General features: G+C 38.4%; 2 protein-coding genes across 4 annotated transcripts; both read right to left on the bottom strand.

The window, feature by feature from the left end:
- Positions 1-39,250: 39,250 nt before the first annotated feature.
- Positions 39,251-105,546, bottom strand: TTC17 (tetratricopeptide repeat domain 17). Of its 3 annotated transcripts, none has more exons than XM_070935928.1 (25): positions 105,385-105,546; positions 92,100-92,189; positions 91,259-91,428; positions 90,862-90,973; positions 88,122-88,253; positions 87,483-87,592; positions 85,463-85,607; positions 85,045-85,184; positions 84,514-84,674; positions 83,413-83,525; positions 81,741-81,887; positions 81,213-81,328; positions 80,661-80,835; positions 79,637-79,714; positions 75,992-76,216; positions 74,356-74,542; positions 62,093-62,263; positions 59,462-59,724; positions 58,854-59,019; positions 55,060-55,180; positions 52,117-52,276; positions 49,002-49,085; positions 43,213-43,332; positions 42,326-42,469; positions 39,251-40,284 (listed from the first exon to the last, which is right to left on the bottom strand). In XM_070935928.1, the coding sequence occupies exons 1-25, from the start codon at positions 105,544-105,546 to the stop codon at positions 40,153-40,155; spliced, it is 3,624 nt and encodes a 1,207-aa protein (XP_070792029.1). In that variant the 3' UTR covers positions 39,251-40,152. The 3 variants fall into 3 exon arrangements, with proteins under 3 accessions (XP_070792029.1, XP_070792037.1, XP_070792046.1); XM_070935936.1 differs by having other exon boundaries at positions 85,045-85,133; positions 105,385-105,465; XM_070935945.1 differs by lacking the exon at positions 49,002-49,085 and having other exon boundaries at positions 105,385-105,465.
- Positions 105,547-107,189: 1,643 nt separating this feature from the next.
- Positions 107,190-130,286, bottom strand: API5 (apoptosis inhibitor 5). The gene is made up of 14 exons (XM_070935904.1): positions 130,093-130,286; positions 126,491-126,652; positions 125,999-126,092; positions 125,164-125,229; positions 124,414-124,565; positions 118,488-118,694; positions 116,620-116,724; positions 116,126-116,215; positions 114,342-114,523; positions 112,864-112,957; positions 112,249-112,305; positions 111,878-111,954; positions 110,946-111,082; positions 107,190-109,093 (listed from the first exon to the last, which is right to left on the bottom strand). Exons 1-14 carry the CDS (start codon positions 130,159-130,161, stop codon positions 109,014-109,016), a joined length of 1,572 nt encoding a protein of 523 aa, XP_070792005.1. The 5' UTR covers positions 130,162-130,286; the 3' UTR covers positions 107,190-109,013.
- Between the last annotated feature and the right edge of the window lie 13,893 nt (positions 130,287-144,179).

Here is a 144,179-nt window from a genome sequence, read left to right as displayed (position 1 = left end):
TTCCATCCGTGTAACTGGGGCTGAGGATTAAATCAAATTTAAGATTACTGACTGGTATGACTAGTGTAAAGAAAAAGCACAAAAATGCTTTTTTCTTATTTTTATAATACTACGATTTGAAGTCCTTCAGTGACATTGACTGGCAGCAGATTCAAAAAGGAGTAAATATTTCAACAATATATATAATTGGTGCAGAAGCATAAGCACTGGAAAATATATATAGCACATTTTAAATTCTGTGTTGTATTGTTTTTTTAAAAAAGTGAACTGAAATGTGAAAAATTAGCACAAAAAGTTAATATAGGGCAGAAATATAGACAGATGCCTTATTGGCCAATGTTCATCATACCATATTACGATTCTACATCCCATTCTGTTGCTTATGTAGATATTAATTCAAGAGATCTGTTAAAAGTTTCTGCTACACGGTTCTATCAACAGTCTTTAGCAGGGGTGTAATTCACTTATCTTCCCTACCAGTTCGCAAATGTGCGCATACCGCATGCGCAGAGGCTTAAAATGTTGCAAAAAAGCGATGTCATGATGTCTGCGGGGTGGGCAGAGCCTCTTATTTACCTGAGCCGGATAGAACCGGTTGAATTTCACCCCTGGTCTTTAGTCATGTAACTATTCTATGTTTATCATATCTGGGCTACAAAAATCTGTGCCAAACCTTCAATAATTTTCTAAATAATACCCTGTTTGAGAGACAGGAGGGGGGAAAAACCCTTTACAAGGTAAATGACATACCTATATATCCCAATGATTAATTAATTTATTTTAATCAAAACATTTATATAGCCACCCATCTTTCAATCAACTCTAGGCAACTCCCAATCAGATTGGTGACCTGAAGTCGCAGATTGTCTGTTATCTCCATTTCTTTCTATTAAACTTTGTGGCTTTATGGGAAGTATGCCTTCTCTGTCATCGCTGTTCCCTCTGGAACTGTATCCCTTCAGAGATATGGACAGTGACTAGGGTTCCCATAAGCCCTTAAGACATGGCTTTGGTCTCAGGCCTGGGGATTAATGTCTTTGTGGGGCTCTTGGTGTAGTCAGTTCTTGTTATCTTTTTGTCCACTGCCCATAGTTCAGCATGATTTTAATTGTTTTAATTCTTTAATGTATTTTGTAATCTGCTCAGAAGGTATTGGGGTGGGTGGGTGGCTTTAATACATCTCAATAAATAAATGCCTGACTTAATATTATCTTCCCTTTGGTTAAATAACAGATGGATTCAAACCTATTGCAAGACTGATTTGTTCTGTCCAGGCAACCTATTGACCAGGGAGAAAACTTCAGAGGGAAAAATTTAAAAAGGGGGTAGCAGTAATAAAGATAGATAAGAGAACAGGTGTGCTTGGTTTTGTCACAGAAGATGGCTGTACCTAGCTGATCAAGTACAGGGTCAAGATGCAGTTAGTGATTTGATGGCATACCAACCAGAAATTCTAAAAACAGACAGAGAAGTTGAAAAAACATCTTGGAAGAAATAAAAAGTAAACAAAGAACACTACACGGAAGCTCAGCATTAAATGTATACCTGGCATAGATTTTGTTCAATAAAATATAATTCAACAAACTATGGTTTAATGCAACTTAACCTAGCCATTTTCCTGTCTTACAAGAATACTCAACTATATTTCAAAGAATCATCACTACCCCAATACTCTTCAGTTAGTATCTTAGAAGCAGAGAATTGGAAGACTCCTATGAATAAATCTTCCCATAGGCAACACTATTTCTGTAGCTGAAATTCAAGAACTGTTTAAGTTTTTCTTTGGCAGCCTTCATGAAAACAAATTATACAATTAGTTTTATAGAACAGTTATGTTTCTAGTTCAGACAATTTGTATCATGGAATTTTGAAATGGAATCTTATAAATTGGAAGGATTAGATAGATTCTTCCTTCTGTCCCTTCCCAAAATACACAAATATTTAAATCTTTTCTTCCTTCCTTCTCCATACAATCACAAGCATGGTGATTTAGAACAGGGTTAAAGTTGCTGAGGTTGAGAAAGATTATGTAAAGTTAAATCTTATTCACTGGACTAACACTTTGCAATAAGACACAATCTTAAACCATAGTTGGTGGGAAAAGCCAAAGTAGTAGATAATATTAAACCACAAATTATAGTTTACAAACCACAGTATCTGAGATCAAGCAACATGCTAACTCAAAACAACCAATCATACCATATTATAATAAACCCATTCTTTGAGATGGGTGGAAAGTATTGTAGCTACAATTAAGGATATTATCACTGTAGAGGCTGATCGTAAGCAATGTTTTATTTAATCTCATAGGGAAACAACTTTTCAAAAGGAAACAACTAGCAAACATTTATATAAAACTGTGGATCTAATCTGATGTATGTTTGGTCTAAGAAACCCTTTCAAATTCTCCATATACTGTTTGTATTTATACAACTGCTGGTCCAGTTATCATTTGATTCATGTGTGATCTTCCTTGGTTCTTATTCACAACCACTCTTAAAACACTTTCCGTTTTCCTTTTTTCCCCCACAAGTGTGATTCACAAACTCCTTGACTAATTGTATGGATCTATTTGTGGAGTATTGCCATTTGCCGTGTTCTTGATAGAAAAACTTATGAAAACATAAGGCAGGTTTTGATTTTCTGCTTTAAGACATTCCATTGAATAATGAGACAAAGAACAAGCGGAGCTTTCACTACCTGTTGGATTAAGTATGGATCGAGAGATACAAAAACTGTGTCATGTCTTGAAGAACATAGGTACCAGTAGTAGACGTTCAAGATGTTCAAATCCACTGAAATGCAGTGGACATTGATTGGTGTATTTCTCATAAAACAGATTTTGGAGAAAATAAAAGGGAACGGAGGGGATTAAAACACATTGTGATGTAATGTTAAAAACAAATAGTCGCTACATTTTCTACAAGATTTCATGAGGAAGCAAAGCCCATATCATTATCTCCTTGGCCAAATTCTCACATCAATGTGGCTGTTTCAATTTAACACACATATATACTCCAAATTAAAATTCCTACATTTTCCTACAGAAATTTAACATATCTACTGAATTTCTGTCAAACGAGATTCTGCTTCTTTGATTTCCCATTCATAAATCTAAGTGGGACCCTGTATGCACTTCATCTTCTATCCTAAGTAATATTTAAAATATTGTAGACCACAAGCAATATTATGCACACCATCTGAGCTTAAAAACAATTTTTTTTCATCTAGTCTTCAAAGGAATAAAATTATAGTCAAAAAGGCAAGGTTTGGTTGATGCTAGTTTACTATCTGTTGTAGTTAACTTGATTCCATTACACTCCCATTCTGTCCCATATAGAATAGAATAGAATAGAATAGAATAGAATAGAATAGAATAGAATAGAATAGAATAGAATAATAGAATAGAACAGAACAGAACAGAACAGAACAGAACAGAATAGAATAGAATAGAATAGAATAGAATAGAATAGAATTCTTTATTGGCCAAGTGTGTTTGGACACACAAGGAATTTGTCTTGGTGCATATGCTCTCAGTGTACATAAAAGAAAAGATACATTAAATATTAAACACAGTTTGAAAATATTTCAGAAGTTATTCTTTCAGGGGCCTTAGAATTAATATGCTGTCCAACATAAAATTTGCTATTCCAATGCTAATCCTTATTTTGTCTCTATTGCATCAGTTCTGAATCACTGCCAAATGGTTTTGTATTGGTTTGTGAGTGTGCTAGTCATTATAAATAAAATGATTGGGTTTTTCCTCTAGCTTTGCTGCTGCTCCTCTTCAGCATGTTAACAGCCCAGAAAGAAAACATTCACCAGTCAGGACCTATCAGAACAAACAAGGTACCTCTGCCTTCAAAATTGTTATCTGTGGTTCCCTAGAATGATTGTTTCTTTATCCTTCCAGACTCTGGGGGAAGGGGGTATGTCTTGAGGTATTTTTAAAATCAATGTGTAAAATAAACACTAGTACAGAAATTGCTCTAGAGGTGATGGAGGTAGTTCCTGCCATTATCTTATTTCTAGCTAGATCCTACAGAGTAGAAGAATTGAAACTGACTTGCTGCTGAGCTACCAATCTTATTTTTCTGGGGATGAAGAGTGTGGGGGAGACAAGACAAAGGGAAGTAAGGGAAACGGACAATTAAGGGAAAGCCCAGTTCAAAATCCCTCATTATTTTCTGGACACTGCATATGAGAAATCATCATAAAGATATATTCCATGGACAGCCAGATGGCCATGTTACAATACCTTCTTCTAATCTAGTAGAAACGTATGCCAGAAGGCTGTTAAATGATTTTATCCTCACCTTTTAAACATGGGGCAAATTAATGAAAGCTATTGGTAGATTCTTCTAGCTTTGTTTACCAGCAAGAAATACAACCATGAATCATGTTCCTTAAGGAATAGGTCAGTGAAGACAGATGCTTGGAAATGGCTCAGTTCCACCTAACAGAACCCAGGTGTGATGGTCCAGCAGAAACCTCAGATCACACTCACAACTGGTCATCAGTCTCCTTGGGTTTCAATCCTGCAATTTCAAGCCCTGGGAACTCTTCATAAATCTAGTATCTACCTGTGATACTTGTTCTTCTTCACTACTAACCCACAGATCATTTGATGATTTCGATCAGAATTTGGCGGCATTTGAATTTGGAGGCAGAATTTGAATGGAAAGCAGAATGAATACATGAACCACTGGGGGCGGGGCGGGAGAAAGAGAGAGAGAGAGATCTTTTCCACATCTGGATAGAAGCACTAAGAATAACCTATTTTAAAAAACATTCCTTATTTTTTTAAGTGCAGGTGCTTTTTCTTCATCTTCTACCTAATGGAGACATGTAGAAATTTACTGACAGGAAACATTTCCAACATTCCCCAAATTTATCTTCTTTCAGGTGTTGCTTAAAAGAGCCCAAAGGTAAAGAGTGTACATACCCTCCCCACTGAGTTTCACTCCAATGTTTCTATGTATAACTGAAATTATCCTCCAACTCATTAATAAGATCTTGGCCTTTCTCTGGAAGATCCCTCAGGGTTTTGAAGTCACTCAGATGCAGTCTTTTACTCTCCCACAGAGCCTAAATAATCTCAAATGAAGCTATTTCTTAGCAAGCATGCATTCATGCATCATATGTGTGTACATGCATGTCTCATAAACATTCATCATGAATATACCTCAATTATGCATTAGTGTTCATTTTAACCAATTTGAAAAATGAACTGCCTTCTTTTGCGCAGCTGTGAAAGCAATGAAAAGTATGTCCTTTGGAAATGTGGCTACGACCCAAATAATGTCTTAACCATCAAGTCAAAAATGGTCTGCAACCACTTGATTTCTAAAGTATATAAAATGTTACTCAAGATGAATCTAGAAGATGAATACATTAAAGAGTGTATGGTAAAATGGGCAATTTTTTTTTTGAATATAATATAATGCTAGATAAATGGGAGAATGTATGGACGAATGGACTAAAATTTACATTAAATTATAGTTTGAAAGAAAGCTTTTACAAAATGATGTATCATTGGTACTTGACCCCAGACAGACTAACGAAAATGTGTAAAAGGATTTCTAATAAGAGCTGGAAATGTAGTCAAAATCCATATTCGTTTTATCATATGTGGTGGTCCTGCAAATATGTGAAAACATACTGGATAAACATAATGACAGTGCAAAAAATATTTTAAGATACAAATAATGAAACCTGAAGCTTTTTTTGTAGGTATGATGGACAAGACAATAGAAAAACAATTTGGGGTGCTATTCCTTCACATGGTGACAGCTGTAAGGATTGTACTTTCTAAACACTAGAAAGAAAAAGAGATGCCAACTGTTGAAAAATGGATTTTGAAATTGACTGAATTGGCAGAGATAGTGAAATTTAACTACTTTGATTAGAGATAATGGACTAAACAACTTTATAAGAGATTAAAAACCATTTGTGGACTTTGTATGAGAATTTACTGCTTTTTTTTTCTTTCAGCACCCAGCCAGGGTGGATCCTATATGATAAATGTTAAATTTAATTGATCACTTTTTTCTCTTTTTTGAAACACTATCTTTTGTTCCATTTTGTTGTTGTTAGGGTTGAATGTATGCTTTTGTTTTGTTTCATTTTGTTTGTTTGTTTTCCTTTGTATTTTATTTTTTATGATAAAATAATAAATAATTTTTTAAAAAATGGTCTGCAAATTCACATCATAGATCTGCACTTTGCAGATTTCAGGCCCAGATTGGCCTTCTCTTCCTTTGCAGCCAGCCCTCCCAGCACTTGTGAGCGTCTAGACTCCTGCAGCATTAACTTAGGCACACACCATTCACCAAGAGTTCCACTGCTTTTTTGTCAATGAATGCACATTTTATGAATTAAAACAGCGCATGCCCTCTTGTGGCTGTCACTGGCTCCCTTTGCTATCATGCGAGCTCCTTCCACACCCAGAGCAGCTGGAACTGAGGAGACGCTCAAGCTCTCCAGGCATTGCCTGTGTGGTTTAAAAAACAGGGCAGCAAGTGCCGGAACAAAATGTCCATTGTAGGCAAATGACCCACTTCAATTTAAGGGCATAGGAGCTGAAAGAAAGACAGTCTTCCTTGGAAATCAGGAGCTGATAACCACTGTTAGTGGAGGAGGGAAACGAAGAGAAATCATTTTTTTGTCTACGTGCATAATGTCAGGCACGAGACCACACGCTTGCATTCTGTGTTAATTAACGCCAGTTAGTTACCGCCCCCACTGCGTTCATGAGTGCTGAAGCAGATTGGGATGCTCACGTCATCGGTGAGCACTTAGAGGGTAGGTGAGGAATAAAGCCCACCATTTCCACAGCTTGATTTCCAATATACTGGGGAAATGAAGATTCATCCCATATACTGTTCCTATGATTCTGCATTATTGTAGAGGCCTTTTATTAACTTGCATGGGATCCGCTGTATTTTATCTCTGAAATTTTTCCTCTAAAATTTAGAGGAAGGATTTTTCTTTTTACTTCCCTCTCCCTTCTTGATGCAACCAAATCCTAACCAATCCCAGAATGGATTTTTACTTGTACACTCAGGCCTTCTGAGTGTGCAGTATTTATAGGGATGCCTTTGAGCATGTGAAGAGCAAGCTTCCCAATACTGGGAGAGAAAAACATTCTGGCTAAGCAGTCCAATAACATAAGACTATTTCCTATAGACTAGTGCTTCAATTGATGAGGATGATATGGAGAATGATTTATATCTAATGTCTCCTCTTCAAATCCTGATGGTACTTGTTGTCTTTCTTTTCTGGTCACCTTGAGTGACCACTACCAATAGAGATTAAGTAAAAGCGTGCAAATTTCAAATGCATTACTGTACCTCCCACCTCCCTTATTGGAAATTACTCTATTTCCACCCGTTTGTGTGAGGACCTACATTATTCAATCTTTATTCAAGAAGTACTGTTCACACAGCGTCAAGTGAGTCATTCCAGAAGTCACTAGAATTGCTCTTTATGCTGTCTTGTGTCATCTCAAACTGAGCTTTCCGATGGAATCAACAGCTTACACACTTCAGTTCTAGTCTGCTGCTCTTTGTGAGCAAAAGTTGTATGTGTACATCAGTTGTGTTTTTTGAGTGTTGGTTTTGTACTTGCATGGTCTTCATCTAAATGGCAGCTAACCCGCGTTATGGATTCAATAATTATTAAATAAAATTCTATTCACACTTCAGTTTACTGAAGTAATCAGATACAGGTAGTCTTCGACATATGGTTGTAATTGGGACCAGAGTGTCTGTCATTAAGTGTGGTCGCTAAGTGAGTTGCACCCAACTTTACAATCTTTTTTGCCATGGTCTTTAAGGGAATCACACGATCATTAATCAAATCCAGTTTCTTCCATTGACTTTCTTGGAAGTCACAAATGGTGATCAGATGACCCCAAGATATTGCAACCATTATAAAACATATGCCAGTTACCAAGCACCTGAATTCGTGTGAGCGCAGGGATGCAGAAATGGTCGTAAGTGTGAGGACTGGTTGTAAGTCCCTTTTTTCAGTATTGTTGTAACTTCGAATGGCCATTAAGCAAATGGTCATAAGTCAAAAACTACCTGTGGTGGCTACAAGCAGAGTAATGCCTCAACCATCAAGCCAAAAATGTTTAAACTCTGCAGGAAGAGATTGCTGGATGTATGAATATATAAACAATGTATCTCTGATCCAGGAAGAACCTAAATGAACTGAAATTCAATGAACTGAAATTACCTTCCATGATGAGGGGCCTTCCAAACACACACAAACAATTACTGTATCTTGAGTTGCTGCTCTTTGAACTTAAAGGAGGTGGTATTTGGCTTTCATAGAGAAATAAGAAGAGCAGAGATTTTCAACATGGTACCAAATGATGCCAGCATGTCTGGTGTTTGACAATCTTTCTCTCCAACCAACTTTTTATATTTGTAGAATAAAATATTTTAATGATAGAAAATAGGAAGCTGTCATTATTGTAATAAAAGCAAAAAGCTATGTCCAGTTCCAACTTTATGGACCCCCCAAAACATAAGTAGAGGCTACAACAGAATATTTTGTTTATAAGTGTGTGAACTTGCCTAGAAAAAAATACAAATGTAAGCAAAGATGATAAGCAGGGTTTGGGGGTGGGTGGGAAGTGGAGACTAGAAAGAATGATAGGCAGCCTTCTGATGTTTTGTGAGTAGCTTTGTCCCTTATGTCTCCTGCGGCAGCTATTTTATGAATGACCATGTCTTTCACTAGCAAACTATTTTACAACAATGCCCACCGGTGCTCAAAATTCAAAATGGGCCCACAAGGCCACATAAAGGTTGAGAGAAAGCAAAGAAACATTTTGAAGTAGCTCTGAACTGCGACTTCTTTAGGATATATTTTAGATTTCTTTTTTATTTTATTTTATGAAGATTGATGAAGAACAGAAAAGGAAGATGCGAGCACACAGGAGACAAAGACTCTAGGGAGAGTAAGCCTAGTTTGTCAAGTATGAAAGTAGTTAATGAAGCAGCACAAAAAATGGCAAATAAGTTGAACGGAGAACAAGCCTGATCTGACACAAAATCCTTTTGTTAAATACAAACTGGCCTGAGGTCATTTAGTCTACTTCATAGCTGACTGGTGAAGTGAACCCAAAGCTCCTCAGTCATTTTGCTGTCGGTGGAGCCACACAAGAAACCTGAATTCTGAGTATCTCTTTGTGAGTTTAGCTATAGGCTCTTTTAGGGGTGTTGCTAAGGTGGTTGCCAGGAGAAATTCTGCACTTTCAGATTTACCACGTCATCACTAGCACTACAGTAAAAGAGCCTGCCAATTTCCAAGGCCATCTACAAGTTGTCCTAAAACATACAGGAGGGGCATGTTGCGAGTCCTGTCAGCCTAGGATGTTGTCTGGTGGGACTAGAGAGTCTTTTCTACCATGGCACACACTCTGTGGAATATCATTCCTCCCAAAGTTTGGGTAGCCTTAATCCTGCTGGTTTTCCTCAAGGTATGGTTTCTCTTACAGGAACCAGTCAGTGACTGATGGTGTTGATGAATGGGATTACCTTGGCTGTGAGCTCTGTGTATTTTATGATATGTTTTATATGCTTTTGTATTGATTTTTTCCTTGTTTTTCAATTGTTGCATTGTTCTTTTTCATTTTTATATTTGCTTGAATTGTTTGTAAGCCATCCAGTTTGGTGTAGTGGTTTAGGGACCAGGCTAGAAACCAAGAGAGCATCAATTCTAGTTCTACCTTGGGCACAAAGCAGGGGTGAAATGCTCCTGGTTCGGACCGGATCACCTGATCCGGTAGCGATGGTGGCGGGTGGTTCAGAGAACCAGTAGCAAAAATCCCTGCCCCCCCCCACGCCCAGCTGAGCCGTGTGATCATCAGAGGCTTTTTTTTAAAAAAAATTAAAATATTTTTTCTACAACTTCTTCGGTTGAAAAAATGCTTTTAAACATTAAAAAAAAGAGCCTCTGATGATCATGCAGCTCAACTGGGATTGTCAGAGGCTTTTAAAGGCATTTTTTTTACAACTCTTTTGCCAGAGATTGTAGAAAAAATGGTTTTAAAAGTAAAAAAAAAAAAAAAGTTGGCCACGCCCATCCAGTCACATTACCCCACCACCACCAAGCCACGCCCACAGAACCGGTAGTAACAAATTTTACATTTCACCACTGGCACAAAGCCATCTGGATGACCTTGGATCAGTCATTTTCAGCCCTAGGAGCGAGGCAATGGCAAACCACTTCTGCAAATCTTGCAAAGAAAACTGCAGGGACTTGTTCAGGCAGTTGCCCTGAGTCAACACTGACTTGAAGGCGCAACAACAAGAACAACAACAACAAGGGCTGCTCTATATACATACATATTGTACATACATATTATACAGTAACATTTCCTGCAGAAATCTTGGGATACTTCAAGCTGTAACTTTCTTTCTGGGATCTTTGCGTTAAATAAAGACTGGCATTTTTTTGATCTCCCTTCTGCTTAATGTACTCCTTATCAAAGGAAACAAATGTTGATCTTGTGGTTAGTGAGCTTCAATGAGAGAGACACTCCAGCAGGAGAGAAAACATTTCTGTGTTGGTCTTTTCCAGAGCGTGGTGGACTGATAGACTCCCAAATCCAGCTTTCATAGGCAATGTAGCCAATGAACATTTTGGCTGAGGATGTTTGGAATTGCAATCCAACACGTTTGGAGGATGTTAGATTGATAAAGCCTGTTCTGTAGGTATTGTACTTTTGTACTGCTTTACATTATACAGGCAGAATATAATAATGTGTACTAGAATATGGGTTGTGAAATCAGATTCAGATATTTCCTAACTAAATATAATTGCTAAAAGGAAGCACGGACTTTTTCCTAAAGGTTGTCATCCTTTTACTAGATATCCTTTGGGGTATCTTGACAATGTTCTGTTATTATTCTGTTGTTATTATCATTTTGCTAGAGCATATATAGAATAATTGTTGTCCTTTACAGCAATTGGTATATAAAAGATATTCTCGTATCACCGTATGGCCATTTACTAATGGTGGCAGACACAAATGCCACCAAAATTTTATTTTATTTTTTGGTAAATGACTTGATTTTCTGTGGTTCCAGTTTTTCAAACCCTTGACATACTGAACCAAACAGTATACAGGTAGGCCTTGGTTAATGACTGCGAGTTCCGTGACTGTTCAAAGTTATAGCAGTGCTCCATGAATGATACGTATAACTGGTCCTCAAATTTCTGGCCATCCCAGCAACTCCCCAGGGTCACGTGATCATGATCTCAGAGATTGACAACTGGCTTATACGTATGATAGTTGCAGTGTCCCATGATCACCATTTGTGACCTTCTCTGTAGGCTTATCTGTGTGCCCTTCCATTCCCCATCCTTATCTACTCCAGCCTGGACATGCTTGCACCAAGCTGCAGCACTCTCTGCCCTCTGAAACACCCATCCCATGCCCAGCAGTGCTTGCGTTATATCGCAGCAGCCACTTGCTTGCTCATCTGCTTGTAAATCACCTGGGACTTGTGACTTCCTGGTGGCTACCCCATTTACTTCCTTAGTTGTGAAGTTGGCAGGAAGTCAGAAGCAAGTTCTTGCTTCAATCCTTAATAACAACAGGAATTGCTGGAATTTCTGTCACTAAGTGATGCATTCATGTGATATTGCACTTTACAACCGCATAATTTAGCAACAGAAACTCCAATCTCAATTACTGTTATTAACCAAGGATTACCCATATAGAGTACGTCACGTGTCTCTCTACTTTCTATCATTGAGTGGTTGTTTGTCCAAGACAGGGATAAAGGTCCACTGCAAGATCATCTTGTACCTCCTAATTTGCCTTGCGTATTGATTAGCTATCTTTATGTAGCTGAAAAACTTTGAAACCAATTTGTCATTACAATTACAACCTACAGTTCTGGCTATTGCTATGAATTTCTTTGAAAACACTCACCTGTCTTATTTTCTATGTTATTTCCTGTCACCCAGGAGGAATCTAATGGGAAGAATCCAGTCAGCATAAAAATGCAAAGAGGGCAGGGGTACAGCAGTTTAGGTACCGTGTTTCCCCAAAAATAAAACACGTTTTTTGAACCCTGAAATAAGCACATGGCCTTATTTTCAGGGAGGTCTTATTATTTTGGGGTGCATGGAGCAAGATGGGGTTCCTCTTGCCATCTTACCTGATTTCCAGCTCTGTGTTTAAATATTTTCGAGGATTTTTGGGGGGAGGCTTATTTTAGCACATGCGCTCAAAAGCCTGATTGGGCTTATTTTCAGGGGATGTCTTATTTTCGGGGAAACAGGGTACCGAGAGGTTGCACAGTCTTTCTTCCATATGATTTAAGTGGTGTGGAAAATAACACCTCAATCATTATGTGAATAAACTGCTTCTCTTACCTAGCAAATCAATCGGAGGACCAAGTTATTGCCCTGGGCTCAGTCAAATGTAGCTGCCGCAATGAGGGAAATCAGTTTGCATCAACAAAAAGTTATAATCCAGGATCAAACTTGCAGATCATGCAAAGGCTGTATAGGTAGTGCTTGTTTTTCAAGAATCTGTTCACTATTATGATGGTGATGAAAAAATAATTTTAATAATAATAAATAATAAACCCTCGCATTTATGATCTTTGCAGGTCTGTAAAACAAAGGAAGGCTGAAGTAAAATCATAAGCATAGTCATGGTTTCACTTACCAACTGGTTTGCTTAACAATCAAGTTACCAATCCCAATTGTGGTCACTAAATGAGGATTTTTGTCATGTCGCTTTCCAACCAGAAAGCACAGTTGCAATCATGTGATTTTCACTCAGTGACTGCTTCACTTAGTGGTAGACAGTCCAATTAGGATTGTTAAGTGAGGACTGTCTATGCTATAGTTTCATGATAACATTGGACTTCTTTACATACAATAGTGACTCTAACAATCAATTATAATTTTATATTTACTTAGCAAAGATGATCAAATCTGATAAATTGGTACTACATATAAATCACATTTCATGGTCTATTTATCCTGGCCAAAAAAAATGTATGAACATGAGCTTTAAGACTGAATCCTTGCATTTGGCAAATGAAAGCAATGTTGATTATTTGCACAAGTTTAATGATTTCCTAATATGGTACAAAATATTCACTGCATACAGAAGAAAAATCAGAACATAAAAATGGCTTAGAACTGGTAGAAACACTTTGTAAGTGTTGGGATTCTGCTGATAATAATGATGGCATCCTGCCCATTTAATGGGGAGATGGAGGTAAGGACATGTTTTCAGTGTATATCATCACCACAGATACAAAATAAACAAAATGGTCCTCAATTATACAACCACAGAGCTTCAAAGTAATCACCAATGATACTTCATGTACCTAATGTCTTCTAGAGATTTCCTTACACTCCTTGCAACCCAAGTTTAATTCACAAGACCACAGTCAGAACATCTGCCACACATGGCCATTCTGGAAATGTGATAAATTTTAAGTAAGGACTGAAACTAGCAAAAAGGTAACTAGCAATTCTGAATGTTGGCAGTGCTGTAACTCTTCACTTGTTAGTTCAGATATATGTTTGTTCCTAAATTTTCATAGCTATTGGCTGGGAAGACAGAGTTGGTAAACTATACTATCCTAAATATATATAGGCTTTCTCTACTTGCACCTAACCACAACACATGGTGTTGTGCCCTGGTAACATCTCTTCTGTGTTCCTAGATGAAACCCAGTTTAAAGACCACATGCACACTGAGTAAATGAACAGCCAGACCTATGATGTTTGGCAAGTGGGGTGGGTGAGGGTATTTTTCCATTACAGCCGATTCCTTATCCAAAGAAGCAGCTTCTGGGAACACTTGGCCAGAGCAAAGGACCCTTGGAAGATTTTGCAGGGTTTTGCAAGGAGAGTTGATAGGAGAGGCACCGGTCAACATGGGCAATGAAAGGATCTTTGTTGCAATTTGTGAGATATATGCAGACTTTATATTTTGCCTGAAGAGGACTGAATTATAACTACTATAAGTGGAAACTTGCTCCCACCCTCCTGATGTTCTGAAAGAGCCTCAAGACCTGGCTCTGCCAGGTAGCTTGGGGACCCTATGGGGGAAGCTTCATACTGGATACATACTTCATAGATATTAATTTTTTAATGTTTTAAGATGTCCACAGTCATTGGATATGAAAAAGGTGGCAAATAATAAAATGAATGAACGAATGGTTTGAGGAGAGAATTTCTACACAGTAACACAGCTGGGAAGATGAGAATTTCCAGGACAGAACAGCTGAACTTCTTCAGAAGACAGAGAGAACACAATTGTGCAGGAAAACTCCCCTTTGGTAGAGTCAAAGACTGAAATCATGGGACTCAAAGAAGCAAAGGATTAAGGGGGTTTAAGCAACAGTCTCTCTCCAGAGGATGATCACAGCTGAGTACACTTTGTCCTGGAACACTATAGAATCATTTTAGTCCCATGGATGAAATAACCCAGGAGTCACCATGAGAAAGAACAGTATGTGATGATGGCTGAGATGAGCCATGGCAGATTTGTTGAATGCAAAGTTACATATGAGCATGAGATGTCATTTGATTTCATGCGTCAGGTACAAAGAATCAGGAACAATTAAAATTACAACACTATATAAAAACTAGAACCAAGGAGACACACAACCTGGAGATGAGATCTTCTTACACTAGCAACCATTGCCAGCGATGAGGACTCCCCTCGAGGCTCTAAGTCAACAAGTAAAACCAGGTTTTGATACCCTTCCAGAAGGATGGGAGTCATTTTTACTTCCAATAATATAATATTCCATAGGGCCAAGACCTCAATGGAAAATGCTCTTCTCCTTGACTCTGCCAGCTGGAATCCTTGGCCAACAGGGTCTACTTCAAGGTCCCTTCTGCTAGAATGGAGGAGGGGGGTAGTCTTACTGCGGTGAGATGGTTCCTCAGGTGAAGGAATTCCGAACACAATAGTTTTTTAAATCAGTCCTTCCAAAAGTCAAACTGCAAGAGAAAAAGGATCCTGAAGGTAACAGCTAGTTACATATATGGTTTCAGAAAGGATAATTTAGATTTTTGGAACAAAGGCCTATCCTGCCTTCACAATGGATTCCTGTGATGTGCCAAGTCCTTGGAGAGCAAAGCATCCTCACTTCATCTTGTCCCCAGACCATGAATTAGACAGGCTTAATGTGCTTATGTGCTCTGATATCAAACTAGTGTGTCCCTTTATTCCAATATTATCCAAGGGCAAACCTCTGGATTTAAAACTTCTGATAGGCACTATTACTATTATTTTGTAGGGAGATCAGGTGACTGGGAACAGATGCAATCAAAGCAGGATAGGAATCGGCAATTGAGAGAGCAAATGATATGCTATTATAGTGTTTTTACTAAGTCAAGGATGGGCTGTTAGCAATTCAATTTAGTATGGAAAGGCCTACAGAAAAGTTTTTTGTTATCCATAGTTGAGTTTGTCCTTTATCTTGTAGAGTTTGTCCTTTATCTCAGCAATTATATGCTGAGGGGGAGAGGGCAGAACCACTGTGATTTTTAAATTTTACATCATTTTTTTTCTAAAGGCTCATGGAACCTGGATGGACAATTCCTTTAGACTGTAAGATCAGGTAGTATAGCTATGGATTAGGAAGAGAAAGTTTGATATTGGTTTTGGTTACTTTTTTGCTGACTGCTATAGTTCTAGGTGGACTGTGCAATATTAACTTTCTAAAGAAAAATCATCGCTGACAAATACTGTTATTCAGTCATTTAATCATGCCTAACTCTTTGTGATGCAATGGCAAGATTGCCTGCCCATAACTACTTGAGTTCTTGTAAGTTCAGTCTTGTGTCAGTGATAATATCTATCCACCTTATCTTCATTGTCGTTCTTTTTATGCCTTTGATTTTTCCAAGTATCATGTTCTTCTCCAGTAACTCTTGCTTTTGCATTAGGTGTTCATGACATTTAACTTTATTTTCATCATTACTGCTATAGAAATATTTCTTCTTCTCCAGCATGACAAACCTAAGGCATATTTTTTTCTCTAGTCAGCCTTCCTGAAACTCCAGCTTTTACAACCATGTTACAATTAAGGAAAACCATGGCTTTGATGAAAAATGCCCCTATTGTCAATGCAATGTCTGCCGACAAGCTTCAGCCAGAAAAAAGAGATTCTTCACCTGGCACTCCTAGGAATTTCCTAAAATCAATCCACTAGAATATATTAGCAGTGGATATTAAATAGTATTCAGAATTATTTGGGGAAATAATTTGGTTAAAATAGTGGGGATGAATTTAGGAAAACCACCTCGTTTATTCTAAAGTGGTCTTGTTAATTTCATTTAGAATTAGTGCTAAGAAAGAGCTACATTTACAGTCTTTACACATCTACAGTTAGATGGAAGTATCATGGATAGTAAAATTATACTAAGAAGGCACTTTGCAGATGTCTGCATCATACTTGGTGGGAAATCTACTGTTGGAATAAAAGTCCAGGCTGGTTCCAAGCCAGGAGAAAGATGCTGGAAATAAAATGGAGGCTGGTTGCAGGAAAGGCCCGTTTATTTGGATGCCAGAAACTTCAGTGACAGCATGTTTCTGGGTTGGTTGACAAAATGGGGTTCAGATAGGTGGGCTTTTATACATTCTTTGGGACTTTGTGATTGAGATGTCTGTTCCTGTGTAAGAATGTGTCCTTTAATATTTTAATGGCTGTTGCCAGATTCCTATGGGGTCATGTAGGGGTCATGGCTGGCTCTACAGGCAAGAGGGGGCGATGCAAACTCTAGGTGTTTGTCCGAGCTAATCTTGTCAGCTTTGGCTTGCATATTGTGTTATTTGGGGTCTCTTTGCTTATGAATAGATTGGCCCAGTCTTTCTGAATGGATACAAAATCTCCTTTCCAAAAGACCAGCCGCTTTAAGCTTCTGCTTGAGATGGTTTTCTTATGGCAGGAAGACTGGGGCTGCGTTCTGCCTTTTTCTCCATTTCTTCTTTGGAGGAAATATTCTATCCTGCCTCTTTTTAATATTAAGAATAAAGAATATTTTAGTCTGGAGAGAGGGGGCTTCCTATACTATTATTACATCTAATGCTGAGTTCACTAAACCATAATATGGTTTTGATTTAGTATGTTAAGTGAACACTCATCTTGATTTGTAAATCAAATCTGGTTAAAAAAACATGCTTAGTCAAACCAAGGTTCAGCATGCAAGAACCCAATTGATGTGCTGGCAAGTTATACAAACAAACAGAAGCCACTAAAAAGGACTAGACTGCCGATGTGACTGTTCTTCCAAGGGGCTGCCTTAGTGAAGGCTTTGTCTCACAATATTTTGCAGTTATCAAACTGTGCTGGAAGAAAAATCCGATCCAGTTCCAAGCGAGGAGAAAGCCACTGGAAATAAAATGGAGGCCAACTGGCTGCAAGGAAAGGTTTATTTGGATTCCAGAAACTTCATTGTCAGAAGCATGTTCCTGGGATGGTTGATCTCTTGGTCAACCAAGGCATGGAATGGATGGATTTTTATAGGTTTCTGAGATGCTGCAGGATGTTGGGCAATGTAGTGAGCCTTGTGCCTTTTGCTATTCTAATGGTGGTGGGTTAATCCTATTATGTCCTATAGGTCATGTCCAGGTCTTAGAATTTGAGGGGGGGGGGAAATCTAAATTTTATTCCCATCAGATGGAGCTGAAGGTGATTTGCTTGCCAAATAGATTGGCCCAGATTTCTTAATGGGTACAAAAAAATTCATCCCTTAAAAGACTTCAGGCATCTGCTGTAGGCTGTTTTACTATGCAGGGAGATTGGGGCTACTTTCTGCCTTTAAGAACACTTTTCTCCCATTTCTCCTTTGGGAAAATATGTAATATTCTTCCTCTCTTTTAATACCCGCCAAAATATTTCGTTCTCTAGGATGAGGGGGGGGGGAAGGTGGGGCTTCCTACAACTGAGATGGGGTGCGTGTCAACCTTGAAAAATACATCGGTATTTCTTTCCTATGTGGCAACTTTCCCTCCCCATGCCGCCCCCACCACAAACTACAACTTCGTCCTTTATTCCGTTTCCCTGGCACTACCACACCATCCGCGAAACGCGCGGATCCCTCAAGTTTCGCAGGAAGAGCGAAGCCAGTCACTCGGGGTGACCGCAGGTTTTTTTTGTTTTTTTTTTTCCACCGAGGGAGTTCCCCCTTTTTCAGACGGGTGGTTAAAATGGCGCACGCGACCGAAGGCATTCCGCTTTCTATCCTTTTCAGTCCCAATTCCAGGCGTCTTTTACTCCGGAGGCAAATCCCACGGAGCTACAAGGAGCTGACTTCAAAGGAAGCGTGCGGAGGATTGCAGTCCCCGCTAGGCTTGGCGGAGGGAAGAGAAGGGTGGTGGTGGTGGAAAAGAAAGGAAAAAACAGCAAACGTAGTTTGCGTAGTTAACCTCGCTCCCCTCCCTTTCCCCCCCTTCCCCGCTCCGTCCCCGGCGAATAAAGATCGTGCGTGGGTTTTTTTTTTTTTTTTTGGTGTGTTTAAATATAGCCCCAACCCTTCCTCAGCGCCTAACTTCAGAGAAGGACAGAGGAGGGCGGCCGCTGGCCCCGCCTTCTGCAGCCCCTCCTGCGGCTGCTTGGGAAGCGTGGGCGAGCGGCGCCTGGGTCTGCCGTCACCCCGTGTCCCCAGAAAGGGTGAGCGGCGGGTGGAGGCGCTCAGGCGAGAGAGAGAGAGAGAGAGAGAAAAGGGGAGGCGAAGATTAAAAAAAGGAGGGTGGGACAACCCTGACATTAGTGGGATGCTGCGGGTTAAATGTACCTCTATTTCCCCGCTTTTTGTCCCCTTTTGCAGCGCCCCCCCCTCCGCTTTCCCCCGTTTTTTTTTTTTTTTTACGCCAAGCTGCGCCTCTCTGGCTCGCTGCTTCCCCGGCTGCAGCCGCCGCCGCCGCCTCGGAATTGTGTAGTAGCCCTGAATTAGCATGTCACGTGTACGGCATGTGGAAATGAATCACGGGCATGTGAGGAGGTGGGGGGAAGCGATGAGGAGGACGCCTGTGTTTGCATCCAAGGATCTCCTCTTCGCTCGCTGGTTGCGTAGGTGTCTCGCTCCCCTCCCGCGGCTGCCTCCAGCGCGGCCCCTCCCCCGTCGGCCTGCCATCTGGCCGCCTCCCCCTCTGCTCGGTGCCAGCTCGAGCCGGCCTGCAGCGCGGGGCCCGGCAGAATACCTCGCCTGCCGGCCGCGGTGATAGCAGCAACAGCAGCAGCAGCAGCAGCAGAGGTGGGTCTCTCCTCCGCCGACTTTTCCGCTTCACTGCGGTGTTCCAGAAACCCGTCGCCTGAACCCAAAAAAGCCCCCCAAAACCTCCCGCCTGCCCAGTTGAATAGGAAAGCCGGGTGCCCTTTCACGTTTCCGTATTGGGGAGAAAAAAGAAAATTCCAAGTCTTACAAGCTTTTGGGAAGGGGCGGGGGGAGAGTTCTTCTGATCCGTTGTGAATTGCGGGAACAAAAGAAACCCTCCTGGTTTTAAAAGCCATCCTTTCAAAGTGAAAATAGTACAGTATTCGTTTTGCTTCTGAACCTCTTGTCTCACCATAACCGGTGGCTAAATAACGGAGAAGGGCTGAAAAATGCTGTGTCTGTGTATAATTTGTGAAGAAATTACACACAGACACCCCAGCATTTTTCAGTCCTTCTCTGTTATATATATTTATATGAAAGAATTACACACATATGAAGAAATTACACACAGACACCCCAGCATTTTTCAGCCCTTCTCCGTTATATATATATTTATATGAAGAAATTACACACAGACACCCCAGCATTTTTCAGCCCTTCTCTGTTATATATATATTTATATGAAGAAATTACACACAGACACCCCAGCATTTTTCAGCCCTTCTCTGTTATATATATATTTATATGAAGAAATTACACACATATGAAGAAATTACACACAGACACCCCAGCATTTTTCAGTCCTTCTCTGTTATATATATTTATATGAAAGAATTACACACATATGAAGAAATTACACACAGACACCCCAGCATTTTTCAGCCCTTCTCCGTTATATATATATTTATATGAAGAAATTACACACAGACACCCCAGCATTTTTCAGCCCTTCTCTGTTATATATATATTTATATGAAGAAATTACACACATATGAAGAAATTACACACAGACACCCCAGCATTTTTCAGCCCTTCTCCGTTATATATATATTTATATGAAGAAATTACACACAGACACCCCAGCATTTTTCAGCCCTTCTCTGTTATATATATATTTATATGAAGAAATTACACACATATGAAGAAATTACACACAGACACCCCAGCATTTTTCAGCCCTTCTCCGTTATATATATATTTATATGAAGAAATTACACACAGACACCCCAGCATTTTTCAGCCCTTCTCTGTTATATATATATTTATATGAAGAAATTACACACATATGAAGAAATTACACACAGACACCCCAGCATTTTTCAGCCCTTCTCCGTATGCATTTTGTTTGTTGGTTTTGACACACCTCTCATGGGGGAATATATATATATTCCTCCCAAGAGGAGGAGAGAGGTGTGTCAAAACCAACAAACAAAATGCGTACATTAAAACTTGAGAAATTGGGGGGCTTGCTCAGACTATATTGATCAGCCTTAAGCAAGATAGAGCTTCTAAGGGTCCTCCAACCATCTAAAGTAAAAGTAATGAGGGGAGGCTTTTGGGTCACTTCAGTGATGGCTGAGTGATGCTGTAAAATCATTGTGAACAAATGGCCATAGGTTGTCTCTCCGTAGAGTACCCAGATGTTCATATTCTGCATTCATTGAATGAGGAAGGGCGGGAAATAGGCAATGTAATGGTCTGCTGGCTGAGGAATTCTGGAATCAAAAGTTGCCAAGGTTTATAATACTGATTTCAGACAATAAATGAATGCTACATGGGGCCACTGTTAAAACAAGAAAAATATAGCAGTATCCTGAGGAATGTCTGCAAAAAATGACAACCAAAAGGAAAAGAAATAGAATTGTGATTAGAGACACCTTCTAATGTAGTGGGTTAAAGCATTGGGCCAGTTTTTAGTCTGTCCTCAGTCATGGAAGCTGACATCGGACTAGTCACTCTTTTTCAGGCCAACTTAACTCACTGGGTTATAGTGGAGACAAAGCTTTTACTGGCCTTAAATATAAGAAAAAAAATATCATATTAGCCTAGTGAAGACTAAACATGTTTGTTTGAATGACAGTATTCACCCGACATGATGAACTTGTCCTGAATAACCCACAGTTTATTTTATGAAATATGCTAAAATAGAAATATAAGTTTACTAAAGTAATGGCTAGCTTCAAGAAGGTAAGCCAAAAACAAACAAACTACTTCTGTTTTGTGAATGCAGTCACAATGTATGGAAGAAAGTTAAAGAAAACAGGATAACTGAATCGAGCGGAGTATCCTGAAAGAAAGCAACACTAGTTATTAGTAACTTGAATAAAGGTAATTCATCTTCAGACATTTTGTTGCGAGAACCATTTGCAATTATTTCTGCATTTAATTTTCAGTGTCCTCCAGCTTTACAGCGTGTTGTGCTTTGATTAAACTTATATAAATGATAATGGGCCATTGTTTTGGGTGTGGTATATAGCAGTATTTCACAACCTCAGCAACTTTAAAAAGGGTGGACTCCCAACACCTAGAATTGCCAGGTTAAAATTCCTGAAGTTGAAAAACACTGGTCTAGAGCTGAGCTACCAGAGAAGGCTGCAAAAATCCAAAGGACCTTGAGATGACCGAGACCAGGGTTGTCAAACTCCCGGCCTGCGGGCCGGATGTGTTACGTGCTGGCCATGCCCCTGCCCAGTTTAGCCAACGGGAAAAAAGTCCAGATGCATTATGTGATGCCACCATGATACGTGAGTTTGACATCCCTGACCTAGACATATCTAGAAAGCTCTTTTTGCTGCCATCTACTGGTGGTCTGGATTTTCAGTTACCACAGTTAACAGTATACACAGTATTATTCATTCAGCCATCTTCTGCAGGACGTTTATGGCTTTTTAAGAAGGGTCTGCTTATTAGTCACTTTTACCTCCATATTGGATGTGGCCCTGTTCCTGACGGATCACTGAAGCCAGAGAGTGTTAATGACCTTCCATCTGATGATCTTCATTTGGAAGCCTATGGAGATCATCACAGATTTTCAAATCTAGCAAATCAAAACAGTGCAAATCCAGTATGGTTCTGTTCATTGTAAAGAACAGCAATTTCCTATGCTTTTCTCTCCATATGAAAAATAGGGAGGCCTGGTTCTTCCAATAGAGACTTTTGGCAGCAGATGCTGATAGTAGGAAAGAGCAGTGGGGTATTGGCAGCAGTTTTCTACATGGCCTGCACTTCTAAGGTTGCTCACAGATGCAATACAGGTTGCTGTCCAGTTGTCAGATCTGAAATAGATTCAGTTGCCAATTCAGTTGATCTTTATATGGGGAATGAGCATTTGTGCATCTAGTCCGTGTTTCAGGCAGGAAAATACATTGGCCTGTCCATGTATCCATGCCCTCTGGGTAACCTGTGCTGAGGACAATTAGCCATAGACTTCTCTATGTCTTTATCCCAGGCACTGGATGGGATTTGCATCGGTGTAAGGAGGGTGATGTTTTCATGATGCTGAGAAAGCATAGGGACCAGTCAACCAATATAGCTAACTAGTCTCATCTGGCAAGCAAATCAGATAAGCAAAACACTGACCAAAAGCATAATGAACTAATTGGTGAATGGAATAAGCAGCACTGTTATTTGATATGCTGCTGTTAAATGTACCTACATCAAGTTAGTCTTGGCTACAGGGCGTCCATGGGTTTTATTTGGAAATGGCAAGTTGCTGTGCCCATCATGTTCAATTGCTTAACTTGCAAATGGTTAGGGACAGCCCTATATGGCTTGGTCTTGTCTTTGTTCCATGAAGACTAACTGACAGACAGACAGACACCCACACCCACACACCCTTGTAGTTTATTCAACAAATAAAATTTAGGAAACAATGGCTTAGCACAAAGTGTAAATCCAATATGTGTGTAGTTATGGTGTTATTAAATGGAAAACTGGTGTGAAATTGTAACAATAAAGCATTCTTTCCTGATTTCTTCACTCTGATTTTGTAGCAAGTAGTTTTGTAAGTTTATTTTTAAAAAATTATTTTGCTAAGTACTTGGTGACTTTTATGAATGAGTGGGTATTTATCTTAAAAAGAAGTAAAACAGAGTCCCAGGGTTTGTCTCAAACTGTTATATCTGAAAGCTGGCATTTAAAGAAATTCATTTTCAGCAGAAAGTCTAAGAAAGGCCTCAAACCAATAAGACCAGCTGCCACTCAGTGATAAGCAGTGGTGGACTAGAAGACTAGCGACATTCTTGTCAGACACAAGAAATCAGGAAGCAAGGTGGTTCAATGATTACAGGTTTATTGAATGCTAACAAGAATCTGAACTATTAAGAGCCAAAACAAATTGGTGGTAGATAAGAGTCAATGGATTTCAAGCTGGGCTGGACTTAGATCTCTTGATATGCTTGACCCCTCCCTTGAGCTCAGCCTGATTATCTCTTACAGCTCTTATATGTTCATACATATACTACTGTCCATATGAGAAAATTATGTGGACTTCAGAGACCCATTTCCTGTGCTCACTGTGCTTACCATATGTGCTCAATGAATTTTCACGACTTTCGTTACACAGAACAGAATTGAAATTTGTGGTGCAAAAAACTGGACCTCTGCTTGATGGTGGCAGATGGTCTGTTTGGTAGCTGGGACACAAAATAGATGGGGCATATGCAGGTTGTATTTTTGTATTTATCACCTTGATATCTTTGCAGAGTGCAGTAAAAATTTTCTCTGACAAATGTACAGAAACATTTGTCCTTTGTTTATTAAAAAATACATAACCTGAATGACTCCAAAATAATGGTACTAACATAAGGGTATCTCTGACGGGGATCTGCCTTTCCAGTACATACACCATGTACATAATCAGACCATAGGCAATTTGTAATTACGATTACAAACTGGAAAGAAGGCCCTTATTAAAGAGAATAGACCAGAACTTGATCTAGATATCCTAATGGACCACCATTTAAGTGTAAGCCAGACGTTTGCTGCAACTGCCAGAAAAGCAAGTTAGTATCAGACGGATAGTATTGAGATCACGTGAAGAGTTATACTGCATTGAAGAGACCACACTTGTGTCCAATTGTGGTTGCCACGATACAAAAGTGATGCTGAGGCCCTAGAAGGAGTGCACAGAAGAGCAACAAAGATGATTTGGGGAGGCTAAACCATATGAAGAACAGTTAAGGGAACTATTCTAATGAAGAGAAGGACTAGGGGTGACATGATAACTGTCTTCCAGTACTTGAAGGGCTGACATAACGAGGGGACTGGCTTACTCTCCAAAGCACCTGGAGGCAGGACAAGAAGTAATGAGTGGAAGATCATTAAAACAAGATCTAACCTAGAACTAATTTTCCTGACAGTGAGAACAGTCAATCAGTGGAATGGTTTCCCTCCAGAAGTTGTGGGTGCTCCATCACTGGAAGTTTGGACAACAATTTGTCTAGAATGGTATAGGGTCTTTTGCCCCAGCAGAAGATTGGACTACAAGATCTCCAAATATTCTTCCAATCCTGTTATTCTATGTTATATGATCTCTCTTCAGAATATATCTTGTTTTGGGAGACTCATAAAAATCATCATATTCCTAGGATGCAGTGGAGATGGGGAAATAATGTGTTAAAGAATGTGTAAATGAACTTTGGATCACTTGGTCCAAACAATCAACTCAAGATTTGGTTTAGCCCAAAATAGATCTAGTCTTGCAGAAGGTTAAATTATACCCAGCCACTGGTGTCATGCCAGTACTAAAAGCCACTAAGTTTTCTTACTTAATCTTCTAGGGAAAAAAATCTGGAGAGGAAGAGAGGATGAAAAAGTAAGCCTCTGCATTCCAGAATTCATTGCCAAGCCCTGGCAGCACAGTATATACATCCCAAACGCTAACTGCTGTCTCTTTGAATAATTGTGAAAGGTCTGGTGATACATGCATTGTTTCCAAAGGCAAAAGGTACTCTGGAGCATGCAGAGAGATTCATCACCATCTACTTGCAGTTTTTTAAACCGAAGGCACCTTTTCCAAAGATGATACAAAAGTGAGCCATGCAACTTCCAGGAAGGGATGCTGCTGCTTTGAAGAATTATAGACAGGCTCCATGTGTACAACTCGACATGCTCCAAATATTTTTGTTTTTTGTCTTTGAATCCCTACCTAGGCATCCACAGGGAAGAGGAGAAAGAAGGGAAAGGATGACACATGCAATGATGGACGAATGTTATGACTTAGCTACTTACATTGCCTCCTGATGTGATGGCACATGTGCCATTCGGTCTTCATTTGTTTTCTATTTCCTGTTAAAGTCCTATCACTATATGGGCTTATAGAATACTTGGCTGTTCCTGGAGAAAATGGGTGGGGACTTTGTGTTCCAAAAGGATGACTTAGCGCGATTGTGCTTTGCCAATATCACTGCAATATCACTAGTAGAGTAGGATACTGATTGGGTGTTATAGGATCAGGGTCATAGAAAGGCATACTGATGAATGAAGAAGTGGGGAGATAGCAGAGAAACACTCAATAAAGACAATGTTTGAATAAACTTGGAATTACCCCTTGCTTTCACATTTTCTCTTTAATACCAGGTCATTGTGTTTCCTTCTGTTCTCTTTCTTGCCCAGATTTTCTCTCTTCACTGATTCTTTATCATTTCTTTTGCCAATGGTAAGAGACCTGCTGCTCCATTCTGTCTTTTTCCTTTTATCAGGCGTGGTTGGTCCTCAACCCTCACTTCACTTCCCATATTGCACACTAGGCAAACTGTGTCCCCAGAAGACTCCTCCACCCCTGGGCTCCCGATGCCATTTTCCTGCAGTGTTGATGAAAAGGTGCAGCTCCTTGCAGAGACAGAAAAGGAAGGAAGGGGGAAGTTAAAAATAGCTCAGCAAATGCTTTCTCATTGACACGGCTTGGCTGGAGCATGGGAAAACAAACAGAGGAAACTCCATCTAACAGGTTCACATCTAAATAACAGTTTGCACATTCCTCCTGTGAAATAATAACAGATTTTCCATGAAGGTTTAGATAATACCTCGGAAGAGAGCAGGAACGAAAACAAATTATGTACACCTAGTGGATGTCAATATTTTGGTCCCTCTCAGTTCTCACATTGTAGTCATTAGGCACACACAGATTGCCTATATTTAGAAGAAGGTGTAACAGTGCTTCCTTCCATTAATAACAGCAGAGCACATTCAGCGAGGCAGCCCTCGCTGGAGCTATGGATGTTGCTGTAGTGACGTGTAGAAGCCTGAGAGATAAAAGACAAGGCTGGAGAGAGAACAAATATTTTGAAATCTGGATAGTAATTACCTTCAACTTTATAGTTTCGTACGTTTCATTTATAGAGACTCGAGCTGCACTTGGAAAGGAACATCTTAATTTATTTGGAAGCAAGTCCAGTTTGTTTCAAGGGAATTTATGGAAGCTTTTAAAATACATATCCTTAAGTATACTTTGAGAAATAGGTGTGTAGCCATAGATACACACACACACCATGCTATTTTGGTATATTAGATGCGACACTCCGAAGTAGATATGGAAAGATTGCTTTGATTTTTGGTAAATATATTTAATTTGAGGGTGAGGGCAAAGGGAATTATGCCTAGAATGAAACACAGAACCCACAGGATACACTTCCAAGGATGTTTGGTTTGTGAATTAAAATCTGTAGCTACTCCTTCTTTGCAAATAAATATTTCCTCTATGATGCCTTTGCATGCTGTAGTTTTTCTGCTGCAGGAATTTTAGTTTCCCCAAGATCAAGCTTCAGTATATTATCTGGGAGAATTAAGTTCTCTCTCCATGTGCATCCATTGCTTTACTTGGTGACATAGAGTACGTATGTGGGCGTATAAGTGTCACGAACTACCAGCTAGTGCCATTGATGCATTCGGTGATCAGAAGCTTACAACTTTCTATGTTGCCCATGTTGTGATTTTAGAGAGATTTAGAACGATATTAGAAATAGGTTCAAGGATGCTTAGGCTTTGAGAAACAATGTGGCAAACATGATTAAAGCTTCTATGGCAGAATGCCCATCAATTTTGTGAACTCTGAAAATATGGGTATTTCTTTCCCCTATATCAACCCACCCATCATCCACAGTGTCATATTATTGACACCAGGTTTAGGATAATGTAAGTGTAACATGAAGGGAAATCTTGTACTTTTTATTATTCATGAAAACACCAGTGGTAAAATGAACATAAATGCTGAGATGTTAAATATATCAATAGTTCACTTGGACTGACTCCTTTGCTAAAGTGATCTTACATAGGCTTATGAGTTCAGTTTTGATCCTCACTTGGAAGCATGAACTTAACCACAGATTCTTATATTTGAAACAATAATAAAAAGCAGAAAAAAGTGTATTTTCAAAGCATGCTGGTCTCAATAGTCATTTTGGCCATCAAGACCGAGCTTGGAAATATGAATGCTATCTAATAGCCACTAACAGCTAAATTACTTTGCTTCATACTACAAGCCATGTCTCCTGTTCCTTAAAAAGTAACCTAGAGAGGTCCGCTCCTGTACAATGAGCGAGACATTTTTCTGAGTAATGTATGGATTTTAGATGTTTGTTTTCTACTTCTCTTAAACTTTTGTTACAAAATCCTTGATCTCAACTAAGTAAAATTAAAGCACTAGTAACACCAAATTTGAAATACTGCATCCAGTTCTGATTGCCACAATACAAATGATACAATACAGTACAAATACATTGAGATCCTAGAAAGAATGCAGAGAAGAGCAACTAAGCTGGTAAGGGGTCCAGAGACTAAATGATCTGATGAACAATTAAGGGAACTAGGTATGTCTAGCCTGAGGAAGAGAAGGATTAGGGGTGATGTGATTGCTATTTTCTGGTACTTAAAGGTCTGTCACAGGGAGCAGGGGGTCCAGAGCATTGAGGATAGGTCAAGAAGCAATGGGTAGAAGCTTGTTAAAGGGAGATCCAATCTGGAACTAAGGAGAAATTTCCTGACTGAGAATAATTAATCAATGGAACAGCTTCTCTCCTGGAGTTGGGAGTGAACCATCACTGGCAGTCTTCAAGAAGAGTAGAGAGCCATTTGTCCAAGATGCAATAAAATCTCCTGCCTTGGGCAGGGTTGGACTAGAAGATTTTCAAGATCCCTTCCAGCCATATGATTCTATGATTCTAAAATGAGATCAAATTTTTGTGTATAGATTGTATTGTGAAAAGTTGAGTGTGATTTTAAAATTGGAGAAAGAACCAGGGATGGGTTCTACTTATCTTTACTACTGGTTTGCAGTCGGCCGCACATGCACAGAAGCTTCCTGATGACGTCGGGGTCGGTGGGCAGAGCCTCCTGCTAGTTTTACTATTGGTTCTATAGAACCGGTCCGAACCTGGGGCAACCCACCACTGGAAAGAACCCTCAATAACCAGCACTAGGTTGATAACCCTCCTCTGATTGCTGAAATAGGACTGGAGAGCCAAGGAAACTAATGATTCATCAAACAAATCAACCCAGAGGTATCACTTGAAGCATAAACGACAGGTTCAAATTACCATACTTTGGACACTATCATTTTGTGAAATGATATTACGGCAGTAATAATAAAAATGGATAATTGAAATCTAATAATGCAGTTGGATTTCCAAACAAAGTTTTCTCATGTAAACACCATTAGGAATACACAAGAAAAACAGCATGTCCACCTCCCAAGTCACAACCCAAATCCATTTACATGCCATAGTGTAGTGGATAAAGAAGCTTGCATGCTTGTTGATGACTGGGATGCTATAGCTCTTAGAAAATATCTTTTTCCAATGAAAGGACTCTTTTCTCTGTCAGTTGATTTCAATTTCTAAGAATAACAAGGATTTCCTAACTGATGGGGAACGCTGGAACTGATAGGAAAACATTGGCAGGAAACTACAGGCAGATGTCTCGGGAGCATGTTATTTCTTTTCAGTGTTCCTTTGTTCAGTCGAGTAGTTTTACCTTTGTTTACATTTTCTGTTCCTCTATTTCTTAGTTTGTGTGCTGTTAATGATACATAACTTATATGTAGATCTATGACTATATATCTTGGCATATGTAAGCATGCATGCATGCATGCATGCATGTATGTATGTATGTATGTATTACTTTCAAGTACTCACTTTATTTTGTTTCTTAAAATAAACATCCTTTACTTGTGATTAGCCCAGTGTCATATTTGTAATGGTGCACCATATTCCAACATCTCTTTAGAGTGACTCAAACTGGTTGCCTGCGGGCCGGATGCATCATGCGCAGGCCACGCCCACCCCAGCTCTGCAAAGGGGATGTGATGGCAACATGATGCCGTGAGTTTAGACTGACCACTTTGGTTAATGCAGAGAACACTGAAATCATTTATTTAAAAATGCAGTCATGGAAGGGACAGTCTTTTATTTTGCTCCATCTGGATATCAGAGAAACATCTCCCCACTCATGAACAGGTGGTGGCAGCCAGACACAGGTGTCCTGTGGGAATGTCTGCCCAAAAAGTAGAGATTATAATTGTAACCATGCAGTCAAAGCCTGTAATTTTTTTTTTCATATATTGTATTCACAATAGCTATCTTGATTTTTTTTTTTTTGTTTCTCTAGTAGATGCCCTGGTAGCAGCTTATTTACTATCCTGTATAATTTTTTTTCATTCTGGCAAATTATTACATTAGGATACCCCAGAATTCAGAAAGGAATCTGGCCGTTTTGTAGGAAGGATACCAAAAAAGGAGTAAACCCTGACTTTTCTTGATGTGGTATTTCAAAGGCCTGGAACAGCTGCTGTCAGCAATGTTTTCTGCAAATATGATGAGCATCCTTTCTGTCTCATTTGAGATATTTATGAACAGTTTGAATATTATTAAGCTCAGCACAGGACTCTCAATACCCTACAGCAAATCTCCCCCTTCCCAATAGATTTATTAAGGACCAGGTGAGGGGTATTGCTCTTAAACAAGAACCAACATCCATCTGGTAGTGGGACCATCTATCCCACCTTGTTCCATTCCGTTAAGGAGGAGGCTATGGTCAATTTTATCAAATTATAAGTCTAACTCCACTCTACTCATAGCATTCCTTTGAACTAGTAAAGTAGTCACTGTAAAAAAAAGTAGTAAAATAAATTGGGCACAACCATTTTTAATAAATCCTACTAGTAATCACCTTGGTTCTTTCTAAATCCACCACAAATTGCAATATATTATTCTGTTTGTGTTTTATTTATATTTTTTACTATTGTTGTTTTTAATGCTTTTATTTGTAATGCTGGTTTGCGTCTGTAATAAAAATTGATTGATTGTTCCTTTCTAATGCTTGCAGTCCCAATGCTTGATGACCTTTTCTGGGATTTGTTAGAGTTTGCAGCAATCCAACCAGCACACAAGTAAAGAATTCAGCAGGATTCATTTATAAAAGAAACTTCTTTATATACAGTAATATAAAGCATGATGCATGTATACAATACCCATGCAGCAGATGCCAGAAGCAGAACTCAGAAGCCAGAAGCACAGAATCAATATAATCACAGAATCAATAATGCAAGGACAAACCAACTCTTTTATATATGTGTAACAACCAAGCTAAGCCACGCCCAGGTTCCAAACTGTCTGAGTCACCAAACAGCCCCCATTGGCTGACCTGTTGCCATGTCTATTCCAATTCATGAACTCTTATACACTGACAGGATTTTCCAGGTACAAATGTCAAGCCAATAAGTCTCTTTTATCTTGTGTCTTCCTAGGTCATCCTGGGCTTCCCACCTCTCCTCCAGCTTTTAAAAATATTGAAACAACATTAGTTGTTCACTAATCTTTTGTTGTATTTCAAATATCACATCTGCCACTACTTTTAATACCTTGGGATGGAATCTACCTTGCCCTGGAAATTTGAATTCAAAACAGCTAGATGTTATGTCGCCATTTTTTTTACCTATTTTGACCTGGAGTTCTCTGGATTTCTCTGGATTTCCCCATGATGTCTCTTCTGACAAGTTGGGCTTTTTGTGAAAAGACAAGTACAAAGCCAGAATTTGAAGCATTCAGCCTTCTTCCGGTTTCCTCTCACTATCTTGCCACTTTCTATAACTAGCAGACTGACCACTTCCTTGAATTCTTTTTCTTCTACAAATATCCAAAGAACCTTTTTTGTTTTATTTTGTTACGTTTTGACATTCACTGTAAGCCTCTTTTCATTCTTAACTTTAGCCATCTTGACTCTCATCATTGCAGATTTGGGCTAGTCCCTAATAGTCTGCTTTTGTTATATAGTGTATCCTCCTTCCATTTTGTTTCCCAGTTTATCAGAGAGCACTTTTTACAAGTAGTCCTTAAGTTATGGACCTGCAGTCATGTGACCAAAATTTGCGCAGTCTGGCTGCACTTGCAATTTCAGTGATGATTCTACTCCGTCCATCTACCTATCTCGCTCCCCCTATCTTGTGGCTCCATTACCTGAGCCTGTGTCATCGGCAGGAGAGGACTCCGAGAGTGAAGAAGAGGAGTTGGCAAGGCCTCCCTCTCCAGGACCCTCCTCTCTGGCAATGCCTTTGGTGTCCGCCGAAGGGCAAGAGATAGGACCGGGGCCAAGCACGTCCATGCAGCCACAGATGGACAGTGATGAGGGTAATGAGTCTTGGCTGGATCCACGCCAGCGTCGCAGAGATAAGTGCGCACAACAGAAGAAAAGGCATGCCCGAGATTAGGCTGAGTCACTGGACCACACCCCACAGGATATAAAAGGGAGTGTGGTGGCCAGTCAAACCTTGTGACGAACAAAGCTGAAAGCTTCCACGCCATTCTGCATTGCTGGACTTTTGCTATAAGACTTAACTGGATTATCTCTGGACTTGATTACCTTTGTAATTATTGAGCTGTTTCTTTTGATGTATCAGAAGTGGGGAGAAGTTATCTCTCCTCTTTGTAAATAATAAACTCTTGGCAGGCAGCCACTAGGTTGTTGCCAAGTTCCGTTATCTTAAGGAAAAGGATTTTGCCGGCTGGTTTGGTCTTTAACTCTTGAACGTCTGTTGGTGTGTGTGCATGTGGTTGGGGACAGAACACCCTACCCCTTCAGTGGCAGTGGTGATGCAGGGGCTGAAGTCTCAACCAGTTTCTACCATCTCTGGGCTTCCATTTCAGCCCCAGCACTGCTGCTGCTTCTGAGGAATACTGTCCCTCAGGCTCTGCACCATGACCAGCCACCCCAGCACCCCAGGGCAAAGCCCCAGCCATCGTGCTGTCCTACCCTCCACTCACCCTGCCATCCTGCCAGACCCGCTGGCCTACCAGTCCTGTTGGCCCTATGCTCTTTGCTGCCCTCTTTCATTTAACCACCAAAACAATTGTTCCAAAGGTGCTTTTCCAAAAGGCAATTAGATTATCTTGGGTTTTTTTTTCCTTGAAGAGAATGTTCTGACCTAGGCTTCCTGAGAAAGCATAAATCACAATCTTAGTCCCAAAAAACCTCTTTTATTGAGACGGCTGTAATGATTCACAAACAGTCTGTGAAGATTCTGACAGATGTCTGTTTGAGTTGATACAGTTTTTCAGGGTAATGCTGATAAGCACCCAACTTTATCTCCCTTGAAACGCTGCCAGAGACTTAATTGTCAATTAGTTTTGCAAGGCCAAACAGAGCACAGAGTCAAACGGACTTCTCAGAGTTTGAATTGACTACATGAACTAATTGCTTCCTGCAAAGGCTCACATCCATTTGCTCCTCTTTTATGTCTTATGGGAGGGGCCAATCACCTCTAAACCTTACTCCCGAGTCACCCTTTTTTTTTCTTAATTGTTCTTGCCTCTGGCAGCTCTGCACATGCACACACTGGGAACAGGCTCACACTGTTCTTATGCCTCGCTGATGTCAGATTCCGGAGGCTCTGGAGGCAGCACATAACTACCAGATGGCCCTGGCCCCCTCTCTGCCTCTGACGCAGAGCCCTGTTCTGAGCCTTCCCCAGACTCCAGGACTGGCCCACGTTCCTCCCCAACCTCCTCATTGTCTGAATCTGCTGCCAGCTTTTCTGGCCGCTGGTGGGCCACAACAGAGAACTGAAGAAGCTTCTTGGATGAGAAGCGAAATATTTTTCAAGGAAAAAACCCAGGAAAATCTAGTTGCCTTTGCAAAGCACCTTTGGGACCACCATGTCCTAGATCAGTGGTCCCCAACCCCTGGTCCGCGGACCGGTGCCGGGCCGTGGAGTACCTGGCACCGGGCCGCGCAGCGGCCGGGGGACATGAACGCTGCAGCGCAAAGGCTCCTGGGCCGTGCGCAAAAGCTCCTGGGCCGTGCGCAAAAGCTCCTGGGCCGTGCGCAAAGGCTCCAGGGAAGAGAGCCCCGCGCAGGTACGCACGTGTGGCCCAAAGCCCCCACCCCTGCGCGCGCTCAGCGGGCCACGGTAAAATTATCAAAGGCTGATTGGTCCGCGGCGATAAAAAGGTTGGGGACCACTGTCCTAGATGATTGAGAATCTCCATACACACCAAAGAAATTCGATGCCTGGTCACAAAATAATCACACCCAATTCAAATAATTTCTAAACAGGTAAAACGCAGATGAAGTAAACATGTAATACTGGGCAGAACTAGAAACATGAGGATGCAATTTCTGATAATTGAGGTATTTTATTTTTCCTTAAGGCCAATAGCAGACATTTATGAGTTCTACAAATATTCATGAGAGGCCTTTAGTTTTGACCATAAATTGTTTTTCTAACTAGTAGAATTAACTCAAATTTCTATTCCTGTTTTATTATTTTCACAAAAATTACAAAATGAGTCATATTACTGGACACACAGGATTAGTTTGCAGGTGTTAGTAACATTGGTAAACATCATTGGCTACAATTTAATTAGGTTGCTGAGCTTTTTGTAAATTAGAGAGTTGCAAGTTTTTAGCATTAGGTTACCAGGTATCAAATTTTTTATATTCACAATTAACAAATGAAATCAGGAAGATGATCAGTATTGGAAGTAATCAGTTAAGGAGAATCTCTGATACTGTGGTCACAGCAGCAGTACGAGGATTATAGTTTAGGAAAATGGACTTTGAAGATTCTTGGCTCAGGTATTCTATAGTCTTTTGCTGAGGGACTTCTGATAAACATGCTACAATATATCATTCAATATGATGATTTTTAAAAATGATACTTTGAGTTGTGAATATTTAAGCCCACAGTCATCTTAGATTTGAATAAGTCTGTGCTAGTGTAAGTCAATAATGATAATTATAATCTTAAAACAAACCCCACAGGATGGGAAGAAGGCATCAGTCTTTTATGGTTGGAGGAGAAAATCTTTGGAAGCGGCATAGTTAGCCTGGCTAATGGATGAAACTATGATACACAGTTTGGCTTCACACATTGCCCTAAGCAACAGGGTTTTTTCAAATCATGACTAAAGTCCAGTGGCTTCATTTACATAAAGCTCCAGCAATTGCAATATGGAAAAATACAATCATACCTCATGCAGTTGGCCTGAGATACAATTCAGTATGCCATCTCTCTGGGCTTGCTTTTGTAATGTCAGGTGCACCGAATATGTGGTGTAGGAAATGATGCTATTTCTGCTTGGCTATGGGTAATGCTGTGAAGGCTTCTAGTCAGAACAGAATCATCCCAAAATTATTTTCTGTGCCTTTTATTTAAACAAAATTGCCATCATCAACTGGTGTTTTCTGGATTTGCTGGGATTGCAACTGGAATTCTTAGCTGGCATCCTGCCTGGAGTAGTAGGTGATACAATTCAAATTCATCTGGATGTCACTACATTGGAAAATGACTTCAGGAGACAGACCATATTTAGTCAAATGGAAGTTTATTTTTTGGAACCCAAAGATACTTGAAATTATCCCAGAGAGCTTCATGTAGGATCTTGTAGAAGGCAGTTTAAGTATTGTTCATGTTCTTCTATTCCTGTCCTTTTCTTTTCCATGCCATCACAAAGACAATTCTGGAAATATGTACTGCAATTTTGTAGGAGGGAGCAACTAGTAGATAGAGATCTGATTTCTGTATTCAGTTCATAGCCTGCAGTTGCCCATCTGCAAAGAGTTTTTCATCCTGCTATGTCTTATTTGGAGAATAAAAAAAACTTTGAGAATATAAGTCTCCCTTAACAGCATTTTTATCAGTTGCTTTGAAATTTTGAATGAAAGATGCCTACGCTTGTTCTGGCTGCCAGAAAAAGGAGATAAGAAAAATAATTGCTACTGAGGACATCAGTTTCAGAAAGGAAATCTCTGTCCTGTTTTGTAATTAATGGACTTCTGTCTGCCACCTGCAAAAAAGAATGGGTGGACTAAGATTTTCTAACCCATTCATTAATGCTGTGTACAAATGTTTGTCTCCAATATCTACATGTAATGTGACAGTAGAATTAAATAAAACTGCATGACCTCTAATGGAAAGAGTATGAAACTCATGGCAAGACAAATACCGTGAGGATCCTGGCTTTCATGGGCATGAAGGAGTTAATCCTGGCAGGGTTTTTATGTACGTCAGAGCAAGGTTTCTGCCTGTGCAGCACTTAGCCTGGATTGAAAATTCTTGTTCCTTTTTTTGTTGTCGTTAAGGTTTCTTTGCGGTTGGCAACTCTCCTTTTTTTTATATTACCTCCACCCCACCCACAAGAAAATGCACTAGGGAGACAATCATCTTTATCTTCCAGGGTCTATATTAATCAAGTTTTTACCAAAGCTTGAAAAATACCATTCTGGGGGTGGGGTAGGGGAGGAGGGAGTTACAATTTTTAATTCAAAGGAGAAAAATAAATATTTTTAGTGAACATATATAAATGTCTAGTTTACTGTGGATCCCAAACATCAATTTTACTCGATTTAATTGAGTTGTAGAGTTGTAGAGTGGTGATGTTGTAAAAAAGACCCAGATGTCATTAAGGAACAGATCTAAACAGTCAATATGCATCTAATGATATAAAAATATCTGCATGACAGTGTTTAGGAATAGATAACCTGGTACTTTGGACTCCAGTTCCCTTAGTTCCTTGTCATTAGCCATGAACATAGATGGATGAAATCTGTTCAAAGCTAGGACAAAAGTATTCATAGGGCAATTCTTTTCAGTTAATGTTTCCACTGCAAAATGGTATGATTCAGCGGATTTACAGTTCTTTGTACAACATGCCATTTATTAATATTGGAGTTTCTTCTGTGGCTGATTTTAAGAAAACAATCTCCAATTTTTGGTATCTCAGACTTCTTTGCAATCATCTGCTTTATTCTAGGGCGGTGTCTAAGAAACAATGAGCTTAATATTCACTGGACTGTTGTTTCTCATATTTATTAGTGTCTTCTTTTCAAATAGATCAGATCAATCCTTTAAAAAAGGCTGACATATTTTATTCTTAAAGCTATAGTTGATTTAATTTGTGGATCAGCTAATTGCACTAAAACTCTGAAATATATCTCTGAAAAGTCTATTTAAATTTACCAAGGAAAGGATTCATGAAATAGGGTACCAGAAAAGGTGGGCACATTGGCATACCCTTTATGTATAGTTAAACATTAAACTTGCCTACAACTGTACAATATAGCAAGGAAACTCACATCTAGAGGAACAAAAGGAATGACCAGTCAAATTAATGATCACTGGCCAGCTTCTAGTGGATCATGAGATATTTGAGGCCTCACTAGGTACATCTTGTATACCTGAAAAAGATTCCATGCATATCACAAATTAATTATTGCCAAAAACCTGTGTAAGATGTTCTGGGTTTGCGCTTGTGTTTGTAAATTCAGAATACATTAGTGAAGCAGAGATGTGGAACGGACAACCTGTGATTCTAAGGCTGCAGGCAGTCCATGGCCTACTTTCAAAATCCTCTGAGGGTTACGTTTAGATTTTTAATATGAGATACCTGTCCCATTTCCCATGCTTGCTGCATAAGTGTCAAAAAGACAAAGAGAAAAAGAGGTATTTGGCAGGAAGAAAAGAGCTTTCTCCATCTACTTCAGCCCTTGAGGAACTCAGCTCACCCCTGCTTAAAAATCAAAACAAAGAAATAATCACAAAATGGCGTACATATATGTATGAAAGTGAAATAGAGATACCTTTTTCTGGTTTTCATTCAAGTAAGAAGTAGAAGCATTCTCCTATATTTAGCTACTGGAGGTAAGGGAACTGCCCATCCTATTTTATGCAGGAGTATCTATTTTTAGGGTCTTAAAGAAAAAGTGATGCTAAATATGGATTCAAGCTGCCACCTGGAGGATTCCAGATGTGTTGGCAGCTATTTTCATCACAATCTGTTGTTCAACAGTTTAACTGATGGAGGAAAGAGTAGTTGGGAGAGTGAGAATGCATTCAGGGTTTCTGAAAATCTTGTTGGTGTGTCACCTTATTAACTAGAAACTGATTTATGAATATGTGTTTCTGTATTACTGCATTGTTAGGTTGATCTAGTTTTTTAGGAGCCTCTCATTACTCATGAAAGTGAATGTAAGAATGATTTTTTTTCTAGAAAAATAATACTGGACTCTTACAATGTTTCTCTAATACATGTTTCATATTACATATTCAAGTGTGGTACTGATGGAAACAAATAGAGCAGTTATTTTCATAAATAATTATTTGTTGCCCATCATTATATTCAAGTTTCCTTCCAAATTTCAGTTAAATATTTGTTTCTTTTTGCTTTTGTTCAGTGTCTTTTATGCACAACTGGCCTTGAAAAATGTCTGAAGATTTAAGTTTATACAACATGCAGTATCTGGATTGCTGTAAAAAGGTTAGCTCCATGTCACATGAAATATATATATATTTATGTTTTATGTTGCTATTTTGCATATAGATACCTCAATTTTTCATTCTTTTAAAAGAGGCATGTTGGTTAGATTCAAGGAATGGCTGCAGATTAGCAATATAATTTTTTCATAAAGATAAGTATTCAGCAATATATTAATGTACTGTATGTATGTGTATGTATACAAACATACATAAACTGTAATAACATTGATTTCTCCTTTGCAAAATACAGTACATGTGCATATTCCATTCGTGTATAGAAATAAACCTGTAACTCACTCCTTCATCTTTTGTTATATCTTGCATTAAGTCCAGTACTCTCCTCACCTTTTATTTACAGTTCTTCTCATATTTTATTTAAAACTGAGAGTTAATTTTCCTGCTCTAGATACCAAAGATTAAACATGTACATTTATATATTGGATTAGGCAATACCACCATATTTTCACATTTCTCACATTTTAAAAGAACTCTGAAGTATATAAATCAGCAGTAAAGTATGTCAGTATTTTAAACTTGATTTCAACAACTGCTAAGGAAGGCATGGTATGCCAGATATTGAGCTATCACAATTAAAATTTTTAACAGGTTCTTATCAAATTGTATTTGAATCACTGTCATTGAAAAATCTGGGACTGAGTAAAAAGCAAACACTGGATTCAAATTAATCCAATTTAAATTCAACTCAAATGAAAAGAGTACCAAATCTAGCTTTCAAATTTTACCAGTGCAATAGAATCTGGTTATAAGAGAAATACACAGCTTTTCCTTACAACTGAGTCTACAGAAAACTTTCTTATGAATTTGAATTAACTGATTTTAGACAAGTTGTGTATTACTAGTCTAGAAATGGAAAAGCAATGGAACTATTGGTAGTGGGTTAACAGAATATCTGTCTGGATTCACATATTGTGCTGAACTGTGGCTTAACCATGATTTAATATACAAATCACCAGAGTCCAGAGTCATGCTTTGTGTTCAGCTAGAACTAAACAAATCATCTTAATGTGTTTAGTAACAAGACCCATGGCTCTCTTTTGTAGAGCAAATCAACTATAATAACAAAGCTGAAACTCTACCAACTACTTTTCTCCTTGAAATAACTCTGTAACTGCCACCTTCTTTCAAATGAAATTTTAGATATTTTATTAGGTAATAAATATAGAGTTAAAATCAAGGGATGATTCTACATATATAAGCAAAAATCTTCTTATCCCATGAAATGTGTATATTAATAAATGTCATGGAATGTGGAATTTTGGACTAAGGTACTAGTGTATCATGTAACACAAATTTCACCATAAAAAAAGAGAGGAATCAAAATTCTGTTTATTAATAATTGTTTATTTTTGCTTCAAGTTTTGTGCCCTTGTTGATTTAACAATGAAATCTGCAATTTGGTCCTTTAGTTGACCAAACTGGATGCTGATTAAGAAACAGCATTTGCTAACATGCTCTCTCTCACTTAAGTGTTTAGACATACAGAGAAAGAACATGTGTGCATATGCCTTTAACATTTGCAGTTTACACTCAGTTGGGTAAAATAATTAGTAAAGACAGGCTAAAGGCTGCAAAGGGCATCTAATATATAATGGATTAAAAGAAACCTTCGAAATTACATTTCTTTCTTGTTTTTCTTTTTTCTTGTAAACCATAATATAAATGATTTCACACAATGTTGTTTTCACTATCCCCCCCACCCCCCCAATAAAAGCAACAATAGATAGAAGGCTGCTTGTTCTTAAAATGTACTAAAATGATTTGCAATCTCCTGTGTTATCTCAGTATCTTTCTCTGACTTGGTAATACTAAAGTATGGACTGGATGAAGAAGTAGAATATGAGCTCCTGATGCATGAAAAGCTAATTATGCCTTCCTCTTACATATAGTGTCTGGTGCAATGAAGTGCTTTGCATTTTCATAGATGTGTTAAGACAAGAAGCAGGTTAAATTTTATGCTGGCATCCAATCAAATATTGTGGAAAATCTAATGATGTTCGGGACATAGGCACATGGAAGTTCTCTGGGCTCAATATTTATTTATACAATTGTCTGGTATACTATAGTTTCTCCAAAGATATTCTTGCTTCTGAATAATACAACCAACCTCCAATTCTTACTAGAAATAGTATTTTCCAATTTCTATTAGCTCACTTCATTTCAAGTCTATTAATGAACAATGATTTTGCTTTCTTGGAAAAAAAAAGGGAAGAAGATTGTAATATTTAAGGAGAATGTCTTTCATTTTTCATGAGTAAATGACACTGAATGGCACGAATTCGATTCTTTGCTGGTGCAAATTCAGGCTGAAGCTTCAGTGTAGATTCATACCATCGCATTGCTTTCTCAAACTCCTCCTGTAGGAATCCAAGATCCAAAATGATCAGTATTCAAAGCAGGGTTCACATCTACTTACCTTCCCTACCAATTCGGAAGTGCATGCGCCGTGCACAGTCATGTATCACATGTGTGCACGGACCCTCTGCGCATGAGCAAACCCTTCTGCACACGCGCAGAGGGTAAAAAACAGGTTACTTCCTGGTTAAAACCAGGAAGTAATGACAACCGGGCGGGTGGGCAGAGCCTCGTGCTGCCAATGCTATCGGTTCTCTGAACCACCCCCCACCATCGTTACCGGTTCAGCCAAACTGGTCCGAACCGGTAGCATTTCACCCCGATTCAAAGTAACTTATAACGAAGTATATACCATACTTTGTTAAGTTATTAGGGATAGAGTGCTGAATCTTAAAGTATCTTTAAGTATTGCAATATTAAGCCCAGGCAAATGAACATAACAAACAAGAATTTCTTTTTTTTAATAGAAAATTTTTTCCCTGTCATGATTGAAGATTATATGGATTTTCTTGCAATAGAATAATCTGTAATACTTCAGTGCAGAACACTATAAAGGTTCAACTGCAAAATACAGTATTGTTACTGAAACATGTAGGCCACAACTCTGCAAGTATTAATACTCATTATTTATTAGAAACATATTCTCTCTTTCCTTCAGCAGCCCACTATGGCTAATTAGCTATTATGTTATAACTTAGTGCTAGTAAACAAACTTGTTAAATATTTAAATATTAAATATTTGTTCTCCCTTTTCTTGGTCAAAACCCAAACTGTATACACTTCCACTTCCTCAATTAAACTTGAACTTTCTCAGTTAAATTAAACCCTATTTATTATTATGCCCAAACTGGGAAGAAATATCTACTGACCCATACCTAGTTTTAGTAGGCATCTGTGAATGTACATATAAGAGGTTCTGCACTTGCACATTAGTTCTTCTGGAATATTCCACAGTTAAAGTACTTTTGGTGAGAGTCCTATTGTCACACATTTATTCAGCCAGATGTGGATCCTTCTTCCTTCCCATTTCAAAATAGCAATGACAAAACCAAGGGAGTGAAAAGCAATTACACAACTAAGATTGTGAGGTTATGTGAATTCACAGATGACCACCAGAAGAACTGCAGTTACAAATAGGTAGCTGATTCTTCATTATGTTCTCTATGAATGAAGCCAGTGATGCCAAGACTATTCTGCTGCCTGCCTCTGGGAATCAGAATTATGGCTTTATGAATGGAGAAGGCTGTGTCTTCCGAGCCAGCCCTGCAAAGCGCAAGATGTCTCAGGCACAATAGGAGTATCTTTCAATACTCCTTGGTCATGCATCTGAACTAATTTGTATCATAATCTGATGGGCTGAAACTGGGATGAACCTGGTTCAATCAGGGTTGAAACCAGCATTCCTTTTCCATATTCCCTATGGCAAAGGAAGAGGCATATATCCTTTAGGAACAGTGCTGATTGATGAAGGCAGAAGATTATGTCTATCATGGCTCCAGGAATTACAGAAAAGTCAGTGTTGCCAAGATTGTGGCTCAACCATATAAAACACATTAAGAGGAGCATGATTATAAATGTCAGCAATTTGATTCTTTATTCTAAGAGACTGCATATCATATGGGGATTCCCTGCAAGTTGAGAGTTTGTGTAACTTATGAAAAATTTAAACAGTTAGATTTTGGTCTCAAAAAGAACAGCCTAGGGGACAAGTGAAGATTCAGAATTCAAATCCAAGAAAAAAGACTACATGAATGCTGAGAACAATTCATCCTCTTCCCAAATTAAAGTTTGGATGAGAAACCCAAAGCAAAGTTCAAAAAGATCTGCATAAACAAATGTTAAATTGAGAGATGGGGTGCAGTTAAATTGACTGAAAACTTTCAAGATGGAAACATTAAAAAAAGAAAAAAATCCTTTCTTTTACAAACTGCTATTATGTGTTGTAGTCATGGACTGCGGTCTCCTGTTTTTAAACTTCTCTATCACTGAGACTCAAGATGCTATAAAAAGACCTGATTCAGAATTTAGCAATTATTTACTCACCATTGCTACATAAACATTAGCCAAAGTGAAATGATTGACGACAAAATGTGGAGCGATTTCGACTGCCATTGTAGCCACAATGATAGCATCATTCCAAAGCTTTGCATTGTGGAAGATGTTTGCTAAACTTATGAGAGGCACATCCTGCAAAGTAGAACAAATCCAGTGAGAGGTAAATAGTTCTTTAAAAAATATAGTTCTTTAAAAAAAAAATCAAGTTATTTAAAATAACAGGTATTTAAAGAATCAGCAGTGTATTTATGATACACAGATTTTAATCAATAAGGGAGAAAAGTCAGCTGTTCCATGCGAAAGTTCTCCGGTCTTATTTAACCAACAAAGTGTCTATGGAAAAAATTCTGCAATTAATATCAATCAATTAAATCAATGAAGATATGAGGATACATTTTTTAAAAAATGACACTTGAAAAATGAGTTCATTTCTACATAATAGATCTTAAACTTGTTCCGTCATGTTAGGGAAGTAGGATTATAGTTCATTCAAAATTTGTTCTGTCTTTGTAAACCTAAAACACAGACTTAAGACTGGACATTCACTTGCAGGGGTCTGCCCCTTCCCCACTGCAATGCATTCAGCTCCAATTTGTACTCTGAATTCCTATGGTTACTTTTTATTTGGTGCAGAAATAGAACAACCAGAAAACTACCCTGCTTTTGTGAATGAAATACCTCTGCACTCCCATTCTCATTTATATATTTTATCAAAGTATTGATGACAGACCATATAAAGTTGACTATTCCATAATTAATTTATATGGGCATCATTCTAAAATCCTTAAAATCAGTGAAAGCATATATAATGCTAAACATAAAATGAAAACTGTAATCACAGATATATTGTCTCCGGTATTATTTATTACACCCACTTTCATGTAATATGGTGTGTGATGTAAGGCTTGCCGCAGGCAATCAATTGCTTTCTTCCCTTGACCTTTTACTCTCCAGTAAAGAGCTGCCATGCTGGAAAGGATCCAAGAAGTTTGATTCTGCCACAAAACACAAGAAAGAAGGAAACTGTCACCAGATGATTGACTACATTTGTTTCACGCTTTCACTATTTTTCACTACCACTCCAGTCTTATTCAAATATCTAGAAACTCAGAACACCTCTCTCTTAGTAAGGTATACTTTGTATAGGGAGCCATACTGTCAAGAGGATGTATGTCAGACTTTATTATGGTTACAAGTAATTTAATTTTTACTTCAAGATAAAAACTTTGATTTTTGCTTAGCAGAGAAATACTGCCACTTTGTGGTGACTAAAAATCAATTCCTTAAGAATCTGTTTTTGAACTAGTGGGTACATTTGGAATGTTGACACTATAGTGACGCCACTCTCACAGAATGGTTCCTGAAGTACTAGAGCTTGTCCATCCAATCAATAGCTACTGAAGTGGGAAATCAAAAACACTGCTAAACTAAAATGCAAACTGGTGACGATAAAGTAACTTCTCCAAGAACTTCAATACAAAGCAAAGGTGGAGTCCGAACACAAATACCAAGACATATTTTTCTGCACCAAACACAACAAAACACCATTTCACAAAAGGCAAGCAGCCGATCCTCAGAGAAATACATATATTGAGGCAAAACATCCAGCTACACCAAAGAGGAAGGTGAGACATGTATGCTGCTCACAGAAAAATCAAAGCATAAAACAGACAACAGACCACTATCAATAAATCTGCATATTCCATAAACATAGATCAGTGGAAAGACATCTCCTCTTATTATTGGCTGTCCCAATCTAGCCTATAGGATGTTCTGTACTTGTACCCTGCTCATGTATTTTTTACACACTTCACAACAACAACAAAAAATCACCTGCAACTTTTACTTTCTAATAATTTTTCTTTGAAAAAATGTTGATGGTGTTGGAAAAAAATGCTTTGCTTCGAGGAATAAGAATTACCGTACATAATAGGTAGACAGACTGATAAAAGCAGGAAATCCCTAAAGGTTCTAAGAGAGGTTAAGAATCCAAGTGTTTTGGGAGCCTTTCTCCAATGGAATGTCTTGAAAGTAGTAAGATTATGATGGGCTGCAAGGCAGACAGGGAGCTTGGGATGGACACTAGTATACTGATATTCTTTTCGGGACAAAGAACTGGTTGTCTCCCTAAAAAACTGCATGATTGTTTGAATTGCTTTGAGACTTTGACATACTCCAAAAAGGAAATAAAAATATGTCTATTAGAGACCAGTTTGAATCATTAGATTCAGAAGCTGAAGAATTTGATCAGACTGAGTATTGGCCAACGTCAGGTGAGGAGCTACAGGTACAGAGTAAGTCACTGGACGCACAGCTAGAGCTAGGCAAAGTCCTGAGCCCAGCAACATACTGCAAATTATGAACAGAATATCTAAGGAACTCAACCCATTTAACTTAGAAGAAAGAAGGGTTTTAAATGAGAGATGGTTTTCATTACTGGCTCTAACTGGCAAACAACGGTCAAATTTCTCGCCCATGACATGATTCTGCCTGTACAATGTTGCTGGTTTACCTAGGACCCACCCTTTTTATGATTTTGTAATCCCTTAATTCGGGGTATAGTTGGATGGAGCTGAACTCGCCGGATGCTCTTCCTGATGCCACACAGAGTTCTCAGCAGATATTTTTTCTTTGTGCCCTGGAAGAGAAACATTTGCTGCTATCTAGGATTGAACTAGCTCTTACTGGGAAACAACACTGTTGCTGGATTACCTAGAACCTTGGATTGAAAAAAAGATTATCCTTGAATCTCCCTGAATTTGAGATTTGTCTTTCTGTACACTTTTTCTAAACCAAGCTCTTATGCCTGTTTTCTATGCTGAAAGCTTTTATGTTACTTTGGTGAAAGATTTATGATTGTAACAGAAGCTAGTTATGGGTGTGTAATTGACAGCACAAAACAGACTGTTTGCTACCCCCACATCAAAGGAGTTGACGCCTTTAACTTCAGTCACTGAAATGGAGGAATTACAAATTGAAATTCAACTACTGAATGTACAGCTTTTCTGACCACGTAACAAAATTTATGAGTGCCTCCAGCACCATGCTATAATGCCCCGAAGACTTTCTCACAGACCAGGTTAAAGCTGGTGTTGTTACTACCTTATTCCCTGGCTGAACTGTAAAATGAGCTACTGATCTGCAACTCCAATAGTTACTGTTTAATTATGACAAATTTGTCAAGCATTTCAAGTTGATGTTTGAAGACCCAACAAAATCAGTTATAGTAAATGAAGTATTAGAGAGCTACATAAGTGAAGCCGGTCAATAGCTGATTATGTAAATGACATCAGGCTCTTAGCACAAGACCTGGAATGGAATGAGGTGGCTCTGATGGATTATTCCCAGAAAGAATTCTGGGAATTCTTTCTACTGATACCAGCATACTGATGGATACCTTAAAATTGAGACTGGTGTTGTCCAGCTCTCATTTGGGTACAATGTTCCTTTAAGACCCCAAATCAGGCATCTGGATCCTTAAAAGTAATGTCAAGTGCTGGCTAAATATTTTACCTGGGATTGGGTTTAGCTGAGCAGTTGTGGTCCCCCAGTCTTGAAACACCTCTAGACCGATACAACCATATCCAACCATATCTGTTAGAACCAATGCAACAACACGATCTCATTTATCTCAAGAAAAAAAGAGGGTCAAGGGCATTAGGTCATTACACGCCCTATATGCCAAGAAACAGGCTGCATCCGATCTAGAGGTATTTCAAGACTGGGGAACCACCACTGCTCAATTAGACCCAATCCCAAGTACAATATTTAGCCAGCACTTGATATTAATTGTAAGGATCCAGATGCCTGATTGCCCAGCTCTATAGTAATGACTTGATTTTGAAACCATCAGTATTTTCATGGGCATTTCTGGAGGCTGATGGGATCCTGGAACACTCCATCCTGCCTTCGGTATTTATGAAAACAATTGATGGTCAATGCCTACTACTAGGACTAGCAGTCTGGATGGTGCTGCATAGCTCCATAAACATGATCTTCAAATCATTTAGTTAAAACGAATGGCATGCTTCAGTTCACAGAACAACTGAGAGTCAATTTCTATTGAATTCTCCAGTGGTTCTAGCAACCAAAGTAGAAATGAAAATATGATCAGACTTCCAGTTAAAAATACAAACTTCAATGATGTTTTCAGATTGATATCAGGAAGTTCCACATCATCCCTTTCCTATTCATCTGAGGCTAAGATCTCAGTGAGGTAGCTATACTCACTTTCAGAATCTGAAGTTACAACTCTGCAAAATTTTGCACACCCACAAAAAATATTCCAGATGGGAGTTCATTCATCCTTTCACTTCACTTCACTCACAGCTATTCCTATATTTGTCAAGAAAAAAATCAGGAGAATTGAGGCTCTGCAATGACTACAGTGCTCTCAGCTAGTTCACTATTTGAATTGGTACCCTCTATCTCTCAGGGTTGCTAGGTCTTCTAAGGCAGCCTGTCAAGCAGCCTTGTGTGGCCTGCTGGTATTTTTAAAAATTCAATAAATTCACCATTGTTGCTGCCTTGAAAGACAGGCTGGTAAATCCCTCCAATGCTTCCTGTTCTCACCAATGCCACTAGCTCCAGCACTGCTCACTACCAAGCAGCTGATCACCAAATAGCATACCCAATTTTCCTTGACAGCCCACAATTATTCTCAAATTATCAATGTAGTCCTTCACAAGTTGTACAGGCATGATCTAAGAAATATCCAAATTTTCAAAAAACTCAAGAGGAACCTATGGTAACTGGTATAGTTATGAGAAAGCAAAAGGTAAACTGTTGTTTTGCACTTTGTGCAGTCATTCTGAATAGATGGAAATCCGTCTGGATCATGCAGAATCACCATGTCATTCTGATATCTGATAAATGACATTTGGAGAGACTGGTACCCCTTGAAACTTGAAGGCATTTACTGAAAGCTCAAAATCCTGTGCAAGTTCCAACCGAGTACAGGTATTCCTCGCTTAATGAGCATTTGTATAATGACTGATCAAAGTTATGATTGCACTAAGTAGTACTTATTGGTTATGGCCATGGCAATGCCGTGATGTGATCATAATTTGGATGCTTGGCAGCCTGCCCACATTTATAACAGCAGCTCAACTCCCCTTCATCCACTTATCTCTCTCTCATTTTTGCCTTTTTGGCCACCTTACACTCTGTCACCCCTACTGCTATGCATTATCAATGTGGCCCTTTGTTTTTTAAAAGTAGCGCAAGCTACTTGACTATTACAAACACAGGAAAGTACTTCAATTAACTGGAAGGGTGAGCCTGAAGGACTTAAGTTATTTATTGATTTCAGCTAGGATACTCCCTGAAGCCTAAATCCTCAGTGTGTGGTGGTGGGCAGTGGTTAAATGGAGGTATAATGTTAGGGATCAATCTGAGCCTTCAGATTCAGACCAGTCTGAACCTCAGCTTGTGTCATACAAATTGGCTGAAGAGACCATACCTGAGGAGACACGGGTGAAAGCTGAGGTTTAGACTGTTTAAACTTTTCAGCTTTTCAATCTAACTTAGAGGTTTAGAGACTTAGAGTGCAGTGGCGCAGGGGTTAGAATGTATTGCAGGTTAGTTCTGCTGACTGCCAGGAGTTTGATCCTGACTAGCTCAAGGTTGACTCAGCCTTCCATCCTTCCGAGGTGGGTAAAATGAGGACCCAGGTTGTTGGCGGCAATATGCTGACTCTGTAAACCATTTAGAGAGGGCTGTAAAGTACTGTGAAGCAGTATGTAAGTCTAAGGGCTATTGCTATTATTAAGTGCTAAGTTAAGCAAAGTCCAAGATCCAGCAACATGTTGAAAATTAAGAACAAAGGAACAAACTATCACTTGAAAAAAGCATGACTCCATCAATCATTCAAGCTAAGACATAGTTTTAGTGATTGGCTCTCTATGGGAATGGTACACAACAGTCGAAATTCTTACCTATGACTCTATTCTATTGTTGGCTTACCTGAAACTTTGAAATGAAACTCTGATCTTCCTGAAATCAAGACTGGTTGCTCCAAAGTCTTTGGTAAAGTAAGATGGACCTATTTTCTGCCCAGAAAGCTTTGAGTTTATAGTGAGCTTTGTATTATTTTGGGGAAAGATTTATGAATGCAAAAAATATATTGAGTTTGTTATCAGCTGGCAGTTCCTTTGGAATAATATATATCACGTTAATGTAATTGTTCTCACTTTCTTCTAAACACTTCCTTACTTGTTTGATGCATTATCTTTGAATCTTCTGATTAATATTAATATTTTTTCTGAAAAGCTATTATCGTATTTTTCGGAGTATAAGACACACTTTCCCCCCCCTAAAAGAGGGTGAAAATTTGGGTGCATCTTATACACCGAATGGAGCCCCGCCCACCCGCCAGCCCCCACCCTTCGGCCTCCATGCGTCCTCTCAAACGGAGCTTTTGGAGGCTACAATCTCAGCCTCTCAAACGGAGCTTTTGGAGGATGAAAAAGCAAGGTTCTCTTTACATGTGTAGGCAACTTGGCTCTTATTTTAGCAATTTGGGGAACTGTAATTGGAACATACTTGGAATTTACCATTTTGAGGGATGGCTAATGTTTAGAGAATCCTACATATCACAACCACAGCCACATGGAACTAAACTAAGAAAACCTAAACTTGTGTTATTTCAAATGCATGCAGCTACCTTTTCAAGTACTTTGGCAATTCGAGTACCAACTTGTTCTAAAGACTGTGGTGGATATCGGTCTTTTCCAAGATTCTGCAGTACCTGTGAATCAAGAAAAAACAAAACATTCTGATATAATTTCTATCAAATTGACCTGACAGAAAGAGATACAGTCTCTTTCCTTCTGAAAGGCTATGCCCAGTATTCTTGCAGATTTCTATTCTGCAATTAATACACATGGTTAAAAAATTACTACTTCCAAATCTGTGCATATAAAAATCTTTTAAGAACGTTTTAGTTCAATAATTAAGATTTACAAATCTGGAATCCTCAAATTAGAAAACTTTAAGAAACTCATGGACTTCCGGGTTGGCTCCGCAGCACCATTGACGGTCTTTTTAGACCGCCGCCCCCGTGATTCCGTTGAGCCGTTCTGACAGCGTTAATCAGCTGTCAAACGGCTTGAAAATCTCCCCTTCGGGAAAAGAAGGGGAGGAGAGCAGGTGGGTGAGGGTAGAGCTCCCTGAAAACCCCTGGATTAATTCCAGGGGTTAGGAGGGTGAGAGCTCCCCGTTCAGCCCACTGAAGCTCCGGATCCGGGGGGACTCTGTTTTTTTTTACAGAGCTAGGTGTTGCGTCCAATTTCTGCTGTCAAACAGAAGATTAAATGATTTCAAAAAAGCAGGCGGAACAGAAGCAGGAGGACAAGCTTTTTGCAAGTATAATACTTAACTCCGGGGATACAATGTTTCTAATTGGATTTTCTGAGCTGGAAGTTAAGATGGCGTTTCTTTGTTGCGATTTTAAAAGGGAAAGTTAGAAAAAGTTTTTGCTAATAGACTCGTGCTCAGAGACTGGCTTTAAGTTGCTGGAATAGATTTTGAAGAGCTGTTTGGGAAAAGATTGTTTATAAAGAAATTGCTGAATGCTGCTCAAAAGGATGGCTCTGACTTTATGATTTTATGGCTGTGGGAAGAAAGAAAATTTCTTTAAAATAAAATGGCTTCTAAGAAAGGAGATCTTGAAAGTGCTGGATGCTATTTGGAGGTGTCAGAAACGAAACAGTTGTCTGATTTACAGAGTTGTAAGGATTTTGATGCAGAACTTACAGAATTTATAAAAGAAGCCATGAATAATCATACTGCAGCTATAAGTAACCAAATAGCAATTCTTAAAGGGATAACAACAGAAATGACTGAGGAAATCAAAACAACTACGGAGCATGATGACAACTCAGGAGATATTGCAGCAGAGAGGGTGGAAGAATTTTCGAGCTTACTCTCTGCTCTTTTCGGAAAAATTGATAGAATCCTTCAAAATTATGACTTGGTTTGGAAAAAAGTAGTAAATGACCAGACTTTCGAAGTTTCAGAAGATGAAGGAGACTTGTCAGTGGCATCTATACATTTAATAGAAAAGAAACAATTGAACTTTTCTTCACAAACTCTTGACAAACTTTGGTTTTACAGACGAAGGAATGAACTGATTTATATAAGCATGAAGAGGCGATTTGGGGGCTCTAAATCAGAGGAAACTTTTTTAAAAAGGGGACAATTTTTGCAGTTATATCAACCTCAAATTAAAATGAAAAACCTCCTCAAAGTAGAAGTAGGAGGGATGCAGAAAGATTGGAAAAAATATAAAAAGAAAGCAAGAATGGAAGATTAACCTTTTCTTTTGGCTTTGTAGTTGTTCTACTCATGGTTAAAAATGATTATGTTGTAGGTATTATAACTACTGAGGGGGGAAAAAGTATAAAGTTAAATATTGATTTTTAAATATGATGTACTAATGGTTGATTAATTCTTTTTGGTTTTTTAGTTTATGTATTAATGGTTAATTATGTTGTTGATTATCTTTTAAATTTTAAAAATTGGAGGGAGGAATAATGAAGGGGGGAAATTTAGAAACTTAAAAAATGTAGAAATTTAATCAGTGAATATCTAAGGTTTATTTTTTGTTATGAGATTTCAAAATAAGAAACCAAGAATGGAAGATTAATTTTTTTTTTTTTGGCTTTGTAGTTGTTCTATTCATGGTTTAAATTGATTATGTTTTAGGTGTTATAACTACTGAGGGGGAAAAAGTATAAAGTTGAATATTGATTTTTAAATATGATGTATTAATGGTTGATTAATCTTTTTTGGTTTTCTAGTTAATGTACTAATGGTTAATTATAAAAATGTAGAAATTTAATTAGTGAATATCTAAGGATTATTTTTTGTTATGAGATTTCAAAATATCTGAACTTTGAGAAAAGTAGGAGGGGGAAAAATGTTTTTAGGTTTGAATGTTTAAGATTTGTTAATGGTTTTAAAATTCTTAGAGTTATTGGATTACATGTTACTTTGTGTTTATATAAAGGGAGGTTGATGAAATTGTAAAAGGGGAGTTAAGGGGTCTTGGGAGTTATTAAATCTTGCAGTTAGCTAGTTTATTTTAGCGAATGTTTGGTGAAATCTATGCCCTGTTTTTGTTCTGGGAAGTCGGGGGTGGGGGGTGGTGAGGAGGGGTTGAAGATTGAGTTTACCAAATTGATTTTTTTTTCTTTTTTTCTGATGATAGTATGAATGATTGTTTATATTGTATACTTGTTTGATCAGAAAATAAAAACTTTTTTATTAAAAAAAAAAAAAAAAGAAACTCATGAGCAGATCCCATGATAAAATCAATTAACTGTGGTGAGTTTTTCAGAAATTAGATACATCTTTGTCTAAATTTGGGAACCCATTTTTATGGATCTGTTATTCACAAAATAATTTTATTCTTTCCTCACTTGCCCAGTATAATGTTGTTCTCTGCAAACTAAATTCTCCGAAGTCATAGATTTCATGCCTAAAAATAGGAAAGTTAAACAAATATTTGTTCCATGAAATCTGATGATGCAATCTGATTTTCCAAACATCACGTGTGTACATGCTTGTGAGCAACTAGTGGCGCAGAGTTAAGAAATTGTTAACCAGTGAACATTTATCTAGAAAAAGACTTGTAGCTTCCTATCAGCTGAACTTCGTATGGATGAAGTGAAATCAGCAACTCGTGAATAAATCAAATAATACTGATTTCAAGTGAGTCTGTTCTAAGCATGCGGTTTTTAGATCGACCCCAAGCCCATATGAGAGCACAACCCTACCTCTTTCAGTTGACTCTCTCCCATGTAATGAAGACTGGCTCGATTGGCAACGCCATGGAGGTGATCCAATGTATGCATGCTGGCAGGCAGGTTGGCATTGCAGAGAGGCTCCATGGCGGGCTCTTGCAGGGAAGTGGCAAAATCAATGTGCTCTGTGATGCTACAAGAGACAGAGAATTGTTAAGATATTAAAGGAAACAAATATATCTACATATCTAAATGAATATATGAAACCAATTCCGAGATTTATTTAAGCTTTATACCTGACTCATATTTTGCAAAATATTTTTAATGTTTCTATCATATTGGAAAATTCCCTTACACAAAAAAGTTTATGTGAACAACATGTGATTAACTCCAGTACTGTGTTTTCTTACATCATTCTGAAATTATAGTAGAGGAAGAAAACAATGAAAAGTCTTCCTAACAGTGAACTGTTAAGGGGAAGGGAAAGACTGCTATACATGAATTTGATTCTGTATAGTTTCCACTTCCTAAGCTACCCTTGGGTTTTTCTGGTAACTGAACTTCCCATTCAAATACCAAGAATACTGAATGCTGTTTAGTTATGGCCAGCTAAATGTTACTACAAAACTGGATGGATTAACAACAATGTCTGAATCCAAGAACATTGTACTTTTTAGCATAATGCTCTGCTTTCTAAAGTAGGATGGATTTCCAGTGGGTGAGCAAGAAGTTCCAGACTTAATACTGTTTGCTGGAGTATGACATCCTTGCTGCTCACTTATTACTGCATTACATTTATTAAGCTTCGATGCTTCCTCCACAAATATTTAGCATATTTTAGTAGAAAGACATACCTGATTTAAAAACTGTATTCCACCAGAGGCTGCTTCCTAATATGGTTCTACAGATGCCATCTGGGGAATGTCATTTTTGCATTTACCCACCAAATTTAATAATAATATATACAAATGCTTACCTGTAGATAAAACAAATTAAGCAAACAATAAATGCTAGTTGAGCAGAACATTACTCTATCTCTCTCCTTCTAATAGATGTAAGTTAAAAGAGGAATCCACACATTTTGGACTCTGGGCAGTTCCCTACGACTACTAAATTGTGGATTAACTCTGCATAGGGAAACATAAGCCAATGTAGAGTCAAAGATGATAAATCTGATCTAATCTGAAGTTAACGGGCCTTCATATCCAAGAACTTCTGTATTGTTAGGTTTGAGATTTAGCTTATTGGGACACATCTCCTGTTTTCCCTGGAGCTGAAATATATAACTGGGTGACATCAGCATACTGATAATACTTGGTTCCATGTGTTACAGATGCCTCAGGGCAGTAGTGGTATTCACTTACTTTCACTACTGGTTTGCAAATCTGAGCGCTCACGCGCGCCAGTTCTACACATACACAGAGTCTTCTGTGCATGCGCAGAGCATCTGTGATGATGTCCAGGCAGGTGGGCGAAGCTTCCTGCTGCTGCTACCAGTTCGCCTGAACTGGGTAGAACCGATAGAATGCCACCATAACTGATTCAAAATAGATGTGAAATTACAATTCCTCCTGCGTCCCTTCTGCATCACCTTGCAAATTTTATAAACTCACTTGATATTTTTTGCCTCATTTGGAGAGATATTCCTGTAAATATTCAGACTTTGTTTTGGACATACCGTATATACTTAAGTATAAGCTGAGATTTTCAGCACATTTTTTATGCTGAAAAAAGCCCCCCACGGCTTATAGTCGAGTGAGGAAAAACCGTTTTGGTTCCCAGGGGTTGCAGGGAGGCTTGTTAAAGGTAAAATGGTGTGTGTGGGGTGGTGTGTGTGTGTGTGGGGTGCGGCGCCCCTCCCTGGCGCCCCTTTTTGGCTCCCAGGGGCTGCAGGGAGGCTTGGTAAAGGTAAAATGGGGTGTGGGGGGGTGCGGCATCCCTCCCCCGTGCCCCTTTTTGGTTCCCAGGGGCTGCAGGGAAGCTTGCTAAAGGTAAAATGGGGTGTGTGTGTGGGGGGGGTGCGGCGCCCCTCCCCGTGCCCCTTTTTGGCTCCCAGGAGCTGCAGGGAAGCTTGCTAAAGGTAAAATGGGGTGTGTGTGTGGGGGGGGGTGCGGCGCCCCTCCCCGTGCCCCTTTTTGGCTCCCAGGAGCTGCAGGGAGGCTTGCTAGGGGCATGAGGGGGGTGCCTAGCAAGACTCCCTGCAGCCCCCTGGAAACAAAATTCTCTTGTGTAATTTTTTTATAATGTAAAACTAGTCTATTATGTCTCAAAATAAAAGGGACATCAAAAATCCAATTAGTGCCATGTAAATTCTGGAATCCCGAAAGACCTTACCCATTGTATTTATTAAACAAATTTATATAGCTACCCAACTCATATACAGTACTTTTAAAATTATTGTTGATACCATATTGTTTTTGTTGATCCTCTTTTCCACTTACAGAGCTAGTTTACTGTTTTTCTTTGAAATCAATATTCAAAAACATTTAACCTACTGATGTAATTAATGTAATTTTATTGGTATCTATTTTTATTTTGAAATTTACCAGTAGCTGCTGCATTTCCCACCCTAAGCTTATATTCGAGTCAATAAGTTTTCCCAGTTTTTTGTGGTAAAATTAGGTGCCTCGGCTTATATTCGGGTCGGCTTATACTCGAGTATATATGGTAACTTGATTAAATTGCTGCTCACCCTTAACTTCCACTCATTTCTGTAGCCATTAAGAAATAAGTCATGATATTCTGCAAGACAGTGCATAATGCTGGAGATGACATGTCTGACATTAGAACAAAAACACTCACAGAAGTTCAGACCTCTGTGTATTATTAGGTCTAATAACAGCATTATCAAATAAGTGAAAGAATATAATACAGTCACAATTTGGTGTACCAGCCCATTAAGATGAATACTTTAAGCTATACATATCTGTCCCAGTTACGTACTGACCTAATTTTGTTGATAGCAAAAATACTCACTCAATATTTTTAGCAGAAACAGCTAGCCAAGTGCTGGCTACAGTAGTAAGATCCATCCTGCGGAACTTAATACACTCATCAGGACTTGGCCAGCCCAAGCTGCGATAGTCTTTCTTTCTTCCTGCAAAGAAGCAAGACAATCTTTTGAAAAAAAGAACCATCATTTCAATTTTTAAAATTATTTTTCTATGTATAATGGGAAGTTCAGTGATTGGAATAGTACAAACTACCTGATACCATATCAGAAGCAAAAGAATAGGTATTGACTGTGAACCAAACAACTAAAAAAGCATTTTAAAAGGCTGTATTTTATGCATGTGTAAGAAAGAAACATGTACTTTGCTTTATACTAAAAGCAAACATCTTGTGCCTAAAAAATATGTCTGAACCATTCTGGGTGGGACTTGGTCTTTCCAAAATGGCACCAAAATAATTTAGTTCAATCTAGGTTCCAGTTAAAGGAAATCTAATGTGCTAATATTAAGAGGCAAAAAGGATAGAGGGATTGGCAAGGATGGTGTTCTCATCCCTCTTTCCCATTCTCAGTAACTTCTAAGCGACAGCTTCCGTATTTATTTTATTCATGTTTAATTTATATAGTTGCCCATCTCACCAGAAGTCACTTTGGGTGGCATAAAATAATCAAAACAATAATATAAAAACAGCCACTATAAAAATATGAACAACTATGATTATTAATTAATTAATTAATTAAATTTTTATACAGCCCCCTCTCCCGAAGGACTCAGAGTGGTGAACAGCCAAAATTAAAAACACACAATACAAATATTAAAATACATTAAAACGAAATTGAATTATCTTTGGCTTCTCCAATTTAAAACCCCTTGCCCATAAAATTCCCCAATTAAAAGATTTTTAACCCAGCCCGGCTTGCTGAAATAAAAAAGTCTTCAGGGCCCGGGGGAAGGTCCGGAGGTCCGGGATCAGTCGTATCCCTGGGGGTAGCTCATTCCAGAGGGCGGGTGCCCCCACAGAGAAGGCTCTTCCCTGGGGGGTCGCCAGCCGACATTGCCTGACAGACGGCACCCTGAGGAGGCCCTCTCTGTGGGAGCGTGTTGGCCGGTGGGAGGTTATCGGAGGCAGAAGGTGGTCTTGTAAGTAATCGGGTCCTAAGCCATGGAGCGCTTTTAAGATGAGAACCAACACCTTGAAGCGCACTCAGAAGACCACTGGAAGCCAATGCAGCTCGTGCAGGAGAGGTGTCACATGGGAGTGCCATGTCGCCCCCATAAGTACTCGCGTGGCCGCATTCTGCACCAGTTGGAGCCTCCGAGTGCTCCTCAAGGGGAGCCCCATGTAAAGACCGTTGCAGTAGTCCAGGCGGGAAGTAACGAGGGCATGAGTAACCATGCATAAGGAGTCCCGATCCAGAAAGGGGCGCAACTGGCGTATCAGGTGAACCTGATAGAAAGCCCCCCTGGCCACGGCCGTCATATGCTCTTCTAAAGACAGCCATGCATCCAGGAGGACACCCAAGTTACGCGCCCTCTCCGTGGGAGCCAATGTCTCACCCCCAATAGTCAGCGATGGCACCAGCTGACTATATCGGGACGCCGGCAGCCACAGCCACTCAGTCTTGGAGGGATTGAGTCGGAGCCTGTTCCTCCCCATCCAGACCCGCACGGCCTCCAGGCACCGGGACATCACTTTAAGGGCATCGTTGGGGTGGTCTGGGGTGGAGATGTACAGCTGGGTGTCATCAGCGTACAGATGGCACTGCACCCCAAAACCATGGATGATCTCGCCCAGCGGCTTCACATAAATGTTGAACAGGAGAGACGAGAGGACTGACCCTTGTGGCACCCCACAAACCAAGTGCCTTGAGGTCGACCTCTGCCCTCCAGCCAACACAGACTGCGACCGGTCGGAGAGATAGGAAGAGAACCACCGTAAGACAGTGCCTCCCACTCCCAACCCTTCCAACCGGCGCAGCATGATACCATGGTTGATGGTATCAAAAGCCGCTGAGAGGTCTAATAGGACTAGAACAGAGGAGCAACCTCTGTCCCGAGCTCTCCAGAGATCATCAACCAACGCGACCAATGCCGTTTCCATGCTGTACCCGGGCCTGAAGCCGGACTGGAACGGATCTAGATAGACGGTTTCATCCAGGTACTGCGCGAGCTGTCGCGCAACCACCCTCTCAACAACCTTCGCCAAGAAGCGAAGGTTGGAAACTGGACAATAGTTTGCCAAAACAGCTGGGTCCAGAGAGGGCTTCTTGAGGAGGGGCCTCACCACCGCCTCTTTCAAGGCGGGAGGCAAGAAACCCTCACTCAAGGAAGCATTTATAATCCTCTGGAGCCAGCCTCGTGTAACCTCCCGGGTAGCCAGCACCAACCAGGAGGGACACGGGTCCAATAAACATGTGGTTGCATTCAACCTCCCCAGCATCCTGTCCACGTCCTCGGGGGTCACAGGGTCAAACTCATCCCAGATAACAGTCTCAAGACACACCTCGGACAACCCGCCTGTACCTACCCAGTCAGAGTCCAAGCCTTCCCGAATTTGAGCAACTTTATCGTGCAGATAATGCGCAAAATCCTCAGCACGACCTTGATTAAATTTTTTGAAAAAAATAAAGCAGCGGTCTCCAATCTTTATGGCTTGGCAGCCTGGCGGGAGGCCAGAGAGGGGAACCAGCCTAAGCAAACAGTGGACCAACGCACACTGGCCCACTGTGCAAGTCAAGTACACCGGCCCACTGCTCGTGCAAGTTGAGCTGTGTGGGCGGCTGCTCTGGACAGCTCACTTGGCCTGGTTCCAAACAGTCCACCACCCCAGGAGTTGGAGACCCTGGTATAAAGTATACTTTACTTTCCAATCTCTCCAGTGTTTTCTTCCCCTTTATTGCTCTCTCTCTATGTTGCTTCCCCACGCCCACCCAATGGACCTGTCCTCCCTATCTGCAGAACTGCTTACTTGCTGCTTTCGGCATACTTGCCCTAACTCCTCACAGCTTCATGCCATATTGGTTGCACTTGGGTTTTGACAGCAATTACAACTGGGATTGCTGTCACTAAGCAATATGGTCATAAAACGTGATCACATGTGACTGCCTCATTTAACAATCTCAGCAGTCCTGATCGCCATCATAATATCAACATGCATGGATCATTATGCAGGAAGAGGTGGGAGTCCCAGGCAGGGGGGTGCAATGAGGGAAGGGAATGCCCTGGGTCAATCAAGTGGGGTGCTGTGGGCATTAGAAAAAGCAGGAGCGACTTAAAACTGGCTTCCCCATTGACTTGCTTGTGGAAAGTTGGCAGGAAAGGTCACAAATGGGATTATTGTGAGATGACTGTTGGATGTTAGGATACCCAGAACTTTGAGAATCAGTTGTACATCCATTATATCAAACTTCTGAAGCTGTCTTTTTTTTTCAATTAATTGTACTCTTATCTGTTAAACCTGAAGAACTTCAATTACACTTTCATTCTGGCTAATTTTATGGACATTATTTTTATTTTGGCTATTTGGAAAATTTGCATACAAAAATAAATACTGTTTATAACAAAATGCTAGAGTTTCCTTCCAGGACAGCATTTCGCTTTTTTTCTTTGTCAAAAAGCCCAAGGTTGGAAAGCTAGACACATATAGTTGGTAAGGCCTTCACATATTCTGGGACATATCTATGAATGAATATGCACAGGATTTTACTGCACAATGTGTACAGTATGGTTTTATCACAACCTATTTATTGTGTGTATCAAGTGTATCCTGATGTTCTGAAAAAGTATCGGTCTTGTTCTTAAAAAAAGAAAGCATATTACCAGGTGGCCCAGGGGAAGGTATTTTTGGCCCACTGATTTCCAATGCCATTTGGTAAAGGTTTTCATTTTCTCCAGCTACTGCTTCCTCTCCATTTCTTCCAGCAGGTTCTTGTTGGTCTATATTTTCTGGTTTGTGTTTCTTTACACGTTTTACTTGAAATGTAATCTGTCAAAAGTTAAAAAATGGTGAAGGTAACAGAACTAAAAACATCAGGCATGCTGATAAGAATGAAGAACTAAGCTGATTCCTTTCAGACTAAGTTGATTTTCAAGGGCAATTTCCAGACAGTTTCCTTTTTCTTGAAAATTCTGGTTACTCTAATTCTGCTCACATCTTAATACATCAAACATACAGACATAATCATATAACAATAATTTGTTTAGCTCAGAATTGAACAACACATTCAGTAGGGGGGTTCCGCAGAAAAGTTTGATAAAATGTGCCTTCTTGTTGTTCACATTTTCAGTATAAATTTGAAGTGCCTTTCTACATTCTAGAAAATTTCTCTGGTGACACATACCAATGGTATGCCATTTTATAAATATTCTCTTTTAAGATTATAATAGTGTACATTGTATTCCTTTAGCCAGATATTAAGAGTCCTTACCCATTCAGTTTCACCATCATCACCATCATCCTCTCCACAATCTCCCAAACAGGAGCTGGCAAGTCCATCTTGAGAACCTTTCTTGAGGACACGGATCCCTTGCAAGTCCATCCTATGGCCTTTTACTTCCAGTGCCCCTTCAAAAGCTTCAAGGGGCCAAGAGTTTTCAAACTCATCCACTAATGCTAGCATCTCCTCAGACATTTGAGCATCTCCCAAGTTTTCTATTTCTTCTGAGTCATTGTTTTCTGCAATAACAGTACCTATGACAGCAGAATCAACAAAATATATTCAAAAGTTTTGTTCAAAAGTTATTTTATGTTCAAGTGCTATGCTAAATTCTGCCACTTCAAAACCAGATGATCAGTAGGAAAGCATGTTACACTCTTAATCAAAGCTTCAATTTGCAAAGCCATTTGCATTGTAAAGGGTTTTTCTTATCCTGAAAAGCTCATTATTAGTCTACTAAATAAATATTATTTCAATAAAAAGGCAAAACACAAAATAGTTTATTTTATAGTGATGAATGTATGTGTACTGAAGGTTGCAGTGGACTATGAAGAAACAAGATAGAAACAATATTGATGCTTTTAAATTTTGACATTGGAGAAGACTGAAAATGCTATGGACTGTCAAGAAAACAAACAGATCAACCCAGAGTTCTCGCTCAAACAAAAATGACACATTATAAGAAGTTCTAACTCTCTGGAGAAAGTTCTATTGTTGGGAAAGGGGGAAGGAAAAGAAGAGGATTATCAGCAACAAAGTGGATGGAATCAGTTATAGTGTGATTTACGATATACTGTTGGAAAAACTGAAGGACCAGGTTAGTGACAGGTAATCATGGAGAAAATCTATGTGATCACTAGGAGTTGACACTGATTTGGTATCACTCACTCATTCACTCAAAGCTCTACAGAACATTATCTTATCAAGCTATTCCTCCCTGCTTTTGTTTAGAACCAATTACATCCTCAGAGAATGTTCAGAATCCTTACTATATTGTTTATTTTTTAAAAAATACAAAGATATAATCTAAACAAATATTGCCTGTGGCCATGCCTAGAAAACATGTGACATAAGAAAGATCTAAAATTCACATGAGTGAAAATTATTTATTTTCCTGGACTGTTAAAAACAATCTCTTTCCAATTCTCAAAACTTGTTTTGAAGCACTTTGCATAATACTGTTCTCCTGAGTATGTTTTTATATTCAACATTTCTGATATATTGTCACCAATTTATTGGATGCTAACCTGGACAAGTGTGAGTGTGTATGCATGTGTATATGAAAGAGAGATAACTTTTATCAACATACCATCTGAAGAGGTCAGAAGGTAAAGTTTATTAAAATGTATTCAATTGCTTTTCAAGATCTTGCTCTCCTGTGCAGGGATTTCCTAAAATATATCCACACTGAAATCACCCAAAAGACAAAAATATATCTGAAGCAGCAATACACTTCTCTTTTGAAATTTAATGAAATACAGTATGTTTCCATTATTTGAAGAGCACAGTAATTCCAGAAACTAGAACATTTCAGTTGAACATTCCCTTTAAAGTGAAGGGGATTACACACCAGAATTGTTCACAGTAGATTTCCTGCTGGCATAAAAGGGAAAGGATTTGTATGGACCTGCCATCTTCACTGAGGCCAAAGACAACATTAAGGGCAGTGTGAATGGCTCAGTGTGAGCTGGCAGTTGCAGAAAGTGCACCTTGCTCATTTGTCTTGGTTGGCTAATGGGGACGGGAATGGCGTAGGCAGTTTTTGCGTTCTGTAGTCAAGAAATGATTGTGCTAAAATAATGTGCCTTGTTCATTTATCAGTTCCTCTACTGCCGCTACTTTTCAGTTAAAAACATTAATTCAGAAATACCTGTTTGATTTCATCATAAAACTAAATATTACTCAGTTGCCTGTATAACTCCTTGGCTTTAGTTAAAACCAGCTAAAATATAATATATTCCAAATCAGTAACTATTTTCTTGATGAGCACGGCTATGCAGTGCTTTAGATTCAATCTCCAAAAAGTGCTTCAAAATATGCTATCCTGGGAAGAGAGACAGCTGTTTTATGATCTTACATCTGTGCTCCAATGCACTATATAATCTACTAATTATATATTGCAAAACTCAAGATTGTCCTGTACATAACCCTTTTTTAAAGTACAGAATAACATGCATCTTACTGCTCTGCCACCACAGAATCCCCTTGCAGTCTCTGTTTTAGATGAGACACTTGCATATCGTAGGTTTGACCTACGATATGCAAATGTTTTAATGATAAAAAATGAAAATAATTCAGTACAATTTGAAAAATGTTTGTACTGTTCCTATTCATCCTAGTATGCAATCCAATTTTGACCAAAACTATGTATAGGTGTTACAGAGTTACTCTGACAAATAGTCAATGGTCTAGGTCTCTGTGAATTTAAATTTAAATGAACCTTTTAGGATCTGGATCACCTGATCAAGTTATTTTATAAGCAGAAAGTATAGCAGGATTTCTTACGAGCACTAACTGTACAAATATTAAATGCATTTGATGTATTTTTAAGTCACTAAAACTCTACTGTCAGACATAGCTACCTTTTCCTAAATGTTATATTGATTCTGAGTATTTACTTACTTTCTAAAGTCAAAGAGGATGAATCCCCTGCTGAACCATGAACCTGATCTGTCACATCATCTTCAGCAGCCGTTTTAAGAGTTTCTTCTATTAATATGATATCAGATTCCTGTGGGTTAAAATACTTCTGCTTAGCATGGTTGTCATCTTGACTCTTCTCATGACAGTAACCTGTGAGATATGCACAGAAAAAGACAGACTGTAGACATGATTCCCTCAGGGCAAACCACTTGCTAATCTCTTGTATTATTGATATACAGAAGTAAAAGGCCTAAAGGGAAGAATACAATGCTGTGAGATTAATGGATGTCAACCTGCAACAGTGTTTGGATAGATTCCTTGGTGGTTTAACATCTTTGTCATGCTAAGAACACAATGACAGCTTCCCATGGTATTGACATGATACCACAGTGTACCCAGGAAATCTTACAGGGAAAAGGCAAATATTTCTCCCTTCCTCCTTAATATTCATGGCTGAACTCCATTACAAGTCAAATAGCATTTCAGGAAGATGGTGTACCCATCTCTGGAAAAACGTAAAGTGTTGAAAAACTTGAGATACCATATAAATTAGATAATACATTATGAAAAACAAAAACTAAAACAAAATCTATGATTTATACACTAAATTAAAATTCCACTTTAATATGCTGTTTAATATCTTTGCCTCCATTTAGTTATAGAAAAAGAGCATCTGATGCTAGTTTATGCAAAAGTTTAATTAAGGAATATGGTATAATCATTTTTATGCACAATGGAGGATAATGACAATCTTTTAAAGATGCTGTGGCAGAAAAGACTATACTGGGTCCCATCAGAATATATACAATATCTTGAGAGACAAGACCCATCATATGTCTCTCCTGCCCATCTGACAGCACTTTAAAGCACTTACTTCAAGAGGCATTGCATGTGAGGCTCGTATGAACCTGTTTATGGGAAAGAATACTAGTAGGATGTAGCACAGGCACTGGCAGCTTTCTATGACAATGGGGATAAACAACCCATAGCTACATGTAGCTGCCAAATCTTATCTTTTTTGGCAGTTACTAGAGATTCTAGAAATTGCAGAGAGATTTGGCAATAAACTTTTTATTTTTTGTACCTGTATAAATCATGCTGCCTAATTTTGGATGGAAATCATGACCTAGAGGTATGATTTTCTGCCATTTCTTGGCAGATAAGCAGTTAAAAAGACACGAGAGTCATGGTGGTGCAGTGGTTAGAATGCAGTATTGCAGACTAATTCTGCCGACTGTCAGCAGTTTAATTGTCACTGGCTCCAGGTTGACTCAGCCTTCAATCCTTCTGAGATCAGTAAAATAAGGACCCAGATTGTTGGGGGCATTATGCTAACTCTGTAAACTGCTTAGAGGACTGTAAAGCACTATGAAGCAGTATATAAGTCTAAGTGCTATATGTCTTCTTTTACATATCAAAGCAAATTAAACTAATAACAAATACCTCCTCTCCCCCCCCCCCCCAATTCCAGCTCTGCCTGCTAAAATCTTTGCCTACTGACTACCTCATACAACAACTGCTTCCAGTTATAGCAGGGGTGGAAAAATAACTTTGTGACCAAGGCATGCATTTACGACATTTGCAGCATCTCACAATCACATTAAACAAGCAGACTCTTCCTATGAAGCAGTAAGTTCACGGAATAATCTGTTCTTTCTTTTTCTTGTGTAGAATGTACATTACATTGTAAAGAGACCACAGGAATTATTGTAGCTTAGTAGAATGCTTAGCAAATCATAGGAGTTTTGTAAAAATGTAACACCAGGAATAAAATGTAGAGATAGGAAAGCATCTTATATGAAACAAATTAGATGAGCTGCATATATCAACATCGTTGCAAAAGTGTACAAGTGTTTTTCACGTAAAACAAGATAATGTCAAAACATAGCATATTTGAACTAAATCTAGATTAATTCTTGTGGGGTTTTGTTAATAGACACTTGAGAGTTTACAATAAGAATGAGTGAATGACACCAGTAAAAAGAATGCACTTGAGATGCACTGGCTGACAACCTGTACAAACTATCACTTTGAAAACTGTAATAAATCTCTGATAGTTAGTTCAGTCTTCAACTAATAAACAGCCAACAGTTGATCCAGGCTAACTAGGAAATCAAAGGTAGTCCAAAGGAAGCTACAAAATACAATGCTTTATGCCACAAATACTCCATCAGTGAAGTTATTGAAAATCCTTCCTTACATGGATTTTGTTATTTTATAAATCTTAGAATTTGGGCTTAAGAGTATTTGATAGCGTAATAGATAAATCTTCCATTTCAATTTGTTTTATAAGCCAAGCTCAGCTCTTCTCTATTCCACAGAAATTGCCAGATTTATGCCAGTAAGCAGGCGCACTAATAAACACTGATTCACAATGTTTTCAGCAGATATTTAAAGTGTGCCCCACAACTTTACTGGTCTTCTGCCTGCATGGTGGGACTTCTTTTTCCTCTACTTTACTCTTGCATTCCTCTCCAATTTAGTTTTATCCACAATTTTAGCAGAGCAATTGCACGTCTCCTGATACTTTTTATTATTTTTTAGTTATGAAATATTTCTTTTGAATTATATCAAAGCAATAGCAGGAACATACATAAAAACTCAACATCTAATCATTGCATAAGGGCTATTCCTAGACATTACACTTTTATATTTCATAAATGTAATTTAAGCTGTATCATAAATAAATCATGAAAAGAAAATTAGACACAATATGGCACAAATGAGGCATATGACCACAAACTTTTTCTCTGCTCCTCTAAGACTGTATTGGGTGTCAGGTTTCGGTTCTGTCTTAATTGAGTTCCATTATCAAGCGCAGAGTCTCTAATAAATCACTTTTTATTAAGAACAGAAATAGCCGACATTCCTAACTCTAATTGCTGCCAAACTGGCTCCTCCTCCCAACCCCCTCCTCTTCCGCTCTCCAGCCCAATGTCCCATTGGCCATCATGCAAATCCATCTCTACGTCCCGGCACGTACTTCTCACAGGAATGTGGCCCCCACCCTCGTTCCCCAGGAAACCCTATCTGTTGCATGCAGAAAACTAGGTAAAAGTTCATCTCAGCAATAAATCAGCGCTTCTGGTCTTTGCTTCATGTCTTCATGTCAGAACTGGAAGAGAGCCTAATTTGGAATGCTGACATCCGGCCCCTCTCCCTTCACTTCTGCGACATCACCTATCCCATAGGGAAAACACAAAAAGATTAGTCCCATCAGCCCGTCCCTGGCTGTGCACCCCCCCTCCCGGCTTTCCCGGGTGGTCTGCATGGAATTTTGCTATAAGGCGATCAGCTTGGATGTTTGCACTCTTCACCCAGGAAGCCTCTGACAATGGGTAACCCTTCCATTTAATTAAGTACTGAAGGCGCCCCCTGTGCCATCTTGAATCAAGAATCCGCTGCACTTCGTAGTGCGTTTGGCCCCCAACAACCAGGGGTCCAGGGGGTTCACGTGGCGTTGGCCTTAAAGTAGACCCCACTACAGGCTTTAGAAGGCTACTGTGAAAAACGGGGTGAATTTTCCCCAAAAGCCGTGGCAACTGCAATTGCACTGTAACGGGGTTAATTATTTTTATTATAGGAAATGGTCCTATAAATTTTGGGCCCAATTTCCTGCTCGGGAGTCTAAGTCTCAAGTACATGGTGGAGAGGTAAACTTTCTCTCCCAGCTGAAATGGTCTTTGGGGAGTTCGGTGCTTGTCTGCTTGGTCCTTATAGGATTGAGCCGCTTTTGCCAGCGCCCTCTTAACATTTTCCCAAGTTTGTCTCAACATTGCCATCCAGTCGGTCAAACTGACTGAGGAAGGGGGCTCCCTCGGGTATTCTGGCATGGGAACAAAATCCATGCCACTCACTATTTTGAACGGGGTTAGCCCCGTGCTGCTGTGGACAGCATTATTATATGCAACCTCCGCAAAAGATAGGAGGTCTGCCCAATTGGACTGCTGGTAGTCGACGTAGCATCTTAAATACTGTTCTATCATAGCGTTCAGTCTTTCTGCCCCCCCATTGGTGCTCGGGTGAAAAGCTGAGCTGAGCCCTTGGGATGAACCTATGGATCGTAGAAACTCCCTCCAGAACTTTGCTGTGAACTGGACCCCTCTGTCAGAAATGATTCTCCTGGGGACTCCATGTAGGCGGTAAATGTGCTTCAGGAACAGTTTGGATAACTGACGGGCTGAAGGCAGTCCACTACAAGGAATGAAATGTGCCTGTTTGGAGAATAAGTCTATTACAGTCCAGATCACTGTATTTCCACTGCTCCTCGGTAGGTCTACTATAAAGTCCATTGCAATCTCCTCCCATGGTCTTGTTGGCTCAGCTACTGGTTGCAACAATCCAGGCGGGCACCCTGGCCTTGTCTTCATTGTGGCACAAATGGTGCAGCTTTTTACATAACTGTCTATGTCCTTTCTCATATGTGGCCACCAGAACTGCCTTCGTACTAGGTGCAAAGTCTTTAGGAACCCGAAGTGTCCTGCTGGTTTAACATCATGGCTCCTCTTGAGAATCAGGATGCGTAAACTTTGTGGGACATAGAGCTTTGTCCCCCTCCAAGCTAGTTCATCTCTTTTTGTTAAGAGATGTTGATTGTCCCGATACCAGGGGTCTGTCAGCATTTCATTTTTTAATTTTGCAGTTAAGTCGCTAGCAAGTTGGCCTTGCTGGTCACGTCGTTGCCGTCTGGTGATCACTTGGGCTGCAGCTTGGGTGGAGGGGATGATGGCATTCACTACCTGCTCCCGCTCACTGTTGTATTGGGGCATCCGGGAGAGGGCGTCAGCCAGGAAATTTCTCCCTCCTGGGATGTGCTTAAGCTCGAAATTGAAACGATTGAAGTATTGTGCCCACCGCACTTGCCTGGGAGACAGTTTTCGTGGGGTTTTTAGGGCCTCTAGGTTTTTATGATCAGTCCAGACTTCAAATGGTTTCTGGCCTCCCTCTAGTAGGTGCCGCCAGGTCAACAAGGCCCATCTTACTGCAAACGCTTCCTTCTCCCACGCAGCCCATCGCCTCTCCGTATCGGTGAGTTTGCGGGAGGTGTAGGCGCAGGGTTGTAGATCACCTTGGTTGTTCTTTTGGAGTAACACGGCTCCTACTGCCACATCACTTGCGTCTGCTTGGATGACAAAAGGCTGTTCCGGATCCGGGTGTTTTAAGACAGGTTCTTTCGCGAACAGTCCTTTTAGTGTCTCGAACGCCTGTTGGCAGGTCAGGTCCCACTGTAAGGGTTGTCCCGGGCGAGGTTTCATCGCTGAACTTCCTGTCTTTAGGAGGTCCGTCAAAGGTTTGGCAATCTTCGCGAATGAGGGGATGAATTGTCTGTAGAAATTTGCAAAGCCTAGAAAACTTTGCAGTTGTCTGCGGGTGCGAGGGGGTTGCCATTGTAGAACTGATTGGACCTTGGCTGGGTCCATCTCTATCCCCTCGTTTGATACTCGGTAGCCCAGGTAGTCTAGCCGTGATTGGTGGAAATCGCATTTTGACAGTTTGACATATAGGTTTGCCTGTAGCAGTTTTTTCAGTACTTGGCGGACGAGGGGTATATGTTCGTCTATGGTCTCCGTGTAGATAAGAATATCGTCCAGATAGACGAGGACCCCTTTGTAAAGGTGTTCACGTAAAACTTCATTTATTAACTGCATGAATACTGCTGGGGCTCCTTGCAAACCAAAGGGCATTACTTTAAACTGGAAACTACCCAGGGGGCAGTTGAACGCTGTTTTCCATTCATCCCCTGCCTTTATGCGTACCCGGTAATAAGCTTCTCGAAGGTCTAGTTTGGTGAAAATCTTCCCTTTGGCTAGGTGGGCTAGCATGTCTTTCATGAGGGGGAGGGGGTACAAGTTTTGTACGCATACAGCGTTGATACTTCGAAAGTCGACCACCAATCTCATGGAGCCGTCCTTTTTCTCTTTAAACATGACCGGCGCCGCTACTCTTGGTTTTACTGGCTCAATAAATCCCCTTTGTAAGTTTTTGTCTATGTAGTGCCGCATTTCCTGCATTTCTCGGGGCGTCATGGCATACATTTTTGGTTTGGGTAGTTTCGCTCCCGGGATAATCTCGATGGCACAATCGGTCTCGCGGTGGGGGGGCAGAATGTCACAGTCGGCCTCGCTGAATACTTCGGCAAGGTCTTGGTACTCCCCTGGGATCTGATCTGCATTACAAGCGGTGGTGGGTGCGGCTGCTAATTGCTTTACTGTACCTTCTGGGAGGGACCCTTGTGTTGGTGGTGTTTTGTTTTGTGGTGGGGGGCTGCTTTGGGGTCTCAGCGTGGGAGGGAATTCTTCTGGTCGGGGCGGCAAGGGTTGGGGCCCCTTTGCTATCCTCAATCTGCGGGTCCCCTCTTGCCACCAAATGATTGGACCCCATTTGTCCAACCACGAGAGTCCCAATATGACTGGTTCTGTCATCTTGGGGGCTATTATGAAGCGGATCGTCTCCCAGTGATCTGCTAGTTCTAGTCTCACAGGTTCGGTCAAGTGTGTGGCGTACGCTCCCCCCACTAGGGACCCATCAACTTGCTCAAAACGAATTGGTTGTTTGAGCTGTTTAGCTCGGATTCCCAATTTCAGAACTGTGGGTAGGTTGATTAGGCACCGTGTGCTACCAGAGTCTATTAGGGCTTGGAAAGTCTCTTGGGCCCCTGTTTTGGGGGCTGTTAGGCGTATGGGGAAAAGAAAAGGATGGACAGGTCCACTCACCATCGGGTCGTCTTCGCCTTCGTCCTCTGTGTCGTAGAGTTCGGGGAACTGATCTCCCTCATCTGGGGTTCCTCTGGTTTCGGTCAGGTGAGCGAAAAACTCCGGGCTTTGGGGGTTTTCCCGCGATACGTGGGTGGCGCGCTTGGGCCCTCGTTCCGGTCGTGCTTTGGGCGGTGGAGCTGGTCCCGGTCTAGGCGTTCCACATCTTGCTGCTATGTGGCCGCTCCCCCCACATCGGTAGCATTTCAGTGAGCTCCGTGGGGCAGTTGGTCTGTGGGAGGGCTGTGATGTTGGGGGTTCCCGTCTGTTGAGTGGCCCTTGGTCTGATCGACCTCTCTCCTTTCCCTCGGGTGGTTTCGGCGTGTCGCTCGCCCGCAACCCTCTGTCGACTTTTATCGCTACCCGGAACCATTCAGAGAGTCGGTTTGGGATGTCACGATAAGCAGTCACTTGGGAAATTCTCTTATCTAGGCTTGTCCTAAAAAAGTACACCAGCAATCGCTCGGGTAGGGGAGGTAGTGTCCCAACGACTCTCCTGAATTCACGGATATGCTCTTTGATGGGCTTCCCCTTCTGCATTAGGTTTCTGAGCTCATCTTCCACATAGGGGTCGTCCTCCTCCTCCTCATAACGGTTTCTCAATAGTTGCAAGAACCCATCCGCATCTTGCAGCTGGGGGGCCCTGTTTTTATAGAGGGATGCTGACCACCTCTTTGCTTCTCCCTCCAGCCCTTCCGAAATGGCATTCACTAGGGCTCTAGGGAAAGGGAAAAGGTGTCCATAACGCTCTATGTATATCTCAGCTGAATCGAGAAATTGGGCGAGGTTGTCTGGGTCACCGTCGAACTTCCCTCTGAACTGGGGTGGCTCCTCCCTGTCTACCCTCTCCTCTCTGTGCTGAGCTGTGTAGGGCCCCCCTCGGTGTTGAAAGACTTCTGCCTCGCCTCTCATCCTGGGGTAGGGAGGTGCTGCCTCATCTAGGCTTTGCTGCTTTCTGGGAGGGGGGGGACCCATGGATGCATCGTTGGGCTCCTTCTCCTCCTGCTGTGAAGGGGGGAAGGGCTGCGCCTTGGCCTACGTCCTCTCGGGTCCACAGCCCAGACTGGTTCTCTCTTTTCTTTGGGTCTGCAGGATGGTTCCTCCCCCTGAAGGGTGGCACGGTCAAATTTTTCTTTCAACTCATCTATGGGGCTTTCGAGTGGCTTCCTTAGAATTTCTTGGCGCTTACTTTGTTTTCTGGCTTGTTCCCACTCCCATAGCCAGGAAGCTCTGCCCAATTCACTTAGAGGTTTTCCCTTATCTCTCACGTTGGGAAAGGGGAATTCCGCCTCTGAAGCTTTTGGCACAGTCCCCGGGTACTTATCTGATTCAGGCTTCTTTGTTTGAGGTTTTTCCGAGAAGGAAGGCGGGGAGAGTTGAGCCTTCGTAGTTTCCAAACTGGCTGGAGTCACGACCGCTTCTCCTCCACTCGTTGCTTGAAGCAGGCTTTCCTCCGAGAGCTTCGCTACAGCCATAGTGTCGGGGGATAACCTCCAATCCGACTATACGTCTGGGAGGGAACGGGATGATTTAAACTCAGCCAGCCTGGCTTTGAGGGAGTTTGGCAGTCTGTCAGGTTTCGGTTCTGTCTTAATTGAGTTCCATTATCAAGCGCAGAGTCTCTAATAAATCACTTTTTATTAAGAACAGAAATAGCCGACATTCCTAACTCTAATTGCTGCCAAACTGGCTCCTCCTCCCAACCCCCTTCTCTTCCGCTCTCCAGCCCGATGTCCCATTGGCCATCATGCAAATCCATCTCTACGTCCCGGCACGTACTTCTCACAGGAATGTGGCCCCCACCCTCGTTCCCCAGGAAACCCTATCTGTTGCATGCAGAAAACTAGGTAAAAGTTCATCTCAGCAATAAATCAGCGCTTCTGGTCTTTGCTTCATGTCTTCATGTCAGAACTGGAAGAGAGCCTAATTTGGAATGCTGACATCGGGATGGATAACTATCACAATCTCTTTAAAAACATTCTTTTGACCATTAGTAATGGTTAAGTTGGCAACCTAATTAGTTGCACCTATCTTTCTTCTTGCATCATTGGATAGAAGAGGATTTTTCTTTTTGTGATGTGGACAGAGATTATAATATGTTCTCAACATTATCTGAAAATGAGGCCCAACATGGAAGATGGTTTTCTAAATTTAAATTATGAACATCATCAGCAGATAAGAAAGGCTACAAAATGCTATTTGCAAGGCTTCTCAGGTTATGTTAAAGCTACATATAGAACAGAATAATAAGTAGTGTTGTGGCCTGAATTTCAATTAATGCCTCAAAAATAACCCAATGTCCTTTAAAAGACAGAGGAAAATAAATACTGAATGGTGACAGCTTAAAGTTGGCAAACCTTTGTAATCTAAACTGTAGTTTTAAAATCTTATTTCATATTATTTTTTTTCTCACCATAATTTATTCTTCTGTAAAAATCAGCTGTAGGAATAATTATTCACTTCTGACTTCCAAAATAAATATTGGTAGTAAATTCTTTATACAAATGAATTCTGGTTACTGATCATTAAAATAAGCAACAAAAGCAGAGGCCAATTTACTTTACTAATTTATAATAAAAGTTAATTAATGAGTTATTTTACTATTTCATGAAACAATTTTTTATAACGGGTTACAATTTTTTAAGTCATGCTTTACTCCAACTAAAACCAATGTGATGTAAGAGAGTAATTATTAACTTGTTCTGTTCATTTCAGTGTAATATAATTTTATCTGGAATGTAGCAATATAGTATCCTAATAAATCATGTATGCTATTTTAAATACTGAAAAAGGAAACTAGAAATCATTATTAGATTAACTATGGTCCTAGGACCGTGATGGCGAAAATATGGCACCCGTGCCACAGGTGGCACGCAGAGCCATATCTGTGGGCACGCGAGTGTTGCCATAGCTCAGCTCCAGCGTGCATGTGTATGCATTTTTGGGCCTTTTGGGCTCACCAGAAATCAGGAAACGGGCCATTTCTGGCCTCGGGGAGGGGGGGCAGGCCATTTTCGCCCTTCCCCAGGTTCCTAGAAAGCCTCTGGAGCCTGGGGAGGGCAAAAAACAGGCCTACCGGGCCCACCATGCCATCACGTGCCAAAAGCAGGAGGACCGCAGGGGGGTCACATGTGCATGCATGGGGGTGGGGCACAGTGAATTATTGGTGTGGGCACATGCGCGCTCGACCCCCTGCTCTCCCCCCACTTTTGGCACGCGATGGCAAAAAGGTTAGCCATCACTGTCCTAGGACATATATTGCTGCCACAATGAAACAAAGAGGGAAAAATACACTTATCCAACAGTAGTATTAATATTTCATACTTTTAGTAATTATTCAGTGCCTTATGAATAATACAGAATATTCTTTATGGCAAAACTCACTGTGTATATTTTCTTTAAATTTAAGCATTATTTGCTTTAAAGTATCATATTTATTCTGCAGTGTGAGATAATTTTTGAATACAAAAATTGACTTACAACCATTCGTTCAGTTACTGTTCAAAATTATGATAGGACTGAAGGGATGCCTGACCCCAGCATAAAGGTACTGCCCCTGCAGTGCCCCTGCAGTCAGAGCATATGAAAAGCAACAGGGAGAACAACATATATTACACAAGCTTCTGAAGGTAAAACCTACTTGATTATTTATCTACAATTATATATCAATTATAAACTGATCTATAAGTTATAAATCTACAGTTCTTGAATATTTATGAGGACAAAATTATTAATAAAAGTCAGAAGTATAATCCACATGAAAACAAATCAGTACAGAATTGGCAATGCTCCTATTAGAAGCATTTATCTTAATACCTGGTCCTGCTGTTAAGAATCTTACAAATGAAAACAAGCTTTAAAAAAAAAAGAATGGCATAGTTCTTATCCCCCCAGGGTTTGTTTTAGTATGTGTTTAAAATATAATAATATTTTATTGCTTCAAAAATATACAAGAAATCTAGCATAAAAAAGGCACATATCCTAATAGTTATGTAGATTTTAACTGCAGAGTTCTTTAGCCAAAACTGCTACTTCAGTTTTTAAATAGGGAAATCTGCATTTAGCAACCTGGAAATGGATGAAATATTAGGGTTTAAGAACCATAAGCTGTAAATACCCATATGATGTATTGTAGTGTTGTGTGTATTTTCTGTTTTTAGTCCAAAGTAATAAGAAGAAAGGAAGTAGATACTTAATGGAGAATGGAAGTAATATACAACTGGAAAAGAATAAGCAACTGTCTATGCAAAGAAGTTCTTGTCCAGCTCAGAGGTGGGTTTCACATATTGTTACCACCGGTTCATCCTGCGTGTGGCGCTTGCTTCGCTCGTGCACCTTTTGCGCATGCACTTGCCCTTCCGTGCATGTGCTTTGCTTGCTCGCGCCTTCCGTGCATGCACCCGCCCTCAAAAACATGGCTAAATAGGACGGCATAGCGCCAGGGTGGGTGGGCAGGCCCACCCATGATCTCCGCTACCGGTTCGCCTGAACTGGTCCGAACTGGCTGAATACCACCTCTGGTCCTGCTCCTTCAATCCTGAAACTTTTCAGTTTTAAACCCAGATTCTTAGATAGTCAAGATTTTAAATTCAGGACTTATCAAGAATATAACAACCAACTCCCAACGACACTGCAATCTGGTTTTAGGTCCTTGAAATATGTAATTTTATAATAAACTGGGCCTCGAGTATATTATTTAAAAAGAATTAATAACAATGCCTTTCACTCAAATTTGAATGGCTGTTTTTATTAAATGTGTGTTTGTGTATGTGCATTTTGGGGATTAGGGCATGACATAAAAATTATAAAGCAAAGTATTAAGGAACAAGTATGCAAGGAGACACATTTATTTTAGGTTTTTCACTGTTTGGTTTGGAAGCTAAAACTTCAAAATGTATTGCAGATGCCAAAGAACATGGTTTAATATATCATCTATATTTAATACATGACATCTTCTAGTCAACAACAACAACAACAACAACAACAAAACAACCTGGATTTTCCTCTTTGTCCCTCTACATGAGTATACATGAATGCTGCATAGTGCTATGTGAATTCTAGCATCTTTTAAATAAAAATGAAAACATTATTAACAGTCCTAAATAGAGCCAAAGTTCTGGAGAGAGTGTCTGGTTAATATCTAGCATGATCTAAGCAGAAAATGTGCACAGATACTGAAATTGGAAGTAGATTATTCTTAATGAAACTTAAATGAAAAAAAAAATCTGCAGGAGCTATTGCTATGCCTAATGCTGTATTTCTTAACCTTAGCAAGTGGACGAGTGGATTTCAAAGCCCAGAATTTCTCCTTCCAGTCATTCTATCTGGGGAATTCTGGGAATTGAAGTCCACACATTTTAAAGTTGCTAAGGTTGAGAAACACTGGGCAAACATAGTGACCAAACATAACTATAGGAACTATGGAAAAAATGTTACTGAGCATTACACTGTTAGGATATTAATTTGGGAATATTTTCAATAGTAGCTTACCGCTGCAGGAGGAAGATGTGATGTTGTATAGAAATGGATAGAACTGCAAACAACGGATCAGCTTCAGGTTCCTTTCACACTCAAGACATTTGGTGGCAATATCTAGAGCATTTCTGAAAACCTGTAAAGCCCCACTGACATTCTTCAGAGCTAAATAGGCATTTCCTAAACTCAAAAAAGTCAGAGGCTAAAAGGAGAAAAACAAACTTTTCTCAATATAGAAACATGGGAGAAAAGGCCAGACTTTCACTTGCATCTACTAATTATGTAGCTTTAACTTTTCCAAGAGATTCAGGGACCCCTCCCCCCCCCAATCTTTTAAAAACTCTTCTACTGCTAAACGATAAAAAGAACTGGAATTTTTACAGTAATTATTTTCTTGGGTGTTCTTTTTTTTAAACAAAATAATTTAGGCTATATACATTCTTATATTAACACAACTTTAATTTCAAATGAAGACTAAAAATATTGAGTGGCAAACTAATAGGATGACAAGGAAACAAACAGATTCTCTGTACTACAGTGAGGTTATCCATCTAGTTGTTAAACATATTTCTTGGATCCTAACTACAGCTCATAAACCATCTTTAATGCTAATCCTTCCAGGGAATCCGAAACCTTCTAGACAAGGAAAAAAGCCAAAATTAGAAAATAGCTACTTTCATGTTATGTACTTAAAGTTTATTTTTCATAGTTTTCCTGGTTTACATTAGATAAGAAGAAACAGTCATACAAACATTCATTTCCTAGTACAAAATACAGTAGTCCTCAAGGTACCCCTTAATGGAGCCTGCCCATAAGGGTCATAAGTCAAAAAATTCATCAAATGAACGAGACTCAATTTTACGAATTTTTAAAATCAAATCTGTTAATTGAATCAAACGGGTCATTAAATGAACGAAGATCTAACTTACTATTTCCTACAATTTGTTAATTGATCATTGCCATCCTTAGTTGAACGGACAGGCTTTCCCTGCTGTTGCCGGCCGCCCATTAGCTGTTTCCGGTGCTGCCTTTAGCTCAGGAACTAAAATGCCTCCAAGCAGGCTCTTAGAGCTCTCCGCTTGCAATCGCTTTTTAAAAAAGAACTCACTAGCTGCTAGTCAACTCAAATGTCTCCAGGTAGCTGCACGGGGTGTGGGGTGGGGAATTTACAGAACTCTTGGCTTGAGTCGCTTTAAAAAAAAAAAAAAACTTTGTCCCTGCTAAACTCAAAAAACCAAAAACAAACTCAGTGCTGGTTGCAAAATCACCGGCTCTTGTTTGGCCATATGACCGGGGGGGGGGGGGGGACACTCTGCCGGCATCAGGAAATTGCATGTCGTAACCCCGAATGGCAAAGGGAAGTCATAGAATTAAAAACTGCTGCCCCTGCAGCAGTGACTGAATCCAAGTCACATGGCTACAGAGGCCTCTTTTTGAATTTCTAACGTAAATACTCTTTCTGGATAAATTTGTTCTTGTGAAAATTTGCTAAATGAACGGTCGTACCTAGGAGGGTTACCTGTAGTACAAAAATCTGCTTTTCAAAGTTTGAATAAAAGGAGTTCTTCCATATTCCCATTTGAAACTCTTATGAAAGAGCAAAAGTGGAGACAAGAAATCTTGCTTTTCTCCGCTGAGAAAAATCACATACCTCAGAATCATTGATGGCTAAAGCTTTGTGGAGAAGCTTGCTGGCATCTAGGTGAAGGCCATAATGAATGAGAAGGTTTGCGAGGTTGACTAAAGGGATATCTTGATATTCATGAGGGGTCAAGTTAAATGCTTTTCGTAAACAGGTGAAGGCAAAGGTGCCATTTCCAAGTGCACGCCAATAAAGGCTAGCCTCATTGAGTACCAGCCATAAGGGTTCCCTTGCCTAAAAGTCGATGAAAAAAAATAAAAAATAAAAAAAGAGGAAACATCCCCATTAATTTCACTCTGTTAGTTGCAGTGTTTACCCTTTGTCAATCTAGCTGCAAATATAGGTCTAAAGCATTTCCATTAATTAACAAAATGTCATGCTTACAAAAACAAGTTGCATATACAATCAAAAAATTCATTTATTGGAAGGAATGGGCCTTTTCCTTGCTTTCCAGAGTGAGACTAAAGCAATATGTTTTGGATTTTCCTTACATTAAAAGTAGCATTTATTAATATAACATGAAAAATGGCAAAATCTAGGGTAAAGACTAAGAAAGGAGATATGTTTAATTCTACAATAATGAACTGTAAACAAGCTGGATTTTAAAAAAACTTTTTTGTAAAACAGGTCAAATCTAGAATTGAGTGGAACAGTATGACTTGCATTTCTCAGATGAGAGTAACCCTCTTTTCCACATTCAGTTTCTTTTCTTTGCATTCTTGAACAATTCTTTTAATGAGGTTAGAAAACAAAAATAACATTTCTCCTATCACCTATAAAGGTAGTGATGGGACTACATGTAGCACCTGAATGTCTTGATTCCAGCTTCTACAATTGTCCTAAGGTTGTTATTAAATTATCATTTTAATATATTAGTTACACTTAATTTTAATTATTTTAATGGTAAATTAAGTATAACAACATTTACATTTTGCCTTTGCCAGCCCAATATTTTTGAAGCAAGGACCTCCATCATGCCAATGAAAGTAATTGTCATAGTCATGACCCAAAATTTTTGTATATTTTAAGAATCCAGAAGTAATAGTGGCAGTGATTTCGCAAATTATTTACTCAACTTCCTGCTTAGTGCAGGAATCCACTAGTACAGCATCTCTGACTTCTGGTTTGAAAGTACAATGACAATCTCCCTCAGTTTTGATTGACTTATATGAATAACATCCCCCCTTTTCTACAATGAAGCAATGCGTGCAAATTCAATTAATTATCAGTCATTTTGAATGCCCTCTTAAGTAAAAAAGGCAGAATATAAATTGATCAGGTTTAATTTAATAGCCCTTAAGTCAGTATTTTTTAATCAAATAGCTCACATTACAATGATAAAAGTATCTATGTACATATATTCCTTTAAGGATTTATTATTTTATAATTTTTAAGAGTCAAGATTAGAGTTCATAAAATGGAATAGCATATAAATAAAAAACCCATTCTGCTATACCTTACTTATTCTAAAACTTTATATGGCCAGGCATAGTCATTCCTCAACTGTTTAATATTATTTTACCTTTAATCACACTGCATATAACTGTATGGCATTTTTATAGATATTTATAAAGCCTCAACAAACTTCAAGAAGTTTCTGAATAAATCACCAGGCATGGGGATGAAACTTAACCTGTTGGCACAATACAGCTGCATTTTCAAAAAATATCTGATGAAGTTTTCATCAAAGGCTTTTCAGCAAATTTGGCAGTTATGGAATAACAGAACTGTTATTTTTTATGAATTATTAACTGGTTAAAAGTTGAAATCAGGAACAGTGCTCTTTAGGATCTATGCTTGGATTATGCTTTTTAACTTGTTCATAAGTTACAGTAATGTAGGAATCACTAATAACTAAATAAGTTTGGAAATGATAGCAGAGTATTCAGAGCATGAAAACCTGAGGTGATTGGGATCCAGAATCCCCTCTTTAAATTGGATGAGTATTAAACAATAAATAAGGTTTGATTTAAATAAATGTAAGTAAACATATGGTTATTAGTGGAAAATTTGCTCTGATGGACAAAGTTCTTTAATCTCACATACATACTGTACATATAAAGGGGATTTCAGATGTTTGTACCTAACTAGGATAAAAAAAAGATAAATACATCAATGAAAACAACAGTTCAATATGCAGTGGCTGTATATTCCATGCAGGGGATAGAAACAAACTAAAATAAAACTGTCCACATAAATCTATCATATATCAGAACCTGGAGCATTGTATACATTATGGCCCTTACTTGAAACAGATGTAAAAACGAGCTGGAAGAGCCCAGAAGGCAAGGAAAATGATAAGACTGAAGTATATTAAACAGAAGTACACTCTGTGGCAGGGGTGAAATCTAAATTTTTTTTGCTACCGGTTCTGTGGGCGTGGCTTAATTAGTGGGCGTGGCTTGGTGGTAAGGTGACTGGGTGGGCGTGGCCAAGTCAATGTCACTTCTTTGCCCTTTTTTTAACCTACAAAACACAACACAACAGGCTCACCCACAATGTAAAAGCAGCTGTGCTAGACCCAAAATGGCCCCGCAACAAGCAGCCACAAAAAACCCAAAAACCAAACTTTCACACTTTATACACACACAACACAACAGGCTCACCCACAATGTAAAAGCAGCTGTGCTAGATCCGAAATGGTCCCTGCAACAAGCAGGAACCTCACACAGCCACAAAAAGCCCAAAAAACCAACTTTCACACTTTACACACACAAAATTCCACATACAGCTTTGTGAGATTTTGTGTGTTTGTGTAGTTAGAGTGAAACACTACAGAAACACACTAAATCTCAGAAAGCTGCACAAATGTTATTTTATTTTAATTTATTTTAATTTTTTATATAAAAGCAGCTAAATTTAAAACTTCCTAAACTTTAAATGGCTAGGTTTAAAAAAAGAACAACTAAAAAAAAACCCAATTAACTATTTTTTTAAAGCTCCCAAAGGGGAAAAAAACTTACCCAATAGAACAGGGGTCTCCAACTTTGGCAACTTTAAGACTTGTGAACTTCAACTCCCAGAATTCCTCAGCCAGCTTTGCTGGGAGTTGAAGTCCACAAGTCTTAAAGTTGCAGATAGCTCACTCGGCTGCTCACCGATGAGCTTGATTGCAGGCAGGGAGATTAAGTTGCTTGCTGATGCAATGGATTGCAGGTATTACAGCAAGTGAAGCAAGGCAGGCATTGCGACCAGCAGCTAAGGTAAGCAAGGGGCTGGGTGGTGGTGGGGGAAGAAAAAAGAAACTTTTTTTCTTTTACATGGCTCTGGCGATCCAAGCTGAGTTGCCTGATTAGCAGGCAACTCAGCTGGGATCATCAGAGCCATGTAAAAGGAAAAAAGGCTTTGATGATCGCGCGGCTCAGCGGGGCGGGGGAAGGGATTTTTGCTACCGGTTGTCTGAACTGCCCGCCGCCATCGCTACCTACTCGCCCGAGCCAGTCCGAACCGGGAGCATTTCACCCTTGCTCTGTGAGCTTGAAGCTCAGAACATAAAAGTAGTACTAATTGTTTTGCATAAACATTCTTCCAATTACTTCTAAGTTAGTAATCAACATTCTGTACTGCTTTTACAAGGAACTTTACATAGCAATAAATTTCACCATCAAAAAAACAAACAAACCCAAAGGCTTTCTTATAAAGAATGAAACTCACCTTTAAAATGGCATGATAGATGAATGATCCTATTTGTTGTTGTGTAACTGACTGATTGTTGACACGAGAATATAAGATCTGCAAGAAAAATTGTTTTAAACAGAAAATATAAAAAGCTTTTATTGAAGAAAAAAATAAGATTTTGTATAAATTACAGGACTAATTGAAAATCTTAAATGCTGTGGTGCCAGCTCTTTGGAACATTATTCCTCCAGAGATTATATTGGTCTTGACTCTGTCAGTCTTTCACATGGACTTAAAGCAATAGTTTTGTCACTGGTCCTAAGGTCTGGCAGTATGGCAGAGTGTGCAATGGTTATATGGATCTCTTTTTTGATATTGTTTTTTGCCTTAGCTTTATATTATACGTGGTTGTAAAAACATCAATAAAAATGGGGTACAACTCTAATATTGCACAATATATATATGCCCTTCTCTCGTGCCCAATGCAACATTTATTCCATGCCTTATCCTCCCCCAAAACTTTATAGTTATATCTATTTCTCATGGTGAATAGACAGGCAGAAGATGAAATGATAATTATTATATAATGTATTTTAATATTAGGAGACTACCATCACTGATTGGTGGTGATGGCAGCATAGCATTAAGGTTGAGTAAAGGTGTTTCAAATCAAGGGTTACATTGTTCCCAGTCAATCTCTTAACCATCAGCAAAATTTAAAACGTTTATAGTAATACAAAGTGTAAATTACCATTGGTTCATAGTTTATTATGATCTTTTTACATATGGGACATGTTTCAATAGTTGCACGTATCATGCAGCAGTTGAAAAATGCCAAGCATACAAAATCACCTTGAAAACAAGAGAGAATTACAATGCAGATTATTCTTTATTATCAACTAAAACACAAATCTTGTAATAGTTTCCTTTTTTAAATAGTTCATCTAGTTCTAAATTTGATTTTTGTATGGGGAGAATTACTGTGGGGAGTATCTATTTATAAAACATGAACAATGTGCATGCTAACAAACTAACACATGTTCACAATCAATAAACTTACTTGCTTTGCATAATCATCTGGCATCTTTTCTGTTAGATCTAGATGGCTGTTTAGTTCTTTGATCCAGAAATACACAGAGTCGCTGTTAGGGATATCAGTAATAGAAGAACAATCTGGCTCATTAAATTCTGTCTGTGTGAGATCTTCTCCTGGATTGCCAAGTAATGAATGAATTCTAACAATCAAAACACAGTAGAATAATCACATGATTCAGACTGCAGAGTAATAATCCCAGACAGCATAGCTAAATCCATGTGGAGAAACTAAGAGGCAGAACTTTTAATTACAGTCAAGAGAGCAGTTTGACCTCTCCCATGAGGTCACATAATTAATGGCAAATTGCAAAAGATAATAAAATCTGTGTAATTATTAAGCAGTTTCATAATTGATGAAGATTCATAATTTCACAACTGTTTATTTTATAGTGCAGTTTGTGCTTTATAGCAATTTAGAGTTTTTATATTTTTATGATTACATTAAGATGTTTTAGACTATGCAATATAAACTGCTTCAAGTACAACAAAGAAACTAATAAAAATGCATTATTTTTACCTTTGATCCCTGTTTTCTGGGTGCAGGATATAAGTTGGCAATTCCTCTGGGGAAGGGATAGCTGGATAAGATTTTACACAATCTGATCTTTTAGGCCACATAATATTCTGCTTATCCTAATCAAAAGGAAAAAAATCATAACATGATTTTGTTAATCATCACATTTGATGTTAGGTAAATCTTTTAGCATATGATATAATAAAACAGGGAGCAAAATTTTCCAAGTAAATGTGGCCAATGACAATGATTCCAATTTATCTAGTCCGATCCCTGTTCCTAGCAGGCTAATGCTTTTCAAAAATCAAGCAGCAATTTATGAAGCTCTGGGCACTACTGTGGCTATAATTTTATTCTTATTTATATTACACATTATAGCAAATTTAAAATATCTGAACTGGAAAGGAATGCCAGACTAACTGAAGTCTTACTACTGTATTATGTACTATATGCTCAAAATATTGTGTATATTATAAAAAGCTTTCACAATGTCCAGGCCAGAAGAAAAGTAACGGCTGTTGTATTATTTACCCTATAATCATCAGCTTCCAAACCCCATAATGAGAATACAGAATGAACCCAAGGAGACGACTCCAAGGAATGACTGAAGTCACTGCTGTTGACTTGAAGTTCAGAATTCACAGATGCCATTGTAGCAATTGAAGAATCACCACCAAACTGCAAACAGCAATACAGGAATGAGAATGAAGGATAGAACTGACACCTCAAGGACATTAAAAAAAACCTTTCTTAGAAAAATAATTTAACTAGACCCAATTTTGTTTGGAAATTCTGGAACATTCACGACACATCTAAACTAACAAATAATACATATGATTTTTGGGGATGCTCTTGAATTAGCTTAAGAGGCAAAGAAATTCCTTAGGTACATATATCACTTGATTCTTACATTTTCTTAAAACACTTGTTGAATGTAACAGAAACTGAAAGCAATACTTTTATTATTATTATGCATATTTAAGCAAACAAGGGAACATATGTCTGGTAGAGGGGTTGTGAATCTAGGAGCAGATAACCTTCTCCAACACTTCTTACTTCAATCAGACACAGAATTTGCTTCTGAAGCCCTAAAAAAGAGAGGCAGATAAGTGCTAAAAAAGAAATGTTAAAGTTCTAAAAAAGAAACTTCTGGGCAATTGATAGCATTAAAGAATAGGGAATTTATTTATTTATTACATACTTAAAGGAACTATAGGGCATCACAATAAAATCTGAGTGATATACAACTCCCCAATCCATAATTTGGGGTTGAAATAATCAAATTTAACATTAAATAGGACATTGATAAGTACAGGAGAATGATGGTTTTTAACTATAAGACAGAACTGTTTTATTAAAAGTGATTTTTCTCTTTAGTTGTTTTAAAGCAATATTCAATAAATATTAATAGTATTCAATTTCTATATTTCAAAAATGGATTGGTAGGAAGGAGTGGCGAATAGATGGAAATTTATGGAAGGCCTGAGATTGAGAATTATCTGTATAAAATCAACAGGCAAGGGGTGTGCTATATTTTATTTTTCTTTTCCAGAACTAAAAATATTGTGGGGAAAAAAGAGAAGGAAGGAGTATTATGTATGTTTGCTATCTTGGGTTACTTATAAAGTAATAAACATGGGGGAGAGATAAAAATCTAATAATAAAATAAAATAAAATAAAATAAGTAAAGTGATTTTAGCTTGGCATCTGTTCTTTACTTAAGCTTCAATAAAGGTAGTGTCATAGAAAGGAAAATGCCTTTCCATGTCATGGTACTGAAGAATCTCCATTTTTCCATGAGTTAAAGGCATGTGGCAATATATTTTTTGTGGAAAGAGGAAATTTATGTCAGAAGATTCTGAAAAAGCCACTAGTTCCAAAATGAATGATCAGCATGCTTCATTTGGGCATAAAGAATTGAGAACTAGAAAAGATTATTTTCTCTAACAGAGATTAAGATCGCATTAAAGGATACTCTGGAATAATTCCATCAGATTCAGGTGTACGTTTGCAGTGTTCAGGAATCTAGTAGAGGATGGAACTGAGAGTCCAAATAGAGTTTTAGGGAGCAGGTTAGACATCGGCATTCCTAAATTTTGTTTAAAAGCCTTGCTGCTGGTAACTTTTTTAAAGGCATCTCATGTTGACTTTTGTTCACCTTTACAAATCATGGGTCACAAATACAAATTCAGTGGAGACAAACCTCAACATATTCAACATTTTCAAACATGTCACCACGGTGATAACGGACTGGTTGGTCCCACTGGCAATGCAAGCTGTGCTGCTGATTGCCCAAATGACAAATCTGATGGTTTCCTGCAAGATATAAAAACACGCATAGATGGACAGACAGAATATTTAGAAATATCTGTTTGACAACAGCTATAATGAGCTACAGGACAAAAATCTGCAGCATAGTTTAGGTTTCTCTGGAACTCTTTAAATAATTCAGAGAGCTCCCATTTTGTAAGTTTATAGATACGACTTTAGAGAGATGTGCATACCTGTGCCTTTTGTACAATGTAGTTACCTATTTCAGAAGGAAGTCACAACTTAGGGAATATTGCTACAAATGGTCCCATGACTTTGCAAGGTGGCTGTCAACTATCCCTTTGGCATATGCAGCAAAAAAAAAAAAAACAAAAACTCCTGGGAAATTATTTTACTAAGAGTATAACTTTACTGATAGATTCATACAGGCACAGAAGAAGCAAAACTAGCTGTGAGGTTTCATGCAAAAAACAGCATAGTTAATTTCTCCTTTTCCCCATGTGGGCCACTCATTGTCCATTGTTGACCAATCCAACACATTCTTTTTATTTTGGGAAAACAGTCTGCGCCTTTAGAAAGTTCCCATCGCACGGCCTTGAAATATCAGGATCTTCTCAGGCCGCAAACAGCTCGCATAGATTCCTCATCTCCCAATACATTCCAAGCATTCTCCTCCCCCCTCCTTTTGTTTCTGTTGTCAAACTGCGAATAGAGATGTGTTACGAGTCAGATTTGACAGTGGCTTTCTGGGAAGAATACAAGGAATGCTTGAAATGAGATTCTGAAAACCTTCACATTTCTACAAATTTTTATCTGTAAAGTAATGCTGACTTTGATCAAATAAACCTGAATTTAACAATAAGCAATTTTTAAAATCATGCTAACATTTATCTGGAAAGTACTCTGCTCAATGTGTATTTGAATACAGAAACCTTGGTTTTCCTGAAACATAATGGAATTCTTTAGACAATAGATATGGGTGCCTATTTGGCTTCCATGTTTCTTTAAGAACATTTGTTATATAAACAGATACCTAATTGTGCCTCTTTTGCCATCTGTGTTTCATGGATAATATTCCTCAGGATCTGCTCTTCCTGAATTAGTTTGTGCTTTTCTAAGATTTCCTGCTGTCTTAAGTAATGGTCATGTTGCTTCTGATATTCCTTCAATTCGTTTAATGTTCGCTGAAGCGATCTTGAAAAACATCAGAGAAAATTCCATTCAGCTTGCTTTAAATTTAAATGAACTTTGGTACTAATTTTGTATTAGATTAGATGTATTGTTTTAGATTGTTGTTACTAGACCCAATCATATATTACTTTTCCATTTTAAAATTAATTTTATTATTATTACTTCAAAAAATAACAATGTTAAAAGGGAAAGGAAACCAAGAATCAAACAAGAATGAATTTTAAATTATGTTTTTTTAAAAAATAAGGTTAAACATTATTTTAATAATATTTTAAATCATAGTATGCAACTGATACAAGAATAGTTAAATATGATGTAAGTGCAGAAACCCATTAGTTTTCCTCTGGTGACTATAGAATGAAGAAAGGCCTACCTATGTTGAGCTTCAAGTTTCTGCTCAAGCTTTTGCTGGCACAGGACAGCATGCTTCCTTTTAATTGCTTGCTCAAACCCTGGCTTGGCCTGTAAAGCATGATCATAACATAAAACTGAGTGGTTGTATTCCCCAAGCATCTGAAAAAAGATTGAGAAGGAAAAAGGTTTGTCAGCTGAAATAAAAGTTATAATAGACAAATCAGTTATGAAATTTCAACTATCATCTTAATTACTAATTTCATCATGTGACTGTATTGGAGATAAAGTTATGGTTACTATATTATTAGTTCAGTGAATTTTCTATTCCCCTTCCCTAATAGGATATAAATGATCAACTAGTTTAAGACAGAATAATTTGTAACAGAGTAAAATAATGCAATATTATTAAAGAGAACTGAAATTAAAGTCTTATTTACTGCATATATGTTTCCTAAAGTATAATAGCTGGTGAAGACATCACTGTAATCCAGAGCAGCATGGACTACAATAGCTGCATCAGCAGAGAAATGAGCTCTGTGTAATACATTCGCCAGATTTATCAATGCAACATCTTTATTATGCCTGAAAGAGAAAAGAGACAAATAATAATGATTATTGGTTTTATTTTTTCTAAATAGCTAATATATAAAACAGAAGTAAGTAGTAGTTGGAAACTGGAGAAATGCATTTCATTCAAACTGATAACATTATACACAGTTAACTATACACAGTTGATACCAGTTGATAAACTGGTGGCCCAACCCAATATGAAGGATTTATTTCAAATTTCAAATTGTATCTAGTTTGCTATCCAAAGAGTAACTTTAAGCACATGGATTGAAGAATTTTGTAGATAGGACTACTAGTTTAATTTAATGCTAAGAAGGCAACAATATAGCTAACACTTCCAATTAATAGCAGAATGAAAATGTAAGTATGAATAATCTGTGTATGTTTGTATATCTATATCTATCTGAGTTATAATAATAACTTTAATAAAGAAATTACCCTACTGGCAGAGCAAAGTAAGTTGTAATTACATGCATTTACATTCTAGCCTAGGAAACATTTTAAAGTTAGTAGGACTGCACTTTCAGCTACACTGAAAGACATCACCTTGAGTAGTATGAGAGATAGCATCTTGTGAAAGTATCATGGCATATAATTTATATTTAATAATTTAGTTCAAAATAACTGATAGCATTACTGTATATCAGAAGTAGCTAAAAAGAAATGATTGAGCCAATATATTACATAGATGAAGTAATACTACTTAAATATACTAAATGAGGTATTTATTCATTGATCAATTTATATTACACATTTCCTCCGGGATTTTGATCTTTGTTTCCTCCAACTGAAAGTGAGCAAGGGCAAACAGTAATAGTATATATAATTAGCCCATTAGCCCTGAAATTCTCAGTTTCCCCATTCATATTGTATTTCAGAAAGTGGGCGACCAGAGACATGCCTGCTCGGTGCTAAGCCGGAAAATATAAAAAGGGACTTATGGTATTTGGCACTACATATCATTACAGCGGCGAGACTGATGTATTTATTTATTTATTTATTTTATTTTTTATTTGATTTATATGCCGCCCTTCTCCGGAGACTCAGGGCGGCTTACAATGCGTTAAGCAATAGCCTTCATTCTTTTGTATATTTTATACAAAGTCAGCTTATTGCCCCCACAAACTGGGTCCTCATTTCACCTACCTTAGAAAGGATGGAAGGCTGAGTCAACCTTGAGCCTTGGAGAGATTCGAACCAGCAGAAATTGCAGGCAGCTGTGTTAATAACAGGGTGCACTAAACCCCTGTACTATCAAGGCTCTTATGTATGCTCAACTCTGGAAAAATCAAAATATCCCAACAGAGGAGGCTATTATAAAATTTTTTTTAGAATGTGCGGAAGCAGATATGCTAACTAAAAAATTACAGGATAGAGAGCAAACACAAGTAGGTTTAGCTTGGGACAAATTCTATAAATGGTTAGAAAAGAGGAAACTATAACCCACATTAGGTGAGGAATGGTATTTAATGAGAAATTTATATTACATAGGATAAGTGAGGTCGGATAGACCTAATTGATGTATTAAGGTATATAAGCTGTTCTGTCTTCTCCGGAATATAATTTAGAGTTATAGTACCGAATATTTGTTCATTAAGGTACTATATGGAAGTACGTATGTTTATTGTTGCATTGTTTTTTGTGTGTCACTTTATGTTGTGTTGTCTTTTCTTTTTAACTGAAATGTAAATAAAGATTATTTTTAAAAAAAAAAAAAGAAAGTAAATCATACTGAGGCCTAGTAATAATAAGTTACTGCATGAAAGCCTATATAACTGCATTTCCCATCAATCCTAAGTGATATGAAAACCACAATTAACTTAATTTGCGTATTATATGTTATGTTCCTAGTGAAGCTTATCTATCACTTCCCCATATATATCTTACCTTGTAGAAAAATGGAGAGCTCGCATTGCACATTCTACTACTTGATACGGGTCATTCTTTATTCTCCAATAGAAGGAAGCCATATTGTATAACACCCAAGAAGATGAATTCTGTAAAAAGAATAATAAACATGGAAAGAAACGATGTTCTTTTGGCTAAATATGGGCCCGAGCAGATTTTAAACATCATTCCAAGTTTATAATCTTTGTGCATATGATTAGAACTTTGTTGGAGTTATTTTTTCCCCAAATACTTTTTATATATCATACTGTTGTATGTATGTACTGCATCAGACCTTTTAAAGAGAATAAGGAAATTTTTGGAAGCTGCACTTTGTGAGAATGACAACTGCAAACTGGAGTGAGTTATATCACATACACAAATACATGTTAGGCTTTGTGGAAGAACTTATTTTATAACTGGAATATGCCTTGTTATAACAGTTATTCCATTCTCTTCATAAATTTCTCATTTCAAAATGCTGAGAAACTGTACTGTCAGTTTTCAGCAGTCATGGTCAAAATGGGCATTTAGGGTTACGGAAAGATGAATCAGGCCTCAGGCTGCCCAAGCTTGAAAAGCTGCATCTAGATAATGCTGATTTAGACAGGACAGCCAAAGTAGTGACTATATTAATACCTTCAAGAGACCTTCATATATGCGATGTCCTATCTCTTCTATACTTCTTCCTAATCGTCTTGATAGGTAATTCAATACAGGATCTTCTTTAGGTAACAAGGGTGCAGAAAGATTAACTCTTTCTTGAATACCCTAGATAAAAAGAGGAAAAGTAATTAGCATTTGAATTCTTAAGATGGCTTGAGTTTTTGAAAAAACAATCCACCCCTTAAACCTAATTAGACTTTATGGCATAATTGAAAAGGAAGGTAAGATAAAGGAATCTCTGCAGATTTTACTCTGCTAGTTGTTGCCAATTTTAGGGGATGGTGCTCATCTTTGCTCTTCCGCCAATTAAACTGATCTGTTTGGGGGTACACTGGTATAATTTTAAATAGTTTTTAATTGGGTTACTGATTTTAATTTGGTATTGTATTGTGATTTGTATTGAAGTTGTCATTTTGTAAGCCGCCTTGAGTCCCTAGGGAGAAAGGCGGCATATAAATCGCAATAAATAAATAAATAAATAAATCTTTGTTTCAAGGCCATTGAGCTAACGCTGTCCGAAGAAATTTCTGTGGTCATGTGGCCAGTATGACATCACAGAGCGCTGTCACCTTCCCACTGTAGAGATACCTATATATTTACTTGCATTTGCATATTTTCAAGCTGCTAGGTTGGTAGGAGCTGGGGTGAGGACAGGAGCTTATCCTGTCATGTGGGACTTGGGTCTTGAACCCAGGCTGCTGGCTTTCCAGCTGACAAGCCCAGCATCTTAACCCCTGAGCCACCATGCTGCCCTATGGCATAATTGTGCATATATATTTCTCAAGTATAATAGGTTTCATTTTGAGGTGTGCAATTCTTATTAATAAAGTAAGAAGTATCTGGATGTGTGACATCATGATAATATAGGTGAACATTCTTTATAAAAAAACCCCAATAAACCAAGCAATGCCATTCAATAGAAACTGGTTATTGTTTCACCATATTTAGTTTACCTGCCTGTATTCTAATAAAAAATATAGTAGTTTTGAAAAGGTAACTATTATGATTTGGACAGCAAATTTATTTCAGTGTTTAAAGTTCTGGACTAGCAGGGAAACCTTAGTTCTAGTACTGTCTTAGTCTTGAAAGCCAGCTAGGTGACCTTAGACCGATCTCTTTCTCTTAGCCCTAAGAAGGCAGTGGCAAAATATTTCAAAAAATACTGTTAACCGAATCCTATGGTCATTAAGTCAGGCGACTTCCTGTCGATTTTCCACAAAAAAAAAAGTCAGACAGCAGGAAGTTCCAAGTCTCAGGCCAGCAGGCAGATAAACTGCTACTGCTGGGTTGGGATGGAAGTGAGGAGGTGCAGGAGAGAATTGTGGATGGTACACAGGAGAGTGTACAAGAAGGTGTGAAAGAGGCACTGCGTGGGAGGATATATAGTGGAGATTAGGGTGCACAGCAGAGTATACAAGAGGCACAGTGCAGGTCAGAAAGTGTATGCAGGGGTACATGACTAGCCACCATAGTGTGAGTGCAGAGGGGTTGGAAAAGGTGTTCAGGTGGAAGAGATTTACTCAGCAACTTGCCATCTTCCCTATCGTGGAATACATGTGAGAAGCTGGCAGGGAATGTCACAAAGGGTGATCATGTGGCACTACAACAAGTCGTAAAAGTGAACCAGTTGCCAAGAGCTCAGATCGCAATCATGTGATCGCAGGGATGCTGCAATGGTTGGTATCCAAGGACCAGTTGTAACCATCATTTGTTTAGAGTTGTCATAACTTCAGTTGCTGAATGAATGTCTACCTATAGCTGCTTTAAATGATAATTTGTAACACTTCTCAAAAATATCATGAAAAGTACCCAGATGCAACCATTAGTGCTACAACCTGATAAACAATACATGGTTTTATTGGGTAACTTTAAAATCATTTTAAATATATTTACATTACAGTTTGCACTGGTTTAATATGTTGGATCTTTGGAGCTTTTTATGTTGCTGCTTAAAAATAAGAGCTTATGGGGTAATGATTTGTATTATGCTTGAAAATTAGTTGCCTTGGTAGGGGTGAACTGATCTGAAATGTAATTTACAAATCTTTCAATTGATAGGTGCAGTGTGTGTCTATTCAAAAATAAGATTCACTGACCTTAACTAGTTTAAGTGGATATAATATCACAACAACTAGAAAATCTATAGTTGTCCACATCAAATTATGATTTCTTTGCCAAAGTGGTTTTCTATACAGATCTTAAAATGTTTATACTCTCATATACAGACAAACTTTTGCATGCACTTTGCCAGAATTTTGTTATTGAACTGAAATACTCAATAGGAGAAATGAAGTACAAGGCATAGAAAAGGCATGGAAAAGAATAGCCCTGGCTTGATGTGCTAAATACCTAATGATATTAGGTAACTGAGTTCATTCACATGGAACCATGGTTCCAAGGAAATCATGTTTCAAACTAGAAAATCCTTAAAATTTAAGCTTATTATTCTACAGGAATGCTTTGCTCCTTCAATAATTCAGAAGGATATAAAGCTAACTGTGTTTATGCACAGGACTGTTTATAAGCATACAAAAACCAAGCTGAGATTGAAAACACAATACAAAAAAAATAGGTATAGTTGTTTAAAAAACAGAATTAAAGAACTGTGGCATCAAAACAGTTATTATTTCTGAATTCTCTTTTACTGTGCTAATGACACCACTAAAGTTTTCGGTCTGCAGTATTTCAAATATTAATATAAGCAATTACTTACTCGTAAATGCTGAAATGCATGAATGCTGTATGGTAGATCTAAAATTTTAGTACATTCTGGTTCTTCTAGGTCTAGAGGTAAAGGAGACTTTGTGTCTACATAATCTTCAGGACTAAAGCATAAGAATAAATAAATAAATAACAGAGTTTTGGTGCACAAAATAAATTACAAAATACTAATTAGGAAAAGCAATGTAGGAATACTGCCAAAAATAATTCTACTAAAACATTTTTTCCTGTTATCACTTCACTGTTCATTCTTCCATCTCCCAAAACAGCTGTAATTAACATAATAACCAATTATCCAAGCAGCTTGTTACCAGCTAGGAATTGTTATGATATCCCCTTCCCTTCTAAAATTGCAACTTTTTTTTTTGTACAATTAGCTCTCATAGTACCTGATGTCTTTGCTCTCTAAGGTGATATATGTGCCATCATAAAGATCCAAATCCCCCAAGGGCACCTTTGCTTTAATACAATCAGGATCTTCTTTATTATGCCTTTGTTCCAATCCTGTATCTCTGTCTTCATTCTCCTCTATATGGATCTTCTGAGCTACTAATTGTTTCTACAAAAAACAAAACCCAAAATAAAATAAAATGCATTGTTCAAAATACAAATATTACCAAAATACATATTCATTTATGTTTCTATGAAAGTGACATGGCAATTAGCTCTTGTTCCTTAACCTCATGCACAGTGATATTATTGTAATGATCTGAAACTTATTTGCCTATTTTTTGAGGTTGGGAACAGTTAGGATTATAAGAGTTAAAATGGAAGTATTAAGTCTTAGGCTCACTTTATTGTTATTTTTTAAAGAAAAATTTGCCAGAGATAATTCTGCTGAAAATTAAGATATTTTACACCTAAACTATACAATCAAAAACTAGCAATTGAATTGGCTTATTGTTTTTTAAAAGTAACTTTCTGCTTATTTGGTACATGGGCGCAAGGAAGAACCTTAAGTGTAAAAGTCAATACCCACCCACTAGTAATTTATTATACAACTATAGTCCAAAGGGTTCAGTAAAACTCTCAAAAAGGACATGCATCAACTTGGATGATCAAAGTAATATCGTAGTAAATGTACACTGCTAAAAATGTAGAACTGAGGCTAAAACTTCCAGACTCAATATTTTTAAGACTACAAATTCATATTGCAAAAAAAATTATTGTTTCCTACATTTGTTTGCCAAAAAGTTGATTTTGGTAATAAAATCATCACACCAATCTCACCTCCAGCTCTTTGAGGTAGTTAACAGTTGTTTCTTGTCTCATTAATATTACTAAATCATGAGGATGTTTCAGATTCATTGGTGAGTCAACCTGCAAAACAGTCCAAAATAACCATTGTTATGATTTCTTCCTTCAAACTGATTTTCTTGCATCCTTCTGAATAAACTACCCTAGCCTAGTAAATCACACTGTAGTATCTTCAGAATGATGAACGCTCACATCTTAGTTATTTAAGCTTAAGGATGGTTCCTATTTGGCTGAAAATGATACGGTGTTCAATTTTGACACATTTTACATTCCTAGTTAGAAAATTGGTATTAAGCACAGTTCTGGACCTAACAAAGAATTGCAATTTAAACTACATAGGGTTAAGGTTTTGAAACTAGGAAACACACATTCCTACTTTTTGTATCTTTTTGCCATTGTTACAAACTAGAAAAAATAACAACTGAACAAATAAAATGCAAAATGGTAACTGAGGTGTGCTGTTGTCTAGACAAGACAAAAGTAAAAGTAAAATTCATATTCACAGATCTTTAGAGAATATTCTGGAAAGAGGGAAAATTATTTCAAATAATGTAAACTATGGTATGATCAATTTTTCCCTAACTGCCCTGCTATTCAAAAGCAGAGAAAATTCTACTGCATAATAGAGAACACTATTCAATGGACATTAATAACAAAAGAAAAATACAAACATGTGACTCATCTAAAACAGATTTAAAACACGTTTAAAGCTAGATTACACTAGTTTTTCCTCCTCCCTCTCTTCACAGGGATACTTCAGGTACCACATTCAATACTTATAGTTCAATAATCAAATGGAATCTATCTGTCACAAAAATGTGTATGTTTCTGGTCAATGACTGGAACAAAAGTATTTGTTCAGAAATGAAACTGAACTAGCTTAGTTGGCTCTGAAGAGTTAGCTTCAAATGTTAGCAGAAAGGCTGAATTCTTATTTGAATGCATTATAGATAGAAAAAAAGTCAATTTTTTTTTTTTTAATTTTAAGAGATGGAACAGGTGACTTAAAATTCTCCAGAGTTTCTGGCTCCCATTTACTGGTTAATATCCTCCCCTAAGTCAGAACTTTGTGTCTACCCAGTCCAGAGGTGCTCGGGGAGCTGCAAAAATGGAGCTCCTTGGCTGCAGATTGTGAACCTCAATACTCAGAAGTAAGTTCCATCAAAAAAACCAGTGCTGTGGAGTCGGAGTCGGAGTCGGAGTCGAGGAGTCGGAGTCGGAGGAAATTTTGGGTACCTGGAGTCGGAGTCGGAGTCGGCAAACAATGCACCGACTCCGACTCCGACTCCGGAGGCATCCTAAACAATAGCAAAAAGACTGCTAACATAAAGTTATGAAAGGACGTTTTGTCTTCCTTAAAATGGATGCATGCACACGTCACAGAGTCAATTATTTCGCTATTAATGTTAGATTTGTGGATGAAAATAACAAAACAATAACACGGACCCTCGGAGTAAAGGACACTCAGGCACATCACACCAGTGATTACCTTCAGAAGTTAGTGGAGGGTGTTCTAGAAGATTTTGAAATTAAAAAGGAACAGATTTTATGTGTTGTGACAGATAACACTTCTAACATGTTGAGCACAATTGAGAAGATGAAGGCAGATGAAGAAGGTATCAAACAGATATTAGACTTAGAGGAAGACAGCTCTGCAAGTATTAGAGAAAGTTTAGAAACTGAAGAGAATGCTGACATTTTTTTAGACAACTTTGTTGAAGAAGCATTGAAGCTTGCTACTATTCATCATATGCGATGTGCTGTTCATACACTGCAACTTGCCATAAGAGATGGATTAAAAGATCGCCATGCAGCTACATTAATTGGCAAATTACGGCAAGTAACTGTTGCAGCCAGGGCCCCAAAAACAGATGCAATTTTGAAAAGACGTGCAGGAAAAGGAGCCATTTTGGATCAAACAACTCGCTGGGGAAGCACTTATTTAATGGTGAAGCGTTTGCTTGAACTTAAAGACTTCATAGAAGAAATGGACAATGAAAATCTTGCATTAACTGCAAGCCAGTGGACACAAACAAAAGAGCTGGAGAACCTTCTTTCTCACCCCTTCACTGTCACCAAGAGGTTGCAATGTGATGATCTAACCCCGGGTAAATTCCTCTTGGAATGGAAGAGCCTGTTATATCGCCTGAACAAAAATGGAGGGTTAATAGCTGAGGGCATTGCATCTTCAATGATGAAAAGAGAGAGTCTTTTGCTGGAAAATGAAATCTTGTTAGCGGCTATTTATGTCGACCCAATGAGCCGACTTTTATTGAACAGTAAACAGATTGCTACTGGGAAAAAGGCCCTCTATGATGTAGCAGTTCGCATGAAGGGATTACGACCTGAAATACCTCCACAGGAGGATGGAGTTCTTTTAAGCAATAGTGGTAACTCAGAATCATCTTCTTCAAACGAAGAATTAGACTTTGATTCCTTCTTAGACAAAATGGAAGTTGCTAAAGGAAAGCGACGTCGCATAAGCGTTACAGAACCAGTAAATGTCCAAATAAAAAAATTCCAACAGGAGTTTTATAAAGCACTAAAAGAAGTTGAAAAGTATGATCGCTCATCAAAACTTACTGTTGAAGAAGCCATCCTTGTTTATCCAGAGATCGTTAGTGATGTGGCCAGAATAGTTACTGCAATGCCACCCACCCAAGTCAGTGTCGAAAGATTATTTTCAGCCCTAAAAATAATAAAGTCTGACTTAAGAGCCTCTATGAAAGAGGATCTGGCAGAGGCAATTCTCTTCCTTAGAACTCTACATTGAATTGATTTGCATTTGCTAAGCCTATAACTACATTTCAAGATTAATATAAACCATTTCTAGATTTTACAGATTTTGTTTTTGGTTCATATAGATAAGCTTTGTTTTTGTTCTAAAACAACCAAATAATGTGGTTTGTATTTTTGAACTGGTAAAGTTCCTGTTCCTGATGTTTATGCCTGCTGCTACTATCCAGCAACTTGATTAATTAAATTAATAAAAAAAAATTAATAAAACTTTGTTGTTTTCATCGTGTTTGTCTTTTGCTTAAACTGTTCAATACAGTAGACTGTTGGCTTCCCAGCCAGTAGTCCTGTGGTAATGACATGTATGTTGCCTTTCTTTCCTTCAAGGAATGTATAAAATACATTCGCATATTAATACAGAGGAGTCGGAGTCGGGGAGTCGGAGTCGGAGTCGGAGTCGGAAGTACAAAAAACTGAGGAGTCGGAGTCGGAGTCGGAGTCGGAACATTTATCTCCCGACTCCACAGCTCTGAAAAAAACAAAAACAACCCCCCCCCGACAATGGAATCAAAATTGTGTGAGAAATTAAATGTTCAGGAAAAATTAATTAATGGGTACACTTGACAGAAAAAAAAATCTACTTTCAGAGGCATCTAATTTCTGATTTTGTTTTAATACCACTAAAAATTCTGCAAGTTCTGCATTTACAATTATGATACAGCATTTTGGCCAAGCTATTAACACTTCAGGGACAGAACAATGTTTTTACACATCAGGATGGAAAACTGAAGAAAAGTTTTCATCCCAAGAGGTTTTTCTAAAATGCAGTAATTAAGTTAGTCCTAAAGTGACTATGTACACAAAGGACCAATGATATGAACAGATTAAAAGCCAATAAACAGGTGAATGTAGAAGTGGAATGAAACCTAAAATGAAGCAAGGAAAAGAAAATGAAAAGAACAGAATTATTTTACAGACAAAAAACAGATGAGAACATAGTTTGGGAACAAACAAACAACCCACATGGGTTAAACTTAAGTCAAGGGAATACAACTTCAGCTTCAGTGCTTTCCTATTGCTTTTTTAACAAGTGAGCTGACCAAGGTCCTGAAGAAACAGTGTAAAGATCTTTTGGTGATGCATATTTAGAAGGGAAAGCATTTCATGAATATAAACTGTTCACATGAAGAAACAGAACTATAGATAGTATAGCTGAGGGACAAAAGTATGAGAAAATAATAATTCAGTTATGGAACAAGGAATTGGAGATTTCCACAGAGAACTAGGGAGGGAAATTCAAGTAGTTATCAGCACACTTTCAGTTAACACCCAAGCAACTTTCAAATCTATATATTTGTAGATTAAAGAGGCATAACTTTTTTTCTAGATTTTCTTTTGTATTAAATATTTTACTGAGCCTTCAGAATTTTATCCATATCATCCTTACTCTCAATCCAATTTACATATTATAAATTGTATAAGAAAATATGATTTCTTTTCCAAAGAGAAAATGTTGGATTAAATAGCAGTAGCTTAGCCTTAAACTACAGTTGATAACTTTCAATGGATATTGGATACTATATTCACTGAAATTCAAAAACCTGTGCCAATACCTATTTTTCAAAAGAACTATATATTGCAATATTACTTTTAAGGCATGTAGAATCCAGATAAAAACAGAATCATTAGCTACCAAAGCCATAGCAGTGACATCAGTATTTTCTTCTTAGGTATCTTTCAAAGCAAGGTAAAATGGGGAGAATTCAGCTAATTTCTCACTAAAATTGAAATATTGCGTTATAATTTACACAAAGTTGTGATTACTTCTACAATTTTAATAGGAAAACTAGATTCATTTCCCTATCCCTGCATAATAGAAATCCAATCATCTCCACTTTATGTTTAAACACAACAGACATGAATAACTCATTATTGTGTCCATAAGCAACATTTAAAAAATGACTGTACTCAATCTATAAAATCCATTTTGTAAGTGAACTGCCAAAAACTCCTTTTTGTAATATCTGATTTAATGACATGTTCTGAGAAGTTCAGGTCATTTAACAGTTTTGTATTATTTTGGTCAACCCTAAAAATGAATTTGGGATTAATGTTTTAATAATATTTTTCTTTACCATTGGCATTTATCTACATTTATATAGTTGCCCATATCACATCTCTATTGACAGTGTACAATAAAATAAGCAATATAAAATAATACAACCATTTAAAATCTTAAAACAGTTAAAACATATCTGTAAATAAGACTTCTATTGATGTTACATTATAGTCAGGCGGCCTAAATCTTAACATATTCTGGGTAAAGATGCATGGGTACATGACGTAATAAAAATAAATTTGATGTTCTTCTTGGATCTTCAATCATTTCAATTAAACTTTGAAACTTATAGATCACTTTTATGTATGACGACAAAGAAACAAATTGTTGCACAGCTTTAAAGGCTGCTCATTTTCTTATTGCTAATTCTGTAGCTATTTCTATGTAATATTAAGCTTATGATCTGTTCCATGCTTAATAGGAACAATAATCTAAGTCAGGTTGTGTATAATTTAATACATATTATTTGTATTTTCAAAATACCACAGCAAGTCCAATTGAACCATATTCCTAACTGAATATTAAAACATTATATGGCTTAAGGTAATAAAATAGAGCAAATAAAAAATTGAACTGCACCATACTAAATGGAGCACAAAATCCTTTCTTCCCTAAATGAAACTGTTTACAGGATTAGGATTATTATAGTGTGGTAACTATTGTAAAGTAGCCCCTTTTTAAAGACTATGTTGTGTACATGTCAAAAAAAAAACAAACAAACCTGGACATCGGTATAAATTTGAATTATTAACAGGTAATTTCTCCCATCCTGATTCTGGAAACGGCCACCAGAAGACGCAAATATAAATCTAAGTACTAAGGGACAATTTGGGTCTTTTTGAAGATCATCCTGCTAATTTTATGTTTAAAGAAATTTTAACAGGTTTTCAGAAAATATCTAATCTTAATTAAAACTATAAATTGCTGAATGCCTAGCATATCTCTAAGAACACATTTTAAGGGTAATCCCTATTTTAACTTTATCAATATTCTAAAATATATATTAATCCAGTCAAGTGTTGCTTTCCCAACATATCATTCAAACTGTAGTTAAATTTAAGTAATACTTTTTTGTTGCTTTCCTGACAATATCATTCTGCTTTTGGCACATTATTATGTTCCTGACCTAGGAAACTGTGAACTCTTTTTCCACCTTAGGTATGGAAGCCTAAGACTGGGTCACCTCACTGGCTTGTTCTTGTGGGAATAAAACAGGAAGAAGCACCACTATATATGTTGTTACCTTGAGTTATTCATATAAAGTAAACACAGGATAAAATTCTTAGAAAAATATGCAACATCCAGTCATATTTTTTGAATTGCCTAATTCAGGTCTTCCAAGACCAGAAAACTGGCATCTACTCACTTGATCTATTTGACCAATCCCATATTCATAGACAAGTAAAAGTAAGAATGCATTTCCCATATCTTATATCATCTCCCATTATTTTCAGAGAAACCCAGAGACTATAAGTTTAGAAAGATAAAGCCTAAGGCTCTTGGGCTTGTAGAAGCCAAGCAGGATAAATGTCTTGCAAACTGAAGAGGAAATCTTCTTTCTCACAGCTATTTCCTACCTCTTGTCTGGAGAAATAAATGTGGTGTGAGTGTGTGCCTCATAGCTGCTTCTGTTGTAGGATAAAGATTTCAGAAGAGAACTTTTTTTTTAAAAAAAAGAAGTAGGTTGAAATATGTTTTTATTTTTGTCAAAGGTAAACCTTTGTGAAGTCTTAGTTCTCCCTAAATCAAAAGTAATTCTTAAAAAAACAAACAAACAACAAAAACCTCTAGGCAGGAAAAAGGACTTGTACAGTTGTTTCTGAGGACAGCATACAATCTGATCAGCAAATGCTGCTTGAAAACATCTCCTGAGGGAAGCCAACCTTAGTTCATCAACATATGTTCTTTTGAAATTTGCAATAAACTATTTTAGCTGTGCTTCTTGGAAAAGCTTAAGTAGACTGATAGTCAGATGAACTCTGAAGAAAGGTTTCAGAAGCTTTTTCCTCAACTCCAGCAAGCCTCTGCTCCTAATACTTCCTTGTCAAGTACAGAATAAAACTCCACCCCTCTGGGCTGGCCTTAAGAGCCTGAAGCCAAAAGAGTCTGCCAACACTATACTTATTGTGGAGGAGACTGATGGTTATGTTTTTCCTTATCAGGGTTCTTAAAGTACTGAAATTTCTCAGGAACTACAATTTAAAATTGCTATACAGCATTGTAGTCTCAGTCCAGAGCGGTCAGGATCCAGGATCAGGCCTAGATCCAGGTTGACAGACAACTTTTTGAATATTCTCTTCCATCTTCATATAAGTTTCCAAATTGGATCCTCCCCAGTTTTTATCTCAATTCTACTGAAGTGGTTTTTTTAATGGATTGCAGTTTGAATTATTTTTCAAGTTAAAATTAATAGAATTTGTTGCATATTTACATTTTCTAAAAAAATAGTTGAATACTTTTATCATATGTACTTTAAAATGTCAGCAAAAATTCTTTTCACTGGAAGGTAACAAATTTGGAAACATAAGTACAATGATTGGAGTTACTGATAAGCAAGTAGGAAAGCTGTAACCAGAATATTCCCGTCTGGACTACTCCCGTCTGGACTACTGTAACACTCTCTACATGGGGCTCCCCTTGAAGAGCACCTGGAGGCTCCAGCTGGTCCAGAATGCAGCCGCGCAGGTGATTATGGGAGCGACTCGATGCTCCCATGTAACACCCCTCCTGCACGAGCTGCACTGGCTCCCGGTGGTCTTCCGGGTGCGATTCAAGGTGTTGGTTGCCATCTTTAAAGCGCTCCATGGCTTAGGACCAGGGTACTTACGAGATCGCCTTCTGCCACCAATAGCCTCCCATCGACCAGTACACTCCCACAGAGAGGGACTCCTCAGGGTGCCGTCGGTCAAACAATGTCGACTGGCGACCCACAGGGGGAGAGCCTTTTCTGTGGGGGCACCTGCCCTCTGGAATGAGCTGCCCCCGGAGATTCGTAGGATCCCCGACCTTCGCACCTTTCGCCGCACCCTCAAAACGCTATTGTTTCACCAAGCAGGGCTGGCCTGAATGCTATTTTAATGGGTGGTTTCTATTTTAGCTCTTTCGGCCAAATTATTTAATATTTTTAAATTATCTTTTAACTTTCATATAGTTTTGAGTTTTATTTTGGCTGTACACCGCCCTGAGTCCTTCAGGAGAAGGGCGGTATAAAAATCTAATTAAATAAATAAATAAATAAATATAAATTAAACTTCTGGTTTTCTATATTCAACCGTGAAATTTAAAAGTAACTAAACTTTCCAAGTTTACACATGCTACCTATTATGTATAATAAAATAGATTTCATCTATCCCAGTTCTTGAGTTTCAGAATTAATGAGCAATCATGGCCTTTGATGAGAATTTTGGAAACTAGTCCACTAATCAACAGAAAGATTACATTGAGAAAAGTTGCAGTGTAAAGAAAACATTTTTTTTAAAAAAAGGAACAGCAACAACCAAAGATTTGTTAAGTCTAAAAAAAAAAAAAAAGAGAGAGAGAAAACACAAAAGGAACAACAGAAGAAAAACACCTAGTTCAGATAGATGAAAAATCTCTAATTTTATACAATAAGATATTTTGGGTGCTGAAAGAAAATGGCTGCCAGGGAAAAGTCTATCCATTTACAAACTAAATACAACAATGGGCAAAATTGTTCCCTATGAACTTGTCTGACTTTGATGGAAGATCATAAGAAAATATTAGATCGATATCAAGAATAAAAAAAAATTAAATTGTATAAAAATATAATAGCATTTGTTGTTGTTAGTTGCAAAGTTGTGTCTGACCCATCGTGACCCCATGGACAACATTCCTCCAGGCCTTCCTGTCCTCTACCATCCTCTGCAGTCCGTTTAAGCTCACGCCAACTGCTTCAGTGACTCCATCCAGCCACCTCATTCTCTACCGTCCCCTTCTTCTTTTGACCTCAATTGTTCCGAGCATTAGGCTCTTCTCCAGTGAGTCCTTCCTTCTCATTAGGTGGCCAAAGTATTTGAGTTTCATCTTCAGGATCTGGCCTTCTAAAGAGCAGTCAGGGTTGATCTCCTCTAGGACTGATCGGTTTGATCACCTTGTAGTCCAAGGAACTCGCAGGCATCTTCTCCAGCACCATAGTTCAAAGGCCTCAATTCTTTGGCATTCAGCCTTCCTTATGGTCCAACATTCACAGCTATACATTGCAACTGGGAAAACCATAGCCTTAACTATACGCACTTTTGTTGACAGGGTGATGTCTCTGCTTTTTAGTATGCTGTCTAGATTTGCCATAGCTTTCCTCCCCAGGAACAAGTGTCTTTTAATTTCTTGGCTGTAGTCCCCATGTGCGGTGATCTTGGAGCCCAGGAAAATAAAATCTGTCACTACCTCCATTTCTTCCCCAACTATTTGCCAGGAATTGAGAGGGCCGGATGCCATCATTTTAGTTTTCTTAATATTGAGTTTCAAGGCAACTTTTGCACTCTCCTCCCTCACCCACATCAAGAGGCTCTTCCTCTTCACTTTCAGCCATTAGAGTGGTATAATCTGCATATCTGAGGTTGTTGATATTTCTCCCGGCAATCTTAATTCCAATTTGTGATTCATCTAGCCCCGCCTTTCTCATGATGTGCTCTGCATATAAATTAAATAGGCAAGGCGACAGTATACAGCCTTGCCGAACTCTTTTCTCAATTTTGAACCAATCAGTGGTTTTGTGTCCAGTTCTCATTGTTGCTTGTTGACTCTCATATAGGTTTCTCAAGAGACAAATAAGATGGTCTGGTACTCCCATCTCTTTAAGAACTTGCCATAATTTGTTGTGATCCACACAATCAAAGGCTTTAGCATAGTCAATGAAGCAGAAGTAGATGTTTTTCTGGAACTCCCTAGCTTTCTCCATGGTCCAGCGTATGTTGGCAATTTGAGCTCTAGTTCTTCTGTCTCTTTGAAATCCTGCCTGTACTTCTGGTAGTTCTCAGTCCACATTCTGCAGCCTAGCTTGTAGGATCTTGAGCATAACTTTGCTAGCATGTGAAATTAGTGCAATGGTGTGGTAGTTTCAACATTCTTTGGCATTACTCTTCTTTGGAATTGGAATGTAAATGACCTTTTCTAATCCTGTGGCCACTGTTTGAATTTTCCAAATTTGCTGGCAAATTGAATGTAGCACTTTTACTGCATTGCCTTTCAAGATTTTGAATAGCTCAGCTGGAATACTGTCACCTCCACTAGCTTTGTTGTTACTCAGATTTCCTAAGGCCCATTTGACTTCACATTCTAGGATGTCTGGCTTGAGGTCAGTGACCACCCCATCATGGTTATCAGGGACATTAAACTCGTTCTTGTATAGTTCTTCTGTGTAATTTTGCCACCTGTTTTTAATCTCTTCTTAATCTCTGTTAGGTCCCTGCCATTTTGGTCCTTTATCATGCCTATCTTTGCATGAAACATTCCCTTCATATCTCCAATTTTCTTGAAGAGATTAATAGCATTATATCATTGTAAAGAAAATATACGTATAGTCACTAGGAGTTGAGTTCAACATCAAATATGAACACTTTACAAACAAAACAATGAAATGCTACCACCCATCAATGTTATTGCCTTCTAATGCCTATAGGGATATTGCTGGAAATAAATAAGGTTATACAGGGGAATCCTTTGCAGCACAATTATAAATTTTATTTAAAATTAAATTCATCTGAATAGGGAACAGGTGATAAACCCCCAAAATGCCCTCAAACCCATTAATGCCCATAAATACCACAATGCAAAATGTAGATATGAGCACTCTTTCATTAGACAATAATGGTCCCTTCTGCTGGCAAACACTCAACATATGAAGAATGGAGAAAAATCTGTAATGGCATTACTTGTTATATTATATATCTAGTTATCTGCATCAATAAATAGAGTTATCCATGTGTATCAGCATTTATACTGTTTATCATCTAGTAATTGCTTAATGAAATACAATTTTAAAAATTTCAGAAGAGGCAGTTATCTCTATAATGAATTATCAGTGGGTATCACTGTAAAAAGAAAAATCTAAAACCATATTCAATGATCTGGACTAAAATACTGTGTCCCTTGTATTCTCTCCAGCAGAAACTGATTAAGGCAACATTTTTTAAAATGTAATTTTTTCTTAAGGTGTGAACTACCTAATATGAAATATGAATTAGACTATAAGCTGTGCTAATTTATACCTCCTAATATAGGAACTGGAATAATTTTTGTTGGTTCTTTTGTATTATTGAATCTGAGCTAAGGCAAAAAAACAAGACAAAAACCAGATGGTGGAGAGAGAATAGAAACATGGGAGAAAAAGAAAATATAGAATTCTCTTCAAGGCTTCCTATATTAAGTAATTTCACAAATTTTCATAGCTATTGGTCATAGGATTGACCCATTACAAGACTATTCTAAATACATTTCTCAATTTCTTTTAAAAAGCCGTATAGGACATGTGCAGTATGACAAAAAGATACAAGGACATTAGGGGATAAAGAATATGTTATAGATCAGTCCTTGTTAAGGATCAAATGCCATTTGATGGTTATTATCTGCACTATTATTGACTGAATTTATTTTAAAAATGACAAAGCAATCTGGTTTGGTGCATTCGTAACAGTAAACACCAGAGTATTGTTCTGTCCCTGCATGGCAAAATGGGACTTTGTACTCTTGAAACTCTGTTAAGTATCTCCATCTTTTACTGAATTTTACTGGCACTAAATAGCAAATGGAATGAAAGGGGAAAAGATAAAGCTGACAATGCTGCCCACTGAATCATCTGAATGAAACCATCAAAGGAAATCTGAGAGAATACAGTGCTCAGTCTAATTAATGTATCAGATACAAATTATTTCTGAACCTAGAAGATTTAAAAAAAAATGAATTAGAATGGCTTTTGCAAAGAGATGTCATGCTTATATTAGATAACATAGGCATCTGGTTCATTGCAATGAGAACAGAAAGTAGCATTTGAAACTTTATTCTCCACCAACAGTTTCTCATTGCCATATATAGGCAGGAAAATGAGAGATGTAAACTTTATGTGAAGAGTGTAGCTTTTCTCCTGGATAATTTGTCATTAAAATGGAGAACAGCTAAGAATATAGTAATGTTTAATTTACTCTCCTCTATCAGAGTTGTCTTTTCATGTAGAAACAGTGTTTTGGTTAAGGCTTTCAAATAATAAAACTGTTAAGCAAAATAATAAACAATTAAAAAAATGCATAAGAAGAAGCAAGCAGTAAAATTCCCAGAAATGCAACTGCAATTTTGTATTGCTAGATGGGGTTCCCCCCCCCCACTTTCAACTTTAGCTTGCAATTACTAAAGGTTTGCAGTTGCAATTAGCCAGTCTAATTCATCAAAGAAAGACCGAAAAACTCTGCAAAGATGTTCTTAGGTGACTTGAAAGAGCAATAAAATGGCAGTTGTGGGTAACCAAGTACATATGAGGAAAAAATATTTAAGCTTTTAAGCCATTTCTTCCTTTTGAAAGCATTACCTCAAGATGGAATAACGGGAAAACAATTGAAACAAATCAAATCATTAAGGAGCAGGCAACGCTACACATATAAAAGCAGCAAATTATTAAGGGTCCAGAGTTTCCTAATACGGAAAACTTAATATTCTAGCTTTTGGCATTGACCAAAAAAGAAAAAAAGGAAAAAAAAAAAAAGAGGGGGGGCAGCTCTGTATTTTCACTCCCTCTTTAATTAAGAGTCACCCCGTAGCTCGATGGCCAAACAAAACCTTCACGGCGCGTACGGGGCAACCTATTCTCGGACAACCACACGGAGAGGAGGAGATACGCGTTGATTTCATCCTTCCTCCTTTGTGAATTCACACTGGCCCGTGTGGGGAAATTGGCGGACGCCTGCCGGTTTGGTGGATCCAGCCAAACTGTTCACAGAAGAGAGCTAGGCAAGTTATTTCTTTCGAGAACTAATAATAATAATAAAATAAAATACACAGTGAGAGAAAATATACCCTCCAGGGCAGGGGTCACCAACCTTGGCAACTTTAAGCCTGGCGGACTTCAACTCCCAGAATTCCCCAGCCAGCCAAGCTGGCTGGGGAATTCTGGGAGTTGAAGTCCGCCAGGCTTAAAGTTGCCAAGGTTGGAGACCCCTGCTCCAGGGTATTTCGAATCGCAAAGGGGAAAAAACTTCCTCGGCTCGGAACTCTCTCCTCAGGTTCAGCCGTCCTTCTCAAGGGGCAAGCAAGCCTTTACCTACCCGGCAACTCTCGAGGGGAAGCTGACCCGGCTAGCTCTTCCCACCTGCCCGAGAAGGAAGGGAGAAATGTTTTCATTTCAGGGACCTTCTTCGCGTCGACCTGAAAACTCCCCTCTCTCTCTCTCTCTCTCACCTGCTGTTGGATCTTGCCGTCTTCGGTGACTACCCAGTGCGTGGTGGCGGCGCCTGGACGAGGCGCCAAGCCCAGCAGCAAAAAGAGGCCGAAGAACGAGCGCAGGGAGGCGCACGCCAGCCTTCGGCCACTCCATCCGGACGCTCCTGCTGACACCGCCATCTTCCACAACCTTAGCCTTAGCCCGCCTTACCCGGAACCGGAAGCGCTCAAGTCGCCATTTTGGAGAAGAAAGTGCGTCTGTCTCTATTGCTCTGTGTCTACATCATAAGGGGAAGGTTTTTTTTTAGTTTTTTTTTAAAGGAAGGGTTCGTACGAGGCGAAATTGGGGGAGTGGATATGTTCTGCGTGTAAGGGTACCTGCTGTTTGATGCGGGGATGAAAAAGTACGGCGCGAGTGCGGTATAATTTCTAGAATGGCGGTAGGAAGGCGACTCTTCGATTTTTTTTTTTTTTTAGTATCTCTATAGGAGTGCCAGAGGCGGGAGGAGGAATGTGGCAAAAGGAATGTGGGCGTTGCCTCCAAGGGAGAAGGCGCGGCCTGTTACTTGTTTTCGTCGCCCGTCCTGCGGTTCCACGTGCAGCTCGGAGGCAGCAGCCAATCAGGAGCTCTGTGGCGCCGTCAGCCGAACGAAGTTCCACGCCCCTTTTGTTGGCGGAGCGAAGGGGAAGTTACCCCGGCGTTGCACCTGCCCTGCAGCGCTTGAAAACGCGAAGTCACTGTTGGCTCGGCCAAGGGTGTTGGCCTCGTTTCGGACTGCTGCGAGTGATTATAGGGCAGCTCCTTGGGGGGAAAAAAAAAAGCGCCGAAGGATTGTTTTGGAAACTGGAAGCCTGCCCAGTTCCTCTTTTCAATTTTTGTGTGTGTATGTGGAGGAATGTTCTTTTTTTCCTGGAGACGAAACCATATGAAGAACGGCTGCAGATTTTGGGCCTGGCCAATCTAAAGAAAAGAATTAGGGGTGACATGATAGCAGTATCCCAGGATTTGCCAGGCTGCCACAAAGAAGGTCAAATTATTCTCCAAAGCACCGGAGAGCAAGACAAGAAACAATGGTTGGAAACTAATCAGAGAGAGAAGCAACCTGGAATTGAGGAGAAACTTCCTAACATTGAGGACAGTTAACCAGTGGAAATCGTGGGCGCTCCATCACTGAGGTTTTTAAGAGGAGGCTGGATAGTCACTTGTCTGAAGTGGCATAGGGTCTGTTGCTTGAGGAGGCGGCTGGACTAGACGACCTCCAAGGTCCCTTCCAGCTCTATTCTAATTCCTTTCTACTTACAGCTTCGTCTCCCTGACCGCTTATTGCAGGCCAGGTTTTGACCAGATTTAAATAAATACTTTTCAATGTGTCCTTTTGTTTCCGATATCTAAATTATACATTAGCCGTCGACTATATACAAATACAAAGTCCAGCTGAGGCGATATTGGTCCATCCGTGACACATGAAATTAACTAGCTTATTAAGTGGTAGATTGTGTGAAGAAAATAATTAGTTGCTTTTGGTTGTCAGTTGGAGACTCACGAATATTCCAAGAATTACGGTAAATGTTAAAGGGGCCGTTTTCCGTGGCTTTATTCAGAACGGAGCTGCGAAATGTCAAGAATTCAATAACAAAAGCAGAAACACCCAGGTATGCTTGTTTCTGAATAAATTGTATTTTTACATGGTCACATATCCATAAGAAACCTACACACTGCTAACATTTATACTATTCTGAAAATGCAGAGATCAAGGCCTTCATAATTTGTTCTGCACATTTTATCAATTTCATTAAAAAATAAACAGCCACAAATCACTAACAAAATTACAAAATGGATTTATTGCAAAAGAATAAAGGAAATTTTACAAATAAAAAGTGGTTAAAAGATGTCTCCAAAATAATTCACTGCATTTTTAACACAAAATGAGCTATTTCTAATTGACAATTTGCACATTATTTCCGAGAACTATATTGTCAACCTATTACTCAACAGAGCCCCCTCCCAAAACTATATGTAGTAAAAGTAGTTAAACTTCCGTAAAAGCTAGGTTTCTAAAAATTGACAGTCCAAATAAGCAATATAATGAATAGAAAATGTTTCAAAATCTAATCCACTATTTGTAGTTTGAACTGGTCAGTTTTCAGTATAATAGCTTAATGGGAGACACAAATTACCCCTCCAAATTAGAATCCTTTTTTCAATCCAACTTGGAAATTTTAAAATCACTTTCTTTATAACATGAGTACATGTAACATGAGTCTGTAGAGCAGACCCTTAACTTGAATCATTTTGCTCAACACCTCTATATCAGAAAAGGATGAATGAGTCATCAGAACAAAGAAATCTGTAGTTACCAAGAAATGCATCTCTGTCCATTTTATAAACTAATTTTAGCTAATACACATTACAAGTTGTCAGAAATGTCTATGTACAAATATTTGACTCTGTTAATGACTTCCAAAATGGTAAAAAGGGCTTGGGTCCAAGATAAGAAGGAATTTGCAGTTCTTTAAAACCAGCTCTAGTTGGATTGATTTCAATGTTTTTGCTCCTTTCTGACATTTATACCATCATCTGCATCTTACAATGTTCAATCCAAAAACAAAACTGGGAAAAAGTCTCAAAGGTTAAATGTCAAACACTGAAGCAATTGCATCTGATACAGTACAATGTTTTAAATAAAGGTTTGAAGATGTCTACCATAAGGAGCTTTTTATTTTGGAAGACTTACCAAGATAATTGTAAGGTGTTTTTTTTTTTTTAAAAAAAAAACCAAAATACAAATAAGATGTTGTAATTTTACTTATTTTAAAACACATTTAACTGTCTTGAAAAGAAACAGCTGCTCAAGGCCAAAAAACATATTAATTTAACGGGAGAGGTTACTAATTAGCCACTTTAATATTTGCTACAGGATTCATCTTCCCTGGACTGAATTTGTAGCATTTTATTTTTCACTGGATCTTTTTTGTGTCTGCATGGACACATTTATACAAAACTTTTAAAAATCAATTTGTAACACATACGTTGTATAACCATATATGGAGAAGAGCAAGATAATGTTAAAATTAACATGTTTCTCCAGAAATGATTGGATTGGTTTAAGATAACAGCACGTTACCTTGTTGCCTTTTTTAAAAATCAAAGAATTCAGTCAATGAACCATGCCTTTGGCGGTTTATAGTACTTCTCTTTTGCAATATAATTCTTTCCGATGTGGAAATATGATTCAGTTTGAAGAAAAGTTCCTATTCATTTTAATTAGAACATTTCCATCCATTATCTAGTATTTTATTATACAGAGTCCCCTTTGTATTATAAGCCACATTTATAGATGAATGTAACATCTGTACGGAAGCAGCTTCAGCTTCAACACCCATGCTTTTTCCTGAATAAATCTTGAAGATGCTTTAAAAACAAACACAAACTCAAAATACCAGCTGTTAAACATCCAAAAATACAGTTGTTGTTTCACTGAGAGTCTATTGTCCATTAGAAAAGTAGATCATACATACAAAGGTGTAAGAACATTTAAACCAGTCTTTTGCAGAAGGCAAGTCTTTTAGACAACATAGCCCCCTACAGACAATCCTTCAAACTTTAAAGATGTTTTAGCCATACAGTAATGGCTTTGGAAATGCTTTCAGTAGATTCTTCCACGACTGCGATTACCACGTCCACCCCATCCTCTTCCTCGTCCACCACGGAAACCACCTCTCTGCTCTGCAATGAAAGAAAATAAAAAGTTATGTCCCAGTGCATTTAAACTGTTTGACATAGAATAGCAGTTACTAATTTTTTCATTTATATACCATACTTAGAAACCACCCCTCTTTCTCGGAGAACAACTCAAATAATATCCAATTTAATCCAAAACAAATAGCACTATGTACAGCTCACTGCTACATTCATTTACATAGCCACATACAAGTAGTCCTCAAAGTTGAGATGTCCCTGCAACCTTCACTGTCAGCTTCCACTAAGTCAATGGGGAAGTCAGTGGGAAGTTGAAAATTGTGGTCACATGTGCAATTTGCTTAAAAACGGTAACTGGAGCTGTAATTATAAGTTGGCATGACGTGATTTTTTTTGCTTTACAACTGTATTGTTTCGTGGCACATTTCAAGGCCCCAATTATGGTTGTTACATGACAATTTGGGTAAGGGGAACACAGCAGTGTCTAATAAAGTTAGTAAGAATCACAACAGCTCTGAGTACAGGTAGTCCTCAACTTACAATGATTAGTTTAGTGTTTGAAATTACAATGGCACTGAAAAAAGTGACTCATGATAGTTGTTCACATGACAGTTGCAGCATCTCCATAATCACATCATCAAAATTTGGATGCTTGGCAATTGGCTCCTATGTACAATAGTTACAGTGTCTCAGGGTCAGGTTATCACCTTTTGCAACCTTCTGACAAGCAACATCAATGGGGAAGCCAGATTCACTTAACAACCCTGTTACTAACTTAACTGCAGTGATTGATTTAACAACTATGGCAAGAAAGGTCGTAAAAGGGGAGCAAGACTCACTTAACAACTATCTCGCTTAGCAACAGAAATTTTGGGCTCAATTGTAGTTGTAAATTGAGGACTACCTGTAAAGCCATTCCTAAGAGAAATGTGATAAAATTAACCTATCCTTGATGAAGGTTTTTTTTAAAATATATATATTTGACTTTTAATATGTTGTAAAAAAACTTTACTTGTAATAGTTAGTAAACTGGGCTGCTTCTACTCAGAATTAATGGTTATTGAATTCAACAGTTTAGCTCCAATCTAAAAAACAGCTAGTCTGTTCTGCTTCAGACTAGACTGTTTCTAGATCATTCTACTCACTACTAATGTTGATCCTGAAATCTGAAACAGTATAATTTCCCTTATCTTGGGGTCAGCTAATGATTGTAACTGTGCTTATACCATTATATGAAATTAAAGTAACAGTAGTATTTTACAAAGGGCTTTCTGAATAATTACCCCCCCCCCCCAATAAATATGGGGTTTAGGTTAAGTATTTTAAATGTAGTTGTTTTAATAGGAAGTGCAATGCTGACAGTTAACCAGACCAAGGATACCAGATAAGCAAAATAAAAAGAGGAAAAAAGAAAAGAGCAAAGACAAAAGTGCAGAAACCAAAGAAAAGAGAAAAAAGGATTACAAATAAATTCCTTCTGATTTTCTTTTATAGCAATTACATATACGGGATAAGATAAGTTCTTACTCTGTGGTAATCATATTGTTTATACTTTCTCTATAATATATTTTTAGTCTAATCAAAATAATTTCATAAGATCATAAATAGCCCTGGAGAGGTCCAATGTAACGGCAACAGTCACTAAGCAACAGGTTGTAAGTTGAGGACTATCTATACCAGTAATTTCCTAAATTACATCATACAGATACATAGGTAGTATTATCTTGTCTTAGACTTTTAACATTTAAAATGAAATATTAGAATGCCTTCAAGAGCTAAGACGACACATACATAATCCTGAAAAGGATACAAAGGAAAAAAGGCTGATTGTTCTCAAATTAGACAGAACTGTAATAGTAGTTAAGATTGTAATACTCACCATATGAAAAATTACCCAGGTTACTACTATATTTCCCACTGGGTGGATTATAAATCTGCCGAGCATCTCTTTTGGGGCCAGCTTGGGACTTTTTTGCCGGTAAGTCAGAAGGTGTATCTTCACTGGCTCGTTTTTGCCTTAAAAAAAAAGTCAAGGCCAATATAATTAGAAGACAAGTAAAAATTCAAAATTCTTAAATGTTCAATTTTGGAATATGTCAATGACAGTGAAAAAGTATTTTTTTCTGTTCAATCATATGTGATTCTTTGTGACTGCCTAGACAAGTCCATGAAGTTTTCTTGGCAAGGTTGTTCTATAAGTGGCTTGCCATTGCCTCCTTCCTAGGGCTGAGAGAAAGTGACTACATCACCAGTTTTCTTTGGAAAGAAAATTACTTTAGAAGATGTAAAACCAATACAGTAGCACATTTACTTAAAAATAAAAGGCTGTTCTGTTGTAATTAATGTTTCTTCTATAACTCAAAATAGTTGAATTTTAATGGCATTATTTTCCTTTTTAAAAAATAAACCTGGGAATAGAATAGACTGTCCTTGGGAGGCAAACTGTTTCCACAGAAGCCCTTGAAAAATGGACCAAAATCTGAAGTTTTAAGTATGGGAATAGGCAATTTGCCTCCCACAGATCTCCATATCCCATAATCCCCAATCTCCTAAAAAGTTGAACTCTTTACCCAGCAACACCACAAAGACACAGAACACCACCTGATGCCCTCTCATTGGGTTGCAATGTTGCATTTACAAGTTGCCAGCCATATGTTACACCAACACATTAGATGGATCATCTTGCACAAAAGTTAGTTCATTTCCCCATATTTTGTTAAGTCCTTTTCTCTGCTCATCAAAAGCATAATGAAAGACAATAAGATTCTCTGAACTGTAAAGAAAAGATTAGAACATTCACTGTTATCTTACCCAACTTCAGACTTCTGTACAGGTTTCCAGGAGAGTGTAACTGTACTCTTATATGAAGGAGGAATGTGGAAAAGATCCTAGAGGCAAAACGAGAAGTCTGTTTTGAATTTCCTGAAATCACATTTCTTGAATTATGAAAAACTTTTCTAGAAAAGTCTCATTTTAAAAAGAAGCACATTTGAATTCTGAAGGTCTCATATATTTCAGAATGATGAAAATGTGTCCATCTCAAAAAAATGTAACCACCTCATTTTCTCCTTGTTTTTTTTCAGACATAAACATTATACTTGACACAGGCTTCACATATTGCTCAAATAGAATAATGACAAAGTAGACTTGTCAATATTTTTGTCCCACAATTTAACACTTACCTTAATTAAAACGTTGATGTTGTTTGTTATTTTTAGTGCAACCACTTTAATTTTATTCTGCAAAAAAAAAAAAGAAAAAGAAAAAAAAAAGGACTATTTATTAAATCATACACCTATATGATTTAAACACTGAAACATCCTCTGACATTTTCCCCAGTCCAATTTTGGCACTGAAGGTACTAATTGTTTCTCAATAGGTATACTATACTTTATTCTAGTTGGAAGCTTTCATATTCACAGAAGCTTTGCAAACCATGTTAATAATCTGCAACTAGTATGTAATTATGATATGGCTATCTTAACAGCTACAAAAATTACTGTGCTAAGAAACTTGCTATTTACAACCTTTATACTAGTTCTTGAAATTGATTGACTTTTGGAGTACTGGAAACAGAGAAAAATTCACATACTAGTGTTATGAACAAAATCACTGTTATTATTTGTGCACATCATATCTTTTATATTGTTATGAGCTTACAAATTTGCAATTGCTGATCTAGATAAAACAATAAGGAACTCAAGAACTTGAAAGTAACGTGTTTGTCAGGTTTTACATTGCACACTGACATGAAACTAAACTAAACTCATGTAAGGTCAAAGTTGTCAAAGACTTACCTCTTCTGTCTTCAGTGCTTCTCCAGTTTTGCCTTGGAGCGCCAAACGAAGTTGTCGGATATAAACCTGAAGTCCTCTAGCAAAATACTGTAATCTAGAAGAGAGAAGTGTTTAATATAAAACTGTGCAGGACCATATGGTGAAACTAACAGTCTTCTTAATCTTAGGAAAGAATAACAGACTTGACCACCAAAAAAGAAACCTATATTGCCTGTTAGAAATACTTCTGAACACCAAATTTGTAGTAGTAGGAAACATGTACAAAGGTATAAATGCATTTCATTTAAACAGTGAAGTTTTATTATAATCCAATGCTGTTCAATAATTTGACTGATGAAAAGAAGAATTTTATGAATAATAGTACTAAGTAATAAGTGGCTGTAGCCACTTATTATTTTACCCTAGGCATATCTTAGCATTAATTCTGAAATTCTAAAGTTTTGCTGCATATTGGATGGACAATCAAGAATGGCTGCAGTCATCATGGGAACTTGGATAAAGTATTTTTATTAGTCTCTGTCTTTGTCTAATACAATTCTGGATGAATACTGGAAAAGAACAGTTGAAACTAGCCATTAGGTTCCCTTGATTATGGCTTGGCAGTAAATCACAAATTTCCATATTGAACATATTCTTAATTTGCCACCTGGCAAAAGTCTCTGTCTACTCAGCTATTTTGCAGGCTCTGACTCAGCTAAATTAGAATATTTATTGAAAACAAGAATAAATCAAATGAAACAATTGACTACTAACTTACTAACAGTATGAACGTGCAAGTGCCTTTTATATCCATGACGAGGCAAACCCATAGATTTTTCTTTTTGCTTTTCCCATAAATTATCATATTATTACATTCACAACTCATACTATTTAACTTGGAATGTAAAAAGTCACTAAGACAGTAATAGTACTCTAAAGGTAATGGGGCAATAATACTTTGTAGTAAATCTATTGGATATTTCTTTGAGTTTGCTAAGTATTTAATGGGTGCTAAATAGAACAAATGTATTTTTTTCACAACAAGAAATTGTATTTCATTTGTATTATTTAGAATCCAAATATTTTAGCAGCAACTGTGCTGTTTAGAAAGCTAAACCTAGAATGTGTGATAATTAATTCTGAGATAAATGAAATCAATACTCAAGCTTACAGTGGAGAAAAGGCTACTGGAATAATTTTGACCACAATCACATTAATTTTCTCTCAGAATTCAATAGCATTTCTTCACAGGTAAAATCACAAGATTGATTCTTCAGAAGATGCAATTAAAACAATTACATCTAAAATTGTAATCTGTAGTTCTGGGCTATATACTGTACTTATTGTAGCACAGAAAACTTTTCTCTTTTTACCTTTCTCTTTCAAACATTGACCATTCTTTCATGAATACGAATAATTTATTTGCAGCACAGAAAAATACTTCATATTTCTAACCTGGACATATTATTTTCATTCTAATAAAGCCTGCATAGTACTACCTGATTTTAAAGTCTTTCACTTTATCTGTGTTCAACTTTGCTGTTAGGAAATCTGTAAGTTTTCGTCCTAGTTGATGAAAGCTATATAACAAGCATTCCACATAACTAAATTGTAGCTTAGGCTCTTCATTGCCTGCATTCTCCCCATTCTCTGCTTCTTCTGGAGGAAGTGGCATGTATTCCTGAGAAGTAGAAATACAAGTTATATAGTATTTATTTTCAGCTAATAGTTCTCATGTTTTTCAAATTATTAGAAATGATATATAATGAGCTACTTCCAACATTTTGGAATATACCGATAAATGACATTTTCATTTATAAATTGAGCTTTCTATTGTTTTCTTCCATTCCCCCACCCAAGAGCACAAAAACAAACTTCAAAAAGCAGATTTTTGGGTACACAAATGCATGAGGGGTTTAATCCTACTGGGAGAATAGCACTGGTCAAAAGAACAACACTCTGGATTCCATTTGAATGTTCCTTTAAATAAGTATCTACAAATAAGATTGCTATGGTAATGAAGAATTTCATTCCATCATCCTTGTACAATAACTGGCAGCATTTTTCCTAGTAGTTTGTCTTTCCTACTTGTCTGATTAAGTAGCAAAGGTTTTTCAATTCTTTTATATTTCATATGCAGTTTCCTACTTTCCAATTTCTGAAAATTGCTTTAATTCTCACGTCTTGCTATTTCTATAACAACATATATGTATGTTATGTATTTTTTAAAGGCACTTAAAATTCTGACTCTATAGTAGAAGTGACTAATAGAATCAATACTTTGATCAGCATGTATTACCACAGTACATGGACCGCTACCCTTTAATATAAAAGTAAGTCCTACAAACTGCCAATCATTTACTTTTTAGATGTTGCACTATCACAGAGAACTGACATTCAGAATGTTTTAGCATTTCCACATATGCTTTATATAAATGTATTATACATTTACAAGTTATTTTATACATACACACAAATTTTATACACACACACAACACACCCACCTTATATATAACTAATCCACTAAAATAGTTAGCTATTATGACACATACAGTTTAAAATTGATTGTCCAGTTTTAAAACATTCAGGAATGTTTTAATTCTTGAAATGTTTATATAACAATCAGAATGTCTATGGAGATTCTCAGTCATCCAGGTCATGGTTGTCCCAAAGGTGCTTTTTTCAAGAGGCAACTGGAGTTTCTGGTTTTTCTTTGAAGACATTTTGCTTCTCATCCAAGAAGCTTCTTTAGCTCTGACTGGATGGTGGGGAATGGAAGGATTTATACTCCTTGCAGACAGCAGAACATTTGCATTCTTTTAGGGGGCCATTAAGGTCACCTGGAGGTTTATCTGTGTCATCAGGGTCACCTGAGTGGTGCAAATTGGTGTGGAGTTTTCTTGGAACTGTTGAAAGGACTGTGTTGTAGATTGGAGATGTATGTCATATCCCTCCCCCTTTGTTGAGAGAGGGCTGTTCAATTTTGACATAGATGGCTTCTTTAACCCCTCTTTCAAACTAGCATCCTCTCTGTCCAAAATAAGAGGGGTTAAAGAGGCTATCTATATCAAAATTGAACAGCTCTCTCTCAACAGAGGGGGTGGGATACGACATCATCTATCTCCAATCTTCAAAAAACAAAACAAAACAAAACAAAACAAACAAACAAAAAACCCAACCCTAGAAAGTCCAGTTGCCTCTTGAAAATTTTTGGAATAATCATCAGAAATTTAAGTCTAATTATGAACATTTACAATGTTTCTAAGATTATGAATACACTTACCAGTAATTTATCAAAAAGTTTCTTTAGATTTGATTCTAACTTTTCCATGTCCCCACAAAAGGAACTCATCTCAGCAAGTAATTTTAGAACCTGAAAAAGATAAATTCTATCTTTAGAAAATGAAGTAAAAATGAAGATTTATAACTTTGTACAATGACAATGTTAAACAGAAGTAGACCTGAGAAACAAATCTTGCTCACTGATTATAACATAAGTAAGTGAAACTAATAAAAACACTGATTTGTTAAAAAATATGCCTGCTTACTGAATGCAGTATACCTTAGATTATTCTAGACTGAAAACCTTAGGAAGAAGTAATTTGTTTATTTTTGCACTTCAATGTACAAAATGAAATGGAATTTTATATAATTATTGGAAAGATTTTGAAGATAATAAAACTTTAAAGGCATTTATTACTATTAAGTATACATTTCTTCGTTTCATATATACACTGAATAATTCTAGCCATGTCAGATATATTCAGATTAGCTTACCTCTAATTGGATATCAAGGCCTTCAACTGGAGTGGTCAGAGAACTCAAATTTGGCAGCACATGCTCACAGAAGTAAGTCACAAATCTTGTAGAGTGAACATTTTTCTGTGGCAAATCAGAACAGCAATTATTACTGTAAGATTATTAGCACTGGGAAAAATGTATCAATATGGTTGTTGCAATTCTCTATTACCAGGTAAGCCTAGCCTTATTTTTTGAGATGAATGAATTAACTTCAACTTCAAATAGAAGCCATCTATTTTGATATAGATGGCTTCTTTAACCCCTCTTTCAAACTAGCATCCTCATGGGAAATTCATTTTCACACAGTGCTGTTTATGCACAGTTGTAACACTATTGCCCTTAACCCTCTAGGCACCCCGCAAGTAAACTACTTATTCATACTCAAGCAAATTAGTATTTTGGAGGAGACAAAGTGCTGGCTGACATTTCATCCATTCTCATCTATAAAACTGAATAACAGATCTGTAATAAAGTTCAAACTTTGATAAAGTAAAAAAACAACCAGTATAAGGAAAAAAGGACATTTTGAAGTTGAAATTTTGAACTGAACTTTAAAGAATGTATCAATTCTCTTTTAGCTGCTGTATGCTACATGCCATAAAACCATAAGGAATTTAATTGAAACTATTGTTAATAAAAATACTGTAGAATAAATCATTTTAGTTCAGGTACAATTAATAAAATGCATCTAAATAATGTATGCAAGAGGAAGCAGAGTAATATGGGTAAGCACATTCCAAAAGTGAGTAATATGCAAATATTTAGTATTAAAAGATTTTTCAGCAACACTATCAATATGACTCTCCCACTGGAAAATATTTATAAGAATAGGTATATTATGGTACTACATATTTAGCTTTTTTAATGGGAATGCATTCCTCGCATACTGTGGGGATACTTATGAACCGGATTCCAAATTCTGATGGCCATTCTCCTCCATGCTCAAACTAAATTTTGGGCACTTGCCAACCAGGTCGCATTTATGGCCACCTGCAGTGTCCCATTTTAGCATTATTCATCTGGGAGAATTGCTACTATATTACAGAATTACTGTTCTATAGCACAAGAGTAGAAGGTAATTACTGTCATGGATATCCTAGAAGTTATTATTTGTTCTTCTTCAATCTTAATCTATTTTGAAACTTTTATTCTTGTTTACGGATTATATTTTTCCACTTAGTAGAGAAGGTCTACTACTTTGTGGCTTCTGTACCCTTTTACATCTTTCAGTGACAAATCCTTATTTAATGCACTGTGATTGAATTTTTGTTATTGTTTTTCCACTGTCAGCCCCTTTGGATTAGCGGTGGGGAGTAAGAGTTCAAAATCAAGATAAAAATGATTTTCAAAGGAAATGTATACATAGCTGTGGCCTGCATCATAGAATACAGGTAGTCCCCACTTAACATTTTTTCTGTCTCTAAGATATGTGGTCGCAAAGCATGACATGATGTGGCCACACCAAGTTAAGAGTTATGGTTGATGCCGTTAAGCGAACCTCACATAGTTGTTATGTACATTACATGATTGCCATTTGTGACCTCCTGCTGCCTTTCCCATTGACTTTACTTATTGGAAGCTGGCAGTGAAGGTTGCAAATGCCACCATGTGATAGTGGAAGACTATAATTACCATAATTGCAAGCCAGTTGCTAAGGACCTAAATGGTGACCACTGGGATGCTGTGGCAGTCACAATGTTGAAGAATGGTCGTGAGTAACTTTGAAGAGCCGATGAACAAATGGTTGTGAAGTGAGGATTACCTGCATTCACTCCAACCATGCCAGTTACAGGTTTTTTAGACTTGGCATGAAAGACACAACATTCCTTAGCATGAATACTTACAGAAAACAGTGGAACTGCTTGGCGAGTGCACTGCAAGAGTCTGTCCACACAATCAGGGTCCGATGGATTGAAGGTTTGTTCAAGGTCAGCCTGTTCAGCCACTAGTTCAACTAGTTGTTGCCTCCCACTTACTGTCTGAAGGCTTTTTAAGCCAGATAGTATCTTCATGAATAAGACAAACTCCTCCCCTGTCACATCCTCAAGCACCTGAAGAAATGGAAGAAAGCAGGAAATAAAGGACATAGCACTTGAAAGGGAAAATTTGCATATTCCTTTTCTTTACCCAATAAGTGATTTTGTAATTACTTGCAATGTACACAGTATTTAAATAGCTGCTCATTTAGTCTATAATAGCATCCTTGCCTAATATGTTAATTTCTTCCAAATTCATTCAATAACTAAGCAAAGATTTTAATTATATTCTTATTTGTTATATCATACTGAATGTCTGATTACAGTGGTTACAGGCAATAGTAGTATCATTACAACATGAGAAAGCAATTTGCAAAAGATACTGCGAACAAGCAAAGTTCTTACCTTTAGGCAGGTAATTCTACTGTTGTACTGTTTAACAGTAGTATTAAATTAGGGTAATAGTATTTTTATTAGGATCAACTAAAACAACTTTGTCCTCCAATGAAAGGCTAATGATCAAGAGAATCAACTAGACTTAAAATTGCATGGAGCCAAACTGAGAAAAATGTATTAGTATTACAAAGAACTCTGTTAATCTCACATGAATTATTGGATATAGGAATGTAGGATCCTAGGAGACCTTAAGGCTCTCACAAAAGTAATAGATAAATTCAAGAAATTCTTTTTCAGATTAGATGTTAAGCAAAACAGAAAACGAAAAAAATATTGACACGTCTCAATGTGAAAGGAGCCTGGATAGCTCTGCAGACTAAAAGCACTGTAATTTAACACCAGCTGTCTGCAATTAAAGTAAGTTCGAATCTTGCCAGGCTCAAGGTTGGCTCAGCCTTCCATCCTTTCTAAGGTAGGTAAAACGAGGACCCAGTTTGTGGGGGCAATAAGCTGACTTTGTATAAAATATACAAAAGTATGAAGGCTATTGCTTAACGCACTGTAAGCCGCCCTGAGTCTCCGGAGAAGGGCGGCATATAAATCAAATAAAAAAAAAAAAATCTGCAATACGGTTAAGATGGGAACTAATGCTAGACAAACTTTAATAACTAGAATGTGCCAACATTTTTCAATTCTAAACCTTAAGAGCTTGTAATAGGTGTTTTCATCTTATTGAAAGTGTTCTGACCTCAGGATGGTCTTGTTTTGACTCTGAATGTTTTTGCTACAATAAGAACAAGGTCTGGACTGTTATTCAGCAAAATGGGGATAATGAAATTGAAATAGTTTGCACAACGTCAGAAACAATGCATACTTTATATATATATATATATATATGTGTGTGTGTATAGTTAATATTTCGGGTTTCTTCCCGTGTAATTGTGGATATATCCCTAAAAGGGTAGAAGCGACGTTTCGGCAGAATCCCATCTGCCATCATCAGGCTTATGCCAGTAGTCATTTTGCACTAACTGACGTTGGAATTTCAAATCTGGTGTTGGTATTCTGGGATGGCTCCACCTTTTCATTCTGATTGGTTGGGAGTCCCAGTATGTGTTTATTGGTTTGGCTTCGGGTGTATGGTCGGTTTTTCTCCACTAGGTGGCAGGGCTTCATCTTTGTGGCTGGTTTGAATATGATTTGGTTGGGATTTTTTTGTGCAATGTTTGGTCCATCTTCCACATATGGTGTCAAGATTCGTCTATCTATGAGAGCAGGTTTCCAAATAGTAGGCAGACGTGAAGTGTCATCCCGTTTATTCATGCAATATGGTCTTCTTTCCATTTCTATTGCTTCTCTGATTATCCTGCCATTGAGATGTTCTATTTTTGCAACTGTTTTTGTTTTATTAAAATTAATGTTGTGTCCTGTTGTATTTATATGTTGAACTAATGATGATGTGTGTTCTTGCTTTTGTATTGAGTTTTTGTGTTCCTCGATGCGCACACTCATTCTTCTGTTGGTCTGTCCAATGTATGTTGATGGGCAGGAAGCACATGGGATTTCATATATGCCTTGATCTTCTAATTCTATTTTGTCTTTGGGGTTTCTCAGAATGGACGATATCTTTCTATCTGTGCAAAATATGGTTTTGATGTTATGTTTTTGTAGTACTTTGCTAATTTTATCTGTTGTACCCCTTATATAGGGCAAGATGGCTTTCCCATTGTTTTGTTCCTCTTGTTTTTTATTCTGTCTTGGTGTTGTATGTTTGATCATATTGATGACTTTATTTCTACAGAACCCATTTGATGTCAGTACATTAGTTAGTGTGTATAATTCAGTTTGTAAATGTGCTTCATCAGCCAGACGTTTAGTTCTTGTGGTTAATGTTTTGGCAACAGAGTTTATTTGTGCTGGATGGTGGTGTGATTTGGCGTTGAGATAGCGGTTCGTATGTGTCTTCTTTTGATAGATGGTATGTCCTAAGGTGCCATCAGATTTTTTATAAATTAATACATCGAGGAAAGGTAACTGGTTTTCTGATTCTATCTCCATGGTGAATTTTATTTTGGGATGGAGGCTGTTCAAATGTACTAAGAAGTTTTCCAATTTATCTCTTCCATGTGGCCAGATCACAAAGGTGTCATCAACGTATCTGAGCCATAATTTTGGTTTGTTAACAGTTTTTTCTAAGGCATTGGATTCGAATTCTTCCATGAAAAGATTAGCGATGACTGGTGATAATGGTGATCCCATTGGTGCACCTTCTACTTGTTTATATCTCTGTCCTCTGTGTATGAAATATGTGTTGGATAAACAATGTTCTGTTAAGTTTGTGATATGTTTTGGTAGTTGATATTTGTTTTTAATTGATGACAAGGCTTCTTTGACAGGTATTTGTGTGAATAGTGATACAACATCAAAGCTTACAAGAAGGTCACTTTCTTTTATGTGTTGCTTTTTTATTATTTGTATGAAATGGTATGAGTTCTGTACATATGAAGCAGCAGATTCTGCATAAGGTTGAAGATGTTTTGCTAAATATCTGGCTAGATTTTGTAAAGGTGAGCCTATGGAACTTACTATGGGTCTGAGAGGTATTCCATCTTTGTGTATTTTTGGGAGGCCATACAGTTTTGGGCATTTTGATGATTTTTCTCTGGGGATAATTTTTTGTTGGATTTCTTTACTTATAGTACTTGATTTTATCTTTATCTTCGTGGTTTTTTCTAGATATGTTGTTGGGTCTGTGTTTATGGGTTTATATGTGGCATCTTGAAGTAATATAAGTATATATTCTAGAGAAGCAATAGAAATGGAAAGAAGACCATATTGCATGAATAAACGGGATGACACTTCACGTCTGCCTACTATTTGGAAACCTGCTCTCATAGATAGACGAATCTTGACACCATATGTGGAAGATGGACCAAACATTGCACAAAAAAATCCCAACCAAATCATATTCAAACCAGCCACAAAGATGAAGCCCTGCCACCTAGTGGAGAAAAACCGACCATACACCCGAAGCCAAACCAATAAACACATACTGGGACTCCCAACCAATCAGAATGAAAAGGTGGAGCCATCCCAGAATACCAACACCAGATTTGAAATTCCAACGTCAGTTAGTGCAAAATGACTACTGGCATAAGCCTGATGATGGCAGATGGGATTCTGCCGAAACGTCGCTTCTACCCTTTTAGGGATATATCCACAATTACACGGGAAGAAACCCGAAATATTAACTATACACACATACATACCCGTGAAAACTTACATAAACAAATATATATATATATATATATATATATATATATTCTTTCTAGCCAGGTTTTACCTACGTAAACTAAGTTGTTTTGCAGCTCTGGTTGTGTGAAATCTCATTCACAAGCTTCAGGGTTTTTTTTCTGTTGACAAACTGCAACTCTGTGTTGCTCTCTGGGAGACTCAAATAGCTATTTCTGCCTTATAAGGCTTCGTCAGTGAGCCACACCCACTTCTCAAATATTCCCCCTGTAAAGGTATAATGTGTCTTTTTCTTTTTCGTAGGCTTTTATGTGCATATTCTTTCTAGCCAGGTTTTACCTACGTAAACTAAGTTGTTTTGCAGCTCTGGTTGTGTGAAATTGTCAACAGAAAAAAAGCCCTGAAGCTTGTGAATGAGATTTCACACAACCAGAGCTGCAAAACAACTTAGTTTACGTAGGTAAAACCTGGCTAGAAAGAATATGCACATAAAAGCCTACGAAAAAGAAAAAGACACACACACACACACACACATATATATATATATATATATATATATATATATATATATATATATATATATATATATGTCTTTGGTTATTCGGGTCTTCTCCCACGTAAAATTGGAAGTGTCTTGGCGACGTTTCGACGAAGTCTCATTCGTCATCTTCAGGCTGGTGTTCTCGGCTTCGTGCTCCTGGAAGTACGAAGCCGAGAACACCAGCCTGAAGATGACGAATGAGACTTCGTCGAAACGTCGCCAAGACACTTCCAATTTTATGTGGGAGAAGACCCGAATAACCAAAGACCTACATACAAACACCCGCGAAAACCTGAGAAAATATATATATATATATATGCGAGCAGTCATGCAGTTCCATCTTATAACTTATACTTATACTAAGTTATAAGTATAATTATAATACTAGTAAGAAAAACTTGTCAGGTCTTATTTTGATACAGTTTGAAATTAGTTTTAGATAACATAGCATACATATCATCTTTGATGTAGTAAAATCATCAAATTAAGCTTGACTAAATTGTATTATGCTATTCTGCAACAATGGAATTTCATCTGGAAACTTCAAGGTAAACCAAAAGAACAGAAAGGTTATTCCATTGGGAAAAAAATTTGTTCACCTACATTGTACCCAACACTTTTTAAATATCACACCATGCATGCTACATTTATTTATTTGTTAAATTTATTTGCCACCTATCTTGCTGTGGGGCTATTCTAGGCACCTTACAACAATAAAAGAGAAGGAATGAAACAAACATTATCAGAAATAATAGAATAAAATAAACAGTGTAAAAGAAGACAACAAGAATACATGATTATGATAATAAAAAGATAGATAGGAGGGGAGGGGGGGGAGAGTTGGAGTCTGCCATCAATCCAGCAGATACCTCCAGTGTGGAAGTCCCCCATTTGGTTCCCCAGGCCAACTGGCAGTCTTCAGGATCTTGTGGAAGGATAGGAGGGTGCTGGCTCAGGAATTCTGGAAGTTGAAAATCCACAAGTCGTAAAGGGACCATAGTTCCCCACCTCTGCCTTAGAGGGTAAGATATTCCAAAGGGCAGGTGCTGCAGCAGAGAAGGCGCTACTTCTGGATCCTGATAGTCAAGAGCTCTTTGACTGATGGGATCCAAAGTAGGACCTTTCTGTTGGCACAAGGCCTGGCTTGTCATAGTAGGATTTGGTTCATCATGTAACCTGGACCTTTGCCATTAAGGGCTTTAAAGGTCATAACCAACACCTTGAAATACACTCAGAAGCAGACCGATAGTTAGGTTCATGGAACAGAAGTGTAATGTGGACCAATGTAGGGGCCCCAAAGACTGCTCTCACTGCCCTATTTTGCACCAGCTGCAGCTTCTGAATGGATTTCAAGGGTAGCCCCATGTAAAGCACATTGCAATAGTCTAGATGAGAGATGATCAAGGCCTTGAGTAACTGAGCGCAGAGAGTCATAATCCAGGAAAGAAAATATCTCTTTACCAATGCCAAAATATCATTAATAACACCAACTGGTTTTTGAGAATGGCTATAGTTAATTTAATTGTTTTCTAGTCAAAATGCTGTACAACAGTTCATGCTGTTTATAAAATCGTTGCAATCATTTAACAAGATTAATATATTCACCTTCTTTGATTCTGTTAGTATTAGTTCCTCAACTTCTTTTGTTAGCACGTCTTCAGGCAGTGTTTTGAGTTTTGTAGAGAGGAATTTAATGGCTCTTTCTCGCACAATATCCTCTCCCTGAAGAATCTGACTGAACAAACCACCAAGTGTTCCTAAAACAACAATAAAGACACTCATTTGTTTATTTATAACTGAAAGGAACTGATCTTTTCGTTAAACATTTAAGGCTACATCCAACAATATCAAAGGGCACTTGAGTTCTTTCCTTGCAAGCTTCCCCTTTTTTAACTGCTCTCCCAGCCCCATCGCTTTTATCCTAAATCTGATTAACAGATTCTAAAAGGGGAGTAAGGGAGAAATAGAATAATTTTGTTGACTCTTCTTGTAAACACCCGAGTCACCTTTGTTGAAGTGAGCAGCCATACAAATATTTTAAATAAATAAATAAAATGGTATGCTGAGACATACCAATTGGATGCAATCCATTTATAGTTACATTATATGTAAATTGAAATAATATAGAAAACATAGCTTTAAAATTTTTATAACTTTCTAACTGATCTGTATTATATTTCTAAATAACTATCACAGTGCAAGCGTTGAACTCTTTTCCTTGAAAGTAATTTTGTTATTGTTGCCATAACATCTTTTGTTCTGATTTTTATTCTATTTAATGCGACAAAGTACACTCAGTCCTTTATTTTATTTCAAAATATTAACATAAAATATTTTAGTATAAAACGCCTTTACCTTTAGCATCCATCTTAAATATACTAAGCAAAGCATTGTTAACCAAGTTGAATTCTGCAGAATCATCTAAAAATAAAGAAAACAAAGGATCAGCAATTCTTTTAAGCTAGATAGTGCCAAATACTGGAAATTCAGGAAATAAAGAATTTCACACAATAAACTGTTCCAGGCAAAACCCTTACAAAGAAACCAAGACAGTGAAAATATAAAATTCAGAGAAAAATGATTCTGGCTAAATATTTACAATAAACTTGCATGTACAGATATATACCAACTATATAAGTATATGACCGCAATAAGAACAAAAGAAAAAGGTTCATTTTGTACCAGACACAAACATAAAACTGAACTTGGAGGTATCATTATTTAAAAAATTAACAGATATCAATGCCAGTTTTTAGCTTTTGTAGTGCACTTCCAAAGCAGTATCTAAAGCACAATTTCCCAACTGGTTATATGCTATCAAGTTGATATTGACTTTTAGTGACCACAAGATTATATAGGTAATACCTAAAAAAGAATTTGAAGCTGCAAGGTGTCTTCTATCCAAATGTTTCTTCTGCATTATGTAGTATTAGCAGTGCTAATAAAGACTCAAAATTAGCATCTATCTTTTAGATCACAACATCCCTTACTCATATCATATTTTCAACGGGAAAATATAATACTTAGGAATAATGTGAAAAATAATGAGAATAAAGGGAAGAGAAATTCTTCAAAAATATAATAGTACAACTTCTGATAAGAAAACAGTAAGAAAGCTTAAGCAAGAAAGCTATAGTAATGAATAATTAACCGTGCCTTTTACTATAACTAATACAATAATCTGTCTCACCTGATTGCAGAAGCTGGGTAAGTATGTCTGCTACCCTAGGGAGGTTATCACCCATAGCAAACTGAGGTAATTCTTTGATTGCCTGGCGCCGGATCTATAAACAAAAAAAGACACACATGGAACAACTGGATAATATATGTTCAATTACAGAAGATTCAGCATCAGGATCATCACAATAGAAAATCCAGCATGAAAAATATTTAGGATTTTAATGAATCAACATTAGCATATTATGCTATTAGTAGATTTACGATGTAATTCAGCAACTGTTGTATATATTTTAATTGTGCAAAATAGCAGAAATAATAGCACAAGGAATGGACTATTATTAACAATCTTAACAGCTACACCATAACCTAAAAAGATTTTGCAACTGCTTGCAGAGAATGGGCAAAAAAGGCACATAAAATGTATTGTTAATGAGATTTTCAGGTACTGTATCAATGCACATTCCAATAGCATGTTCCCTTTTGTAAAGAAAAAGGCACTTACCGAAACATCTTCATCTTCACAAAGATCCAACTGAGCATTTATAGCAGAATCTGCCAACTCAGGGAAATGTTTGAAGAACTTTGGAATAAACTGTGCTGCTAATCTCTTCTCCTTAGCACCCCCTTTGACACCATCCAAGATAACTTGATAAGCATCTTTGTGCTAGAAAAGAAGAGAGAATTCTAAGAATGCAGAGCTTTAAGTAAGCAATGAAAAATTAAAATTGCATTTGCCAGAAAATTTTCTCATAAGCAAATTATCTATTAATAATTCATAATTATCCCATCATTTCTGACTAAACATTTACCATAGCAGAGACATCACATTTTGTAATGACTGATGCACATGGTTTTTGATAAGTGTACTCAAAAGGTGTAATATGCTAGCTCCCATTCCTCCTAGCATATTAAAGTATTAGCCTATGAAATAATAAATATACGTATGGAAACAATTTACTGCAATCTTTCCACAAGCACTGTTTTTTATCATCCTCCATATATACCAGTGGTTCTCAACCTGTGGGTCGGGACCCCTTTGGGGGTCGAACGACCCTTTCACAGGGGTCGCCTAAGACCATTGGAAAACACATATTTTCAATGGTTTTAGGAATAATGTTATGGTTGGGGGTCACCACAACATGAGGAACTGTATTAAAGGGTCGTGGTATTAGGAAGGATGAGAACCACTGATATATACCAAGCAACCAGAAAATGTCTGCTGCCTTTTTAGTTAAGAATGGCCTTTCTTTGGAAGTTCATAATGCTAAGCAGGGTGGATTTGATTTAAATCGAGTTGATTTAAATCACAATTTAAATCACGATTTAAATCACTAGTAAAAAGGCTTGATTTAAATCAACTTGATTTAAATCATAATTTTTAAAGAGCAACTGTCATCTCTGCTACTCCTTTGACCCATTGTTGACTCACCGATAGTCCCAGTGTTGCAGAATATACAGCCTCATGCTACATAACTAAGCTCCATTTCATGCTGAATAAACTAAATTATTTATGTATCTTAAATAGAAAACTATCTTACGATAGATTTTTACCCCGTTTTTTATTAAAATAAATTCGATAAAAATAAAAAAAAATCCATTTAAATAAAAAAAATCCGATTTTTTGGATTTTTTTAAAAAAATCATTGATTTTTATCCACCCTGACACTAAGCGTCTTTTATAGCTGATAGCTGTTGCAATTCTTAATGTATTTTGGCTTTTGAACACTAAGCTTAATCGGTTAAAGGACTGAAAGTATTTTAACACTAGAGCTGTACAGTAATCCAAATGTGATTCAGCATAGACATGGAAATTAATACTGCACTGGCAAATTCTTAAAGAACTTTCATTTTCTCCTTGGATCTTGTTGCTTTAATTAAGGAGATACCAACAGTTGTGATTTCTGTGTACCTAACTCTATTTTCTCTACTTAGTAGGCTCTATGTTTTTTAAAAATATTCTATACTGTATTCACCTGAAAGGCCAATGATCCTGAATGTAAGAATACATCTCTTCCAAAAGGGAAGATTACACAAAACATATAGTTACTATATTTTCGGAAAATCTAAAGAGGCCAATTCATTTTAAATGTGCAGGGCGGGGTGGGGATCTAGTGCATATAAATGTACTACTTGTACAGTTTTCCTTTCTAATATGCTGAATATTTCAGTACAAGACTGAAATGAAATACAGAAAAACAGGACTTCTGTTGTATCCTACAAGGCATATCTAATATAGAAAATGTTTATATAATATATGCTACATAATCAGTGTGCCTGTAACTCCTTAAAGACAGTATTAGATTCAGTCTAATGGTCTATCTAGACCATTTTTTGCTGCAACTTACTAATCCTCTTCTCCAGAAATTGTAAATTAAAGGCTTCACCTAATTGCAGCGCAAAAAGGGTAACTGAGTGCCTTTTTTCTAAAGGAAAAATGATATTTTATTTTAAATGATATTATATCATTTAAAAATGATATATATTTTTTCTAAAGGAAAAATGATAATGAACTTGATACTTTATACAACAATGGTATAAGAACCTGCCAGACAGAAAAGGAGCCTTGAATATTTCTCAAGGCAGATTTTTTTTTATATGGCACCTTATCATATCCCGATGTATTTTAAGAAAATGTTTCAAAAGAAAAGAATGAGCACTTTCATTTTTTTGTTTTCAAAATTGACATTTTACATTATCCACTACGACAGAAAGAGCGCTCAACTCTCTACCCTGTCTTTAATTAACATACCGAAAGGTAAAGGTTGACATTTACTGAAACATAGAGGTATACTTTACTATTACAGAGGTGACCATTTCCTAGGAAAAAGCACGTTTGTATAAATTCTCAATGAAATGATCCATGCTGCCAAGGCATTGCTACTTCCTAGCACTTAAGGTAAAGGTTCCCCTCGCACATATGTGCTAGTCGTTCCCGACTCTAGGGGGCAGTGCTCATCTCCGTTTCAAAGCCGAAGAGCCAGTGCTGTCCGAAGACGTCTCCATGGTCATGTGGCTAGGATGACTAGACACCAAAGATGCATGGAATGCTGTTACCTTCCCACCAAAGGTGGTCCCTATTTTTTCTACTTGCATTTTTTATGTGCTTTCGAACTGCTAGGTTGGCAGAAGCTGGGACAAGTAAGGGGAACTCACCCCGTTAGGCGGCACTAGGGAATCAAACCGCTGAACTGCCGACCTTTCAATTGACAAGCTCAGCATCTTAGCCACTGAGGCACCTTTCCCAGCACTTAGAAAAAATCAAAACAAACCGCAGCCTTAAAGAAAATCCCAGCAGAACTTAAAAGGGACATTTTAAAGTCCATTTTCACAGGATCCCGTCTATAAAACCTTCCAGTTGGTAGAGTGAAGTTAAGAGCATCCCAGAAGCCTTAACCGCTTCGTTTTTAACCTCGGCCGAAGAGTACCTCTTAAAAGGAGGCGACACGCACTCGCCAAATTTCTCATTTGGGGGTGGGGGAGAGAGAGGGAAGAGAGGATTTTAGGGTCCGCCAATCATTTGTTTATGCAAAACTGGGCAGCGTCTGCTGTTCGTTCGTTTGTTTGTGTAAGTTGAATCCTATCCATCCGGCACAGCGCGCGGGAGAAACGAGAGCAGCAATCTCCCCGCCCCCCCATCCCCTTGGGGAATAAGCCTCCAAAGGCCTCGGGTAAACTAGATAAATCAGGGGTGGGCAAAAATGTGGCCCTTTTAACAACCTGTGGACTTCAACTCCCAGAATTCCTGAGACAGCTTGGCTGTCTCAGGAATTCTGGGAGTTGAAGTCCACAGGTTGTTAAAAGGGCCACATTTTTGCCCACCCCCTGAGATAAATGAAAGCTGGATTTGGGGTAAACAAAACGAACAGGGAAGAAGGACGGATCCCCGGCCTTCGTCGAGTTTGGTCGGCGTACCGGCTCCTTCGCGCCGCGGTTGGCCGAGGCGACGCTTCCATCCAAAGCCAACGTTCTCCGCAGCTAAAAGGAGAGCCGAGAGGGCTTCCCTTTCCTTCTCTGCCCCGCTAGGCCGAAGCCCAAAGGGGCAAAATCCACCCCCACCCCCCACAAAACAAAACAAAACAAAACCAAACCCCCGTGGCGTCCCACCTCCGGAGCGGTATCCTTAGCGTCGGCTAGGATGCCGTAATTACGGTAGAGCTCCTCCACGGTGGGCATGGTGCCTCCTCGGCGTCTGCTCCTCCGGCCGGCCGCCCTCCTTTACCTCCGACGCCCTTTGCTGCAGCGGCGAACACAACCACCCTGCCCTCCACACCAAAAACCCCGAGCCAGCGATACCGCCAAGCCAGGCCGCGCACAGCTACGCAACATCCGGCGGGCCAAAAGGCTTTCCGCATCCCGTCCGACAGCGGCCCCTGTCGTGGAGGAGGTGACAATGCAGCCTTACCGCTGGCTGGCGGCTGCGCGAGTGACGTCACCAAGGGGGGGGAGGCGCGCGTCCCGGATCGAGGCACGTGACTCCGCTTTACCCAGTTGGAGTAACGCGGGTGATCGCCGGATGGCCAGCGTGGGTTTGCAGACGACGTCTGATAGGGTTACTCGTTGCCCGACTCCAACAAGAGTCCCTAAAACTCGCGTTAAAAGCTGGAAGCCGAGCCGTTGTTCATTTTATACATGTCGTAATTTTTTTTTTTATTTTTTTTTTTTTACACTTTTACAGTTTATGCACGTAGAGATCTCTCTGCATTATTTTCATCTCTGGATGGAAGACCACCAAGAAGGCTAAAACGGGGAAGTCAAGAAAACCCCAAGTCCTTCTCTCTGGATGTTTTTGATAGGATTGTTATGGTGTCTTTCTACACATTTCGCTATTTATGTTAAGGTATTGAGTTTTTTTAGTAAGGGGGTTAAATTTCCGGTTTGCATTTTGGGTGAATTGTCTCTTTTGCTCTTTTATCTCTTTTTAATGGTCTATTTTTAAACGGACCTTGCCATAATAACGCTAGGAAGAAGAAGTCTCTTTTGCTCTGGTTACTCGGATCATCGAATCATTTTAATGTTTCGATGCACTTTCTGTAGCAGGGGTTATATCCGTCTTTACCTGCAAAAACTTTAGCATAATAGAATTATTTATTGGCCAAGTGTGATTGGACACACAAGGAATTTGTCTTTGGTGCATATGCTCTTAGTGTACTGTTGGAAGAAATCTCCTTCTAGGTTCTGCTCCAAGTGGGGAAAAAGACACTGGAAACATGGAGACTGCTTGGAAAGATGGTTTAATGGTGGACAGGATCACATGGCTTGAGTTCCTGAACAGAAAAGGGCTGATACAGTAAATCCTCTGGTTTTCATGCTCTTTCTGGCTTTGCATTTCTTGGGGCCCCGAAAGAGTATCCTGATTGGTTTTCAGACTCCCAGGGGGTGGGGGTCTTAGCTAGCCTTGCTGGCTGATGGTCACATGTGCTTCTCAGGTCACATGTGAGTTTTGGTTGCTAGATGGGGCCCATTGTGTTAGTTTCTGTTGCTATTGTGTTGCAAATGTCCTTTGACAAAGGATTGGGTTTTCTGCCTCTGGTCCATTAACAAAGGGTGGGGGGGCAGGAAGGTGGGAGCTGCTTCAAACCATGCTTATCCATTTCTTATCCAGGGAAATATAATATTCTGCCTTTTTCATATTTCCTAAAATATTTCACTCTTCCAGGAAAGGGGTGGGTGCTAACTTCCTACAGTACATAAAAAGACAAGATACATTTTTTGTCGACAAAATTCGTTTATTGTACAGTTTTAATAAATGTATTGTTATTTATATTATTTACCTGTGTCTGTATGCTTTGTTAGCTGTGTTGATGGCCAGAAAACATATACAGTGGTCACACAGTGGTGTTTGCAATAAATAGTGTGTCAGTAATGACAATGTGCACAAATGCTGTGCTATGTATTTCCCCAAGATGTCTGATACAAAGACTAGGGGTGATAGCAGTATTCCTGTATTTGAAGGGCTGCTACATAGAAAAGGGGGTCAACTTATTTTCCAAAGCACCAGAAGGCAATACAAGAAACAATGATTGGAAACTAATCAAGGAGAGAAGCAACTTGGAATTAAAGAGAAATTTTCTAACACTGAGATCAATTAATCAATGGAAAAGCTTGCCTTCAGAAGTTGTAGGTGTCTCATTACTGGAGGTTTTTAAGAAGAGCCTGGACAGCTACCTGTTTGAAAGAGTATAGGACAGTGATAGCGAACCTCTTAGATACCAAGTGCCCAAACTGTGTGTGCATGCTGAAACTGAAAGGTGCACGCATGCACGAATGTGTGCATGTGTGGACATGTGCACACATGCATGGACATGCATGCATGCACAGCAGAGACCCGAAGACCAGCTGGCTGGCGGGAGGTGGGGCATCCCAACAATGGCAGCCCTGCAAGAGGCAAGATCTTTTTCTTTCATGAGCTTTTCTTTCGTCGTTTGCAGGGAAACAGAAGTTCACGAAAGAAACACCATGGAGATCTGACCTGGGGCGACAGTGTGCATGCCAGCAGAGAGGGCTCTACGTGCCATCTCTGGCACATGTGTCATAGTTTCGCGGGTATAGGGTCACCTGCTTGAACCAGGGTTGGACTAGAACAGTGGTCTTCAACTTTCCAGCTTGGCAGTCCAACCTAGCGTGTGTGTGTGTGAGTGGCAGGCGCCCGCACATATGCACAGCTCCATTTGTATGAACGGCTGGCATGCGTGCCCTACACTTGCGTGAACGGAGCTTTGCACATGAACGGAGGGTGTTTGTGTTCTCGCGTGAAGCTCCATTCACCCAAGCAGAAGATGTGCAAACCTTCATTGAGCTTCGCGCAAACACCTTCTCACACAGGTGGAGCTTCACATGCGCATGCCCTTGCCCATCTCTCCGGTGGCCCAGTTTCAAGCAGGCCACAGCCTGGTAGTGGCCACAGCCTGTGGGTTGGGGAGCCCTGGACTAGAAGACCTCAAAGATCCCTTCCAGCTCTACTTTTATTGATATATGCAGTTTCACCCATGTGTTACAGTGGAGCAAAAAAGTATTTAGTCAGCCACCAATTGTGCAAGTTCTCCCACTTAAAAAGATGAGAGAGGCCTGTAACTGACATCATAGGTAGACCTCAACTATGAGAGACAAAATGAGAAAACAAATCCAGACAATCACATTGTCTGATTTGGAAAGAATTTATTTGCAAATTATGGTGGAAAATAAGTTGTCAAGCCCTATCCTCCCGCTGGGCGCCAAACCGCTCGACAACTCACCTGGCTCCGCTCGCCCGCGCGGCAACACGGGCGTGGGATAGCATGGGGCTGCGCCCGCCCCTCCGACACGCTTCCTAGTTTCGGCTGGGACATGCGCACATTTACACGGGGGGATGCACAGAGGCGCTTCGGTGTGGGGGGGTGGAAGCGTCGGGGCTAGGGTTTCACAGGGTCAGGTAGCTTTTGCTCGGGAAGTTTCTGACATGCAGCAGCTGGCTCCTATCACCGCCCCGCCGTCACCTACAAACAAGCAAGATTTCTGGCTCTCACAGACCTGTAACTTATTCTTTAAGAGGCTCCTCTGTCCTCCACTCATTACCTGTATTAATGGCACCTGTTTGAACTTGTTATCAGTATAAAAGACTCCTGTCCACAACCTCAAACAGTCACACTCCAAACTCCACTATGGTGAAGACCAAAGAGCTGTCGAAGGACACCAGAAACAAAATTGTAGACCTGCACCAGGCTGGGAAGACTGAATCTGCAATAGGCAAGCAGCTTGGTGTGAAGAAATCAACTGTGGGAGCAATAATTAGAAAATGGAAGACATACAAGACCACTGATAATCTCCCTCGATCTGGGGCTTCACGCAAGATCTCACCCCGTGGGGTCAAAATGATCACAAGAACGGTGAGCAAAAATCCCAGAACCACACGGGGGGACCTAGTGAATGATCTGCAGAGAGTTGGAACCAACGTAACAAAGGCTACCATCAGTAACACACTACACCGCCAGGGACTCAGATCCTGCAGTGCCAGACGTGTCCCCCTGCTTAAGCCAGTCAGGTCTGGGCCCGTCTGAAGTTTGCTAGAGAGCATTTGGATGATCCAGAAGAGGATTGGGAGAATGTCATATGGTCAGATGAAACCAAGGTAGGACTGTTTAGTAGAAACACAACTCGTCATGTTTGGAGGAGAGAGAATGCTGAGTTGCATCCAAAGAACACCATACCTACTGTGAAGCATGGGGGTGGCAACATCATGCTTTGGGGCTGTTTCTCTGCAAAGGGACCAGGACGACTGATGCGTGTACAGGAAAGAATGAATGGGGCCATGTATCGTGAGATTTTGAGTGCAAACCACCTTCCATCAGCAAGGGCATTGAAGATGAAACACGGCTGGGTCTTTCAGCATGACAAAGATCCCAAACACACCGCCCGGGCAATGGAGGAGTGGCTTCGTAAGAAGCATTTCAAAGTCCTGGAGTAGCCTAGCCAGTCTCCAGATCTCAACCCCATAGAAAACCTTTGGAGGGAGTTGAAAGTCCGTGTTGCCCAGCGACAACCCCAAAACATCACTGCTCTAGAAGAGATCTGCATGGCGGAATGGGCCAACATACCAGCAACAGTGTGTGCCAACCTTGTGAAGACTTACAGAAAACGTTTGACCTCTGTCATTGCCAACAAAGGATATATAACAAAGTATTGAGATGAACTTTTGATATTGACCAAATATTTATTTTCCACCATAATTTGCAAATAAATTCTTTCCAAATCAGACAATGTGATTGTCTGGATTTGTTTTCTCATTTTGTCTCTCATAGTTGAGGTCTACCTATGATGTCAATTACAGGCCTCTCTCATCTTTTTAAGTGGGAGAACTTGCACAATTGGTGGCTGACTAAATACTTTTTTGCCCCACTGTATTTTCCTGTAGCAAATCACAGTGATGTCAATACGACCACCCATGGGTGTGCATGCTATTACACATATCTTGAAGCTGGTGCTCTCTTAAAACCACAACTGATGAGCAATTAATAGGGAAAATGAATTAAATCAATTTTCTAAAATCTAAACGAGGTAATGAAAATTATGTTTCATTGGGAATGGAAAGGACATTCTCTACAAACAGACTACAGTGTGATATCTAAGGGAATCAAATATATAGGTGAGTCTTCCCTTTGTACCTCTCAAAATCTAAAATTCTTTTAGTTTAAACAAAAAGTGGATGCGACAGCAACCTCTAGCATAATCAATTCAAGGAATGCTCCTGAATCCAGGGGCATTTTTACATGATAAAAACAATGGCAGCTCTGGAAAAAAAAACATATACAGCAATGGTAGAAAGCATTCACAACATCCTTGTGAAATAAGCTAGGCAGAAAGAATGATTGGCCTCCATAGTTGTAGATAAACTTGACGCAGTGGCGCAATGATTAGAGTGCAGTACTGCAGGTTACTTCTGCTGATCACCGGCTGCCAGCAGTTTGGCAGTTCAGGTCTCACCAGGCTTAAGGTTGATTCAGCCTTCCATCCTTCCGAGGTGGGTAAAATGAGGACCCAGATTGTTGAGGGCAATATGCTGACTCTGTCAAACCATTTAGAGAAGACTGTAAAGCACTATGAAGCGATATATAGGTCTAAGTGCTATTGCTATTGGATCTCCCTTCTGCCAATCCAACACCTTAAACCAGTGTTTTTCAAACTTGGCAATTTTAAGATATGTGTATTTCAATTTCCAAAATTCCCCAACCAGCATGGCTATCTTAAATGATCTTGAAGGTCTAGAGCAGGGGTGTCAAACTTGCAGCCCGCAGGCTGGATGTGTCACGCACTGGCCACCCCCACCCCCAATTTAGCGAAGGGGGAAAAAGTTGAGATATGTCATGTGACAACAACGTGTCGTTACAACTTTGACACCCCTGGTTGAGGGGTGAAATGCTTCCGGTTCGGACTGGATCGCCCGATCCAGTAGCGATGGTGGCGGGTGGTTTGGAGAACCAGTTGCAAAAATCCCTGCCACCCCCTATGTCCAGCTGAGCTGCGCGATCATCAGAGGCTTTTTTTTTTTTTACTTTTAAAAGCATTTTTTCTTCGGCCAAAAAAATGCTTTTAAAAGAAAAAAAAAAGCCTCTGATGAATGCATGGCTCAGCTGGGATCGTCAGAGCCTTTTAAAAGCATTTTTTCTATAACCTCTTCGGCCACGCCCGCCCAGTCACATTACCCCCTCCCACCAAGCCATGCCCACAGAACCGGTAGTAACAAATTTTACATTTCACCACTGCCCTGGTCTAGAGGGAATAAGGAAACAACCTCAATAACTTGCCTTCTTGTGGAATAAATGGTATTTTATGACATTTAGGAGCTCTGCTTAAATTCTGCTAGTGGAAATCACCAGACTGCAGCAAAGAGATATTATTTCTATCTAGTAATCACCTGGATTTCTCCAGACTGGATCTGGCAGCTCTGACATTAAAGGCTCTGAGAAACAAAATCAGGTATCTGGGGAATTCAGAGCTGTAATGAGGCAGATATATCCCTGGTTATGGCATAAGCTAACTTTTTAAGGATTTTCTCATTAATAAACAAAACATTTACCAGCCACATTTAATTTCCACAAGATGGCAGTAGGAATCCACGGCAGCCTGCAATTTATGCCCTATGAAAAGAAAGGCACTAGTAAGAGCAAAACATTTCAATTCCATGGCTGGTGAAAGTGCTTATAATACTGGATTCCCAGGGTATTTTTGAACTGTTTGGCTTGAAGCATTCATAATGAAATTTCAAAGTTGTACAGATACATATGCTGCATCTGTTTCTCTTTAATCAGAGGAAAGTCCTTTATTGAACTATCTTACTTCTTATGCTGGGTTTTATCTAAATTAATGACTTAAATAGATCTCTCAGACACTTCTCTAGTAATTTCTTTTTGCATGTTATAAAAAAATTACTCTCTATTGTTGCCTATTATAAATGACTGCCTTATTTCCTTTTATTTCTTTTCTCTGCTTCATAAAGGACCTGTGCATTTCATTCAGAACTGTAGATGAGGCTGAATTATGTGGCTAAAATGAAAGCGGATAAGGGCTGCCATGACAGATTCTTTGTGCCTAAAATCCATGAACATGTAATTGATTCTACTCCCGTTAAGTCTGATGATTTCTTCCAGCACATTAGTTAAGATCTCTGCCATTTCCTCACTGCTGATTTACAGAATCTTCTAGCATCAGCTAGCCATTGTTGAGGCAATATAAAGCCTGCCCTCATTTTTCAGCATAATAGTTGGAAGGTTCTTCTAGATCAGGGCTGTCAAACTTGCAGCCCGCAGGCCGGATGTGTCACGCACTGGTCAGGCCCACACCCAGGGGTGAAATGCTCCCGGTTTGGACCGGATCACCCGATCCGGTAGCGATGGAGGCGGGTGGTTCAGAGAACCAATAGCAAAAATCCCTGCCCCCCCCATGCCCAGCTGAGCCGCACAATCATCAGAGGCTTTTTTTTTTACTTTTAAAAGCATTTTTTTCTACAATCTCTTTGGCTGAAAAAATGCTTTTAAAAATTAAAAAAAAGGCTCTGATGATCACATGGCTCAGCTGGGATCGTCAAAGGCTTTTAAAAGAAAAAAAACCCCTTTTTTTCTTTTAAATGCCTCTGACGATCCAAGCTGAGTTGCCTGATCGTCAGAGGCATTTAAAAGAAAAAAAGCCTCTGCCAATCAAGCCACTCAGCTGGGATCGTCAGAGCCTTTTGAAAGCATTTTTTAACAACCTCTTCGCCCACCCAGTCACATTACCCCCCTCCTCCCCCACCAAGCCATGCCCGTAGTAACAAATTTTAGATTTCACCACTGCCCACACCCCATTTAGTGAAGGGGAAAAAAGTCATGTTACATCACGTGACAATCCCATGATGACGCAAGTTTGTCACTCCTGTTCTAGATATAATAAATTACCAGTGGGAATTCTGTATGACTGACATTTTATAACTGATGAAATCATGGTTTAGTTCTCTTGATCTACTGAATGAATACATCACAGGAGTAGTTGTGATGTGTGTGTGTGACACCACACAAACAAGGAAACCACATTGTTATGAAGTCCATGTCCTCTCTGGTATGACTGCTGATCTTATGCCTTTTATCCAATAATAGGTTTCCTCACCTGGTTGCTTAAAAATCCTACATTTTCCAAATGGATTTAGTATTTTTGAATACTTTGGTTCATTCTATTAAAGACATTCTATGCAAAGGGAAGAAGTTTGGATTCTCTTATGTTTGTTTATTAGATGTAGATTTTTCAGAATGGTTGTATAAAGGGAGCCAGTTTGATGTAGTGGTTAAGGTACCAGCTACAAATCAAGAAAATATACTGCCATCATAGGCACAAAACCAGCTGGGTGACCTTGGGCCAGTCATTCTCTCTTAACCCTAGGAAGCCGGCAAATCCCTTTCAAAAACCATGCCAGAAAGCTGCAGAGACTAGTTTCCAGGAATCAAAACCAGAAGGTGCGCACAGAGTTTGTATAAATAGTTTTATATTCATTGCAATTAGTAGGTCTAAGCAAGGATGAAATGCTACTGGTTTGGACCAGTTCAGCTGAACTGGTAGCGGCGGTGGTGGGTGGTTCGGAGAACTGGTGATGGCGGCAGTGCGAGGCTCCGCCCACTCATCCGATCATCATTAAAACCAGGAAGTAACCTTTTTTTACCCTCTGCGCATCCGCAGAGGGTCCAAAATTGCATGTGATGGGCCGTGCGCGCACTTCTGAACCGGTAGGGAAGATAAGTAGATTTCACCCCTGGGTCTAAGGACAGGAAATAGTCTCTCCCCCCTGCTTTTCCAGTATTTTTCTTTCCTATTTTCATTCGCTTCTTGGTCTTTCAGGCAAACACGCCAGGATGCTTGCATTAGCAGCTACTTGGCCTAAAGAAGGCATGTAGGAAACATTGGCACAAATAGAAACACTAATTAGTCTGGAATTTTGTGCAATGAACTTGTTTGGATCAGACCTTTGCATTGCTCTTGCTGTCAGAAAAGAGATCAATCTTACCGAAAAAGGAGAATGTTTGTAGCTTGGGGTTGAAATAAGGGGTCCTTGGTGCTCTCTGAACTTGGTTGTTTTCTTTCAGAGATTTCTTTATCCAGTTACCTCTCTCTGTCACCTTGGAGTCACTTCCAGCGCTATTTCAGATGTTCTCCAACTCTCTGAAGCAGATTTAAGGACACATCAATAAATAAATGACTAAATAAATAAATCTGAAGCAGATTTAAGGACACATCAGCTTCAACCGCAATAATACACGAGCACACAATAGATACAAACTTAAGGTAAACTGCTCCAAACTCGATTGCAGAAAATACGACTTCAGCAACAGAGTGGTCAATGCCTGGAATGCACTACCTGACTCTGTGGTTTCATCCCCAAACCCCCATAACTTTAACCTTAGACTGTCTACTGTTGACCTCACCCCATTCTTAAGAGGGTCTGTAAGGGGCATGCATAAGTGCATCAACGTGCCTACTGTCCCTGTCCTAATGTCCCCATTTATTCGTATCCATTTTCTGTTTTCATAATCATGTTTATATTTATATCTGTTATTTTATACATGCTTGACAAACAAACAAACAAACAAACAAACAAACAAACAAACAAACAAACAAACAAACAAACATTGAATAAAGAAATGGTCTCCTTCCTTTATTCAGACAGAAGAAAAATATTGCTTGACCCAAGAATCCTGCTAATGGATTACTTGGTCTTTTAAAGAGAGCATAATGAGGAAAATTGCTTAGACCCCACATGGAAGAGGCTACATCTGAAATATTACTTCATATTTGAAATGATTGGATCAACGATCAATATTTTTCATTCAAAGCAAAACAAATATTTTATATATAATGGCAAAAATTATTCTAGCATTTCATGTTTCTCCACATTCATCAGGTTACCTGAGCTGTTGATGTTGGTGGACAATGCAATGAAGAAACAACACTGACATTGATGGTAGTGAGAAGAAAGTGCATGCTTGTGTGGGGAAGGGAATAGTCAAACAAAGATTCTGCACCAGCCTTCTTTTAAAAGCCCTGGTGGCTGATTCTGTGGAAAGCCTTCACTGGATTCAGTCCTGTGATCAGCAAGGCTGATCGAATTGATTTGGGATGGGGTTGAAATTGATTAAGGATTGAATGTGGCAAAAGTGTAGAGTAAGCGTATCTCACATGAGAACATCTATCTATTTGAAAGCATTCTAAAAGACTTAGTTTTTTTAATATTAACATCACTTTGGCATTTTGTATGCCATACAGTGTACATAAGAATTGGTAGAGCTTCACTGGTGTCACTCAATAATGTATGGATGTATCTGATTTAATGCTACACTCTCCCTAGTTCCAGAATTATATTCCAGCATTAGTCCAGTACACCAACATGAAATTTCATAAATTCAATTGCCTAAATATTGCATTTGTTTACTTTGGTAATCAAGACACAGATTGAATTAGAAATTTATATTCTAATAAAGTGCTCTATGAAGCTGAAGCCCATCAACTGATTGGATGTCATGAACAGATTTGTGCCTGCCAGCTGGGTACACATCTCAGCATTCCTTTTAAAAACTTCATTTTGTATTTCTCTCTGGCTGAATGCTGTGGAAGAGCACTGAGGAAATATTACAGTGATACGGGGCTTCTGGTAGGGCAGAAATCCAAACTACCACTAGACTAGAGGATAGCAAAGTGATACAGAAACCTCTATTTCTTCCTTCTAGTGATCATCCAGATTTTTTTGGTAGTGCAGAAATGGTAGGCTTGTATTTTTAACCAATGCTTAGGAATACATACTTAAATAATAAATGTGTTAAATGACTCCAATAATTCTATCATACTGCTGCATTGTAGTCAGAGTCACAAGATTGTAGCGCTTATCAGATATGCTCTAGATATGCCAACTTATTGTGTAAACAATAATTTTATTCCTTTTCTCTTTGGTGCTTCCAATGACTGCTGTTAACTTTCTCTGTAGATTTGCTATTCATACTATGAATATGACCAAATTCAGAGTGAAGGCACAATATAAACTCATATCTCAGTTTACAATATTTTGCTTATGTTTACCTATCTTCTTGATTAATGCAACCACTTACTGCCTGCTCGTCCATTGAATGAATCCCTTCATTGGGTTTTCTCTAAGAACATTCAAAACTTTATTCCTAAAAAACTAGAACTATTTATTTATCAATCTATTCCATATTTCTGTTAACAGACATCATCTTGTGTGTGCTTCATAGTAGTAATTTATATCGGGTTTAATAAAGTTTATTTCCAAGACAGTGCATTTATCCATTTCTGTGATATAACGCTGGAATTTAAACTGGATTAATGCCATTGCGACTTAATGAAAATATAATCTTAAATCAAGGAATTTAGATTAGCTAGTTTGGGCATTGGGCTCTCAAAACAATTGGGTTAAAATAGGACTCTTTTTTTTACTGATACGTTGTTCCTTCTTTGCCCAGCAGATGACATTCAATACACATCCTCACAAAATACTGTTTTTTTTTTCTCCACAGAGATTGATGCATATCTATAGCATTAAAAAAAAAAAAGATTATGCAAACCTGGAATGAATAAGAAGCTAAGGCTATATTGTAATGCAGTACCAATAATCCTTAAATATCAGTGGCATTATTAGAAACAATATTTGACTTAACATTTAACCCAAATATAGTATAGTGGCCTGTTCCTCTTCAAAGAAATACAGAAAGAATAACAATTTAAAAAGCTGCTGACTTTCCAACCTGATGCTGTCTAGATTTGACAAACCTCAAGTCTCATGATACCCAATTAACAGAACAAATGAAGAATAAATGTCTGGGAGTTGTACGGTCCAACCTATCTAGAGCAAAAAACTGAGGAAGGTTTTTACAGGGTGGAAGTTATGCTCATCAAATAATCTTTACAATTATTAATATTGTTCTCTTTTATGTTATGGCTCTCTTTTGTTCTTCATACAAATAATGCAGCAATTTTTCTGCTCAAGAGTTTTCCTGATATTTCTGTTACTAGAGGTATATCAATTCTCTTCCTCCACTCTGACTTATTTTTCCTCCTCTGTCATTCTAACAATTGATTGAATTCCCTCTGTGATAATTAATCTCCTAGGTAGTGACCGCCTCTAGCAATTCTAATTAAGTGCCCAATCAAGGAGCCAACAGATCTTTATTTACAGAGATGAATGAGTTGGGAAAAGGGATAGATCTGTGATATGAAAAATCTGATTCAAATTGCTAGAGGGATATAAAGGAGAGGTGATAGTTCCCGGGGATAACACCTGCATGGCAAACATAAAACCTATAAAAAGTCTAATTATAATTATCATTGATCCTTGGCAGGGGAGAAAGACTTATGGCAGAAAGAGGAACAAATAGGAAACCATAAGAAACTATTTAGAACATCAACAAATCTGTACTGATGAATTGTACAGGTTGTTTTACACAACTTTATAACATTAGATTGTACAATTTAATACAACTAGCTAATTGCTACAAGTTATTTGAGGGTATTTCTATGAGTTATCTTTCCTTCTTTTTTTGTCTGTATTATAATATGACAGTTTTTATAAAACCAATTAGCTCTGTAATATGTTTTTTTTTAAGTGGGTAGATTTTGGCAATCTGTTGTTTTGCTCTTCGTAGGCAGCTCCACAACAATGTTCTGCGTGAAAGGAAAGATAGAATCTTAGATTAAGTTTTGATTCTGTGATGGCAACTTATTGTTTTCGTATGCTCGATTTTGTGGAATGTAATGTGCCACCTTAGTATAAGATTGTACAATACTTTTTATTGACATTATAATCCTAAACAGAGCACCTAGTGGCATTTACAATTTTTCCTCAAGAACAAAGTATGCATTGTTTGGTTTCTAATTTATATTTGTTCATAACTACAGGTAGTCCTTGACTTACAACTAGTGACTGTTCAAAGTTATAGTGGCATTGAAAAAAGCAACCTACAGTCAGTCCTCACACTTACAACCATCATAGCATCTCCATAGTCACATGTTCAAAATTTGAGCCCTTGATAACTAGTATGTATTTATAAAGGTTGCGATGTCTGCAGTCACATGTGCACCCTTTGTGACCTTTCCAGCTATTCTCTGGCAAGCAAAATCAATGGGGAAATAAGGATTCCCCCTTTACTATTTCTCAGTTCAGTTAACAACTGCTATGATTCGCTTAACAACAATGGCAAAAAAGATCCTAAAATTGAGCCTGGCTCACTTAACAATTGGCTTGTTTAATACCAAAAAATCTGGTCTCAATTGTGATTTTAAATTGAGGACCACCTGTGTACAGTGGTTATGCCTAAGGTGACCAGATTTTAACATTGGTAAAGAGGGACATTGTGGGCGTGGCTTATTTTGTGGGCGTGGTTAGCTGGTCATGTGACTGGGTGGGCGTGGCTAGCTGGTCATGTGACCGGGTGGCCATGGCTATGTGTATAGGGTAAGGTGAACAGATTTTAACATTGGTAAGAGGGACACCATTGTGGGCGTGGCTTATTGTGTGGGCGTGGCTTGGAGGCCATGTGACTGGGTGGGCGTGGCTAGCTGGTCATGTGACCGGGTGGCCATGGCTATGTGTATAGGGACTACTCAGAGGGCTGGAAAGTCATTTCTGACAGGTCCTCACACTTTTGACTGGTCCTTATACTTATGACCATCCTCACATTTATGCCCGTGCAGCATTCTTAACAACCATGTCACTCATTTCACAACTGCTTCTCTTCACCATGATGACAAGATAGGGCAAAAATGTAAAATGTGAGGACAGTCGTAAGTTCGAGGACTGGTCAAAAGTGCGAGGACCAGTCAAAAATAACTTTTTCAGCCCTCTGAGTAGTCCATATGCACAAAAGGACTAACCAGAGGGCTGAAAAAAGTCATTTCTGACAGGTCCTCGCACTTTTGACTGGTCCTCACACTTATGACCATCCTCACATTTATGCCCGTGCAGCATTCTTAACAACCATGTCACTCATTTCACAACTGCTTCTCTTCACCATGGTGATAAGATAGGGAAAAAAACGTAAAATGTGAAGACAGTCGTAAGTTCGAGGACTGGTCAAAAGTGCGAGGACCAGTCAAAAATAACTTTTTCAGCCCTCTGAGTAGTCCATATGCACAAAAGGACTAACCAGAGGGCTGAAAAAAGTCATTTCTGACAGGTCCTCGCACTTTTGACT

This window comes from Pituophis catenifer, unplaced genomic scaffold, assembly GCF_029215685.1.
Source record: "Pituophis catenifer annectens isolate HBS135680 unplaced genomic scaffold, rPitCat1.0.hap2 SCAF_1, whole genome shotgun sequence".
NCBI classification, from domain to species: Eukaryota; Metazoa; Chordata; class Lepidosauria; order Squamata; family Colubridae; genus Pituophis; species Pituophis catenifer.
The sequence above is the reverse complement of the archived record's forward strand: the minus strand, read 5'-3'. Positions and strand labels throughout refer to the sequence as shown.

What these genes read in the sequence shown, in the direction of transcription:
- TTC17 (XM_070935928.1), bottom strand. Translation starts at nt 105,546, where the DNA reads ATGGCGGTGTCAGCAGGAGCGTCCGGATGGAGTGGCCGAAGGCTGGCG. An exon ending in TATATGAAGGTCTCTTGAAG is followed by an intron (nt 87,593 to 88,121) that starts GTATTAATATAG and finishes TTCTTTTTACAG; the next exon opens with AATTCATCTTCTTGGGTGTT. An exon ending in ACCTTCCCCTGGGCCACCTG is followed by an intron (nt 55,181 to 58,853) that starts GTAATATGCTTT and finishes GCTTCTTTGCAG; the next exon opens with GAAGAAAGAAAGACTATCGC.
- API5 (XM_070935904.1), bottom strand. Translation starts at nt 130,161, where the DNA reads ATGCCCACCGTGGAGGAGCTCTACCGTAATTACGGCATCCTAGCCGAC. An exon ending in GTGAAGATGAAGATGTTTCG is followed by an intron (nt 126,093 to 126,490) that starts GTAAGTGCCTTT and finishes TTTTGTTTATAG; the next exon opens with ATCCGGCGCCAGGCAATCAA. An exon ending in AAGCAGTTCCACTGTTTTCT is followed by an intron (nt 116,725 to 118,487) that starts GTAAGTATTCAT and finishes GATTTGCCACAG; the next exon opens with AAAAATGTTCACTCTACAAG.